Below are 127,057 nucleotides of genomic sequence, written 5' to 3'. Positions count from 1 at the left end.
ACACACTGTTCACTGAAATTACAACATAACACTACGTAACGGTACACTAAGTGGAGACTGGCTGAGGTAATGTTTGTTAATGTTACACTACATTTATTTTTCATTGTATTTCAGTATTAAAGGTGTCTCTCATTGTTCTGTGGCATAGGACGGTACGGTCCTTCAGCTTCGTGCAATCACACTGGATGGTACTCAGCCACCACGTGGTGCTTTTCTTTTATACACAGATCTTTCAGATTACTTACATAACAGCACTCTATCCCGGTACGTTTGTTTTGTTGTCATGTGGTGTTTGTTGTTTTGTCGTCAGATCAGCTGCCACTGACGAACCATGATTGTTACAGTTTATTTCAGTGCTGGACTTCAGCTTGCCAAAATAACTCCAACTCATCTGTGAGTCAGACCAGGTATAAAACATCTCCGTGGACATCATTACCTCAGTGCCCTCGGGCTGTATGGGTACGACTGCTGATCTGAGACCTCGGAATCCTGAATAATTAAACGAATTTTTAAACGGGCTGATCCCAGATCAGCGGTCTTACAGTGAGACGCTTGAGGTGTACGAGCCCTGATGTCTCATCCACTGCTTTAGTGAAGGATGCACAGGGTTGGAAGATTATTTAGCAACCAAATCACATCTGCAACATGCTGATATTCTTACAGTTATTCACATCGATAGCTGCGTTTGAGTCATTTCATTGGATCTTGTTTTGATAGGTTTGGGGGAAAAGACTGAAGACAAAATGAATTTCGTCATCAGCCTTGACCGGGAACTAAATATGTGTACGCATGTGAATTTCCATTGTGAAAACGATTTATTTTATACAGTGATATGATCGACTGCTGGTCAAGGTCAAAGCACACGTGAAAAGTGGTTTGGTTCAAAAATCCTAAAACTGTCTCTCGGGTCAGGAGACAGTCTCTTTCTTTCTCTCTCTCTCTCTCTCTCTCATTCTTTGACTATATCCAGTAGCTGCATTCGATTCATCTTGGCTATCTGTCTTTAAGACGTCCCCTCAGTCTATCATCTCTCTTCTCAGCGCGCGCGCGCACACACACCCCTGCACACTTTTTTTTTTTTTTTTTTAACTTTTGTTTGTTTCAAGAGTTCAGTCCAGATGAGGGAGAATGTTGTTCATTTACATGAGAATTAGTTTCTTGTTGAATATGATGATAAGGAAGACCGTGATAATTGATAGTAATAATTGTCTAAATAATAGTATTAATTTTATTTTTGTTTTAAAAATGCCTTTGTTGTATGTCGTTTACTCTGTATGCATAATATTGTTCTCCAGATTGGGTTTCGCGTTTTTTGTGGGGTTTTTTTTTTCCCTTTTTCTTGTATAGCTTGTGATCTCCCTCAGCCTGTCCCACACTAGTTTCTTCTTTGCTTTATTGCAGTTTCCTCATATTTCAAGAAAGCGTTTTGAAAAAAGACCAGGACAAATGGCACTTAACTTCCTGTGCCTTCTCGTGTCCTATTGTTATCATTCATTCTGTGCCAGTCATTAGCCCTCTCCATCATACTCCTTCACCCATAGAACCCACATCTCTCTTCATCAGATCCTTGTCTTTTTGTAATCACCACCTTGTTTTTTTTTTTTATATGTGTATTGCCCTTACACTGATTTTGTTCTCTTCCTCTTTCCTTGACTTTTGAACTTCTATTTGTGCCTTCTCTCTCTCTCTCTCTCTCTCTCTCTCTCTCTCTCTCTCTGTGCTGGGACCGTGTGTTGAGGTGGACTGTGTTGTCCACTCTGTGTAATTAGTTTCAGGTACTACATTGAATTGATTATTAATAATAATAATAATAATAATAATAATACATGACAATGGTGATATAAATATACTGAAACATGTTTTGGAGTCTTGTGTCTGTGTGTAACTGAAATGAAATTCATATGAAGAGGGTCTTGTGCAGCTTAAACGAGATTATTGATTTTGTAATGTCTCAAATCTGACTAGCTGTTAAAAGATATACCAATGGGATTTTACACTACCGTTCAAAAGTTTGGGGTCACTTTGAAATGTCCTTATTTTTGAAAGAAAAGCACTGTTCTTTTCAATGAAGATCACTTTAAACTAATCAGAAATCCACTCTATACATTGCTAATGTGGTAAATGACTATTCTAGCTGCAAATGTCTGGTTTTTGGTGCAATATCTCCATAGGTGTATAGAGGCCCATTTCCAGCAACTCTCACTCCAGTGTTCTAATGGTACAATGTGTTTGCTCATTGCCTCAGAAGGCTAATGGATGATTAGAAAACCCTTGTACAATCATGTTAGCACAGCTGAAAACAGTTGAGCTCTTTAGAGAAGCTATAAAACTGACCTTCCTTTGAGCAGATTGAGTTTCTGGAGCATCACATTTGTGGGGTCGATTAAATGCTCAAAACGGCCAGAAAAATGTCTTGACGATATTTTCGATTCATTTTACAACTTATGGTGGTAAATAAAAGTGTGACTTTTCATGGAAAACACAAAATTGTCTGGGTGACCCCAAACTTTTGAACGGTAGTGTATTTATTTTAACATAAAAAGCCATTAGGATATCGTAATCATTATTCGACAGGTTAGATATTCATTTACAAGGAGAATATTTGACGGCGTGTTGTTTCACGGTTGAATCGCAGGATGTCGCAGTCTTGTACTTGGCCCAACATTTGTAGCCTAAATAAGCTGAGTAAGATGGGCTGTTACTTTCCTTTCCATGTGTTAAAATGAAAGCCAAATCATTATCTTCTTTCTGATGTAGCTAAATGATTTTCTTCTAAGGTATCCAAGTCAATGGTTTTCAAAGCAGGAGGTGTGATTTTATTTTATTTTATTTAGTTACTTTCCTCCTTTTTATTTTTTAAATAAGAACACCCAAAAGTGCTTTATATTTATTTATTATTGAATTCATATAGTTCTTAGCTGATTTGACTGGTCCCTTGATTTGAATGGCTGGCTTTAATACAAACCGCAGTAGCTCAGAAACATATAAATATAAACTGATAATAAAGCTCCAAATAATGTCGACTTGGACTTAATGTTCTGTCACAGTTAAATAATGTGAATGAAATACGTCTCTACTGAGGGGGGCTGTGGAAATTATTTTACAATTAAACGGGTTACAAAATGTTTGAGAACGCCAGGTCTAACTGGTGTGACAAAATAGAATTTTGTGCATAGTGTCCAGTGAAAGCCCCCCCACACGTAATTGGAGAACCCACAGGTTTAGAGAAAACAAAGTTCGTCTTGGAAACCAGAACAACTGTTTCGTAATTACATAAGAAATGTCATCATTGGGGGCGGCACGGTGGTATAGTGGTTAGCGCTGTCGCCTCACAGCAAGAAGGTCCGGGTTCGAGCCCCGTGGCCGGCGAGGGCCTTTCTGTGCGGAGTTTGCATGTTCTCCCCGTGTCCGCGTGGGTTTCCTCCGGGTGCTCCGGTTTCCCCCACAGTCCAAAGACATGCAGGTTAGGTTAACTGGTGACTCTAAATTGAGCGTAGGTGTGAATGTGAGTGTGAATGGTTGTCTGTGTCTATGTGTCAGCCCTGTGATGACCTGGCGACTTGTCCAGGGTGTACTCCGCCTTTCGCCCGTAGTCAGCTGGGATAGGCTCCAGCTTGCCTGCGACCCTGTAGAACAGGATAAAGCGGCTAGAGATAATGAGATGTCATCGTTGGAGAGTTATGAATATAGTTGTAATACTCTGAACTATTGTAAAGACTCATAGAGCCTACAGTATCGTCTAAAACCATGTTTTCACTCCAGTTATAGATAAACTGTGGATGATTGAGCTTTGCACTGAAACAAAACAGCACAGCATTACTTTAGGTTAACATATAGAGCGTTCATGGGGGCTGTTTTTCATCCCAATCTCATTCGCTTCCAAATAAATTTTGACCAGTCCCACTTGGATGCGAGGTAAGTTTAACCAATCCCGATCATTAATAACCCATTCTTTGGACCCGCTCCAAAGACTATCTTAAAGACTAAAAACTGCAGCTTTATGCTGGTTTAAATGGTCTGCAACAAAAGGGACAATTTAAACCAAGTACAAATTCAGACAATTAAGAATTAAATCATCCTAGATGTTATCTGAAGTGTACGTTTTTCGACCTCGTCTTTAGGAGTTGAGAGACTGTTAGGACTGGAGAGAAAAGCTCATCTCACTTTTGTGAAGGCAGGACATGGGATGTGGCTGGGAGTGGAAAAGCTGAAATGGCTTGTGGGTATGTGGTTCTGAACCATGGTATGCATATAATGTGGCACAAAGCCCTTTGATGCCTGAAATTTAAGGACAATCATTTTGAATTTCATTTTTACGACAACATGAAGAAAGGGGAGTGGCATTAGTAAGGGCCAGAGCGTTAATATGATGCTCTTAAGTATGAACCTTATGCTTATGCTCGCATAAATATGAGCCAGAGCATTTTAAATGCTCTTGTAGAGGAAGTATAGCACATGAGGAGAGACCTGCAAGAAGAGAAATACAGTAAATAAATCTGGAAATGAGAGATTGCAGGAGACTTTGTCCTATTTATGTAATCAGGAAAGGTCGCACTGGGCTGATACTGTGAAAAAGAAATCTGTAGGTTCTGGTGGTTGCTGTAACCTCACAGCTGTAAGATTCTTAGCCATTCCTGTTGGATGGACTGTGAGGGTGTTGATTGTGTTTGAGAAGTCCAGCGTAAAAAGGTGTTTTTAGGTGGTAGGTAGAGATTTAATTTCAGATTATAGGCCTTCATCTAGGAAGAGATATTCTCATCTCATTATCTCTAGCCGCTTTATCCTGTTCTGCAGGGTCGCAGGCAAGCTGGAGCCTATCCCAGCTGACTACGGGCGAAAGGCGGGGTACACCCTGGACAAGTCGCCAGGTCATCACAGGGCTGACACACAGACAACCATTCACACTCACATTCACACCTACAGTCAATTTACAGTCACCAGTTAACCTAACCTGCATGCCTTTGGACTGTGGGGGAAACCGGAGCACCCGGAGGAAACCCACGTGGACACGGGGAGAACATGCAAACTCCGCACAGAAAGGCCCTCGCCGGCCACGGGGCTCAAACCCGGACCTTCTTGCTGTGAGACGACAGCGCTAACCACTACACCACCGTGCCGCCCAGGAAGAGATATTATTATTATTATTACAAAGCCTAGTGGTTTTAATGAGTGCATCAAACGATTCGAATGCTGTGAAAAAGTTGATTTTTTTTCATTATTTAATTCAAAAAGGTAAACTTTAATTCTCTATATTCATTACACATAAAGTGAAATATTTCAAGCTTTTTTTTATTTCAGTGAATATGGCATATAGCTCATGAAATTCAGAAATCCAGTATCTCAAGTTATTAGAATATTTCCTAAAATCAATCAAAAAAGGATTTTGCAATATAGAAATTGCAAATTTCTATAATTTTGAAAAGTATGTTCATTTAGCCACTCAGTATTTGGTTGGGGTTCCTTTACCATGAATTACTGCATCAATGTGGCGTGGCATGGAGGCTATCAGCCTGTGGCACTGCTGAGGCGTTATTGAAGCCCAGGTTGCTTTGATAGCGGCCTTCAGCTTGTCTGTATTTTTGGGTCGGGTGTTTCTCATCTTCCTCTTGACAATACCCCACAGATTCTCTATTGGGTTCAGGTCAGGTGAGTTGGCTGGCCAATCAAGCACAGTAATATCATGGTCAGCAAACCATTTGGTTGTAGTTTTAGCACTGTGGGCAGGTGCTAAGTCCTGCTGGAAAAGGAAATCAGCATCACCATAAAGCTTGTCGGCAATGGAAGCATGAAGTGCTCTGAAATCTCCTGGTAGATGGTTGTGTTGGCTTTGGACTTGATAAAACACAGTGGACCAACACCAGCAGATGACATGGCACCCCAAATCATCACAGAGTGCGGAAACTTCACACTGGACTTCAAACACCTTGGATTCTGTGCCTCTACACTCTTCCTCCAGACTCTAAGACCTTGATTTCTAAATGAAATGTTAAATTTACTTTAATGTGAAAAGAGGACTTTGGACTACTGAGCAACAGTCCAGTTCTTTCTCTCCTTAGCCCAGGTAAGACACTTGTAATGTTCTCTCTGTTTCAGGAGTGGCTTGATATTCAGAATGCCACTAGGGGGAAGCCATGGCCTAATGGTTAGAGAGACAGCTTTGGGACCAAAAGTTTGCTGGTTCAATTCCCTGAACCAGCAGGAATGGCTGAGTTGCCCTTAAGCAAGGCACCTAACCTCATGCTGTTCTGGATAAGAGCATCTACTAAATGTAATTAATGCAGTTGTAGCCCTTTCCTGAAGATGTCTGTGTGTGGTGGCTCTTGATGGACTGACACCAGCCTCAGTCGTTCCTTGTGAGGCTCTCAAGTTATTGAATTGACTTTTCTTGACAGTCCTCTCAAGGCCATGGTCATCCCTGTTGCTTGTGCACCTTTTCCAGCCAGCCTTTTTTAGCAATGACCTTCTGTGGCTTACCCTCTTTGTAGAGGGTGTTGATGATCGTCTTCTGGCCAACTATCAAGTCAGCAGTCTTCCACATGATTGTGGTTGTGTGTACTGAACTAGACCGAGAGATACACAGTATTTATACTGTTTTACTCAAACTCTAAATGAAATATTCTCAGGTTTTGAGATTTCTTTTTTATTTTTTGTACTGTAGGCCATCGTTATCAAAATTAAAATAGAAAAATGCTTGAAACATTTCAGTTTATGTGCAATCCATCTAGAATATATAAAATGTTCACTTTCTTAAATAACTGATGGAAAATATTGAACTTTTTCCCAATATTCTAATCGTTTGAGATGCACTAGTATAATGAAACCAAACGTGGGCTAATAACTGACACTTGGGGAGCTCCAGTGAAGCTTGGAGATAATGAAACTATACTAAATGCTTAACCCGCATCCGATGTGATTGGTGACGTGAACGAAATTCTTCCTCCAGTTCTCTTGATCCAACATTGCAGTCAATAACTCATCCCCTCTGAGACCAGTGTCTTCTTCCAGAACATTGATTAGAGTTGTTTTGGGTCTCCCAACATTTCTTTTTGCATCTGGAGTCCATAAAAGAACACGACCGGCAGCTTCTTCGTGTCTTGCCACATGACCAGCTAATGTTAGTCTGCGTTGTTGAATGATGGCAGAAAGGCGAGGATAGTTACCATATAGTGAGTTGTTGTTGGTATGCGATTGCCAAGAGATATTTTGGACCCATCTCAACATGCGAGTGTATGTTCCATCAAGCTTTCTCCTTAGAGACTTAGTTAATGTCCAGGATTCTGCACCATAAAGAAGAACTGACTCTACGGTGGCCGTGTAAATGCTATGTGATAGGATCCTGTTGCATGGAGTGAAAATTATAATCTGGTAGGTCAAGAAATATAGAGATTATAAAGATGACAACATGTATGGTTTACTTTATCCTTATTGACATGAATAGTCTTTAGATTAGGGGCGGCACGGTGGTGTAGTGGTTAGCGCTGTCGCCTCACAGCAAGAAGGTCCGGGTTTGAGCCCTGTGGCCGACGAGGGCCTTTCTGTGCAGAGTTTGCATGTTCTCCCCGTGTCCGCGTGGGTTTCCTCCGGGTGCTCCGGTTTCCCCGACAGTCCAAAGACATGCAGGTTAGGTTAACTGGTGGCTCTAAATTGACCGTAGGTGTGAATGTGAGTGTGAATGGTTGTGTGTCTATGTGTCAGCCCTGTGATGACCTGGTGACTTGTCCAGGGTGTACCCCGCCTCTCGCCCGTAGTCAGCTGGGATAGGCTCCAGCTTGCCTGCGACCCTGTAGAACAGGATAAAGCGGCTAGAGATAATGAGATGAGATGACGTATAAGACAGTAGTGAGACCAGCTGTGAGGTATGGATTGGAGACCGTACCCTTAACAAAGAGGCAGGAGGCAAAGTTGAGGATGTTAAGGTTTGCGATAGGAGGTTGGACAGGATAAGGAACGAGCACATCAGAGGGACAGCACGTGTGGAGAGCTTGGGAATGAAGCTAAGAGAGATGAGACCGAGATGCAGAGCATGTTGAGGATGGAGCTGCCAGGCTCCATCCTCAACAGGATGCCTTTCGGAGGAGAGGCGAAACGTTTTCAAGAATCGTCAAGCAAGTCCAGTTGCTCTCTTCAACCAACCACAGATTACTATGTACCTGGACGACTGAGTTTCTTCACAGATATGTTTCTACGCACTTTGGGATGAGATCCCTTCGACTGGTGCGGGAGTATGAGAGGACTTCCAGAAAACTGGCAGACATCTTAGCCAGAGTGGATCGTTCATTTTTGTCAACCTGGAACGACCATCATTGAACAGAGGTGGGTGTCTGTGACATCTTATCAGCCGCCCACAATGCAGCCATCAGCATTCTGATTCGGATTCTATGATGATCCATGAGAGAATAAATACTGGATACTCCCTAGTAGTCAGACAGAACTGAGGATGCCTTTCGGAGGAGAGGCGAAACGTTTTCAAGAATCGTCAAGCAAGTCCAGTTGCTCTCTTCAACCAACCACAGATTACTATGTACCTGGACGACTGAGTTTCTTCACAGATCTGCCAGGCAAACGAAAATGAGGAAGGCCAAAGAGGAGATACACGGATGTGGTGAGAGAGGACATCAAAGTAGCAGGTGTGGTGGAGAAAGATGTGGAAGACAGGAAGCGATGGAGACGAAAGATCCGCTGTGGCGACCCCTAATTGGGAGCAGCCAAAAGAAGAAGAAGAGTCTTTAGGTTTGCCTCTTCGGTCTTAGTAATAACACCTACAAACATCTCATCTCATTATCTCTAGCTGCTTTATCCTTCTACAGGGTCGCAGGCAAGCTGGAGCCTATCCCAGCTGACTACGGGCGAAAGGCGGGGTACACCCTGGACAAGTCGCCAGGTCATCACAGGGCTGACACATAGACACAGACAACCATTCACACCTACGGTCAATTTAGAGTCACCAGTTAACCTAACCTGCATGTCTTTGGACTGTGGGGGAAACCGGAGCACACCCAAGCGGACACGGGGAGAACATGCAAACTCCACACAGAAAGGCCCTCGCCAGCCCCGGGGCTCGAACCCTGGACCTTCTTGCTGTGAGGCGACAGCGCTAACCACTACACCACCGTGCCGCCCACCTACAAGCATGAGTTGTGTTGTTTTTTTTCATATTTCTGAGAATACGGTTTGAGGTCATATTATAAAACTGAATGGAAGTAAACAAGAATAAAACCTGCCAAGTAAACAAAGTGTGTTTAAAAGAAGAACATTGCAGAGATAAGGTCAGGAAGGCTCAGGTCCTACTGAAACATCTAATCAACATAACCAGGCCTGTCAGCGTTTTACTATAATGGAGGATTAAAGGGGACTTTACCAGTGTCATCAAAATATACATATTTTAAGATGAATCTTGCTTATGACAGAAATTTGCACAGTGGTTCAGATGTACCATGCAAATACGACTCGCGTGCACGAGCACGTCGTGCGTCATTGCGTCACTAATCCAGTTTCGACCAATCAAAAGAGGCTTGTTGAAAGCGGGTTGCCATTATGTTTAAGGCAAATCTTAAGACGTGGTACCGGCTTTTTTAACAAAATTAAGAAAGACTGTTTGACACTTTTCTCAAGAGTGCTCATGACATGTTTTCAGAATAAAGACAGAAGAAGATTCTGGGCCCTTGGAAAGGAAGCTATCGACGGCTGTAGGATATTTCTGACGCGTATTCCGAGATTTAGCTAGCTAGCTAGCGATCAAGGTTGCTAGCATACGCCAGAGAACACTGAGACGCGCCACAACGTTAGCTGACCGACCAGCCTAGTTAGCGGCTAGCGATGTCTTTCCGCCGCCAGAATGTGAGTATTTACAAATCCTTACCTGGTTTGTAACAACCTTTTATAGACACTAAATTTGGACAAAGGTCGATTCAATTTCATTGTGTCAGTTAGCAAACTAGCTAGGTTAGTTAAACGGCTAGCTAACGTCTTGTAACTAGTTTCCAGTCGCCGGTTAGCCAGCATGGACATCGCGAAAGCAAAATATCACGTGTAGACCATCAATGCAATTAAAATAATGTTTTTTCAGCAACAGTCTGGACCAAGTGGCCGCAAAACGTCTAATGGACCTTCTGGATCGGCCGGAATGTCACCGACAGTTCCTGGGAGCAACACTACCAGACCAACCCCTGGAAGGTAACCTGACTCCGGGTTTACGCTTCAGAGAAACGCCGAGGATTGGTATTTCATCATGAGGCCTACCGGTTAAAGGGGGCGTGTTCATTCTGACTACGGTTCAGAACAGACCAATTAGATAACACGTTATTAAATTAGCAGACCTGCAGGCCAATCACAGATAAAAAGGTCTGATTGACATTCAGTCTGACCAATAAGTTAACCCTGGTTCTGAAGCCTAAACGCCTGGCTTGTCAGCAGGTTCGAGCCAATAAAATGGTCGCGCTCATTGATTGACTCAAATACTGACCAATGAGTGTGTCCGGGGTTGGACTAAACAAGAGCTCGGCAGTGTTTTGTTGTTGTTTTTGTCATCCATATGACACAGAACGGTATTTCGCTTCTCTGTTCGAGCAATTCTTGACCGACCGACCGACCGACCGGAAACCTGGAATGCACGTGACAAAAACGTATTCATATGTGTATATAATATATTTTTTTTAAAAAATGATGTCATGCCTGTAATAGGTGTTGAAAATCTGACATTCTTAGGCTGCGTGTGATCGCTCTGGCTTTCTGTTGATTGTTTATTGTCACGCTGTTATTTGCGCATCCTGGCTGAAGCTCGCCTGTTAGCTGACGCATTGCTTTTTACTCGTGTTGCTCTGATCGATAGAACTCAACCAGGCGCTGGATCTAGTCATCGTTGTCGCTTCTTATTAAAAAAAAAAAAAAAAATGCCAGAATATAAGCCGATTTTAAAGCTTGGGTCTTAACTGTCGCTGATGGGTTGCTACCTTGACTTCTTATCATTACACAATGCCACTGTGGCCATGTTTAATAAGGACAGTACATGGTCTTCATATGGAGCAGAAGAACAACATGAAAACAAAGGTTCTAGGTGTATAATTGTAATCCTTAAAACGATGATACTCTCGTCAGCACCTTGGATCATTTCAGTTTGGTGATAAATGAGGGCCCTGTGGGGTGTTTTTCAGCTCCACTACATTGAAAATGCCTGGAATTTATCACCAGCATGTCAGACATTATTGCAGATTATCCAGGAAGCAGTTAGTATGCGATAACTGGGCCCAGTAAAATGAAATAGAAATTGAAAGTTTGACTCTTCTGCTGAGAGCGCCTTGTGTCTCAGCTGTACGGTTTAAAAAAATCTGTTACGCTTTTATCCTTGGATTAAATGCCGGTTAATTTGTACTTGCGCGCTTGTTCTGTTACACTGTTAATAACGTTAGATGCTTTATATTGATCCGGTATAGTATTTCTCTTTTCAGTCCGCGTATTAGATTTGGCGCGGTTTTACTCTTTACGCAACCCTCTTCAATTTATCCAGGCTTGTGCAGCCTAATGCCCCCTTTTCCCCCTTACACAAAGAAATTGCTTAATTCTGGACTAATTTCGTTTTTTGTTGTTGTTTTTTTTAAATATATGAAAGTATGTCCCTTTACACACTCATCCAGAAGGGTAATTTTGCACAAGGCTATCTGTCTACAGCAGAAAAAAATAAAAATAACAAAACACGTCTGGAAAAATCCCAAGGGAGTCTGGAGCCAGATTCGTGACGTTACCTGCGGAAGCGCCAGCAGGCTGCGCGAGCTTGCACAGTTTCAGTGCACAGCCTGTGTAGACCAAGCGCTCCCATTTCTCTCATATTGTCCGGTCTTTTGGGAAACGATGAGTACTAATCCCATCATGATTGGTGTTGCTACAGCCTCCGACGATACATCTGTTAACCATTTTAATAATTACGCGATAACGTTGAAGAAATTTGCAGAAAACCATCAGGTCGTTTTCTCATAAACAAACCAGCGCTGACGTAGGATTCAGAAGGAGGCGTCCCGCACGCGACGTCACGAAAATCAATGCTTGCCGGGAAATCCAAATGCCAAGTTTTTTCAGAGTCGGACCAATTCACCTCAAATGGCTTGATTTCAACTGAATTTTTCTGGTATTGCGCAAGTAAAAAAAAATTTGCACAAAATGCAAAATGTGACCGATATTTGACCAAAGTTTAATGTAAAATAGGAGAATTACGTTGATCTTGCTCCTGAATTTACCCGTGATATGCACTTTAAAGAATTGTGATGTGTCCATTGTGTAACTTTTACATACGCATAAACACATTTGTTCAAAATTGATACTTGTGTTTCACATTCTCTGTCCCGTTTCAGTACATTCAGTCCTGACCATCTGATTATTATTATTTTTTTTTTTCAGGAACAGAAACTCTGTGAAGCCTCCCTCACAGTCTCCTCCTGTATGTAACCTCAACTCAACTTTTGCTTGCCTTTACCGACACGGCCTCTTTCACACTCGAAACCTACAATATTATTTGCACACCTTTACAAGTAGTGTCCTGGCTTTGCATTATTTACATTTTCTAATGGCAGCATACCAGGGTGCATACGTTCACATCTTGGTTTTGTCTCACTCAGTTGCCTTTTTAATCTTGCACTGACCTGCTTCCTGTTTAATTGGCATCATGTTTGAGTTTAAAAATTGCATGTGTGAAAAAGGCATATCCCACTGTCGGTATTTCTTTGAATAAATGTGTCCATTTAAGGTCATCTTTATTGAGAAAACAAAGCATCATGCTGCTTTTTCTTTCACTTTTTAGGTGTTTGAGGGAGTCTACAATAACTCCCGGATGCTCCATTTCCTCACAGCTGTAGTGGTGAGTTTTTCCTTGTGTTTACGGGGCCCATGCAGTCATCAGATATCGCAGAACAAGTTTGATGAGTATCCTGGATTCATCTGAATGAATGAGAACAATTTGGTTGTTTTGTTATCTCACCTCTCAACATCTGCCTGTTAAAATGTCTCAGTTCAGGCTGTTTTTAAATATTAATTTATTCTCTTGTTATATTATTTGCATCTCATCCATGTTTGTCGCTTCCTTTTTCTTATTTTTGTTCTCGTATTCTTCTTTTCCTAGGGCTCTAGGTGTGACGTGCGGGTGAAGAATGGCAGTGTGTACGAGGGGATATTTAAGACACTAAGTTCGAGAGTAAGCAAGATGCTTCTGTGCATTAAACACGCCCACCAGTGGACATTTCATTTAACTTTGTAGTCATGTAATCGAATATTTAAAAAAAAAAATCTTACTGGTTATTACTCAGTATTATGGCTTGATGTGCATGGGGAAATAATTTTCTGTAATTCAGCAGTAAAATAAAATGAGAATCATTATTTAATTCATTATAAGCAGGGCTTTGAACCAGAATTTTTTTCCTATTGGTTCGTTCCGAACAGAAACGGAATTTTAACGTTTCCGGTTTTGGGTTCCACCATTAAATAGACGTTCCCGAACCGGTTAGAACAAAAAAACTTCGTTCCCGGAACGGTTAATTACGTTCCCTGTCAGCTGTTTAACAAATGGCTATAAAATTATGTCTCTGTCTCATCCAGCTTAAGCCAAATGTAGGCTAATTCTATTACAACCTTCATTAAATAAGACAAGAAATAATTCAAAACAATTATTATTTCAAATGTTGGCGATTTGGATTCTCAGTATGTCTTCCCATCTACACAAACAGAAAAAGTGCCAAAAATGAAAGATAATTCGTTTAGTGTGTTACCAAAGGCGAGTCAGGCCCTATAGAGGGCTACCGCATGACGTCACCGCGCCGCGAGATTTTGTTAGGCGCCATATTGGAAGACCAAGTACACGTCTATGCAAGTACATACATACATAAAACAAACTACACCTGAAATGTAGCCAGGGCCGGTTCTGCCCTAATCTGGACCCGGGTGCAACATCGCGCAACCCCCCCCCCAAAAAAACCACCAGTCTAAATCAGGACAACCATCACATAACTATAACTATAAACATTTTATATCAACTATTTTAACTAAATGGGCTATAATAAATAAGCCTGCAGGCAGCCACGGCGGGCTGCCTCAGAAAAGTAACCATTCAATGACACAACTGAAAGCCTGCAGCCACGGCGGGCTGCCTCAGAAAAGTAACCATTTGTCCTACCTTAAAACTCGTTTTGCATTTTCTGCCTCCTTTTTTGTATTTTCGACCCTCCGTTTATTTTCTTTCCTTTTCTGAAAACCCAATTTGTGTCCAGACATTTTGTTCTGCTACCAACGAACTAACTCGTCAGGTCTCGTCTCTCGAGCCCGCGATGATTCCCGTGGGAAGGGCAACAACTGATACATTTTTACAAACAGCCAATAGGGAGGTTGCAACGTTCAGGCTCTTCTTTGCTCAGACACTCAGTAATGCACTTACTCACTTATTATCACGTGGAGATGTGATAGTAGTCCACCTTCCCGCTCTCTCCATTCAGTCAGCGAACGTCACACAGGAAGTGAACCCCAGCGGGTCATAGAAACTTGCGCAGGAGGAGAATGGCTTTTTTATTTGTAGGCTACGGAAACTTTGAGGAACGAAATAAAAACCGGTATTAACCGCTTACCATTATTTTTAATAAGCGTTTCTGTTCCGGAACATAAAAAATAATAAAGTTTTTGGTTTCGTTTCTGTTCCATGTGAAACAGAAAAAGTTCCCGGTTTTCGTTCCTTGAACCGGTTCAAAGCCCTGATTGATTATAAGTGGAGTTTGGCATATCCAGGTCCACTGTCGTCTTCATATGATTTTCATACTCACTGCATTGTAGAATATAGTGAACTATATGCCCAGTAGAGCAACATTTGAGACTCGGTCACCAAAAAAAAAAAAAGGCTTAAATGCCTTTTGAAAATAGAGCTGGGCGATGTGGCAAAAAAATAAGATCACAAGATTTGTTTTTTTTCCAAGATTGCTCATTATGGAAATTTTTCGTGATCTCTTATTTGATGCTGCCGATTTGAAGTTTCCTGATAATGACTGAAGCCTGAAGAAACCAAAGGGTTCATTAGTTAAACATTAAAATATAGTTTAACAAAAATAGAATAACGTAATAAACATTTAACCGCGGACATGCTTTACACGCCTTAACAAAACAATACAAGTTCAGAATCAGAAATATTTTCATAATCCTGAGGGGGAAATTGAGTACATCTGCAGTTGCTCACACTCAGGAAGAGAAATTAGAAACTGAACAGACAGGTAAAATGTATGAAATATGTAAATGTATGAAAATAATATATGTAAACCGTATATTGCACAAAACTATCCGTGTGGAAAGAAAAAGAGCCATGCGAATGGAATAAAGTTGTTGCTACAATTATTGCACGTAAGTAGTAAATAACGCCTATGGTATTGCACACTGAGTGAAGTATTGAATAGGTATAATTATTGAACCTAGGTACAGTGTGGCTGGATGTCGTACGATGGAATTATTACACAGGTGCAGTATTGAATAGTTCATTGTCTATTGAATATCTGAGCCTCTGATGCCCCTTTTCCACCAAAGCAGTTCCAGGGCTGGTTCGGGGCCAGTGCTTAGTTTGGAACCGGGTTTTCTGTTTCCACTGACAAAGAACTGGCTCTGGGGCCAGAAAAACCGGTTCCAGGCTAGCACCAACTCTCTGCTGGGCCAGAGGAAAGAACCGCTTACGTCAGCGGGGGCGGAGTTGTTAAGAACAATAACAAGACTGCGAAAGATCACCATTTTTAAGCGACGAGAAGCAGCAGCTGTACAAACGCAAAGTCATTTATTATTGTTGTTGCTGCTGCTGCTTCTCCTTCCGCGTTGTTTTTGCTTCGATATTCGCGCCAAGGTTTATGCAAACGTAGCGACGTAACTGACGTATAGAGCGACATAATGACGTGGCTTCCCTTAGCACCGCGAGCTATGGAAAAGCAAACTGGTTCTCAGCTGGCTTGCGAGTTGAACGAGTTGTGAACCAGCAGCAGCACTGGCCCCGAACCAGCCCTGGAACTGATTTGGTGGAAAAGGGGTATGAGCGAGAGGTTGAAAAGTTTGATGGTCACAGGCAGGAATGACCTCCTGTGGTGCATTTTGGAAGAAGGAACCTTTTACCAGAAGGACTCCTTTAATCAGCCAGCACATTACGGAGTGGGTAGGAGACGTTGTCCAGGACGATACACAGTTTAGCCAGTTTATCCTCCCCTCAGATACTGTCTCCAGAGAGTCCAGCTCGACTCCCAAAGCATCACCGGCCTTGCGGATCGGTTCGAGTCTGTTGGCATCCACTGCCCTCAGTCTGCTCCCACAGCATACAGGAGAGCCCTGGCCACCACAGACTCCTAAATCCTTCTCAGCATAATTCTGTAGATGTTGAAGGATCTCGGCCTTCTCAGAAAGAAGAGGCGGTTTTGCTCCTCTTTGTATATGGCCTCAATTCTTAATCCAGTCTATTGTCTATGTACTCCCAGGTATTTGTAGTTCTCTGCAATGTCCACACTGACCCCATGGATGGAAACGGGTCACCGGTGCCTTGTTCCTTCTCATGCCCATGACCAGTTCTTTAGTCTTTGTTACATTGAGCTGCAGATGGTTCCGCTCACACCACGCGACTAAGTTTTCCATCACCGCCTTATACTCGGCCTCGTCATTCTTACTAATGCGTCCAATAACTGAAGAGTCATCAGAGTACTTCTGAATTACGACAGTGTTGTAAGCATACATACATACTATGGCCTCACGGTCAGGTAATTGACAATCCAGGACTCTGAGTCGGCTCTTTTAGGTGAAAAAGCAAACAGTGATCTGCGTCTCCCCACAACGGGATGAAGACAAGAACTACTTCTTTAGTCGAGTTATCACTGCGATTGGCTTGGGAATTGCTTGACTCCATCGTTTAAAGGCTGAGAAGTTTGACAAGGGAAAGCCCTTGAGAAGAAATGACCATTGAATTTGCTGCAAAGCGGTCTTGTCCGGATGATAAACGACCCGGATGAACACTACCGTGCACACATAATTCTTCCTACTTGCAATCGATTGGGTTTAGACGGTAAGCGGGAACAACTTGCGCCCAGAGCAAGATGTTCTGGAACAAGTTGCACCACCTCGTAAAGTGGACAGAGTTGCGGCCATCCGTGTCAGATTTTTCCGTAGCGGTTCGTGTTTAGACGGGCGGTTGCGTCGAGGTAACTTGTTCCGGCGCAAGTGGCCGTGTAAAAGCAGCTTCAGGCTCCTGTTAAAGATGTGATTCAGCACTCCATATAGCTGAGGGGGCTCAGGCTTTGAGCACTCTGGGGCTGACACCATTGGGGCCAGCAGCCTTTCTTGAGCAGAGATGCTTCAGCTGTTGTTTTCTTACCTGGTCAGCGGTGGAACTCCTCATGTACCCCTTTTCCACCAAATCAGTTCCAGGGCTGGTTCGGGGCCAGTGCTGGTGCTGGTTCGCAACTCGTTCAACTCGCGAGCCAGCTGAGAACCAGTTTGCTTTTCCATAGCTCGCAGTGCTAAGGGGAGTCACGTCATTACGTCGCTGTATACGTCATTACGTCGCTGTATACCTCAGTTAAGTCGCTACGTTTGTATAAACCTTGGCACGAATATCGAAGCAAAAACAATACGGAAGAAGCAGCAGCAGCAACAACAATAATAATAATGGATGACTTCGCGTTTGTACAGCTGCTGCTTCTCGGCGCTTAAAAATGGCGATCTTTCGCGGTCTTGTTATTGTTGTTGGTCTTAACAACTCTGGCCCCCCCCCCCCCCCGCTGACGTAAGCGGTTCTTTCCTCTGGCCCAGCAGAGAGTTGGTGCTAGCCTGGAACCGGTTTTTCTGGCCCCAGAGCCAGTTCTTTGTCAGTGGAAACAGAAAACCTGGTTCCAAACTAAGCACTGGCCCCGAACCAGCCCTGGAACTGCTTTGGTGGAAAGGGGCATTGGAGGCCTCAGGTGGGGGAGGAGTGATGGTGTCGGTTTGTACAGGACCGTCACTCCAGGAGACGGGGGATGATGCCATCACTTGACAGTGATAAGCCATTAGGAATTCGAGGGGGGGTGGAGGTGTTGATGGTGGACTTGATGGTCCTCCAGGGCAGACAACAGTTGGGTCAAAGGGGGATGGGCAGTGGACACCAAATCAGATCAATTAAAAAACAGATTTAATTCATTGGCCCTATCCACACCATCCTCTGCCACCTGTTGGTCTGAAGCCAGTTGATGGTCTTCATGCCACTCCATACCTCTCTGATGTTTTTCTGCTGGAGTTTCTGCTCAAGTTTCATTCTGTACTCCTCCTTAGCCTCCCTAGGTGGGGTTTGCATTAGACCGTATCAGCGGATCATCAGATTAACGTTTTTAAAACGATTCGCGTGCACACAGCAACGCCAATACACGATTCGCGTGCACACAGCAACGCCAATACACGGATACGCTCGGCTCCGCAGGCATCCTGCGCTCCAAATCACTCCGCCCTGAACAGCGAGTGCCCTCTGGAGGGTGCGCACTCCGGCCCTGCGCAGCTCACAGAGCGTGCGAGTGGAGCGCACGAGCAGTGATTTGGGACTGAGCCGCTGTGTGTGTGATCCCAGTGCATGTCGGGCATGCGCGTCACTTACCACTTGCAAGTGGAAGGATGGCAAGCCTAAAGACAATCATAACTACACGATGGGCAGTATTTGCATCAGTATTTGCAGTATTTTCATACTTTTATACTCTTTAATGAAAGAGTCGTTTTTCAGCAGTCGCGTCACATGACCAACGCCAGCGAATCAGGAAGGTGGATGTCACAGTGACGTTGTCCAATGACGACGCCAGCTAGAGCTCAGCACAGCGTATCTGCGTATTCTCAATGTTTACACAGCACCGGACCAGACACGATCTGGATTGAATACGTGGACCCTGGCGGATTCCTGTTTCCAGGCGTTTTAATATAAACGGACAGTGCATCCGCGAAGAAAACGAGACAGATACAGTCTAATGTAAACTTGGCCCTAATCTTTACTTTCAACTCTGCCTTGATAGTCCTCCTCTCCTCCCTATTGCCAGCTCTAAAAGCCCTTTTCTTGGCACTGAGAATGTCCTTTCTGTCTGTTGTTACCCATGGCTTCTTATTTGAATAACAAATGACAGTCCTTTTTGGGACTAGTGTAGTTCAAACAGAAGTTGATGTAATCTGTAATGCACTCAATGTCCTGTCTGTGTAGGTCACATATGGCCCTTTTCCACTACCCTTTTTCAGCTCACTTCAGCTCGCTTCAGCTCACTTCAGCCCGACATGGCTCGCGTTTCGACTACCAAAAACCAGCACGACTCAGCTCGTTTCAGCCCTGCTTAGCCCCTAAAACTCGCACGGTTTTGGAGTGGGGCTGAAGCGAGCCAAACCGTGCCGAGTGAGGCTGGGGGCGTGAGCAGACACTCCCCTGTGCACTGATTGGTGAGGAGGAGTGTCCTCACATGCCCACACACGCCCCGCGAGCGCGCTGGGATCTGTAAACACCGCAAACCCGGAAGAAGAATAATTACGAATTACGAGAATTTCTGAAGCCTTATGCGCCTCGCCTCATCTATACGCTCTTGCCAGTATCTGTCCGCGTTGTCGGTGACAACAAGCCACAGAACCAAGACCAGCAACACTAACGACTCCATGTCCTCCATGTTTATTGTTTACTATTCGGGTCGTGAGACTACCGCTGAAAAGCTCACTGAATCAGTGACATACAGAGCATCGTGGACGAGTTCGCGGAGCGCAAGGCTCGTCGTATGCCCTTCAAATAATGCGCGCAGTAGGCTATTGATGTTTTATTATGAGCCATGTACAGTATGTCGCCTAATGTTTTTTTGTTTCTGAGTTACATGTTCGTTTGAAGGACTTAATGTACAAAATAACATAGTTGCACCCCGTAGTGTTGAAACTGGTAAACACAGTGCATTCAGTGAGGTTTGCACCGCCCTCCTTTTATTTCTGACTCTTCCTGTCACCGTTGCAACCTCTGAGCGCTCATTCGTATGCCCTTCAAATAATGTGCGCAGTATAGGCTATTGATGTTTTATTATGAGCCATGTACAGTATCCTAATGTTTTTTGTTTCTGAGTTACATGTTCGTTTGAAGGACTTGATGTACTAAATAACATAGTTGCACCCGGTAGTGTTGAAATTGGTAAACACCGCAGTTGCGGACATTTTGTAGCCTAAAATGATATTATGATAAGCTTTAATAAAGGGCCCGGTCATTTGCCCCGCCCCCGGCCCGGCTCTGACTTGTTCCCCCACTGTCACTGATGTCACTGTTTGCGCTGCTTAACGACATCACATGACGTCCACCCACTTTCGCTAACTCCACCCAATGTGTCCACCCACTTCCAGCCAGCACGGTTCAGCGCGGTTGTAGTCGAAATGCAACTCCAACAGCCCCGCTCAGCTCGACTCAGCTCGACTCGGCACGGCACGGCTCAGCCGCGTTTGTAGTGGAAAAGCGGCAATAGTGCCTGCTAGTCTGTAGCCTCAAAACAACCCTCAAGTGTCTCATAGGCCTCCTGTGAACACCACCTCACTGTCCTTGGGGTCGCAGGCTGTCTTTCTACTAGGGGCCATGTAGTAGGGATTAAGGTGAATGAAATTATGGTCCAGACTACCCCAAGGGGGGAAGGGCTGTATGCATCCTTGATTGTTGGCATACAGCAAGTCCGAGGTCTTCTCCTCTCTGGTGGGACAGTTCACGTATTGGACAGTGGGTCGTTCCCCGCCCCATATTGACGTGGTTAAAGTGACCTGAATTTATACTGGGGGCATTCGGGTGCTTAGTTTGGAGTCCAGCTATGATGGTATGAATGATGTTGGGTTGGCCGAGGGTGAGTCAGACAGCCATGACGATAACATGAGACATTTCCCTAGGTAAATAATATGGACAGAACCCTACAGGTAACAGTTCAATATCCGGGCAACGAACTCGTTCCTTGGTTGTAATGTGACCAGGATTGCACTATCTGTTATTAACAAGAACAGCAAGCCGCCTCCTTTCCGTTTACCAGTCACGGTGCTGTCTCTGTCTGCCCGTACAGTCTGAAAGTCCTCAGTGGAAATGTTGTGGTTGGGGATATCCTGGTGTAACTATGACCAGGGCTGTGCGATATGGGGGGGGGAAATGAATATCCCGATACATTTTCTCCATTTCACGATATATGATATATATCTCGATATATTGAAATCTCCTCTAAAGGTCCCCATGAAATCTAACTTTTACTCTTTACTGTTTTCACTACAATCCCTGCAGATTAAATAACATTCTTGGTTAACTTTACAGGTGGTTTTCAACAACACGTTTTTTAAATTTTCATGTTGGTGATTTAATCACAAATGAATTGAAATAAGACTATTTTTATTCAACAAAGATGTGGCACAAACTGCAAAAACAATCTTGAAAATTGCAACAAAGGGGGAATACAATACAGAGCTGCTCAGAGCTCAAATCAGTAAAGTGCAAGCTCAACACAGAGAGAGACATTTAGCCTAAATTAAAAAAAAAAATGCTCTTTCATTAAATTATGTTAAAAAATAGAGGTAGATCTCCAAGGTATTAACCTGACTACTGAGAACCACTGGAACATTTACAATAGAGAGAGAGATTGAGAGAGAGATCTGCAAAACATCATTTTTCTCTTTGCACACTTTTGAACTGAATGTTTTCTGGCTCTGCCTCTCAGATGTGTATAATTCCGGTATTGCCTTCTCTGTAAAATGTCTGCGACCAGGCAACTTGTATTTGGGATCGAGTGTGGGGTTTTTTTTTTTTTTAGTAATTTTTGGAAGCCTGGTTTTTCCACTATACTAACTGGGATCATGTCTTCGGCAATGATGTTAGTGATTGCATCCGTTCTAGCTCTGTATTGGCCCTTTTCCACTACCCTTTTTCAGCTCACTTCAGCCCGACACGGCTCGCGTTTCGACTATCTAAGAACAGCACGACTCAGCTCGCTTCAGCCCTGCTCAGCCCCCAAAACTCGCACGGTTTTGGAGTGGGGCTGAAGCGAGCCAAACCGAGCTGAGTGAGGCTAGGGGCGTGAGGAGACACTCCCCTGTACACTGATTGGTGAGGAGTGTCCTCACATGCCCACACACGCCCCGCGAGCACGCTGGGATCTGTAAACACCGTAAACCCGGAAGAAGGAGAATTACAAGAATTATGAAGCCTTATGCGCCTCGCCTCATCTATACGCTCTTGCCAGTGTCTGTTGGCGTTGTTGGTGACAACAAGCCACAGCACCAAGACCAGCAACACTAACGACTCCATGTCCTCCATGTTTATTGTTTACTCTCTGGGTCGTGAGACTACCGCTTAAAAGATCACTGATGTCACTGTTTGCGCCGCCTAACGACATCACGTGACGTCCACCCACTTTCGCTAACTCCACCCAATGTGTCCACCCACTTCCAGCCAGCACGGTTCAGCGTGGTTGTAGTCGAAATGCAACTCCAACAGCCCCGCTCAGCTCGACTCGGCACGGCACGGCTCAGCCGCGTTTGTAGTGGAAAAGCGGCAATACTGTACCGGGTGAGTTTTCAGGTGATGGAACACATTTGTAGTGCTGCTGCCTTTCATGATAAGATTTTTTTTTTTTTTTTTGCACACTTTACAAATTGGCATCTGCTGTTCCACGTCCTCCTCGCGATATCCAGAAAAATGCCGGATGACTGACTCCTTACTAGTTCTTTTAGGAACCAATTTGTCCGCTTCCATTTTTAATTTGTCGCTGTAATTGACAGAGCTTACATGGTAGCCTATGCAACACCAGCGATTGCACGAACTGAGTCAGCGCTGTAAACCGAAACTAGAAAATCTTCCCGCAAGTTCCTTTCAGCACCTAGATGTCGCCCGGGATTGGTTGGCGAGTGTGTGACACTTTTTTTTTTTTACCCTTAGGCAGCCTCTCGCGTTACTGCCTGAGGGACAGGGAGAAAACCACTGGAAAAGGTTTTAAACAAACACAAAACAAACGCAAGTCGGCAGATGACCATAAAATACTCGATAGTTACGATATAGTAATTTTATGTATCTCGCACAGAATTTTCAGAGATATATCGAGTATATTCGATATATCGCACAGCCCTAACTATGACTCTGTGAAGCACATGGTGCTAGGTAGGCTTGTAACTTATTCAAGTAATGTAAATAGTACTAAAAGCTGTGACTACCATCACAAATCCCTTTGACAGGGAAGCAAACATCTCAAATGTTTGTGGTCCTACAACCAAGACAAAAAAAAAAAGTAAAGAAGTGGAGCACAAAGGCCTTGGCACTTTTGAGTTCAATTGTAAGAATAAAGTAAAGTTAAAAATATTTCTGTAACGGTTTGACATCTCAAAGATTTAGAGGTAAAAGTCTGAGTAAAAAGTGTAAAATGTAAACACTGTTCAATTTTAGAAGAACCATAATGTAAATATTAGGTTTATCTGCTTTTAAAAACAAAGACTAATAAAAGTTAGCCCTGCTAATGCTGCTAAAACTTGTAGACAGGCTAACATTGGCCTGCATTTTCATACTCGGTGTGGTCGCTGGGATGTGTTTTCAGGTAATGGAGATGATTTGTTGTGTTTCCCAGCTTGGTTGGCATCAGCCGACGGTATATTTTGCAGATAAGTCGTAATCTGTGCTTTTAAAATATATCCAAACCACTTCCATATAATTGAGGTTGTGTTAATTATCCCCTGCTGTCCGAAAGGCCCGGAGGGGGATTACGTCGTGGCGATGTCCGTCTGTCCCAGGAAGGGTACTCACCTTTTGAAATCATCTCCTCTTAGAATTTTTGGAGAAATTTTACAAAACTTGACAGGATTCTTTGTTGTATGTTGGTAATGCACATATTGCAATTTTGTTCAATTTGGTCGCATTTTACCAGAGTTATGGCACAGTTACCAGCAGGGGATATTGTGTATAGATGAAAGTCTTCCAGATTTACCCGGAAATCCGGATATTTGACACAACTCTTGAAAATCTCCGGTTTTCCGAATGGAGAAATTTTTTCGGATTTTTCGCGTTCCTAGACACGGCGTAATACTTCACATCGTCCTTGCATGGGCGCGGTCCTTAAATAGCCCAAACATAGTTCGTTGATTATAGACAGGTGTTCTTTGTTAACGGCGCGCATGCCCAAGGCGCGCCTTCAGGTGCACGAGCTAAGGCGCGCCAGACTGACACGGTTCTGCGCAAGCGCAACACAATCGCACTAGAAAGCATGTTCAAGCTGCCAGTGTAGCTGCATTCTTTTTAGTTGCGAATTACGAGTATTTCCTCTTGTGTTAATAATTCGCCATGTCAAAACAAGCAAAACTTTCCTCCTTCTTTCGACGTGAAGAGAGGTAAGCAATTTATTATATATATTTTTTTAGTGCTGTCAAAAGTGTCGCGTTATCGCGTTAACTTGACTCAATTTTAACGGCGATAATTTTTTTATCGCGAGATTAACGCTCTGTGACATGATGTAGGTTTTTCATAAGCTTTTGAAACTGCCAGGAACTTGGAACAGAGACTTTGCTTAGAAAAACGATAGCAGCTAGATTGTAATGCCACGCCCCGCACAGCCAGAGTCCTCTGCCCTCCCCCCAAAGAACCAGCGCAGGCAGGGTGCGCTAGCCCCGCGCCTCGGGACGAAGAGCCACGGTGCTCGGCTTAAAAAGGTTTCGTTTTCCCATCGGCGGTTCCAGTCCGACTTTGCAGTGGCTGTGACAAGACGTGTTATGCTCTGCAATAAAAAAAAAAAACATTGGTACAAAGCAAGCCCATTCACTTTTTTATGCTGATAAGAAAATTACAATGGTTTTTCATGTGACAAAAATGTGCGATTAAATTGCGATTAATCGCGAGTTAACTATGACAGTCGCGACATTAATCGCGATTAAATATTTTAATCGCTTGACAGCACTAATATTTTTCCATCAAAGTTGCATTTTGTGGCTTCGAACCATTTCTAGAACACAACATCAAGAAAACGTGGAAGAAACAGCAATAATGGAAGAGCCGGTTTCTAAGCTGCCTAAAACTAGCAATGGTAATTATTTTTTGTTACATAATGTACTCCGGCTGCCAGTCAGTGTGTGACACACACACACACACACACACACACACACACACACACACACACATCCTTAAAAATCCTAGCTACGCCCCTGATTTACATGAGAAATTTGGTATTCATTGGTGTGTTTAAATTTACAGACAATACGAACTAATGTAAACAATTGGCTTCAACTCGCATAAATATGAATTGGAAATGTTTTTAGTTCACTTTAGCTTCTGCAAACGCACAACTCTACTAAAAGATTGATAAACGAGGCTCAATGTCCCCAACACTGAAACCTGAAAGCTTTAGAAACCTTTACTTTTTAACAGGACTGTTTTGGGATTTTGCTGACTTTACCTTCAACTGTCTGATATTTTTTTCAAAGTAATGAACTGTGTAGGTAGGAAAATCACCACGTTTTTTTGTTTTTGTTTGTTTGTTTGTTTTTTAAGATATTTTTTGGGCTTTTTTCACCTTTATTGGATAGGACAGTGTAGAGACAGAAAATGAGCGGGAGAGAGAGATGGGGAGGGATCGGGAAATGACCTCGGGTCGGACTCGAACCCGGGTCCCCGGATTTATGGTATGGCGTCTTAGCCACCTGAGCCACGACGCCCCATCACCGCGTTTTCTAAATGCACTCCTGAAAATTGCTCATTAACTAGGGGAATTAAATTTGGTATTTTTGACATCTCATCTCATTATCTCTAGCCGCTTTATCCTTCTACAGGGTCGCAGGCAAGCTGGAGCCTATCCCAGCTGACTACGGGTGAAAGGCGGGGTACACCCTGGACAAGTCGCCAGGTCATCACAGGGCTGACACATAGACACAGACAACCATTCACACTCACATTCACACCTACGGTCAATTTAGAGTCACCAGTTAACCTAACCTGCATGTCTTTGGACTGTGGGGGAAACCGGAGCACCCGGAGGAAACCCACGCGGACACGGGGAGAACATGCAAACTCCGCACAGAAAGGCCCTCGCCGGCCCCGGGGCTCGAACCCAGGACCTTCTTGCTGTGAGGCGACAGCGCTAACCACTACACCACCGTACCGCCCCCTATTTTTGACATGTTAATCATTAATGTACATGAAAGAAAAAGGCTTAAAAGTTATAACTTGTTTTAGTGAAAATAAGTACAGTACTAAAATGCACTAGAATGCAGGGTTTTGCGTGTTATTAAAATTTTTTTGACTTTCAAAAGTTCAGGATTTTTTTTTTTCTTTGCTCCACTTTCATCTCTAATACCCTGTCCACACTAGGGATTTTGTACCGATACGAAACTACTTTCGTACCGCAACACCTGTCTGCACTAGCAACTATACCGGTACTGTAGCGGTATAACTGTATCGGTATGAAACCCACAAATGTATGGGTTTCGTACCGATACAGTATCGTTACTGTAGCGCTTCGCTGTAGTGTGGACGGATGAAGCGGCTCTGTATCGATACAAACATAATGCGCAAAGTCACACACCTCAATCGATGTTTTCGCTGAATAAAATAGTGAAGAACGGAGATTCGTTTGTTTCTTTCTCAACTGCCTCGCGCGTTTTATACGATTCGACTGAATAAATGATCACCAGAAATACAGACTGTACATTGACAACAAAAAGCCCACACACGTTGTTTCATCCTACGGAAGCCACGAGAGGCCCTTCATATAATCCTTTTTTTAATTCACCTTGTTATCCCGAGATAACGACATAATTAATTCAGGATCTCGAGAAAACAACACAACTAATTCAAGATCTCGAGAAAACAAAACCGTTATTTCGAGATCTTGAGAAAACAAAAGAATTGTTCCGTGATCTCGAGTAAATAAAACCGTTATTTCATGATCTCGAGTAAACAGCTGAGAAATGGTTCATTCAGGTGCGCCAAGAGACTTGTGATATGCTGACTTTGGGGCTATTTCTCATTCTGTATAGACGCAACTTTGGTCATTAGAATGTCTGGAATAATCGATCACCTAATAAGGCAATATTTTGATCAGGGGTTGACGCAGGGAGAGATTGCATTAAGTCTTTTAATAAGGGATAATTTCAAAATTAGTCCGCGGCACCTCCGCAGAAGACTGGCCCGGCTTCGTCTCTACCGACGGAGATACAGTGATCCAGCTGAGATCATGAAATAATTGTTTTGTTTTCTCGAGATCACGGAATAATTGTTTTGTTTTCTTGAGATCTCGAAATAACGGATGCCATATATTCTCGGAAGGAAGTTACTTGGTAACCACGGAAACATTTCGCGCACGCGCATTTCAACTACCGTGAAAGAAAACCGCAAACATTTCTCGCTAGTGTGGACAGATGCACTAAAGTGTACCGGTATACTTTATATCGATACAGTTATACCACTATCGTACCGGTATAAGTGTGAACACAGCATAATTGTGCCTTCAGAGCACTTACTTTTTTTTTTTTTTTAAATTAATCCCCTGCCATGAAGGTGCAGGGGGATATGGGAATGGAGTCTGTCCGTCCGTTTCAATCTGGACAAGTTTTCTCAGAAGCTACATCAATGAAACTTTGCGTGCTCATATTACTGAAAAAAGCTGGGTAGCATTTTATGAAGGTGTCCTAGCACTTGCGGCATCAAAAGTCAATATTAAAGCAATGGGCTTATAAGGGCGTAAGTGTTAAGAGGTCTTCGTAAAATGCTGGTGGCGGGCGATAGTGATGACCATGTCTTCGTGCGTTTTTTTTTTTTTTTTTTTTTAACAACAATTTCCTCCACATTGGAGCGTGATGCAAGTGCCCCCCCGGTTTCCAGAGCTTTCTTCACTGCCGGTAGCTCAAACAATGCTTTGCGATAGGAAATGTGTGTGTACTTTGACATGCAAGCCAAAAACTGCAAACTGACTGGCTGTTGTCGAATTTATTTCTGCTGTGTGATGCACTGTTTTGATTTATCCATATCGAATAAACGTGTCCAAAGCTTATCATTATCAACATACATTTTATCATGATCCCGTTTCATTTCAAGACCGTTTGATCACCCAGCCCTAATGGAAATGAACAGCTTATACGTTCTGTTACTTGTAGCGTGCACTTTTTTTTTTTTTTTATATATAAAGGGGTACCAAATATATACAGTTGCTGATGTGACAAAGTAACGTATTCTATCAAATTTATATACTAGAAAACAACGAAATATCTTGGTAATTGTAAATATAATAGTCGGTACGCTAAACGGCACAAGAGTCGCCATTTTTAAAAGACCGTGACGTCAGCCCTACCCACTGCACTAGGAGAGAAGCGTGTAATCATGGCGTCGGGCGCATCAAGTGAAAGCGACAGCTCTGTCGAATCATACGAAGAGATCCCGCAAGACACACTGCAAGCAGGCTATGGCTTAGAAGGGTACCAGTTTGAACCAGTTTGTGTAGCCTATCACTTACAATTCATCCTACTTTCCGATTCACACGTGCTAGTCCCAACCTCAATGAGCCAACACAACTGGGCACATACATATGTCATGAGTGTTACGCAGAGAAAATGAACGTGCATTCTGATTGGATAAAATTAATATCATGGCGGGCTGTTCAAACTGTGGAAATAGTTTGCTCGAGCTACTTTCAAAACACTATAACTTTCCAACCTTAGAACAAAAAACTTTTGTAAGTCTTGAATAAGGTTCGTTAATGTGTGTTTTATTGTTATATTTACTCTATATATTGCCCTCTGTTCCCCTTTAAATTAGAAAATTGATGTACAAGTGAAAATAAATGGTCATGAAGGAACATTTTTCATAATGTTCAGATCATGGGATTATAACTGTTTTTGATTATGTGCTTGCTTATTCAGGGCTTTGAACCGGTTCAAGAAACGAAAACCGGGAACTTTTTCTATTTCACATGGAACAGAAACGAAACCAGAAACTTTATTATTTTTTATGTTCCGGAACAGAAACGCTTATTAAAAATAATGGTAACCGGTTAATACCGGTTTTTATTTCGTTCCTCAAAGTTTCTGTAGCCTACAAATAGTCATTCTTCTCCTGCGCAAGTTTCTATGACCCGCTGGGGTTCACTTCCTGTGTGACGTTCACTGATTGAATGGAGAGAGCGGGAAGGTGGACTACTAGTGAGTAAGTGCATTACTGAATGTCTGAGCAAAGAAGAGCCTGAACGATGCAACCTCCCTATTGGCTGTTTGTAAAAATGTATCAGTTGTTGCCCTTCCCACGGGAATCATTGTGGGCTCGAGAGACGAGACCTGACGAGTTAGTTCGTTGGTAGCAGAACAAAGTGTCTGGACACAAATCGGGTTTTCAGAAAAGGAAAGAAAATAAACGGAGGGTCGAAAATACAAAAAAGGAGGCAGAAAATGCAAAACGAGTTTTAAGGTAGGACAAATGGTTACTTTTCTGAGGCAGCCCGCCGTGGCTGCAGGCTTTCAGTTGTCATTGAATGGTTACTTTTCTGAGGCAGCCCGCCGTGGCTGCCTGCAGGCTTATTTATTATAGCCCATTTAGTTAAAATAGTTGATATAAAATGTTTATAGTTATAGTTATGTGATGGTTGTCCTGATTTAGACTGTTTTTTTGGGGGGGGGTTGCGCGATGTTGCACCCGGGTCCAGATTAGGGCAGAACCGGCCCTGGCTACATTTCAGGTGTAGTTTGTTTTATGTATCTATGTACTTGCATAGATGTGTACTTGGTCTTCCAATATGGCGCCTAACAAAATCTCGCGGCGCGGTGATGTCATGCGGTAGCCCTCTATAGGGCCTGACTAGCCTGTGGTAACACACTAAACGAATTATCTTTCATTTTTGGCACTTTTTCTGTTTGTGTAGATGGGAAGACATACTGAGAATCCAAATCGCCAACATTTGAAATAATAATTGTTTTGAATTATTTCTTGTCTTATTTAATGAAGGTTGTAATAGAATTAGCCTACATTTGGCTTAAGCTGGATGAGACAGAGACATAATTTTATAGCCATTTGTTAAACCGCTGACAGGGAACGTAATTAACCGTTCCGGGAACGAAATTTTTTTGTTCTAACCGGTTCGGGAACGTCTATTTAATGGTGGAACCCAAAACCGGAAACGTTAAAATTCCGTTTCTGTTCGGAACGAACCAATAGGAAAAAAATTCCGGTTCAAAGCCCTGTGCTTATTTAAATACATTAATGTCGCAACAGTAAAATAAATCTGGCAAGCCTTAGTCAAGATGTTCTGATGGCAGCCTATATTTACTTTGAAGCTTTGTTTTGTAACCCTGTTTATTTAAACTTGATTTAAATTGATTTTCCGCAGTGCGAGCTGGCGGTGGACGCCGTGCACAAACTAAGGACTGAAGACGGGGATGGTTGTGGAGGCGGTACGTCCGCACACCCCAGGAGAGAGGAGATCACAGACACCATGATCTTTAGCCCCAGTGACTTGATCACCATGACCTGCAGAGACGTGGATCTCAACTATGCTACACGAGGTATGTATGCGTGCACTTTTAACCTCTGGAGTGTTGCAAGTAATGCCTCTTTTAATATTGATCTGATCTGATTACGTTTGTCTTTGTATGTTTGTAGACACCTTTACAGACTCGGCGATCAGCTCATCCAGAGTAAACGGTGATCACCGAGAGAAGGTGCTGCAGAGGTGGGATGGTGGAGACAGCAACGGAGAGAACTACGATCTAGATACAGATGCAGTGAGTTGAAGAATAACATGCACGCTGAAATATCACCCGCACTGTGAAAGGAAAGCATAGAGAGCTGTAGAACAACCTGAGTTATGCTCCTGTCAATGAAGGAACTTCTAGTACAGCTTATAGGCCCGTCTGGAGTGACGTCTCGGAGCAAGTGAAAGGAATTTCTGATTTTATGGCGTTTGGTAGATGGTTTGCATTCATTTCGTTTATACAGCTGATGCTGACCCTGAACTAGAGGATAATTGGGCAGATTTGGGGTCTGATTCACCCCTCCTGACAATCGTAGGGGCGTTCCTGTTTAGAGACCAGTCTGGACCGATTATCTGACCAAACGATCCTGTCATGTGAAGGGTTTACGGACATAATTTTAATGTTACCAACTGGATCAGAGTGTCCCTGATTTCAAATCAAACCAGATGTTGCATACTTGTGGATGAAATGTATAAAAATGACGACATTTCTAATGATCACAGGTATCACTTTTCCCTCCACTTGTCTCAGGGATGAGAATTATCCGCGGAATTCCGAGTTTTTCCCACTGAAAATGTCATTTTTGTGAAACATGTAACTCCGTTGAGAAAATTTCGGGGGGTCGGTGCGAGGCGAGGCCAGGGTTCCTGTGGGTCCTTAAAAAGTCTTAAATACAACTTTCGGTTTTCAAGGCCTAAAAACGTCTTAAATTGTTTGGAATGACTGGAATTTTCGAAAGGGAGGTATTAAATTTAATATTGGACCGAACGAGTGAAATGTCTCCATCCGGTTTGGGGTATTTTTTTTTTTAACTGTAATTTTAAAAGTGACCAGCGCACCTTTTGGGGGCAGCATTAGTTCTGTGCGTCTTCTATGCATTCTGTAGATCAAGAACTAACGTTAGGAGGTTGCTGGAGGCGGTGTGGTGCGGTGCGGTGGTTGTCAAGAGTGAGAGATGCGCGGGTAGCTTACGTGGGCGCTAGAAAGCGTTGATAATTATGGGAAGCTGTCTGTTTAACGACAAGTGGTTGGGGGATGACAAACACCCCCAAAATAAGGAGAAGAATCGTTTGCGATTAAAAAGCGCTGGATCGCACAAATGTGTTTAAAGACGGTACCGCAGCGCTGGGGACACGCCCACTGGGAAACTGTTTTTTCACGGACACGAGGCACGCGTGTTAGAGGTCAAGCACTCCGGAGTGAAACGCAGGGGGGTTCGCGCATGCGCACGAGTCAGGTGGAAAATGGGGCTTATAGGAAATAATAATAATGATGATTAGCATAATTTTTTTACATAATTAACGTTTGTTTATTGTACCAAGTTTAATATAAATATATAAACAACCTTTATTTCAAAACTCAATTAAAAAGAACTCCAGAAAATACAATAATTCTAAATATAGTACAATATAAATAATTTGTACAAAAGTTTTTTTAGTTTTATTACTTATCGTCTACAACAGTGCTTTTAATATAATAATAATAATAAGATTAATAACCACTAATAATAATTAGTAGTAATAGTAATTATTATTGATTATTAATCATTACTACTTATGAATTAGTGATTAATAAGTACTAGGGATTATTAAATGTTATAAAAGTAAGTTTATAAACGTTTTAAACCATCATTGAATTTAAAAACATTCATATATAATATGAATGTGGGAAAGTTGGCAGACATTTCAGAGGTTTTTTTTAAATGTCCCATTCTCATCCCTGTTGTCTATAAATAACAATGTGAGCTTGTACCAGTAGCTTCCATTAGCCCCATTTGAGACTAATGGGATAATTTGAGACAATAAAATCTTATTTCCAGCTTGTGCTGCAAAATATATTAGATCATCCTTATTCTGTCTTCTAAGCCATGAGTTCATCCACAGTCGCTGTCTCCCCCTCCCGGTATTTTGCACACACTCGTGCAACAAGCTGATGACAATGGTCCGTTCTACTCTGGAGTTATGTTTGATTTATGCAAGTTTAGTCCCTAGACTCGCCACTCTGAAATCGTTTAGTATCAGCGCCAAGCGTGTGGTCCTGCGTCTTGACTGAATCGTCTGGTGTGTGCATTCTTGCGATTAAAATTGGTTAAATCTCATCTCGCGGGTAAATTCAGGAGCAAGATCAGTGTAATTCTCCTATTTTATATCAAACTTTGATCAAATATCTGTCACATTCTGCATTCTCTGCAATTTTTTTACCTTGCGCAATACCAGAAAAATTCAGTCGAAATCAAGCCATTTGAGGCGAATTGGTCCGCCTCTGAAAAAACTTGGCATTTGGATTTCCCGGCAAACATTGATTTTCGTGACGTCGCGTGCGGGACGCCTCCTTCTGAATCCTACGTCAGCGCTGGTTTGTTTATGAGAAAACGACCTGGTGGTTTTCTGCAAATTTCTTCAACGTTATCGCGTAATTATTAAAATGGTTAACAGATGTATCGTAGGAGGGTGTAGCAACACCAATCATAATGGGATTAGTACTCATCGTTTTCCAAAAGACGGGACAATGAGAGAGAAATGGGAGCGCTTGGTGTACACAGGCTGTGCACTGAAACCGTGCAAAGCTCGCGCAGCCTGCTGGTGCTTCCGCAGGTAACGTCACGAATCTGGCTCCAGACTCCCTTGGGATTTTTCCAGACGTGTTTTATTTTATTTTTTTCTGCTGTAGACAGATGGCCTTGTGCAAAATTACCCTTCTGGATGAGTGTGTAAAGGGACATCTCATCTCGTTATCTCTAGCCGCTTTATCCTGTTCTACAGGGTTGCAGGCAAGCTGGAGCCTATCCCAGCTGACTACAGGCGAAAGGCGGGGTACACCCTGGACAAGTCGCCGGGTCATCACAGGGCTGACACATAGACACAGACAACCAGTCACACTCACATTCACACCTACGGTCAATTTAGAGTCAGCAGTTAACCTAACCTGCATGTCTTTGGACTGTGGGGGAAACCGGAGCACCCGGAGGAAACCCACGCGGACACGGGGAGAACATTCAAACTCCACACAGAAAGGCCCCGTCGGCCACTGGGCTCGAACCCAGGACCTTCTTGCTGTGAGGCGACAGCGCTAACCACTACACCACCGTGCCGCCCCTGGAAAGGGACATACTTTCATATTTAAAAAAAACGAAATTGGTCCAGAATATGCGCTTTAAGATTTGAGAATCCTCTGTTGTGCCCCAGGCCTGAGCAGATGATGGTTAAGGGCTTTGCTCAAGGTTCCAGCAGTGGCAGCTTGGCTGTGCTGGGATTTGAACTCATGACCTTCCGATCAGAAGATCAGTACCACTGAGCTACCACTCGCTAATGAGATGTACGTGTTGAATCTGTGAATGGGTTTAACGCTTTCCTTTTTTTGGCTTCTCTCTCTCTCTCTCTCTCTCTCTCTCTCTCTCTCTCTCTCTCTCTCTGATTAGTCTAATGGTTGGGATGCCAGTGAGATGTTCCGCTTCAATGAAGAAACCTATGGGGTGAAGTCCACCTACGACTCAAGCCTCTCAATGTACACGTGAGTTTGCTCTAACATGCAGAGCTGAAAGATGACATTTGTTCTTCTCTCTTATGGCCCTTTTCCACTACCCTTTTTTGGCTCACTTCAGCCCGACACGGCTCGCGTTTCGACTACCTCAGAGCAGCACGACTCAGCTCGCTTCAGCCCTGCTCAGCACCCAAAACTCGCACGGTTTTGGAGTGGGGCTGAAGCGAGCCGAGCCGAGCCGAGTGGGGCTAGGGGCGTGAGCAGACACTCCCCTGTGCACTGATTGGTGAGGAGGAGTGTCCTCACATGCCCACACACGCCCCGCGAGCACGCTGGGATCTGTAAACACCATAAACCCGGAAGAATAATAATTACGAATTACGAGAATTTCTGAAGCCTTATGCGCCTCGCCTCATCTATACGCTCTTGCCAGTATCTGTTGGCGTTGTCGGTAACAACAAGCCACAGCACCAAGACCAGCAACACTAACGACTCCATGTCCTCCATGTTTATTGTTTACTATCCGGGTCGTGAGACTACCACTTAAAAGGTCACTGATGTCACTGTTTGCGCTGCCTAACGACATCACGTGACGTCCACCCACTTTCGCTATCTCCACCTAATGTGTCCACCCACTTCCAGCCAGCACGGTTCAGCGCGGTTGTAGTCGAAATGCAACTCCAACAGCCCCGCTCAGCACGGCACGGCTCAGCCCGACTCAGCCGCGTTGGTAGTGGAAAAGCGGCATTAGTCTGAACTTGCGCAAACAGTTTAAACCTGATCCACAGAAGATGGTTTGGGTTGTTTTGAGATTCTGTATCTTGGTAGGATGGGTATATAGAAGAGGTGAACTGGCGGTATATTTTAAGCCAATGAGAATTAAAGCGCCAGATCGTGTCTTATGTCATGTTTACACAAACTTTGTACCTGGAATATTGATCACTGTTTGTTTTTCTCAATCTCCGTCTTTTAGCGTTCCCCTAGAGCGAGGTAGCTCTGAGGGTTTCCGACAGCGAGAGGCACGAGCTGCACGACTGGCCAGTGAGATTGAGGCCAGCGCACAGTACCGCCACAGAGTGGCGCTGGAGAACGATGAAGGGAGGAGCGAAGAGGACAAGTACAGCGCCGTAGTGCGGGATGGCGACAGAGAGAGGGGTAGAGACAGCCCCGGCTTCTCCAGCTCTGGAAGCCGGTCAGTATGGCATTTCATATCAGTGTTTGGTTCCTGATGGATGTGCTTTGTGTTCGTTTTTATATACGTTTTCTTCCTTCATTGTTGATCATGCTTAGGGAGGGCAAATACATTCCCTTACCACAAAGAGCGAGAGAGCGAGAAATTGGTGCATCCAGAGGTGACCGAGAAAGAGGCGGACCCTCCTCCGCACTTCCTAATCGAACAAACAGACCTGCCCCCTCAAGCTCGTCCCCCAGGCCGCCTCTCCCCTCTGGTAGTGGTCAGCCCACTCCACCTTCTGATAGGAACAGTCCGTTGTCAATCAGAGGTGGATATTCTCCCCACCAAGCACAGTGTAGCCCACCTGCTCAATCCCGGCCCTTAGAGGCGGGCCACGCCAGTCCTCCTGCCCCACACATGCTTCCCCATTCTCTTTCACACCCTCAGTCTCTCTCTGACTCTGCACGACCTGTTAATGGAGGTAAGGTGTCTGATTATTTCGTGACCGTTATAATGCCTGTGATGATTATTCTTAGAATATGGCGTTTTTGCATTTTATTTCTTTCTTTTTGTTTACTGTAATAGTGTCCTCGAGAACATCTCCCAAATCTCAAAGGCCTGCACAACCCAGAAGCTTGCGCACCTCCAACTCTCACTCTTCACCTACAGGTGAACCCACTGTTACACTTTAAATCTCCTAAATAATTTCTTTTACAGTACACGCACTAACAAATAATTGTCATTATGTACCTCTCCTTTCACTTTTTTCTTTTCAACACTCCAGTCTCGCATTCCCCCAAACCTGATGCACCCAACCAGGACTCCCCTCTGACTGCTCCTTCCTACCTGGACACCTCTTCAGTTACCATGGTGACCCCAAAGCCCTCCGGCCCCACCCCAACCTTCCCTGTAGATGGTGAGCAGCATTAATCCTCCACAGTCTTCGGTCATTAATATAATTCATAGCAAAAAGTAATTTTTCCTGATTGTATGTCAAGTTTTCTCTCCGTTTCTGTGTTCTGTTCATTTATTTTCATTTTTTCTTTTCGTTCAACTTTTTGTGTCAGTGAATGAGATCTTATCCAAGGAGAGGACAGAGAGCCCTGTCAGTCCTCAGGAAGGCAAGGGCAGTAAAGGTATTTTTTTAAAGTATTTATGTTGCAGCATGCTAGTTTTATTTTTGCCTAACTGAATACCATGTTTTGATTTCCAGCTGCTTCACTTCAGCAAAGGTCACAGATAGAGGAACTTCGCAAATTTGGGAAGGAGTTCAGAGTAAGTGTAATATGATCATTCCATTTACTTTATTTACCATTGCAGGGCTTGAGATTAACTTTTAAACCCGCTTACCCTAGAGGGTAAGTGGGGGTAAATTTCCACTAGCCCCCTATTTAGCAAATACAGCTTTTTTTTTTTTTTTTTTTTTTAGGAAAACCATAGAATAGTTGTGAATTGCAACATACAATGAAGATCACACATTGAGTTGAAGTTTGGTTATTGATTACTTTTTACTTGTAACGGGCAATAACACTTTTATCCAAAATAGTTTTTCCCGTCTTAGTCGATTTATTTCCATTTCACACGCTTGCGGCTGTTGTAAAGTTCAGTGCGTTTGTGTAGAACTCTCTCAGACTGTAGGTTCGTTACTCAATGTAGAAATCATAAAATAGAAATCTATAACACAGTTTGTATGAAGAAAACAATAGGGTGCCAAGACTTTTGAACAGTAGTGTTTGAGGAAATATAATATATAAAATTTATTTTGTGATATCCACCTCTAGGTTTAAAAAAAAAAAACGCACTGCGCATGACAGACAGGATAATGTTTGAGTTTAAAATTGTTTAGTGTGTAGGTTGTGGGTGTTTTTTTTATACAGACCTGGCAACCTGTAACTGAATCAGTACAGCCAGCCTATCAGGACACAGCGCGATTTTTTTTTTTTTTTTAAATAAACCTAGAGGGTGGCACGGTGGTGTAGTGGTTAGCGCTGTCGCCTCACAGCAAGAAGGTCCGGGTTCAAGCCCCGTGGCCGGCGAGGGCCTTTCTGTGTGGAGTTTGCACGTTCTCCCCGTGTCCGCGTGGGTTTCCTCCGGGTGCTCTGGTTTCCCCCACAGTCCAAAGACATGCAGGTTAGGTTAACTGGTGACTCTAAGGCCCTGTCCACACGGCAATGGATTCGGGTGAATCTGATAAAATTGTTTATCATTTCGGCCTGGCGTCCACACGGCACCAGCGTTTTGGGTGCCCCAAAACGAAATCTTTTGAGAGCGGGTTCCAGAGTGGAAAAATCTGGCAACGGCGCTGTTGCGAAGTCGTCTGGATGAGTAGAACGGATTTGTTTACGATGACGTCACAACCACATGACAATCCCGCCAGCAAAAATAGGGGAAAAAAGGAGCGATCTCACCTCTTCAGATGTTGGTTTAAGTCCAACAATACCATTCCTCAAAAAGGGTGTAGAAGAACAAAGTAATCCATCAACGTGTAGCATTCAATTTATTCCGGACCATTAAAGAATTCTGGAGGATCTCAGAATGTTGGCGTACCGGCTTCCATCTACCCCCATTCATTCCTCTTTCTCCATCTACCCCCATTCATTCCTCTTTCCGCGTCTCCATTCAGAAAACGAGCACGTGATTTAAAGGGACTAAAGCCATAGGACAGGGAGTGAGAAGGTGTGCGCGTGTGACAGTGACCGGGAAGAACCTAGGCTCATGCTCGCCCTGAATTTCTCTTAAAGTAAAGGCAGAAGAACGTTCAGCGCCTGGCCAGGCTTTCTATGTATTAATTTACATAGACGTTTTAATATGAAATATAAATGCGTCTTAGACGATAGATACTATTTTACGCTACTGATTAATAATCAAAACTTTGTGGCTAATGCTACAGAAGAAGGGGTTTATGCGCATGCGTCTACTTCTATTGTTCTGGTGTCTCCGATGGGACCGTCTTACGGCGCACGTAGAGGTGTGACATGTGTATTGCATCGTTTTCAGCAAGCGTTGCGTTGCCATATGAACCTGATGTTTTACTGATCCGTTGCCCATGTGGACGCAATATTTAAGAAAAAAAAATAAAAATCTTGTTGCCGTTGTCATGTGGATGTAGCCTAAATTGACCGTAGGTGTGAATGTGAGTGTGAATGGTTGTCTGTTACCCCTTTTCCACCAAATCAGTTCCAGGGCTGGTTCGGGGCCGGTGCTGGTTCACAACTCGTTCAACTTGCGAGCCAGCTGAGAACCAGTTTGCTTTTCCATTGCTCGCAGTGCTAAGCGGAGCCACGTCATTACGTCGCTGTATACGTCAGTTACGCCGCTGTATACGTCAGTTACGTCTCTACGTTTACATAAACCTTGGCGCGAATATCAAAGCAAAAACAACACGGAAGAAGCAGCAGCAACAACAACAATAATAATGGATGACTTCGCGTTTGTACAGCTGCTGCTTCTCGTCGCTTAAAAATGGCGATCTTTCGCGGTCTTATTGTTGTTGGTCTTAACAACTCCGCTCCCCCGCTGACGTAAGCGGTTCTTTCCTCTGGCCCAGCAGAGAGTTGGTGCTAGCCTGGAACCGGTTTTTCTGGCCCCAGAGCCAGTTCTTTGTCAGTGGAAACAGAAAACCTGGTTCCAAACTAAGCACTGGCCCCGAACCAGCCCTGGAACTGCTTTGGTGGAAAGGGGCATGTGTCTATTGGCCCTTTTCCACTACCCTTTTTCAGCTCACTTCAGCCCGACACGGCTCGCGTTTCGACTACCAAAAACCAGCACGACTCAGCTCGTTTCAGCCCTGCTTAGCCCCTAAAACTCGCACGGTTTTGGAGTGGGGCTGAAGCGAGCCAAGCCGTGCCGAGTGAGGCTGGGGGCGTGAGCAGACACTCCCCTGTGCACTGATTGGTGAGGAGGAGTGTCCTCACATGCCCACACACGCCCCGCGAGCGCGCTGGGATCTGTAAACACCGCAAACCCGGAAGAAGAATAATTACGAGAATTTCTGAAGCCTTATGCGCCTCGCCTCATCTATACGCTCTTGCCAGTATCTGTTGGCGTTGTCGGTGACAACAAGCCACAGCACCAAGACCAGCAACACTAACGACTCCATGTCCTCCATGTTTATTGTTTACTATTCGGGTCGTTAGACTACCGCTTAAAAGCTCACTGATGTCACTGTTTGTGCTGCTTAACAACACGTGACGTCCACCCACTTTCGCTAACTCCACCCAATGTGTCCAGCCACTTCCAGCCAGCACGGTTCAGCGCGGTTGTAGTCGAAATGCAACTCCAACAGCCCCGCTCAGCTCGACTCAGCACGGCTCAGCGCGGCACGGCTCAGCCCAACTCAGCCGCGTTTGTAGTGGAAAAGCGGCATATGTGTCAGCCCTGTGATGACCTGGCGACTTGTCCAGGGTGTACCCCGCCTTTCACCCGTAGTCAGCTGGGATAGGCTCCAGCTTGCCTGCGACCCTGTAGAACAGGATAAAGCGGCTAGAGATAATGAGATGAAATAAACCTAGAGGTGGATAATATAACAAAAAAAAAGATACATAAATATTTTGCACAGGATGGTGTTTCTCTGATAACAGAAACAAAGCTCCAGCTCTCTCTGTTCTGTTCTTTCAGGTTTTATTTAACATGTCACTCCTTGTTGTTTTTTTTTTTTTTTTTTTTTTTTAATGCTGGAGTTGTTTGAAACCAATCTGGGTTTTCTGTGTCGAATAAGGAAGTGGCGTCACCTTTAAGAAAATCTTTCATGAAGGAGCTAACTCGGAATGCAAGCGGAAAAAAAAAAAATAAAACGAGATTCTTAAGCAAACTTTTCCATCCTCACTTCTGACTTTGTTTTTATAAAATACATTTTAAATACAATTGTGAATTTCTCATCTCATTATTTCTAGCCGCTTTATCCTGTTCTCCAGGGTCGCAGGCAAGCTGGAGCCTATCCCAGCTGACTACGGGCGAAAGGCGGGGTACACCCTCTCTGGAGTTTTCAGGCTGAGCTCCTCTCCTTGTATTCTTTAACCACTCATTTCCTCGTTGTTCTTGAAGCATTTGCTTCAATTTGTTAACATTTTCCTTGATAGTGGCAAGACAGTAATGCCTTTTATCTGTTTCTCTGTTTGAATCAAGCAAAAACAGCGCAAAAATGAACCATATTGAAAACAGATTAAGCCTTGCTTGCATGAAAGACGGTGTCTGTCTGACCCCAGCTGTAATTATCCCGTGATGCGTGACGTCATGCACAAGGGGTCTATAAACAGTACACGTACCACACTACAACAGCGGGGGGTATATAAAATAACTTTCAAAGCAGTAAATGAAACCGAGACTAAGAAAACAGCCAAGATATAATGGCGGATACGTAGCGAGGGACGCTTTTAGGAACTGAAATAAGATCAAGAAGCCTAATTTTTGTGGTGCTAGTTTGTAATATATGCTCATTCCAACTTGCCCGGTCAGGCACGTCGGGGACACATCCCACTTGCCCAAAATGCACGTTTCACTTGTCCCAGGCAATCAGGCAGTCCTTAATGTCGAGCCCTGTCATTGCATGTTTTAGTTCTTGAGCATTTAAAGTTAGTTTGTTTTGTTTGTTTGTTTGTTTGTTTGTTTGTTTGTTTGAATTTTAACTAACACTTTCCTGGTCTTCCTGCCTCAGCTTCACTCTAGCTCCTCATCCTCCAGTCCCAATACTTCAGCTACACCCAGTGATCCTGCTCAGCCAAGCCCTACCCAAAGCACACAGACAGACTCCACCCCCTCCACAGAGCCCAACACGGTATCCCCTACAACTCCAACACAGGAACTTCCATCAGATGACGCGGGCAGAGAAACGAGTGCTGAGGGTCCAGCAGCAGCCACCCCACCATCTGTCACACCCACTGTCACACCTTCTGCCACACCTGGTGGTGTTTCCCAACCCTCTGGTCCAGATGGACAAACGGCAGTGCCGCCCCAGCCTGCAAGGACACCAGGCAGGGAGGACGGCAGACCTGAGGCTGCAGACAGAGCGGAGGGTGTAGCTGAGTGAGTACGGGGTGGAGAAGATGTAAAAGAACGTTTTATTTTTTTCGCGGTCCAAATCCTGCGCTCTGATTGGCTGGTGAGCAGGTCCGTATCCTACGGTACGGACCCTGGTTACGGACCTCTGGCGACTCGCTCATTCACAACAACAACAAACGTAGTAGCATTTTTTTTGTCAACATTTATCTTTTTTAATAAGATTTATTTATAAGATTATCAAAAATCTTATAAATTTTTGCCAGCATTTCTCAGGAGAATAGCATTAATTTTACAGCATGGAAGGTGATAACGACAGTGTTCACAGCGAAAGCGAGTTTTACTACCCTGAGGAAGAAGAAATAAAATATAACATTTCAGGAGAAAGCTAAAAACTGTAATTTGCCAACACCGAGCAAAAACATGGCTGAATCCTGAATGACTCCTATTTGTGTAAATCGGGGACTACATAGGCGGCAAAATGTAGTTTTTTTCCTGCCATGGAAGTGCACTTGTATACCGAGGAGGAAGCCATTTGCATTACAGCCGTGAATGAGGATTCAAAATAGCATTAATTTTACAGCATGGATAGCGATAATGACAGTGTTCACAGCGAAAGCGAGTTTTACTACCCTGAAGAAGACAAAATGAAGGAAAACATTTCAGGAGAAAGCTAAAAACCTCTAACTTGCTAACAGTTTGATCTCATTAGTTAATGAGACCCATTTTGGACCATGTTATCCTAATGCATAATATTACGTTAGGTAAAAACTTTAAACCAGTACAATGTCTTCTTCAAAGTTTCACCAAATGGCTTTATTTATGCAATATAAAGGTCATAATACTGTATAACGTTGGTCGAGCAAAAACACCGAGTTTTTTCCTGCCATGGAAGTGCACTTGTATAATAATAAAATAATAAGTTCAACTTGTATAGCGCCTTTCAAGAAACCCAAGGACGCTTTACAATTATAGACACAGAAAAAAATAACAATAAAAAATAATAAATAAATAAAAAGTCCACCAAGTAGGGGTCAGGATGTAATTCCAGTGGTGTAGCAGCCACAGTCCCACCAAAAGGCGCATGAAAACGAGTCCCACATCTCCAGCACAGCCGCCGTGACGCCGTTCGCCACATCGCTCAAACACCACGCCGTGGATCCACAAAGCGAGCAGAGAAGCTCCGCCACGCAGAGCGCTGGTGTGTCCCAAACCGCCTGCACAGCCGCCGCGACACCACCGAGCAACATCGCTCGGAACATCACGCCAAGCATTAAAGCGCAGAGCGCTGGACAACCACGAATGTTAAATGAGCAGCGAGCTCACTGCAGTCCACAGCTGGGAGCGCAGGCATCACCCACAGCGAACCAAGGCCTGGAGGGAACCAACGCCCAAAACTGGGTCCGGAGCTACACCACAACCGGCGGACAAAACACTCAAACATACATCAAACTACACAAACACAGAAAAAAAAATAAAATGAAAATTGAAAAAGAAAGAAAATAAAATTTAAAAAAAAGCTCTGGTGAGAAGTGGTAGCCAGAATGCGCACGACGTACTCTCAACCGGAAACCAAAAAAAAATTTCCGAGGAGGAAGCAATTTGCATTACAGCCGTGAATGAGGATTCAAAATGGCGGCTCGGCTCGGTTTTCCCTTTCGGGCGCTCTCGTTTTCTGTTAGAATTTGGTAAAGAAAAAAATAAATATATTATTTACCAGCTTAAGGTCGGTCCGTATGATGAAATACCGTGACCTCGGCCTTGAATACTGACCTCGACCCAGAGGGCCTCGCTCAGTACTTTCAAGACCTCGGTCACGGTATTTCACGATATGGACCTCCCAGCTGGTAAATAACACACATTTATGCTTCCGTTGGTGCTCATGTGTCTTGTCTGAAACGAACCCTGTTTTAAGAGTTTTGGTTACACTGAGCAGACGGGTGGATGAAGTTTGTCTAAGTTCGTCACGCTTCTTTAAAATAGTGAAAACAGGCTTCATTGTTACTGTATCAAAACGTTTTAATCCCAACAAATAAGTGTAACTACTGTCTCTTCTCTTTAGGCTTGTTTTCTGTTGTTCGTGTTTACAGATTACGTTTTACTTACGGCATCCTTTATTTTACCAGCATAGCCACCATTTATTTTTATTTTTTTAAAACACCATTTCCTCTTTTGTCCCATACAGTCAAGTGAAGAAGTCCACACTAAATCCCAATGCCAAAGAGTTCAATCCTGCCAAGGCCCCTCTCACTATGGTGAGTGCTCCGGCCTTCATGCTTTCTTATAGTGTGTCTCGCTCTCACAAACACGTGCATTCAGCAACTTTTCACTTTGTTGTACATACTATAGCGTACACGCATTGTGTTTGGTGTTCAGGTGAAGCCTTCTGCGACCCCCACGACTCCACGACCCACGCCTCCAAGTCCCTCAGTGGTGCTCCAGCCTCCTGCAGGACAAGGAGCCATCTACAGCCCTCCGTATCTGAGCTACGTCTCAACAATACCCTTACAGGGCCACTCTGTGCAGGTACACACACTGTTCTTTTCTGGGTTTTATCCCCCGCTGGCTGAAAGACCCAAAGGGGATTATGTTGTGGTGATTTCCGTCTGTCCGTCCGTCCAGCCCGGAAAGGGTGCTCAGCTTCTGAAATTAACTCCTCTCACAATTTTTGGAGGAATTTCACGAAACTTGGCAGGATTCTTTGTTATATGTTGGTAATATGCATATTGTAATTTTGTTAAATTTGGTCACATTTTATCAGAGTTACAGCCCTTGATTAACAAAATTTATACTTTGGCAGTTTCATGAGTGTGTTTCCTTCTGAAGTCAACTCCTCTCACAACTGTTGGAGGAATTTAATGAAACTTGACGAGGCATTATGTGTCAGTAGTATGCATATTGTTTTGTTCAATTCGGTCGCATTTTACCAGAGTTGTGGCTCTTGATTAACAACCTTGTACTTTGACAATTTCATGAAGGTGTGCTCGCCTTCTGACATCAACTCCTCTCACGATTTTTGGACGAATTTCTCGAAGGTCAGCAAAAGGCCTTGTTATATGACGGTAATACGCAGATTGCGATTTAATTTCGTTTGTGAAAATTTTACCAGAGTTTTGACCCTTGATTAAATAACTTTGACACTTTCATGAGGGTGTACGTTCTTCTGAAATCAACTCCTCTCACAATTTGTGGAGGAATTTCACCAAACTTGGCAGAAGGCTTTGTTATATGACCGTTATACGCATATTGAAATTTTGTTTAATTTGGGCAAATTTTACCAGAGTTAAGCCCTTGATTATTAACAAACTTGTACTTTGGCAGTTTCAACAAGGTGTGCTTGCTTTCTGAAATCAACTTCCCTCACGATTTTTATTATCCCCCGCTGGCTGAAAGGCCCCTATCTCGTGGTGATGTCCGTCCGTCCGTCCGTCCCGGGAAGGGTACTCACTTTCTGAAATCAACTCCTCTCACAAATTTTGGAGGAATTCCACGAAACTTGACAATTCTTTGTTCATGGATGTAAACGGCACGCCTTTTGGCGGATGCCGCCTTTTTCACGGCTGTCTGGGGGACTTGAGTGAATCGCGCAGATCCGAGGTTTTTTTTGGGGGGGGGGGGGCGTTGGAGTGTCTGATTATAATTTCATCAAAGTAAATTCTGTATTAAAATTACTAAATAAGCAAATGCCGTTACGGTCCATGAAACATAGGAAGTGTAAGTATGAGAAGCAAACAGTAAATCAGAAAGCTGCGCACGTAAAGCCAATTACGTAACTTGCGTTGGACTGATGGAAATCCTTGCGCGTGCAGTGAAGTGCAGCCAGCAGCAGATAATGGCGCGCAGCCAATTGGCTTTACGTGCGCAGCTTTCTGATTTACTGTTTGCTTCTCATACTTATACTTCCTATGTTTCATGGACTGTAACGGCATTTGCTTATTTAGTAATTTTAATACAGAATTTACTTTGGTGAAATTATAATCAGACACTCCAACGCCCCCCCCCCCCCCCCCCCCAAAAAAACCCTCATCAGATCTGCACGATTCACACAAGTCCCCCAGACAGCCGTGAAAAAGGCAGCATCCGCCAAAAGGCGCGCCGTTTGCATCCATGTTTGTTATATGTCAGTAATACACACATTGCAGTTTCGTTCAATTCAGTCACATTTTCCCAGAGTTATGGCACAGTTGCCAGCGGGGGCTATTGTGCTCTCTGAGCACTCTTGTCTGTACTTGCAGCTAATTTAAATCCATTTGTGTAACTTGTTCTTATCAGGCAGTAAGGGCTTTTGTGAAGAGGTTTTGATGTGTGAGTCACCGACTGAGAGATGTTTTGTTTTGATCTGTCTTTACCAGGCCCCTCAAATGTACCAGTATGCCGTGTCTACCGTGAGCCAGGGAAAGTACCCCAGAACTAAAGGTATTTTTGAGACGTATCAGTTTACCACCCAAAACTATGCCGATCTCTAAGGTCCCAGTAATTTAAACAGGTTTCTCTGTACAAAGTGTTGCACTATTTTCTTTTCCTTTATCCACCCTAGCAAATGCCTGCCTGCATAAAAATGCTACAGTAAACTTGTGTCCATTAATGACTATGTTTAGTTCTCTATATTAAGTCTGTTGTAGCTGCAGACTCAACTTTAAGTAGGTGGCATTTGGAAAAGAGTTGTAGGCAGACCCAAAGCCACTGTGATGTGAAAAAAGGTGGCGGGGGGGTCTGGGGGTCCTCCCCAGACAATTCTCAAAATAAAGATGTAAAATAGTGTGTTCTGAATGATCCAGAATTTACATTTTACATCTCGGAGAAAATAAAATAATGTTCTTGATCTCATGATTTAGGTGGGTAATATGTGAAAAATATAAAATGAATGAAAAGTAAAGCCTCTCTGATGATTTTCAGGCCAATTTGACCTATTTTCAAGTTTTATAGGTCAATCACGAGTCAGTTTGTAGTATATGTGGAATTGCTCGCTACCTGTATGATATCCTGTAGGGGAGAGCAGGGAGACTTGGGACAAGTTTTCAGCTTTTATAGATTGTGTAAAATTCTTTGCAGGTAACATCACGTTCATATTGCATTAGAGAGGATTTACTATACCTTCTTAGCACAACAGTAGTTTCTCAGCTTGTCACGTATACTGGCCTTCAGGTGTTGTTTTTTTGCAGGCTGACTTGTATGGAATCAATTTTGTGCCAAAATGTTCATACAATACTTTTGAAATATCAAACAAAAACGACAAATCAAAATACCAAAAAAAAAAAAGTCAATTTTTTTTTAGACTGGCAAACAAATTATTCGTGTAATCGTGCAAAATATCAGTCTATTACTCTTCAGAAACCTTTTATTTTTGTTCCGCGTCTTTCTCAGTTTTGTTTGACGTAATTTATTTTGGTTGCGATTCCAGCTTTCTCGTTTGCGCTCCCTGACTTTTTGCTTGCAGTTTTGACACAAACTTCACGTGTGGGTGGGCTGTCCAGGAATGCATTCCCATTGGCTAACTTGTGTTTGACTGACAGCTACGCTCAGTGATTCCCCCGGAGGCTGTTGCGGCCATTTCCGACTCGGATTTTGGCGGACTGTTTGACGAGTGACCGATCCATTGACGGTAAACAAGGATCGAGTGGACTTCAGTGGCGACTATGATATGATCCTTGTTTACCGTCAATGGATCGGTCTCTCGTCAAACAGTCCGCCAAAATCCGAGTAGGAAATGGCCGCAACAGCCTCCGGGGGAATGGCTGAGCATAGCTGTCAATCAAACACAAGTTAGCCAATGGGAATGCATTCCTGGACAGCCCACCCACACTTGAAGTTTGTGCCAAAACTGCAAGCAAAAAGTCAGGGAGCGCAAACGAGAAAGCTGGAATCGCAACCAAAATAAATTACGTCAAACAAAACTGAGAAAGACGCGGAACAAAAATAAAAGGTTTCTGAAGAGTAATAGACTGATATTTTGCACGATTACACGAATAATTTGTTTGCCAGTGTAAAAAAAAAATTGACTTTTTTTTTTGTATTTTGATTTGTCGTTTTTGTTTGATATTTCAAAAGTATTGTATGAACATTTTGGCACAAAATTGATTCCATAGACTTGGGACATAGTACAGAGATATGGAACAAAAATAAAATGCCTACGTGTAATGCTGACTGTGAGAGAGTTTTCTCTCAAGTCAGGAAGATACACACAGAGAGCAGAAAGAACCTGAATGCAGACACACTGACCTGGCCTACTGCAGTGTAAGATCAACACAGACACTTGCTGTGACATGCAGCCTAGTGAGGTATTGGTGCAGACTGCTAAAAAAGCTGTCATGGAGTACAATTCAGAACATTAGAGTGACACTTTGTGTTTTTGTCGAACATTGGAGCTTTGCATTCATTCTGAAGGTTTATTGTTATTAATATTGAATAAAAAGTAACTGGGATATATCATTGTTAATTATCATTCAAATTTTAGGTAAATTATTTTACTTTGCATCTTATAAGGATTTTATAAGGGAAATACGGATTTTGGAGGTTGGTTATACAGGTTTGGTTGACATGTATGTAGCTGTTCCTCCTTATCCCGTCTTCAACTAGTTCAGAATGCTGCAGCCCGCCTTCTAACCAGAACACGAAGCTGGGAGCATATTACACCTGTGCTTGTAGCCCTTCACTGGCTCCCTGTCCGTTATAGAATAAATTTCAAAATTCTTTTGTTTTCAAATCTTTACATGGTCTGGCTCCACTTTATATATCCAATCTTCTAAAGGTTCAGACAACATCTAGGGCATGTAGGTCAGCCGACCAACTCCGTCTTGTTATTCCTCGCTCTAGGCTAAAAAGCAGAGGTGACCGGGCCTTTGCAGTGAACGAGCTGCCACTGCACATACGCCTGGCTCCTTTCTTGGCTGTTTTTAAATCTCACCTAAAAACCCATTTTTATGCCCTGGCGTTCAATACAGCATGATTTGTGTATGTATGTGTATATTGTTACGCTCACTTTTTGTTGTCTTTTCTGTTGTCTATCAAGTCGTACTACCTTGCCTGTCCAGCACTTTGGTCTGCTGCTGTTGTTTTTAAAGTGCTTTATAAATAAATGTGACTTGACTTGACACAAAAAGCCCATGCCAATGAACGGCTCTTTCTCGATCAGGTTCCGTGGTCGCTCCTCGTCCAGACCACAACTCTTCGGCACCTCCTATGATCCAGGCAGCAGCGTCGGCAGCAGGTCCTCCGCTCGTGGCTTCTCCTTATCCTCAATCTTACCTGCAGTATAGCCAGGTCATCCCTGCCATGCCACACTATCCTGGACAGGTATACCAATTAATATTAATGTTCGTGCTCTGTTGATTTTACACAGAGCACTGTTGCATGAAATAAAATTTGTCCAAACCTGGTCATTTCTTGAAACGGATAAATCGTCTCCTCTCTTGTGTCTTTTGTTAGCCGGTGTATTCCATGCTGCAAGGTGGAGCGCGGATGCTGAGTTCAGGGGGACACCCTCAGACTCTTGGCCCTCCTGGTCCTCAATATCCTGGCCAAACTGAGGGACCCCCAGGAGCCCAGCAGGGCATGTATGGTACGTCCCACACAAATACCACACAGAGTGCACAGAGCACTTCCTAAATTTGCATGAAGTCTGTGTGTATGTACTGGAAAATTAGCGTTTATCAAATGCATGTATCCACAGCTGAAATCCCACACGTTTGGGCCTTGCTCTGTTTGTTTAAAGTCGAGCAAATTTACAAAATTAAACCCCTGTGGTAAATTGTGTGGTCTGATGAGCCATCTCGTAAAAACATCCCTGTACTTTTCCAGTAGGTCTGCTTTCCTTCCGCCATGGGTTTAGTGTGTTAAGATGCGTATGATGTGCTCGTTACTGATACAGCATATTGTTTCTGTACCCAGCAAAAGAGAAGAAGGAGAACACCTTTGTCACTGCACAAATGCATAACGAAATTTAGCTCATCATAGGAAAGCAAAGCCGCTGCGTACGTGAGCGGCGCCGCTCTTGAGCACTTCAGCCCAAGGCCGTCCCATATTACCCTTAACTGCATGTCTTTGGACTGCGGGGGAAGCCCATACAGACACGGGGAGAACATGCAAACTCCACACAGAAAGGCCCCCGTCAGCCTCTGGGCTCGAACCCAGGACCATCTTGCTGCGAGGCGACAGTGCTAACCACCAAATTTTTCTCGTTTCAGTCGGGCACCACCCAAACTGATCTCATCAGCTTTTCTTTGGCTAGTCAGACACAAGGTATGCCACCACTCTTGCTGGAGCAGTTGGGGGGTTAGGTGCCTTGCTCAAGGGTACTTCAGCCAGTCCTGCTGGTCCAGGGAATCAAACCAGTGACCTTTTGGTCCCAAAGCTGCTTCTCTAACCATTAGGCCAAGGCTTCCCCCAAAAGCTTTACGTTCTGTGGAATGATTGCTAAGATGTGCTATTTTGTACTGAATACATTGATTGATTTATTGATTTTATAGATTATCTCCAGTGTTTCCCCAAAGTTTACTGGTATGGGGCGGGGAAATGCTGGATGAGGATGGTCACCTGCAGGACCCCTCCCCGCAGCTCCTGTTACAGAGCATTTGGACCTGAACAAACCATTAAAGGAGTCATATTTAAGTCTTCACGGTTATTTTAGAACAAGAATTAAAGCAGTTTTTACAATACAACTGCGCACTCCGTTTTCGGACCTTAATACGTGTGTGTGTGGGGGGGGGAGTACCCCTCCCAATATAATGGTAGGGGAAATGTTGGTCTCTTAACTGGATGTGTAAATTGCTGACAAAATATCTTGCCATTTTGTTTCCAGCCCCCCAGTCATTCTCTCATCACTCAGGCTCCATGCATCCTCCGCAGCCGTCCACCACTCCTACTGGCAGCCAGCCGCCCCCTCAACACCCTGCCCCCAGCCCAGGACAGGTACTAACCCGCTACTAAACACACACCTTACAAAAATGGGGCCGTTTTAAGTAACCTAATTAAGTCTTACTTCATTTGGTCTGAATAATGAATACGATTGTTTGTTTTATCAAGATGTGTGTCTCTGTCTATCTCTTCTCAGTCTGGACAATCAGGTCCACAGCCACAGACCTTGTATCATTCAGCTCCTCTGTCAGCTCCCACTCCCCCTAATCTGCCCCCAGGCCACAGCTCTCCCCAGGCCTCATACCCTCTCCAGGGCTACAGCCTGCCAGGTCACCAGCCCCTACCCCACCCCTACTCATCCATTGGGCAGCTCACACAGGTATTGCATACACATGTGCACACAGCATGGAATCGGAATAGGGCGAACAGTACGCCCGAGTCATTTTGCATGACTTCACTGTAAAAGAGGAAGTTCACCGCCAGAAAAACAACAGTTTGGTTTGTTTCCAGCACCAAAGGGCTGTTTGGAACTGAGAATTGGTGACGTCACAGGCTTTGGGACAGCATCGCTGAAAGTGTTGAAATTGGGGAAATGAATATTGCATAGTTTAAGGCAGGAACATAAATTTTACAAGCAAAAAACCTAAATTTGAGCTCACTACTAATATTAAAACTAAAAGGATCTACACAGAGAGTCAAGATGGTTGAGTGCGAATGATTTAATGTATTTTTGAGATCATATGTTCATTTATTTATTTATTTATATACACATATATACACACACACACAATATGTAAATACAGTAGGCATCCTTCAGTCTTGAGAGACTATGGAGTTGCGCTCTGGGTGTTGATTCTGGTACAGCGCTGGGTGTGGCTGGGCAGGCTGATGCGGGAGTGACGTCTCTCCTGCACAGAGCACACATGAAGTCTGACGCTGATCTGTCAGACTGGGCTCTGGTTTTCCTTCTGTCTCTTTGTCTCTGATTCTTAGGCAAGCATCTTTTCAAATGTGGAGAGGCCTTTTTGGACAGTCTGTCTCCAGACTGATCGTTCTGAGGCTGCTGCTTCCCAGGTGTTTAGGTCGATGCCCAAGGCCTTGATGTCCCTCTTGTAGGTGTCCTTGTAACGCAGTTGTGGTCTGCTTATGGGGCATTTTTCCCTGCACTAACTCGCCATACAGGAGATCCTTGGGGATCCGACCATCGTCCATACGCACAACGTGGCCGAGCCAGCGCGTGCGTCTTTGCTTCAGCAGTGTGAACATGTTGGGGATTCTGGCTCTCTCTAGTACAGCACTGTTTGTGACTTTGTCCTGCCAGGTGATCTTCAAGATGTGTCCTAAACAGCGCATGTGGAAGGTGTTGAGTTTTCGCTCCTGCCATACATGCAGAGTCCAGGACTTGCTGCCATAAAGGAGGGTGCTCACAATGCGTGCACTGTAGATATGGATCTTGTTGTTCCATGCTCTCTTTGTCAGTCTGGACATGGTGGTAGCTGCCTTGCCAATCGGCTTGTTGAGCTCACTGTTAAGCGAGAGGGAGTCTGAGATCGTGGAGCCAAGGTAAGTAAAGTCATGGACAACTTCCAGTTCGTGATCAGAGATACTGATGGTGGGTGGCAGTTCAGCATCCTGAGCCACGACCTGAGTTTTCTTCAGTCTGATGGTGAGCCCGAAGTCTCGACAAACTTTGCTGTAGCGGTTCATAAGCTGCTGAAGTTCATCAGCTGAGTGGACAGTGACTGCTGCATCATCTACAAAGAGGAAGTCACGTAGGCATTTTAGCTGGACTTTGGTCAGTGCTCTTAGCCTGGACAGGTTGAAGAGCTTTCCATCTGATCTGGTCCGGAGGTAGCGGAACCAAAAGCATGCTTCAGCAGTACAGCGAAGAAGATCCCGAAAAGGGTGGGTGCACCCGCTGTTTCACGCCGCTCTGGATGTTAAAGGCATCTGAAGTTGAGCCGTCAAAGGCCACTGTACCCTTCATGTCTTCATGGAAAGACTTGATGATACTAAGCAGCCTGGGTGGACATCCAGTCTTGGGGAGGATCTTGACGAGGCCATCCCTGCTGACTAGGTCAAAAGCCTTCATGAGATCAATAACGGCTAGGAAGAGTGGCTGCCTTTGCTCTCTGTATTTCTCCTGCAACTTTCTGATGGAGATGATCATGTCAACGGTGGATCTGTTGGCTCGGAAACCACACTGATTCTGGGTGGGCTCTTTCTGCGAGGACTTGGAGCCTCTTCTGTACAACCCGAGCAAAGACCTTCCCGACGATGCTGAGAAGGGAGATACCGCGGTAGTTATTGCAGTCGTTCCTGTCACCTTTTGTTTTTGTACAGTGTGACAATGTTGGCATCCCTCATGTCTTGTGGAACAGCACCTTCTCTTCAACAAAGGCAGAGGATTTCACGCAGCTCACTAATGAGGGTTCCTTTGCAGCATTTCAAGATGTCAGCAGGTATTCCGTCATTCCCAGGAGCTTTGCGGTGGAGTCCAGGGTTTCTTTGAGTTCAAGAGTTGGTTCTCCGTCGAGCTCTTCCAACTCAGGCAGGCACTCGATGGCATTCCGGGCGCCTTCAGCAACTGTTTTCTCTGGTGTACAGCTCGGAGTAACACTCTACCCAGCGCTCCATCTGTTTTGCCCGGTTCTTGATTACGTCACCCGTTGCGGACTTGAGAGGTGCAGGTCCCAGTGCCTGTTTGATACTGTTGTACATTGCCTTGATGTTGCCAGAACTTTGAATCAGAATAGGGCTAACAGTACGCCCGAGTCATTTTGCATGACTTTACTGTAAAAGAGGAAGTTCACCGCCAGAAAAACAACAGTTTGGCTTGTTTCCAGCACCAAAGGACTGTTTGGAACTGAGAATTGGTGATGTCACGGGCTTTGGGACAGCATCGCTGAAAGAGATTGTTGAAATTGGGGAAATGAATATTGCATGGTTTAAGGCAGGAACATCAATTTTACAAGCAAAAAAACCTAAATTTGAGCTAGTCTCTCACACACTAATATTTAGTTGGACCACCTTTTGGTTTTGATTGTGGTGTGCATTTGACATGGAATCGATTCAAGAATCTTTTACAACGTCTATTTCCATTCAGAGTTGCATTAACATTTCACAGAGATCCCGAATTGATGGGACAGTCGAAACACTCGAGTCTTCTCCAGCACATCCCAAAGACTTTCAGTGGCTTTAAGGCCAGGACTGTGGTGGCCAGTTCATGTGTGAAAATGATTTCACGTTAAGGTTTCTAATGACTTTAAAAGAAAAAGTCAGTATATCTTCAGTTTAAGATATTAAAACCGGATCAGGGTGGAAACCGGAAAATGGTTATGACTAGATCTAAACCAGAAATTACTGACTCTTCAGAGATGGTGAAATAGATAAAATGGTATCAGACTGCGAAAGAACTTCAATAATAACCACCACCATTTAGAAATGGAAGAATCCAAAACACAGCAAGTTGGGAGGAGAAAAAAGGAAAGAGTTTTTGCTTTCAAACCGGTGGACTTGAGTCCAGTACAGTATGGGTAGAAGGGTCGCTGTAGCTTGTTGCACGTTTAGATGCTGTACATGTAGGTTCAACTGCTAGGAGAATGTGTGCAGTATGTAATGGATAAAACATGACCGGATTCCCATGCTGCACTTCCTTTAGGGTTTTCTTCCTTTTAGACCAACATTAGTTTGCCAAGAATAACAATTTATAAAGAATGACACTGTGTTTCTACTTGCATTTTATGCAAAATTTCTGTAAAACAAGTCAGTTCAGGCCGTAAGCATTCCCTTCTTGTTCCGTCCCCCAGCCCCCCCTTTGGTTCAGGTTAATAAGAGAAAAATGTAGCTTGGCACGTTCCAAAGTGAAAATCCCTCAATCTTCAAGACCACTATGCCAGAGAACTTCATAAAACCAATAGACTGTTGACACCAGAGGCTCCTTCCAGGTCTACTAAATAAACTTGACAATTATACGTTTAAAGGGGAACTGAAGTCATTTTTAAACTTGCTTTATTTCTTAATTAAAGTGTTATTCAATTACGTTTTCGGTTTTAGTAACCTTATATCGTGACTCGTATTGGCAACTAATTGCAATTAAATATTATACTTATCGGCCTATTCGGTTTTTAGCCATGTTGAATTTAGTTCGTTTGGTCCACGGCAGGCATCATTTATCCGCGGGATCTTCACGAGACTTTGAAACGTGAAGTGTCAGCCAGGTGTCGGTGCCGCCATTTTGAAAGCTGTTTTCCAAACGAAATATTGCACAAAAATTAGTTTAAATGACGATTACTGCCTACTTTTTTCAAACTTTCCTGATTGCTATCAAAACTTCCGGCTTGATTACGTCAGCATTCGAAAGAGGGCGCGCGCGTCTTTTGACAACGTTGGCAGATGTCGGTCACTTTGATTTCCGCTGTACATTTTACTTCCGTCCTACAATGTCTCGCACAGGTGTCAGCGAATCTCGTTTATGGCCGGTGCTTTGACATACGGACTGATATGTTACAGAGCATATTTCAAACACTCATAACTTGCTATAGCAGCAACAAAATAGCGATCAAAAATGCATTCGTATATTTAATAAAATGAAAAATAGAATGTTGATTAAAAAAATTTTTGCCTTCAGTTCTTTAAAAAAAGCATCTGCAATATACGTTCATGTGAATTAGCTGTCAGTATATAAACACAAAGTACTAATGGCAGTAGTAGAGGATTATGGGTAAAGCATGAATAGTAGCTGCGTGAAGCTGTTTTAGGTTCTCGAAGCTCTCTTTACACCAAGTCTGTGCATAGGACTTCACATAGCCTTTTGTTCTAGTGTACTCCCCTGGAGAGAGTCCGTCATTGTTGTGACCCAGTGAGTGATGTCGTCTGTGTTTTATTTCCTGCTTTCTCTCAGGCTCATGTCCCAGGAGCGCTGTCGGGTCCTCACCACTCTGGGGGTCATGGGCCTCCTCCGATGATGCTACTTCATGCTGCTCCTCCTCCCCCTCAGCAGGGTCCCGGTTCTGGTCCTGGCCCCCAGCACCCCACACATGCACCTCCACCACCCCAACAAGGAACTCACCAGCACTACACCTACATTGGGCACCCGTCAGGTGAGGCTTCAGTACCGGGGCAGAATCCACACACTCATTCGTCTGGTATCTTTTCGGTAGTTTATATGCGGAGAGATTTACACCATAGTAACCTGTGGGTGGTAAAAGAGAGCAACTGGACTTGCTTGAAGATTCCTGAAGACGTTTCACCTCTCATCCGAAAGGCTTCTTCAGTTCTGTCTACCAGTCAGACAGAACTGAAGAAGCCTTTCGGATGAGAGGTGAAACGTCTTCAGGAATCTTCAAGCAAGTCCAGTTGCTCTCTTTTACCACCCACAGGTTACTATGACCTGGATGACTGAGAATCTTCACAGACGCCATAGTAACGGAATAATACAGCATCATTTCACTTCTTTGCTGTAGTTTATAGGAAAAGGGGTTTAGCACACACGTACATAAACAACTGTAGGCTAAAAGATGGCATACTTTTTTTTTTAAATGGTTGTATTGCAGTAAGCGGTGTAATTAAATGAAGTATTGGTTCAGATGTTGGAGAGAGTTTATTTTGTTTATTTTCCAGCTGTGCAGGTGCAGCCCCACCCTTCCCAACAGCTGCCCTTCCACCCTCCTGGAAACTGAGTCAGAATTCAGGCTCCATCTGCCCCCTAATATTTGGTGTGAGAGTTCCTCTTGCTGATTCTGGACCAGACACATCTACATGCTAACACACACACACACACCACACACACACACCCCACACACACACACTTTGCTCCAGAAACAGACTTTTTTGTTGTTTTTATTCTTATCCATTGGAAGGACTTTCCCTTTTTTTTTTTTTTCTTTTTTTTTTTTGGTTCAAGTTGAAAGGATGGGCGCACAGTGTGTGTCTGAACAAGAGGGAATGAGTGAACGAGTGAGAGTGACCAAGTGAGCATGATGAAATGAAACAAGGGTGAAAGAGGTGTTTTATAAAAATAGCAAGATTTCTCCCTTCCTCCTCAACCCCTAATTAAATAAAAAATAAAATGGCTAAAAAAAGGAAAAAAAAAAGTAAAAATATACAAAAAATAAACAAAATTTCAAACTCTAAATAGTGGTGTTGTGTCATGTTTGACTTTTTGTTGACTGAAATAATTTTTAAAGCTAGACGGCCTTTCATTGTCACAATGACCAAATTTCAGAGGGAACTAAATTCCACCGATTTTATGAAATCGAAAGACCGTCTAGCTTTAAAAATGATGCATGTTTTATTTCTGTAATATCTGACAAAATATCAGGCCATTCTGTGGCTGGGAAGTTATTTAATTTGAGGGGATTCCCGAGCAAATAATGTGCATGAAATCATGCAGACGGAGGAAGTCCGCGTGCACATGCACAGGTTTGCTTTCTTCTTTTGGGTTTTATGGCATCCACAGTGTTGCATTACTGCCATCTACAGGTTTACCTTTGAATGTGTACTGATCTGACGGTTCCATCATTCTGTCGCTAAACGAACAGCTGATCACACCGAGGTGCTCGCTGACCGCCGATATTTATTAGTTTGGTCCTGCGTTTCCTTTCCTTCGCAACTTTTTTTTTTTCTCACTTCCCGTTACTGTAGTCGGTCTTTCATGTTTCATTCGCACACTCGCGTCCTCCATTTTTCTCTCCTGTTTCAAATTTGTATCCCACAATGCCTTGCGTGAGCGGGGAAAGCCCACCACGTGATGCATGATGTAGTATCTTGTATTGCATCATGGTGAAGCAGGAAAAAATGGCAGAGAATTTAGGGCCATAAAGTTCATTAGTTCTGTTTAAAAAAAAAAAAAAAAAACTAATAAAATTGGAAGTCTGTGATTTGAATTGAATAGGTTTTGGTTCACTAAACAAAAATAATTGTGTGTCAGGGAAAATTCTCTTTATGACCTACACTGGAAAAATCTGAAAGGCCGTCTACCTTTTAAGGGAAAAAACCCCCACCAAGTTAGCTGCAAATCAGTTATGGGCCTCTGTGAGTGAGCTGATGTGTATGAGAGGGCATTTGGTTGAGCTGTGGTGGGATCTGAACCGCAGGTTGAGAAACTGGTTGCACAGCTGCACATATGCTGTGTTAGCCCTGTGGTCGAAAATGGGAGGTCATGAATTTCTAATTCATGACTGTATTTATTCATTTTTGTTTACAAGTATATATTTGAACCCCGTGGCTGGCGAGGGCCTTTCTGTGCAGAGTTTGCATGTTCTCCCCGTGTCTGTGTGGGTTTCCTCCGGGTGCTCCGGTTTCCCCCACAGTCCAAAGACATGCAGGTTAGGTTAACTGGTGACTCTAAATTGACCGTAGGTGTGAATGGTTGTCTGTGTCTATGTGTCAGCCCTGTGATGACCTGGCGACTTGTCCAGGGTGTACCCCGCCTTTCGCCTGTAGTCAGCTGGGATAGGCTCCAGCTTGTCTGCAACCCTGTAGAACAGGATAAAGCGGCTACAGATAATGAGATGAAGTATATATTTTTGCATTTGTTTTCATTAAGGCATGTAAATAGTATTGTTTCCTAAAGGAAACATTAGTATTATTTAAAAAAAAAAATTTAGAGCGATGGACAAAAGTTAAAACTTTTTAAATAGTAATATGCATTGTTCGCTTGGAGTGCCAATAATTCTGTAGCTTTCTTTATATTAATTCAAATTCTAATGTAATCGATCTATCTGATATTTTTAAAAAAAAAATACAGAAATCATGACCAAATGTTTAAGATCATTACCAGTTTTGTGTCATCAGTGTGTGATGTTCTACTGTTGCTCTTCATCCTGCTGCTCTACTTCTAGCTGAGGTTCTCATCACGTCGCTCCTGTGGAGGACGGCCCCCATGTGGATAGTCGAAGATGGCTCTGGGCCCTTACAGTTTGGCTGTGATGGCTGAGGACTACACTTGCCATGATAACATTAGGACTGCGATTGTCATGAACACTTTTGCACTTGAGTCACCGTCAGTGACCAGTTTATAACTTCAGCAAAGTAGACTTCCTGTTAAAACTATAATGACTTTCCTGGTTACCCAATTGTACATTTTGACCATGAGGATGGGTTCCCTTTTGAGTGGTTCCTCCTGTCATTTCATGGAGTTGTTCCTCACCATCACTCATTCGGGATAAATTTATTAGTTCACGTGTTTAAAATCTTTATTTTTCTGTAAAGCTGCTTTGCGGCAATTTCTACTCTTAAAAGCGCTATACGCTTTCCGACCAAGGAGTGCAAGAGAGATAGACAGACAGACACAGCCTCGTTAAAGCTAGACAGCCTTCTGATTTCATAAAATCGGTGAAATTTAGATCTCTCTGAAATTTGGTCATTGCGATATATGTATATTTCTGTAATACCTGACAAAATATCAGGCCATTCTGTGGCTGGGAAGTTATTTAATTTGAGGGGATTCCTGAGCAAATAATGTGCATGAAATTGCTTGCGGCGGCACGGTGGTGTAGTGGTTAGCGCTGTCGCCTCACAGCAAGAAGGTCCGGGTTCGAGCCCTGTGGCCGGCGAGGGCCTTTCTGTGCGGAGTTTGCATGTTCTCCCCGTGTCCGCGTGGGTTTCCTCCGGGTGCTCCGGTTTCCCCCACAGTCCAAAGACATGCAGGTTAGGTTAACTGGTGACTCTAAATTGACCGTAGGTGTGAATGTGAGTGTGAATGGTTGTCTGTGTCAGCCCTGTGATGACCTGGCGACTTGTCCAGGGTGTACCCCGCCTTTCGCCCGTAGTCAGCTGAGATAGGCTCCAGCTTGCCTGTGACCCTGTAGAACAGGATAAAGAGGCTAGAGATTGCTGCACAAAGTGTTAAGACTTTATATGGGAGAGCTTTTTAAGATCCTTTATTATTTTGGACTATTGCATATACTATGGCAGTGATTTTAGATTTAATTGTTAGATCTAAGATGCATTCAATGATTTAAGTTAGTTTTATAGTTTAAGTTAGTTTTATAATTACAGAATATAATTTAGGATTAAGACTTTATGATTCTAATGTTAAAACTTTGAGTTTAGTCCTGAATCCTGTTTGACCTTCCTGATGTAGCACTTCTTTGTTTGTTTCGTATGACTGTCTTTGTTTAGGTTTGTTCTTATTTTTTGTTTACTTTCTTATAACATATCTTTGTTGAAAAATTCCATCACCATCTTAAGTACATATTGCCCTATGTTATATCTGACCTGAAGGGGTGTACTTAAGCAATGACCTTTAAAATCTGTCTGTACCTTGCTATCATGTCATATCAGAAATATGTCATTATGATTTAAACACACACACACGTACATCTGAACATTCCATCAGAACAGTGATGTAATTAAAATGTGACTTGCTCACACACACACAGACACACATATCAAAATGATGTCACTCACTCACACCCCCCCCATAGACACACACATTCATGCACACACACAGATATCAAACAGTGATGTCATTTACACACAGATAACACTCACATATAATAACCTTCTGTGTATAGGCACGGGACGGCGTTTTTATTTTGGTGAACCTCGTAGACTTTTGTTTACGGGATGTTTTTATTTTGGGGAGCCTCGTAACTGGTTTACGGGATGTTTTTTGGCGATCCTCGTGGAAGAGCCACGGGAAGATTGGTAAACCTCGTGTAAAAGCACGGGAAGGTGATCCTCGTGAAGTGAAGGAGCTGTCACGGGAAGAGCGCGCTTTTTATGTTAAACCCATAATCTCATCTCATCTCGGGACTGATTCCTTCGTGCGACCATGGGGGGAAAATTGTATTGTATTAAGGTACCCGGACCCTGAGAAAAAAAACCACGGGATTGGATGAATTGCTGTGGTTTAGCATTCTACACAAATTCTAGACAATTTGGCCGGCTCAGTTTTGATTTATCCTCGTTCAGGTATTTGCAATCTCTAGGAGCTGTGTAATGAATTTTTAATTGTTATAGCATTTGTATAAGGCATTACTGGATATGCACAAAATAATGAAACAACAAATCAGTACTCTGGACATGAACAGTCAGAACTGTGTTCCTGGTGTGCATAAATGTCAAACCTTTGGTCAATCAAACCTGTATAACCAACTTCCAAAATCCTTATTTCCCTTATAAAATCCTTATAAGATGCAAATTAAAATGATTTGCCTAAAATTTGAATGATAATTAACAATGATATATCCCAGTTACTTTTTATTCAATATTAATAACAATAAACTTTAAGAATGAATACAAAGCTTCAATGTTTGACAAAAAAAAAGTGTAAATGTTATGTGCTCTTTTATCATCGTGGGAATTGATTATAGCTCTAAATAAATATTGGTTTGTTTTTTGTTAAAAAGAATCCGTATAACTTTATTTGTACGCCCGTATACTATGTTTATTGAATCAAATCCGTATAAAATACGGACATTCTGTATATTCATTATGATCTCAACGAAAGCTTCACTGAATCGATTCTTTAGAACAAACTCGCATGCGTGTGAATCAATTTACTTGATTCTTGACTCAGAAACAACGGAAACCTTATTTGTATTCCTGCTTTCAAATTGTAAACAATAATCACACTTTCATGCTGCATGAAATTAAAGTATGAACTTTCCTCAAACCATTACGTGTGCATGAACTCAAACAAATGCAGTCCATGCGTCTGTATCGATTCGCTTGATCGAGTCATTTTTATGTTTCGTCCCGAAAAGATCCGAATCGTATGCGAATCTCATCACTGTTACGGGAGGAGAGAAGAGATCCTCTTCCCTCAACACAGAATGGTTGCTTCTTAATCAATTAGTTTCAGCGTTTGGTGAGTAGATCATCTGTATTTTATTTTATATTCATTGTGTGTCGATAGTCCGAAACTTGTAACCAGTAAAGTCACGAGTGATCTGCGAGGTGATCTCTGAACAGGTCCCTGAGCAGTCTACAAGACTATTAATGTGTTTTAATAATTAATAATGCAGCTATTAATGCAGTTTCATGTCTAGATCTTATAAATGATGAATACGAAGTAGTTAAAACTAAGACAGAAGTATGTGACGGCAAAATTGTGATGATTATGTATTAATAACATTAGAACTCCAGTTCCCATAATGCTTGTGAGCTAGGCATGCGCACTAGATGGGAGAGAACAGATATGGAAAAAGTGTAATAAAAGGCATCAAATATATTTACCCTACTTGTGAATGGAAATGCCGAAAAGTTTAATGTTTAACCTAATGTTTAATGTTGATCTAAAACATTTTAAAACTGATCGTGTAGTGGTATTTTTATTAATCATATGTAATTCTAGGGCGGCACGGTGGTGTAGTGGTTAGCGCTGTCGCCTCACAGCAAGAAGGTCCTGGGTTCAAGCCCCGGGGCCGGCGAGGGCCTTTCTGTATGGAGTTTGCATGTTCTGTCCGTGTGGGTTTCCTCCGGGTGCTCCGGTTTCCCCCACAGTCCAAAGACATGCAGGTTAGGTTAACTGGTGACTCTAAATTGACCGTAGGTGTGAATGGTTGTCTATGTATCAGCCCTGTGATGACCTGGCAACTTGTCCAGGGTGTACCCTGCCTTTTACCCATAGTCAGCTGGGATAGGCTCCAGCTTGCCTGCGACCCTGTAGAACAGGGGTCTTCAATCCTATCCACAAAGGGCCAGTGTGGCTGCAGGCTTTCATTCCAACCAAGCAGGAGCTACACCTGATTTCACTTGTTTAATCATTTCACCCTCGTCTCCAGTCAAAAATCAAGTGAGCCTCCAATTTGGCTGTAATGAAAGCCTGCAGCTACACCGGCCCTTTGCGGAAAGGATTGAAGACCCCTGCTGTAGAAGGATAAAGCGGCTAGAGATAATGAGATGAGATATGTAATTCTAACCTTTAAATATCCTATATACTCCTGTTTCTGACGCGTTTTAGTAAATGTGGACTTGTCTTGTCTGGGAAACATGAAATTCGATCAACAGCGAGCTAACCCGCTCTTTACTTCATTTTTGACATTTTTTGAATAATTGTCGTCCTATTATAAATATAACATTTTGAATAATTGTTCCGTCTCTATAGTCTCTCTGTCTCTTTTCTCAGTCAACATTGAGATAAGACTGTTACAGATAGCAATAATATAAACAAACAACCCATGCAAGAGCAGCAGACAAGGACACACAGAAATCTGCAATGGGCAGAGAAAATCATTATTTTTGGCACTTTCTCACACAATAATAAATTTAATAAGTAATCTCTTTATATTACTAGGTAAATTCCATATACATAAAGTCAAAATGTCCAAGATAACCAATTCTCATTCCCATTATTTTTAATTGAATTAAAAATGTATTTTGAGTCTCTGTCACATATCGAATCCAACAAAGAGTACTTATCAGCTATTCAAATTACATTCAGTGGAATTGTTTGTCATTTCAATTTGCCCTGTTTTATATCTCCTTTTCTTTCTTTAAACTTATTGCTCCTTATGAGGCTAAGCTTAAACATGTTCCTCCTAATTTCGAACTATTGATATGAAATGCTCTGATTAACTGTTGGCTGAGTTTTAAACCTCCATACTTTTGCCTTTAAAAACCACAGAGGATATGGAATGGATAGGCTTTTAATGTATTTAGTTAACCATAATTTTTTTTCAGCAAGAAACAGAGTTAACAAACGTTTACTTGAAGAATGTTGAGAAAAAAAAAGAAAAATTTTTTCTTTCCAGTGGTGTTTATAAATCGGAGACTTGGGTTTATCTTTATTTAAACATTAAGAAAAAAACGTCATAAATTATCATGATTATGATACATTGGCTTGTATAAGTATTCATTGTCCTTGAACCTTTCCGCATTTTGTTGCACTGCAACCTGGAACTTAAATGGAATTGACATGAAACTACACAAAATATGATTCAATATTCATGTGCATCCTGTTTATGTTAAGCAGTACCTCTCTCTCTGGATCGATGTCATCCTACAGTCTCTTCTCGAGCAAGGCGTGGTGAGATCGTGCACCAGCTCATACAATACACCTGTCAATCCAGTACCTAAACCTGATGGTACCTGGCGTTTTACGCAGGATTTACGTAAGATTAATGAATTGATTGTTTCTTCTGTAATGTCACAGGTTCCTGCTCATCATTGCTGTTTTTCCATTATTGATCTCTGTTCTGCCTTTTTTCACGCACATGAGGAGATAGCGTTTGGACTCAAGGTTTCATTGACTCTCCTGCTGTTTTTTCAGCTGTAATTCAAATTCATAACGCACTCTATGACCTCTCCCTCCCTCAGGACTCTGTGGTCTGTGTGTTCTGGTATCTGCTGAGTCACCAGAAATCTGCCAAGACACTGACACTTGCGCCTGCTCCAACATCTGGCGCACAAGGGCTTTAAGGTTTCCAGGACCAATGGACACTTAAGTATTTGAACTTTTGAAGTTTGAACTTTCTCAAGGCTGTCATTCTAGACACAAAACGCCCTGCAACTAAACATGCACTGATGTCTTTTCTGGGTCAGAAAATAGATCCCTGACTGCTCTTTATATGACAAGCTTCTCTGTTCTGCAATCTCTCATCACGATCCACTGCAACATCCTTTGACCTGGACTGACACTATGGTGGTTGCTTATCACTCCCTCAAAAGCACCCTTTGTTCTGCCCCTGGGGTTACCTGATCACTTCAAGCCCTTCCACCTCTATGCCTGTGAACAGCTGTTGGCCGGGAGCATGAGGGGGGGGAAATGCATCATTGTGCGTTTTTATCCAAAACATTAGACATTGTTGCTCAAGGCTTACCTGCGTGTCTGGGGGCTGTCTCTGCATGTGCTTTGATGGTTTTAGATGCGGAAAAATTGGTTTTGTCTCACCCACAGATCTTGCACTCGTCACATCAAGTTAAACAGGTGTTGCAAAATTTATAGACCCATTAAATTAATTTATCAGTAATTTAATTGATAATTAAATTAACATATGACTATTTATTCTCTGTTCTACTAACAATCTCGAAATTCATGTCACATCCTCTTTTGATAATGTAGGTCACGCTCTCGCACGCCTCCTTAATTCTCGGGATGACATTGATATTGCCTGTCCAAAAATCGTACATACTACTAGTATCAGGTCTGATCTCTCCTCCAGCCCTCTAGGGATGGGGGAAGTACTCTTTGTTGATGGTTCTTGTTCTAAATGGTTCTTGTTTTATAATTTATAATATTTATCATACCTCTGTGGTTACTCTGTGTGTTCACTGCCTGATATTGTGCATGAGGCATACGCTCTTCCTTTCTCATTTGATTTTTGTCATCTTGATTGTGGACAAATTCTCTAAATGGGTAGAAGTTTTTTTCCTGTTCTCGAGAGAACACGAAGGTAGTTACTCGTATTCTGGCAAAAGAAATAGTACCTAGTTATAATTATAATAATACATTTTATCTATAAGCGCCTTTCAAGGTACCCAAGGACACTGGACAGTAAAAAAAGAAAAACAAACAATAAAAGCAGAACAATAAAATAACAATAAAATAATCAGAAATCAATAATAATAATTGTTATAGTTATGGGGTTCCAGACGCCATAGACTCAGACAAAGGTACCCGTTTCACCTCAAAAGTCACACAAAACCTTTGTAAGTATCTCTAAACTAAACTGGTGTTTTCACATTCCTCAATCCTCTGGTATCGTAGAACGTACTAATCGAACATTGAAAGACAAATTAATTAAGGTCATGCAGGACACAGGTTTGGCTCTGTAATCCATAATTCATTCTGGCTGAAATTCGTGTGACACCAAGAAATTATTTTTGGAAGACCTTTCCCTCTCCCCTGGAAGAAGGGAACTCCGGCTCCGGGTACCTCTGATTTGAAAATGCATATGGATGAGTATTCTGCAGCCCTTATAGATAAGTTGCATAAAATTTGTACCAAGGTCAATAATACAATATTATCTCCACCACACACCCCTTTCACGTGGGAGACAAGTGCTGGTGTGACTTTTTAAAGTAACGATTTGGACAATTGGGAAAACCTAGATATAGTGGGCCTGCAGACATAGTCGCCATTACTTTTACTGCTGTTTTAACTGATCTTTTTCCACAGTGGATCCATGCCACGCGATTGAAGAAGGCTCCATAACAAAGTTGTGTTACAATGACAAGTTTGCTACTAACGTTTTCTCTGTGTCCCTTTCCAGTCTCTGTTCTCTCTTTCTGTCTCTCTATTTCTGAGCTCTACACAGATTCGACTGAGAATCCTCAAGACGTGAACAAAGAGGGGAAGAGATCGTGTGCCCCGTTTGGGACCAATCATCCTCACTACAATCATGACAGTCCTTGTCACGGGTTTCGTGACTTCATTGTTGCTCGGGGCAAGGCTACCCGCCCGAGCCTTCGTGACTGCTTCATCTTTGCTTGGGGCAGGGTTACCCGCCCGAGCCTTCTGGACCACTTCATTGCTCGGAGCAGGGTTACCCGCTCGAGCTGGACTTCGAGACAACATCTGGCAATTCACTAGCTGGACAAGTGCACACCACACGAATGTGTTATGTCTTTCATCTGATGCCGTTTTCTACTATTATTACACATCTCTATGCTCTGAAACTCTGTATTCTTACAGGACTCTGTTCTCACTATAGGTCGATATGCCTTCTAATTTCATTTTCCCTCACTGTTTTAGAACAAATTACTCTGAAGAAAGTAGCGTGTATTTGGGACAAATTAAGAGGTTTTGAGTTTCTCTAAGCTCCGGTGAGGTGGGACGAGGGCTGATCGGGCATGCCCGCCCTCTGAGCACCAATATATGTCAAGAAGGGCAAAGATTAACTCGATTAATTCTCGATGTAATCACATATATGATCATGAGGTGATAATGATCATATATGATCCTAGGATTTGATAATAGTGATACTATTATCAAAGGGGGGGATTGTTAGGTTTTATTATTATGTAGGTTTATAAATAATTGTAATTCTTGACCAAGAAGGCAGTAATTTATTTGTGACAAAATTAAGGATTAATTTCTGTTCAGTTAAAATGACCTTATGTCTCGGCTGGACATAGTTTGGGAACATTTTGCTTATTTTGATTTGATCAGAGATGTGTCTGAACGGCGCCAAGGTCTGCAATGATGCCACACACACCCACAGCTGCATATCCAACGTGTATTTGGGATTAAAGTTAAATTTAAAGCCATGATTCATGTTAGTTTTATAGTTTATAGTTTTGTATTAGCCTTATTGCTGCACAAAGTGTTAAGACTTTATATGGGAGAGCTTTTTAAGATCCTTTATTATTTTGGACTATTGCATATACTATGGCAGTGATTTAGATTTGTTAGATCTAAGATGCATTCAATGATTTAAGTTAGTTTTATAGTTTTAAGTTAGTTTTATAATTACAGAATATAATTTAGGATTGTTAAGACTTTATGATTCTAATGTTAAGACTTTGAGTTTAATCCTGAATCCTGTTTGACCTTCCTGATGTAGCACTTCTTTGTTTGTTTCGTATGACTGTCTTTGTTTAGGTTTGTTCTTATTTTTTGTTTACTTTCTTATAACATATCTTTGTTGAAAAATTCCATCACCATCTTAAGTACATATTGCCCTATGTTATATCTGACCTGAAGGGGTGTACGTAAGCAATGACCTTTAAAATCTGTCTGTACCTTGCTATCATGTCATATCATCAGAAATATGTCATTATGTTATGATTTAAACACACACATGCATCTGAACAGTGATGTAATTAAAATGTGACTTGCTCACACACAGACACAGATATCAAAATGATGTCACTCACTCACACCCCCCCATAGACACACACATACACACATTCATGCACACACACACACACACAGATATCAAACAGTGATGTCATTTACACACAGATAACACTCACATATAATAACCCTCTGTATTCTTGTCCAATTGGGGGAACTTGCGAATAAAGATGTGAACTACATGGGGTTCCTGTCTTTCTTGGTGACTAACCCCCCCAGACGTCTGGGTGGCACAAGGGCGGGGGTCCCGAGAAGTAAGTTGACCGTTTCCGACTGGGTGAACCCTAACACCTTCGCAACATATTTTTTTTCTCGCTTTCCGTTACTGTAGTCGGTCTTTCAGGTTTCATTCACATCCTCCGTTTTTCTCTCCTGTTTCAAATTTGTATCCTACAATGCTTTGCGTGAACGGGGAAAGCCCACCACATCATGCATGATGTAGTATCTTGAATTAGGTTATGGTGAAGCAGGAAAAAGTAGTGGAGAATTTTGGGCCACGTGGCCCTAAATTCATTAATTGTTCTATTTTTTAAAATTGGAAGTCTGTGATTCGAATTCAGTAGCTTTCGGTCCACTAAACAAAAAAAATTGGGTGTCAGGGAAAATTCTTTTTACAGGTATGACCTACACTTGAACAATCTGAAAGGCAGTCTAGCTTTAAGATATCATTCAGGCAGCATTAATGTGCCATAATAAAAATACTCCTTGTCTGGTTTTGTGAATGACAACCCAGCAGAAACCAACCAAGAAAATAATCCACTTGATAACAATAATCAAATGACCAGATAGGAAAATAATGCAGAGTTCATGCAACAAATAAATTATATAAGTAAATGAATTAATAAATGAATAAAGGTTTTGGCACACCTGGACCAGTTTCTCTGGATTTGACCATTTAGTGGTCAAAGGAAGTGCAGTGTTCTCCCTGATCCAAACACACCTGATCCCGGAGGAATCCCAAACCGGAGTTGGGAAACTGCACTTAAAAAATTTTTTTGCCTTTGTCTTGCCATAAGCATGTGACTTACTGTATATTAGACTGACAGTGATGGAGAAATGGGAGTGAAGTCATTTGGCGTGACAAAGTTGGACAGGATTAGAAATGAGTATATTAGAAGGACAGCACATGTAGGACAGCTTGGAGACAAGAGGTGAGATTGAGATGGTTTGGACACGTACGGAGGAGAGATCCAGGGTATAATGAGAAAAGAATGCTGGAGATGGAGTTGCCAGGTAGAAGGAAAAGAAGAGGAGCAAAGATGAGCTTTATGGCTGTGGTGAAGAAGGACATGAGGATGGTTGGCATACCTCTCAACCCTCCCGTTTTTCCCGGGAAATTCCTTATTTTGACTTATTTCCCGCTGTCTTCCCATTTTTTTATTTTCCCGAAAATATCCCGTATTTTCACATTATATAAAAGTCGGTAGGTCCAGAATTCATGACGCGCCTCTGACAGGAGTTTACAGCAGGAAGTCGGGCCATGAATTCACATCCCTGCCCTCTCCAGTACAGCAGGTGGCAGTCTAGTAATTACACGTTGATTTTAATTGCATGTCTGTGAAGAAGACTGTCAGAACCATAGCGCTAGTCTGACCCATAGATTTACATAGAAGACTAGATTCCGCACAGGGCGGCCATCTTACCACAGACAAGGGGTATGAACATAGACATTCTATGGGTATGAAGACTTACGCAAGCACAGCCCAGCACTCACATTATGATTTACAGGAAATCAAAGTACTGACTTTGATGACAAGATGATGTGTGTGTCTGTTTTAATTGTAGATGTTTATATCAGTATGTTTAGTTTTAACTGCACACTGGAGCCTAGTCAAATGAAATTTCAATCTTCTGTGCTAACATATATAGAGTGCTTCGAGGTCAGCGCGAACCCAGCGGCGGCCATATTGGAAGTCAAAGGTCGCCTGGGTCAGGCTGTGTCAGTGCATTGTTGTTGTTCAGCGAAGCAAAAAGGGGTGACAATGCCGAATACGTGTGTCATTGTTGGCTGTAGTAGCCGGGGGGAAAAGGGTGGCAAAAGCTTCCACAGACTCCCTAAAGTCGTGACTAACCAGGGAATTGCAGCACAGGAGAAAAGCGAGCGGAGGAGACGACAGTGGCTGGCTGCCATCAACCGATCAAATTTAGGACAACTTGACTGTATCCGGATTTGTTCTGATCACTTTGTGACAGGTAGGTTAAATTGTCTTGAATTTCATAGTTACTAAAATCTCATCTCATCTCATTATCTCTAGCCGCTTAATCCTTCTACAGGGTCGCAGGCAAGCTGGAGCCTATCCCAGCTGACTACGGGCGAAAGGCGGGGTACACCCTGGACAAGTCGCCAGGTCATCACAGGGCTGACACATAGACACAGACAACCATTCACACTCACATTCACACCTACGCTCAATTTAGAGTCACCAGTTAACCTAACCTGCATGTCTTTGGACTGTGGGGGAAACCGGAGCACCCGGAGGAAACCCACGCAGACAACATGCAAACTCCACACAGAAAGGCCCTCGCCGGCCCCGGGGCTCGAACCCAGGACCTTCTTGCTGTGAGGCGACAGCGCTAACCACTACACCACCGTGCCGCCAGTTACTAAAATAGTTATTTTAATTTCATAGTTACCGGTAGCATCCAGTATGCCGGCTGTTGTGTGACCGTCGTTCTTTCCCTCAGTCTCGTGGCCGCTTCAACATAAAACAACAGGGAAGCAACATGGGAGCAACATTCCCCAAGTCCAGCAATGCAGTTGCAATGTGCACACAAAATAGCATGTCTCTTGTCAAATATTATCCAGGGGTGTAGACTAGGCTGGGATAGACTCTGCGAGTGTAACACTTTCCCGCTGATCACTTTTGTCTCTCCGTCTTCAGCAGTCAACACCGACACATCGCGGACCCAACCGGACACAAATCTATCGTATGCTTCCATGCTCTTGTAGTTCTGGAAATCCTTTAGTTCACAAAATGGACTTGGGTGAAACACTAGATAGTTCACAAGATCGATGTATGTCACATGCGGCAACAAGCTGGGGTCAGCTTTCCATTCCTTCTCACTAACAGTGTATGGATCTACATTCCCAATGAAACGTACCTTCTCAGCATAACGCTCCCGTGCCTGCTTACCCAAACTTTCACAGTAGTGCTCCATCACTTCAGATGTCTAAATTCTTAAAAAATCCAAGCTTCTAAGCCCTCTAACGCGGAAACGAATCTGTGAATGTGTACTCTATGCGCGCTCTGGAGCGAGTGACTTCCAAGATGGCCGTGCGGACCGCAGTGTTACTATTTTTAGCATCATCTCGGAGCACTCTATTGACTTTGACATGATAATCAGCTTTGAATGTTCTTTTTGTAAATGTAAAGATATCTTTTTATCCTTGGAAGTATAACCACGTGATTAATTAAGTGCTTTTTTTTGTCACAAACTACCGTGAGTCGCTGTCACTGTTTTATACTATTACTTACTCGGGCAGTGCATTTGTTATTATGCTATGATGTGAGTGCATTAGGTTTTTGAGGTGGATGAAGTATTTCTGAAGGTTTTTTTAAAGCTATTTATTTAACTTTAGCTTCCCCTACGGCCCTATCACATGTAAAAATATTTTCACTAAAAATTGGAAATAAATTGTATGGTTATTTGTCCTAAGGCCGCAGTTATCCATAAGTATGCAGTGTTAGGCTTCTCACAGCATAGGAATTTCAGCATGCATCCTGTCTTACAGTCTGTAGTATACTGAAATATTTTCGCCAAGCTATGCGTATTTTTTTAAAACATTAAATGATTATTCATCATTATCATAAATACATACTTCCGTTTGTTTTTTTTATATAACAAACCAAACCGTTTGAATATCGACTAAAATTTGAGGAAGTTACGGTCATCTGAAAAGTACATATCGCTACCAACACAATGTAATGGGTAAGCCAGCTGTCTGAGGTAAGATGGCCACCATGTGCGGACGTTCGACTTCGTTGACGGGCAACGGGGACGAGGCATCTAGTCTTCTATGTATATCTATGGTCTGACCAAGGTCACTGCTCGGAACTTCTCACAAAACTAAAAGATGGTCGTAATTCTTTCCTCAGGGAGCGAGTTTCAGTAGACGGCGAGACTAGAGACATGAATAAAGAAAGGAGCGAGGCAAAACCAAAAAAGGTGTATTGCCGCTACTTGCCCAAATGGCAGGACGAATTTAATTTTGTGAAGAAAAGTCAGTTCGATTACCGACTTTCTGAAATTTTCGGAAAGGTCGACTTTCCGAAATTTTCCCTTATTTTGAGTTAAAATCTGGGAAATATCCCTTTTTTTCAAACCTCAAAGTTGACAGGTATGATGGTTGGTGCTACACAAAAAAGATACAGAGGACGAGAGGAGATGGAGGGACATTATCCGCTGTGGCGACTCCTAACAGGAACAGCCGAAAGAAGTAGTGTTGGAGAAATGTTTTTGGTGGTGCATAATTTATTTCAGTTATCAGACAACAATGTTACAGAGCATTACATTACTTTACATACAACAGCTAAAGAACAACTGGATTAATCGCAGTTATAATTAAAAAAAAAAGTAAAACAAACCTAAAAAAAGTAATGTTTTAAGTCAGAAAATATAAGTGAGTAAAAGTTAATATTCTCAGGAACTGTCAGCAAATCCTGTCAACAGGATTCAGGAAAAAAAAAATACGGTGAGATATAATTCAGCAGTTGTAATTTTCTTACAGAATTGATTTCTTAAGATCTTTTCGTCCATCCGTCTAACATTTTTGTCCACATGTGGTAGAGACAAAATGTTAAGCTCAAGTTTCCCATTCGATATGATTTTATGGTGTAAAAATCCTCCTGTATAATCTGATGGTGCTTCAAGTCTTGGTGTTTTTAATCAGCGCAGGTGGACTTACTTACTGGAGGAGGATCAGAAAGAAGAAAACATTTGTAAGTTCAGTATCTGTAATGAATGTGCATAGCAACGGGCTTACACTGAATGCACAAAGTGTCGTCATTACAACAAAGAATCTGAAGCTTACTGTAGGTTCGGCGCGTTTACGTATTCAGAGCTGCCATTGTCGTCACTGCTGAAGCCATCGAATGATCCAACTGGAAGGAATTACACATAAACTATAGTTTAATTTACGTGTTAATTTGTAGATTTTCCTTTTTTCTGCATCATAGGGCAGCATAACACACAGCCCATGCTAAAAAGTGCTATCTGCCCTCTTCCAAATACACAAGCTCACAGATGCCTGCAATCGGCTACCGTCACTGGTATTGTCAAGAGAGAAAGAGTATACCATCCATCCCACCCAGAGAGCAGGGCCAATTGTTTTCCCTTTACTCCCAGCCATGGATAGCTGTGGCATCTTTGAGATATGAACTCACAATCTCCTTCTCTTCCATTTGTGGAACGAACTTTATTGCACAAGTGATCTTTATCTGCAGAACCAGGATGCAAAATTTAAGTGTATCATTTGGTATCAGTTTTATCCAAGTCCTTCCCGCGCCATACAATCAGGCGCATTGGGCGGCGCCGATCTCTGTTAGCCCTCGGCCTCTCGCCTATAGGGTTACAGTGGGGGGCTAGTCCTCTGGTAACCGTGAGAGTTTGACTCCCCACTCGCATCTGTATTGCAGCATGCCATACCATTTTTATGATGGTTTTTGGTATGACCCAGCCGTGAGTAGAACTCGCAATCTCCCACTCGAGAGGCGGACACGCTAACCACTAGGCCAGCTCAAGGTAGCTTTATCCAAAGACACTTACAATTGGACTGGAATACAGATGAACCATTGGGGACGAACTTGTCTTGCTCATAGGCCCACAGTGACCCTGTCATTTGTGTGGATGTGAGCATGCAACCTTCCAGTTCTTACATTACATGAATGGTATTTAGCAGATGATCTTATCCAGAGTGACGTTAGGTGCCTTGCTCAAGAGCACTTCAGCCATTCCTGCTGGTCCAGGGACTCGAACTAGTGACCTTTTGGTCCCAAGCTGCTTCTCTAACCATTAGGCCATGACTTCCCCCAAGTTCTTAGTTTAAACCCTTAACCAATGAGCCACCACTACCACCAGTGAGGAGCTCATGGAGCTAAACATCTTAAAGGAACAGTCCACCATACTTCCATAATGAAATATGCTCTTATCTGAATTGAGACGAGCTGCTCCGTACCTCTCCAAGCTTTGCGCGACCTCCCAGTCAGTCAGACGCAGTCAGACGCGCTGTCACTCCTGTTAGCAATGTAGCTAGGCTCAGCATGGCCAATGGTATTTTTTGGGGCTGTAGTTAGATGCGACCAAACTCTTCCGGGTTTTTCCTGTTTACATAGGTTTATATGACCAGTGATATGAAACAAGTTCAGTTACACAAATTGAAACGTAGCGATTTTCTATGCTATGGAAAGTCCGCACTATAATGACAGGCGTACTAACACCTTCTGCGCGCTTCGGCAGTGCATTGATATGGAGCTCAGATATCAATGCGCTGCCGAAGCGCGCAGAAGGTGTTAGTACGCCTGTCATTATAGTGCGGACTTTCCATCTCATCTCATCTCATTATCTCTAGCCGCTTTATCCTTCTACAGGGTCGCAGGCAAGCTGGAGCCTATCCCAGCTGACTACGGGCGAAAGGCGGGGTACACCCTGGACAAGTCGCCGGGTCATCACAGGGCTGACACATAGACACAGACAACCATTCACACTCACATTCACACCTACGGTCAATTTAGAGTCACCAGTTAACCTAACCTGCATGTCTTTGGACTGTGGGGGAAACCGGAGCACCCGGAGGAAACCCACGCGGACACGGGGAGAACATGCAAACGCCGCACAGAAAGGCCCTCACCGGCCCCGGGGCTTGAACCCAGGACCTTCTTGCTGTGAGGCGACAGCGCTAACCACTACACCACCGTGCCGCCCCCGGACTTTCCATAACATAGAAAATCGCTACGTTTCAATTTGTGTAACTGAACTTGTTTCATATCACTGGTCATATAAACCTATGTAAACAGGAAAAACGCAGAACAGTTTGGTCGCATCTAACTACAGCCCCAAAAAATACCATTGGCCATACTGAGCCTAGCTACATTGCTAACAGGAGTGACAGCGCGTCTGACTGACTGGGAGGTCGCGCAAAGCTCGAAGAGGTACGGAGCAGCTCGTCTCAATTCAGATAAGAGCATATTTCATTATGGAAGTACGGTGGACTGTTCCTTTAAGTCTCTAGGTCCTATTCTAAACTCTTTAAAAGTCCTCCAAACCCAAACCCAGATCCAGGACCTCAAACTGAAGGTCACGTATAAAGAAAGACCGTGTGAAGTAGAAGTAAACATCCTCAAACTTACCAGGAGTTCCAAGTGAATGTTTTCCATCCTCGTTGACATTTATATAATGCTGACTGTCTGTGAGCAAACATTAGTACAGATTAGATTAAACCGGTGTTACACTGTGCAGAGTGCGATGAGTCACTGGGACAGGCCTATTTCAATTCCAGCCCATAGCCTACCTGAATCATCATCGTTGTCATCTTTTTCAATGTTCTGGTAACTCTGGCCTAGAAAACGAGCACAGAAACCACAAGGACCTTTTGAGTTCACCACAGTACAGAAAGCGGTGTTCATTTATTCTGAAAAGCTCATACATTATAAATATTCCCTTACATGATTGGAGCGTGACTTTGACATGTGGCTTTTAGATATCTCACATTGTTTCACACACACGTAAAGCATGTAGCTTTATTTTTCACATTTTCACATGCGCCTTCATGTGTTTTTCCATGTGATCAGAAACATGAATACAAGCGAAATATATCAGTGGCAGCTGGTAGTCTTTCAAACAGGGGAGGCTGGTCGGTTACGATATTTCCATATTTTAAAAGAAAAAACACATCAATTTTGCCCATCCTCTTGCCTCTGATCTGGCTGATTGTTGGCAGGGTCACAAACTGTGAAATAACAGGTTCTTTTGGCCCATTAGCCTACTGTCCAATATACATGATGGTGGTGTTGGGGGGGGGGGGGGGGGGGTATATTTTAACATTTTATATTTTAAAATTGTGGCATGTTGTTTAAAAATTGACCTCGGCTGTGTTTCTGTTTAAAAATGTTTTCCAAATTGTAGCAGTGTTTAATTCATATCCAGAAAAACATATATTCCAATATAATATACTCAGCATAAACATTTTAAATAGATTCTATATTTTTGGTCCATTCATGACATATTACTAAAGTAGCCTATTTACTGTTGTTGATGTGGGTCACTTGCTGTTAGCCAATTCACTTTCTCGTACCAGGAGAGCTGAAAGGAACGAGTATTATTCCCGACCTTTTTCACCAAGTCAATTTGAGGCGTTGGTCTACCCTGCTCTTTAATTTTAATTTTTTCCTCGAAAGGAAGACTGGCAAATGGCTTCGCCAAAATTAAATCAGCAATGCTTGGCATCCGTGCGCAGCTTTCTTGCTAGCTGACTAGCCCCCTCAAGTTCAAGTTCAGTCACTCAAATAAATGAAATTTCTGGAACTAAGATAGCAAACTTGACAACACTATATTTACACTTTATTTACAATGAATATATATACAAACTAAAAAAGCTGGTAGAAACCGTATGTAATGAATGAAATCGAAATGTAAGCTGATCTCTTACAATACACCACAGCACTTGCGAATCCGCATGGGACTGAACTGATGTTGCCAGATACTGCTGACGTTATCCAGCCCAAAATATGTTCAAAACCCGCCAAAATGCACTTAAAACTGCCCAATTGGGCGGGAAACCCCCAATCTGGCAACACTGTACCGCTGCCTGTCTATAGTTGAAACGAGCTGTCAATCAAAGAAAATATCCGGCTGCTTTCACCAATCACCAGTCTCCTCGTGGAAACTGCCATGTCCCTCCCATGTGAGGCTCGGAGTCCGTGGGCGGGCATTTTCGCAGTATTTGTCCAATAATCGTCTTGCATTTTGAGATTGACAAGCACATAGCTCCCATTCCACTGAGGCTGGGCTGCATCGCGCTGTCACGAGGGGGAAAAGCTCACGCACACATTAGGCGAACTGGGGAAAGTTATAACGGAATGATTTCGCACTGTAGTTGGGTTGAGCACATATATTTCTATGATTCTGGATCTGAAATAGCAATGTTATAAGGTCGGCTATAACATAAGCCTAGTGCAATTCATCCTACATGATGTTCGTCATTTTTAGAGGAGGCTGAGCCTCCCTCGTTGTCTTAGAGCAATCGCCCGTGATATATATATATATATATATATATATATATATATATATATATATATATATATATATATATATATATATTTCCATAAAGTTTATATTTAAAATGCGCAAACGTTTGCACTCCCCATGATTTCCTAATGGAAGTATTTATCGCCTTAAATTAAAATATGCAAACATGTAAATAATTAAATGCTGGTGCATCCTGGAGTGAGACAACAATTCAGAACGTACAAGAACAGAAAAAACATTTGAAAAGAACCAAAAGATTCTTGTTCTTGTCCAAGTTGTGTTGTGACCTTGAGTGAATTTAAAAAAAAAAAAAACACACACACATTCTCTCATCTCTCTAATCACACGTTCTCCAAAACAAACTAACTGAATCTTAAAGAAAAAATGAAAACAACAGGTAATGCTTTTACTCCTCACCATTTTCCCCCTTGATTTATTTAACCAGGAAATAGTGGAAAATTGCAATATTAGACATGATATATATTACAGTCTTAGGCGCGTGTAAAGAAATGCTGTAGACCAAAAATGGCTTAAAAAATAATATAAAATGTTTCAATATTTAAAAAAAAAATACACTACCGTTCAAAAGTTTGGGGTCACCCAGACAATTTTGTGTTTTCCATGAAAAGTCACACTTTTATTTACCACCATAAGTTGTAAAATGAATAGAAAATATAGTCAAGACATTTTTCTGGCCATTTTGAGCATTTAATCGACCCCACAAATGTGATGCTCCAGAAACTCAATCTGCTCAAAGGAAGGTCAGTTTTATAGCTTCTCTAAAGAGCTCAACTGTTTTCAGCTGTGCTAACATGATTGTACAAGGGTTTTCTAATCATCCATTAGCCTTCTGAGGCAATGAGCAAACACATTGTACCATTAGAACACTGGAGTGAGAGTTGCTGGAAATGGGCCTCTATTACCGCATTAGCAATGTATAGAGTGGATTTCTGATTAGTTTAAAGTGATCTTCATTGAAAAGAACAGTGCTTTTCTTTCAAAAATAAGGAAATTTCAAAGTGACCCCAAACTTTTGAACAGTAGTGTATGATAAACAGTAATCAGTAAGCCATAATAAATGAAACAAAGTCCGTATATGGTGTGAGACGACCCTTTGCTTAAAATAAAAAAAAAAAAAAATAGTAGTCTGAGGTACAGTGAATGCAGTTTGATAAGGAAATGAGCTGTAGGTTTTACTGAGTGTCTTACAGAACCAGCCCCAGTTCTTCTGGACACTTTGACTGTCACACTCGCTTCTTCATTTTGTACCAAAACCCAGCAGCCTTCATTATGTTTTCTTTTTTAACCTGAAAAGTGCTCTCTTATGTAATATGCTGCTCAGATCAGGGCTTTGAACCGGTTCAAGGAACAAAAACGAAAACCGGGAACTTTTTCTATTTCACATGGAACAGAAACGAAACCAGAAACTTTATTTTTTATGTTCCGGAACAGAAACGCTCATTAAAAATAATGGTAACCGGTTAATACCGGTTTTTATTTCGTTCCTCAAAGTTTCCGTAGCCTACAAATAAAAAAGTCATTCTTCTCCTGCGCAAGTTTCTATGACCCGCTGGGGTTCACTTCCTGTGTGACGTTCGCTGACTGAATGTAGGGAACGGGAGGGTAGACTACTATCACGTCTCCACATCTTAAATAAGAGGTAAATATTGCAGTCTATTGTTATTCAAAAACGTCAATTTCAAACACGATATCAATATATTTGTCCACGTTAATGAGAGGCTCGCGAACATTAAATGACGTTAACCTCTGTTAGCCTATCAATGCATAGGGCCTGACTAGCCTTTGGTAACACACTAAACGAATTATCTTTCATTTTTGGCACTTTTTCTGTTTGTGTAGATGGGAAGACATACTGAGAATCCAAATTGCCAACATTTGAAATAATAATTGTTTTGAATTATTTCTTGTCTTATTTAATGAAGGTTGTAATAGAATTAGCCTACATTTGGCTTAAGCTGGATGAGACAGAGACATAATTTTATAGCCATTTGTTAAACAGCTGACAGGGAACGTAATTAACCGTTCTGGGAACAAAATTTTTTTGTTCTAACCGGTTCGGGAACGTCTATTTAATGGTGGAACCCAAAACTGGAAACGTTAAAATTCCGTTTCTGTTTGGAACGAACCAATAGGAAAAAAATTCTGGTTCAAAGCCCTGGCTCAGATACAAACTTTTTTTTAAATTTTGTGCTGGAAAATGAAACGAATGTTTGGACTCTAAAATGTTTTTTTTTTTTTTTAAATTCTGACTCGATAATGTAGAAGTCATAAACTAGAAATCTATAAATAAATAAAAAAAATATATAGCGTGCCTAAGACTTTTGCACAGTACTGTATATTTAAGGAACTGTTGGTCGTCTCTGTACAGAAAATTCAACACATCAAGAATGATACGTTTTTCTTTGTTAAATAATAACACCAACAGCACCATGTCAAACGATTATTACTACAGAAACAATAACATATTCGAAAATGCATTAATATAAACCTTGTAGCCGGAACTGTTGTTAGAACAGCTGCTATAGAAAATCAATCAACGTCTTGTGACTGGATTTGAACTTTCACAACAGAGCTGTGGTATAAAAATGATTTACATCACGTTCAGAAAGAAAGAGGCAAACTTTTGACCTATAGACGATAGATTATTTGATCAATTTAGTGAAAATAAATGAATGTCTAGGAAACCCAAGATGCTGAACCTCTTCTTGTTAAATGATGTGGAAGAATGACTTGAACACAAAATGCAGAAAACGCATACACAGTAGAAACACAATACTGTATTTTTGTTTTCTGCATTTTGTCCTGGGGTGTGCAAACTTTTGCAGCTGTGTTCTGGTGTGAAATTTGAACTTTTTCCTCAACGTTCCTTGCAAAACGGTATGCGACTGAAGCTTTTGTTTTGAGCCTTAATAAAAAAAAAAAAAGGAAAGAAAAAAAGAAAGAAAATCCTCCTGATTTCTTGAACTCACCTGAATTCAACGAAGAGCCGAGTTTATGCTGGTCGTTCTGGTCGTTTTGGTCGTTTGGTAAAACGTCCCTAAGAAGAGCAATGTGGAAGAGTTTGGAACAAATCCAATCATATTTACATGAGTGTTGAAATAATTCTAATAAAATTAGACATTCATGTAGAAGATGTGTATATTTATTGATTTATTTATCCATTCAATCAGAATTTGATGTACAGGATGATTTTGCTCAGGAGAAGTTCCATGATTCTGATTTGGGTCTTGAACTGAAAATGTTTAAACCAGCTTTGGATTAAACTGCTCCATTAATCTACGGATGTAAGAAATAAACATGTTCTTACAGATAGTCCGGATAGTCCGGGGTCTTTTCAGGAGACTGCTCATAGCTTGCTGCATAATGTGTCTCTAGTGGACAAACACATAATCAGTCCATTCAACCCCAACACACCTTCTCTTGCTCAAACTTCATTCAACAACTAGACAAAAGCAATAAGTAATGACTTATTACTGTATTTTCTCCCCCTCACCATTTTGGTTGATGTAATCACTTTGACTTCCACCTGATCATTAAACAAACAGTTCAAACAGAAATAGTTGATTAAGGTCCAAACACTATCACTGATAACAGTTTAATTTGCTTTGCAGTCTAACGTTTAAAGCTAAAGATTGAATATCTCTTGGGTGCATGTTCAGGAAGCAAGAGTTCTCACCATCAGAGGAGGGACGATCTGAGATCCGTCTTGCATCAGGCATCGATGGAGAACTGATGAGCACAACAGAGCTGTGTCACAACGTGAGGCTTATGTGCAAAATGTACAAGTGTAAATGTGTGTTCATAGATGAGGATCAGACTCACGTGATAAGCTGGTGCTGAAGTGGCTGAACTGGTACGATAGCGAAAGAAGGAGGCTCTGCGTCTAAGAGATGAAATTAATCTCATAAATCATCCCAAACTTCTTATTAAAGCTAGACTGCCTTTCAGATTTTTCAAGTGTAGGTCATAAAAAGAATTTTCCCCGACACCCAATTATTTTTGTTTAGTGGACTGAAAGCTACCGAATTCAAATCACAGACTTCCAATTTTGTTAGGTTTTTTAAATAGAACAATTAATAAATTTAGGCCCCAAGTGGCCCAAAATTCTCCACTATTTTTTCCTGCTTCACCATGACCCAATTCAAGATACTGCGTCATGCATCACGTGGTGGGCTTTCCCCGCTCACGCAAGGCATTGTGGGATACAAATTTGAAACAGGACAGAAAAATGGAGGACACGAATGAAACATGAAAGACCCACTACAGTAATGGAAAGCGAGAAGAAAAGATGTTATGTTGCGAAGGAAAAGAAACGCCGGACCAAACTAATAAATATCGGCGGTCAGCGAGCACCTCGGTGTGATCAGCTGTTCGTTTAGCGACAGAATGATGGAACTGTCAAGTCAGTGCACGGTCAAAGGTAAACCTGTAGATGGCAGTAATGCAACACTGGATACCAGCTGCCGTAAAACCCAAAAGAAGAAGGAAAAGAAGAAAAAGAAGCAGGTAAACCTGTGCATGAGCACATGGACTTCCTCTGTGTGCTTGACTGTGCGAAGCGAGTGATTTCATGCACATTATTTGCGAGGGAATGCCCTCAAATTAAATAACTTCCCAGCCACAGAATGGCTTGATGTTTTTTTTTTTTTAAATATTACAGAAATAAACATCTCTCACAATGACCAAATTTCAGAAGGAACTAAATTTCCCCAATTTTATGAAATCGAAAGGCCGTCTAGCTTTAAAAGTCATTGTCTATGTACTGTTTGCTCTCAAAATAGCACTGGTCACAGAGTGTAGCTATGTACACCCCCAAAACACCAAGATAATAAAGATGGCTTATTTTTTAAAGCAGCATTAGCTAAGTTAGCCAGCTATGAACACAGCACTGTGCTAATGTTGCCAGTTATGTATTTAGCTTAGCTAATTTTATATCTCCAGTAGATGCTAGGCAACTTTAGTGTTTAGGGTCTGTTAGGCTAAACATTATATCATGCAACTAAATCTAAGCACTAACTGGCTAATGCTAATCTAATATATTGTATAAACCCATATCCAAGGTTGCTAGCAAGCTATGTAACAACGTAATTCATGCATTCATCATGAAATCCTGAAGTGAAGTTTATGGGAATTGGTGGTGTCTAAATTTGGTGCAAATACATTTCTGTTTGTAACTTCTGCCTAAATAAATCACATTAATTATGTATGGCACGGGCGCATCTGCACATATACTGTATATACTGATGGGAAAATTGTATTTGAAGATTTTTTTTGAATGGGAAAACTACTGACTGTGTAATTTTTTTTTTTTTTTGTGGTAAGTAAATAAATAAAAAGATCAAACTTGCTTTTTTGGCCAATAACCACCAATGAAGCATGTGCAGCAATTCATCCATCCAGCCATTATCCATAACTGCTTATCAAGTTTATTTCAAGTTTATTTTTATAGCACTTTTAACAATAGACATTGTCGCAAAGCAGTTTTACAGAATTTGAACGACTTAAATATGAGCTAATTTCATCCCTAATCTATCCCCGATGAGCAAGCCTGTGGCGACGGTGGCAAGGAAAAACTCCCTCAGACGACATGAGGAAGAAACCTCGAGAGGAACCAGACTCAAAAGGGAACCCATCCTCATTTGGGCAACAACAGACAACATGATTATAACATTTTTAAGAGTTTTAACATGAAGTCTGTTTTTTATAAAAAAATAATAGTAGTGACTCTTATCTGGGAAGGGGGGGGGGAAATGACCATTTATCAACCTCTCAAACTTATCCTGTGCAGGGTCGCAGACAAGCTGGAGCCTATCCCAGCTGACTACGGGCGAAAGGCGGGGTACACCCTGGACAAGTCGGCAGGTCATCGCAGGGCTGACACACAGAGACAAACAACCATTCAGACTCACATTCACACCTACGGTCAATTTAGAGTCACCAGTTAACCTAACCTGCATGTCTTTGGACTGTCGGGGAAACCGGAGCACCCGGAGGAAACCCACGCGGACACAGGGAGAACATGCAAACTCCACACAGAAAGCCCCTCGTTGGCTGCTGGGCTCGAACCCAGAACCTTCTTGCTGTGAGGCGACAGCGCTAACCACTACACCAATGTATAGTAATGCATACTATGTTATACTATGTACAAAAATGCAAACGCAATTATTTGCACTTTTACTACATTCAGTCTGGCTGGAAATAATACAGTTCACACCTAGAGGCAATTTATCTCAGCCAATCCACCTACTGGTATGTTTTTTGAGAGGTAAGAGGAAACTGGAGAACCCAGAGGAAACCCACACAAACATAGTGAGAACATGCAAAACTCCACACAGACAGTAACCAAGCTCAGAATCAAACTCGGGACCCCAGAGATGTGAGGCAGCAACTGTGCCAACGTCCCACACTGCGAAGTCTATAATTAATCAAATTGTGCATGAAATGATTGACAAGTTAACGTGCCACTGCTGCCAGTCACTGCACTGCAGATACCGTAGATTCAGCAGATTGGTGACTCCTGTGTGTATTTTTATTTTTTTACTGACCTCAATTTCATTCCAGTTGCAGTTGCTCACGATGAGATTCCTTCTACATCCTCCTGCTACTGCGGCACTAATGAGGTACGAATTTAATTCATCACAACTTAAGCTTAAAATCCATCTATCTGGGGTCCAGAGAAGGTTCCTCAGACGTTTTGTTTGAGTCTTGTTCCTCTGAAAGTTTCATACACCATTTCAGGAAGTTTTTCCTTGCCACAGTTATCTCTGCCTTGCTCATTAGGAATCTAGATCTAGACCTGGTCTGTTGTTAACAGTGTCACATTTCAGTTTCACATTAAGATGTGCCTTGTTTTGAGTGAATGCATTTTTTTTTTTTTTACTTACAGGAGCGCACAACTGTAAAGTTCCTGTCAGAAGGGAGAGAGCTGTGAGATGTAATACACACAAAGAGAAATGTATGCCATAAGCATCATCGAGACACGTACAGTGGAAGTCAGTAAAAAAAAAATCAATAATAAATTTACAAAAAATAAAATAAAATAAATCTGATCCCAGAAGCAGAATAAGGCTTGATGCTAAAATGGGGTCATTCATGGGGTCTTTACTACAAGGTTAGTCAAAATTATGTTCACACTAATGGATTATTTTTATTTTTATTATTCTTTAAATGGTTCTGTTGTGTGCTGGTTTTTGTGTTGAACACGATGGCGAACAGGTTGAGACCGTCCTGTAAATCATCTTGCACATATGATGTATGTTTTGTGAATAAATGGTTTCTACCATTTACACTACTGTTCAAAAGTTTGGGGTCACCCAGACAATTTTGTGTTTTCCATGAAAAGTCACACTTTTATTTACCACCATAAGTTGTAAAATGAATAGAAAATATAGTCAAGACATTTTTCTGGCCATTTTGAGCATTTAATCGACCCCACAAATGTGATGCTCCAGAAACTCAATCTGCTCAAAGGAAGGTCAGTTTTATAGCTTCTCTAAAGAGCTCAACTGTTTTCAGCTGTGCTAACATGATTGTACAAGGGTTTTCTAATCATCCATTAGCCTTCTGAGGCAATGAGCAAACACATTGTACCATTAGAACACTGGAGTGAGAGTTGCTGGAAATGGGCCTCTATACACCTATGGAGATATTGCACCAAAAACCAGACATTTGCAGCTAGAATAGTCATTTAGCACATTAGCAATGTATAGAGTGCATTTCGGATTAGTTTAAAGTGATCTTCATTGAAAAGAACAGTGCTTTTCTTTCAAAAAATAAGGACATTTCAAAGTGACCCCAAACTTTTGAACAGTAGTGTAAGTGTTAACATAATTTTGACTAACCCTGTGTGTGTGTGTAAAAAAATGGAATATGATCAAATCTCAGTAGAAATTCTTCGACTGAGATTCGATCATATTCCGTGCATGTATGTTTTTTTGGTTGGTTTAAAGGTTCTAACTGTCTTCTTTTACTTGGAACCCTTTCTGGAAAGGAAACCCTCTGTTTTCGGGTCTTACATAGAACTGTTCAAAGTTTCTTCAGACGAAAAACCTGAAGAACCCACAGACAAGTATAACCAAAGCAGAATAGGAAAAGGTGAAGCAGAACAAGCAGTGAATAGATCATCACTTACGGTGCGTAACTGTTGCGTGGATCATGTTGTTGTCTAATGTATGCTAAAAGAAAACAAAGGGAGAAAACGTATGATTTACACAATGCTTTAAAGGGAAAATGGAGTTCATATTTATAATATATTGCATTTGAAGTGATCTGGTTTGTGATTTCTTATCTTACTTGGTTGGTTGTTTCCGTTGCAGTTCAAGCAAAGACCAATCAGGAAGATGAAGAGCACAACAACTGCCACACATACCACAGTCAAAAGTGCAGTGGAATCCATACCTGAGAAATCAATCAGCATTTTAATTAGTTTATCATTAAAAAAATACTAATCTATCCTCAAAGCTGAGAAAGACACGAGACAAAACACTTTTACACTCATCCTCTGAGGTACATGATTATTCTCGACAGTGCACAAGTATTGTCTTAATTACAACCATATTTTATATTCATCTCGCTGTAAATCTGATCTCGTGTTAGTGTTTATAGAACTATTATTATTTAGGTTCACAGAGCATGCTTCTGGCTGTAAAAGGAGCACATCCGACCACTGGTGGCTTTTCTGTAGCTTCAAGTTGAGAGGTTTAGTTTGCAGCAAGGAACCACTTTTCTCAGAAACCATCTACTACATTAGTTTCACTGACGTGAATAAATGCTTGAGGATAAAGAACTGAATAATAAGCAAGGAGAAGGTTTAGAGGCTTAAAAAGAGTATTTAAACGATTCGGAGCATGTTTACTGCTTATATATGTGAGGGCTCGTTTTCACTCATGCAAAATTGATAAGAATCGGAAGAATTGTTCTGAGGACAGGTCTGTCTTGGAGGTCAGAGGAAAGTCACAAAGTTTTCTTTTTAAACGTCATGTTAAATGCGTATTCCACAGATAAAGTGCTGTTTGATAGCCGGGCTGCATGACAAACCTGTGCGTTCAAAAGTGCTTTCGATTATTATTAATTTTTGCTGTGCTGTAAAAATAGGCTGTCACTAATAATAATAATAATACATCCATTATCTCTAGCCGCTTTATCCTGTTCTACAGGGTCACAGGCGAGCTGGAGCCTATCCCAGCTGACTACGGGCGAAAGGCGGGGTACACCCTGGACAAGTCGCCAGGTCATCACAGGGCTGACACATAGACACAGACAACCATTCACACTCACATTCACACCTACGGTCAATTTAGAGTCACCAGTTAACCTAACCTGCATGTCTTTGGACTGTGGGGGAAACCGGAGCACCCGGAGGAAACCCAGGCGGACACGGGGAGAACATGCAAACTCCGCACAGAAAGGCCCCTGTTGGCCACTGGGCTCGAACCCAGAACCTTCTTGCTGTGAGGCGACAGCGCTAACCACTACACCACCGTGCCGCCTTATTATTATTATTATTATTATTAAGCAGCTAGATGGCTAGTTAGTGTTAAGTGCAACATTCTTGATCACTAGTATATTTGTTCATTTTTCAGTAGTGGTGCCAAACCCTTTAAATATCGTTCCTCCAGGAACAATGACATGATGAAAATAAAAATACCTTGAAAACAAACCAGAAAAAAAAAGGTCATACGACACTTATTTAAAATGGTATAGCATGACGGGTATCCTGAAGTTTAACCTCAAAATATTTTTGTGTGAATAGGTATCAGTGAAAATAGGGGAATTTTGGGCAGGCACCAAAGGGTTAAATGACAAAAATGGCCAGAAAATGACCAAACTTCATGATTATATAAACTATTAATTTTTTTTTAAATCATCAACATTAGTTTGTTAGCTAGCCAGCTAGTCAGTGCCAATTGCAAATGCTTTCGTTAACGAGCATGATTGCTAATTTTATCAAACTAAATGCTCAGAAAGCTACCTAGCACTGTACGTTGTACATAAACTATTTTATAGCTAATGTTAGCTTGTTAGGTAGCTAGTTGGTTATTAACGAAAGCTCACTTTTTGTATTTTCCATCCTGCTTTTTGGCAGTCAAACTATTTTGTAGGAGAAATGTAAAGCCGCCACTGAGACAGTTTTTATTTTGGTTGGGGTTTTTTCTTCTTCTTTAAGTTCTGCATGTTTGCTGCCAGTCGATTTTCTTGTCTCGGAGAGATAGCGCTCTCTTCAGAAATATATTAATTGGCAATTTTGCGTGATTTCTTTTTTTTAAAGTTGCTTTTTACTTACTTTCTCTTTTTTTAATTAGTACAAACATTTCTTTCTAATGGACGGTTTCCAAAGCTTTTTTTTTGGGGGGGGGGGGGTAATATACTTGTTCATGTAAACATTATTAATCAAATACATGTAATGATATAGCATCAGTATCTGAAGACAAAATGATTTCAGTCACACTTTAACAGTTTCATAATCTAATTAATCTGACGGCATCAGTTCCATCACAGTGCTGCGTATTCTCAGCCTCTGTTGCCGTGACTATATGTACGCATGTGAGTGCGTTCATTGCCAGGAAGCGGATTTCCTGTATTTTGCAGTTAGATGAGAAAAAGGAGAAAAAAAAAAGCACATCACAAGAAATTGACTTGGCCTAGGCATCTCTGTTACACCTACATCTGCAGGGCCTCTTTCACCTAAACCCCAGAAACCAGGGCCACAGCAGATCCACCTCCATTTTGTGTCACCCTGAGCATTTCTAAATGCCAAGGTGAATCTGAACCAACGCTTACCGTGTGCCCACGCTGTGGACATCTTTACAACATTAATGCAACGAAATAATGAAATAACTGTCATGAAATAAGAGAAAGTTAAAAAAAGAAAAGGAAATGCATCAATGCTTAAGAAATCACATGGACGCCGGCACTTTAATCCAACCGATCCTGTACAGTTCAGACTTAAGTACAGTATAAGAAATCTTTTATTTCAGTAGCAATAAAAAAGGAGAAGCAAGAAGTGTGTGAAAATGAGGTTTCCTTAACAGACCATGTTGTGGTGTACCATTGCTAGACCATTTGACCACCAAAGGACCTTTGGTCAATAAACTGGTGATATAAACCTGATCATGATAGTAAACGAAAGAACAGACAGTTTGATGGTGTTTTGAGGTTGAACACAGTGAGAAGCCACTGGAAGCAGTTACTTATTAAAATCATACTCAATATTGTTTTAAAATTGCTCTCTGACCCATGAAGCAAAATGTGCTCTTTAACAAGGATTACAATATGACCAAAAGTGAATGAGACTTACTGGCAGCGTCGCAGCAGGTGATGGGATCCGCCTGTCAGGGTGCTGAGCCGAACCAGAGGCCAGTCGTTACACGTCACACACCAGAGCAAATTCACCACCAGTTCACGCTCGGAGTTTCACCATCTTGGTTCTCCAACTTTTCATCTACGCTTAAGCCTCTTGCCACTTTTTCCCCCCCGATTCTGACTTAACAGTCTTTCATCAGTCCAGACAGTTCATATTCAACTGAAGCAAGCACATCAGTCACAGATCAGTGCTGTAGAAAAATAGGCCATCCCTAAACTTTTTTTTCTTTATCTTTCCTGTGCCCGCTCAGTTTCTTCCTCCTCATAGGCTCTTTCTGCATGTCGTCGTAGCCTCCACCTCCAGTTTCTTAGCTAATCTCTCCGAGTGGTTTCTTGCTCATTCGTCTGCCTGGCTTCAGCTCTGCCCTTGTATCTAAAGACTGTTCTTTTTTGTTTTCTTCTGCTTGGTGCCATTTTTTCCTCACACTTTCATGTCCTTCTTTTGGAGACACAAACCTCAGAGATATAATTTGTCATGTACTTTAAAAGAAACTGAATTTAATACCTTATCACTCAAGCACAAGGGAACACAACATTTCCTTTTATCACATATCCAACCACATCATATTACACAATCTTTGCTTAATAACGATCACGTGGATCATAATCTCCATGTAACCCGTTCACATTTCTGAAGTGAGCATTTATTCAAACTTGATTAGTTCAATGAAAGGGAATTATTTTTTTTTATTAAACAACGCATTAACAGCCACCCATCATAGGGTGGGTTGTTTGAAGAAGAGATTGTGCTTCGTTTCAGAGAGTTTCCCCTTTCTCTCAGCTGCCAACCCCATGACATTTAGCTTCCATGCACTCACTCATACCGTTGCATAAATCATCACGACAGTTCAGAGCAGTCGAGAACTGTTTTCATGTTGCATTTACTCGGCTATTTTGCAAATGTAGTGAGAAATTTAGTGAACCTGTCTCTCCCACCTACAAACAGGAAACCACAGCAACTGAACACAACATCATGCTCCCTCTGAGTGAGAGAGAGAGAGAGAGAGAGAGACACACAGAGAGAGAGAACACATTGGAAAGGTGATTGCAAAAGGACAGAGCAGAAAATAACTTAAGAGCCAAAGTTAAAGACGGAGTTAGTTGAGAGTTTTAATAGTACACGGCGTTCAGGTTACGTGACCAGAAAAGACCACAAACAAAACACACACGAGCTGAAGCTTAATTTAATGTTCAACAACAAAAAAGTCAAACTTTATTACTCCCAAATTACATCTTCAGAAGAGTTAAACCTTTCATATAAAAACACCATAGTCTTCTTAAAAAATATATATAAATTAAAAAAAAAAAAAAAAGTGGCACATCCTAAAGACCTGCTGTTTCCTCACTGACTGCATTTGATTCCAATGACAATCGGCAAACTTTTAATATTCAGAAATCATACAAATCAGAGACTTGGGTAGAAGCAGAGGGGTAGGCGCTCGATTTATATCCGAGTTTTAATCTTTAAAAAAAAAAAAATCAGCTAGATATGGATTAGTATGCGTGATGTGCTGAAATATTATAGTATGTATAAAGGTCATCCAGGTAACGCAACATTATACAATCACTGAACAGTCGTGTCATGATTATGTAGTGTAGTTACAGAAAGGACAGTAAAATGATATCTAAATCATGTACTTTAGTCCGTACATTAGTTAAATTAACTAACAACCTGAAGTAAATGTTGGTTATAAAACCCCAAAGGTTAAGATCGCTTCCTTTTGGCTTTAGGTTTCAAACACAGTTTGTCGCACAATTTAAATTCCTTCCCAGAAAGGAGATGTTCTTCCAGACCATTTCCCAGAATTCCACAGGCTTCAGCTTTCCTCAGTAAGACACATCTCTTCTCTGAATGCTGAACAGCACGCCTCTCCTCTCCTCCCCCCAGGAAATCAAGTCCTTCAGCAGTACCATGCCAGTCTTCCTGGTGGTTAGTCATGTTCCCAAAAGTGATAAAGATGTTAATAAACTAAACAAACAGATCATCATAAATTATCCTAAAATCCCTGATGGGGTAAAAGTCCAATCAATCAGTGACTCTTCATCCCATACCACACCATTCCATTCCAGCAGTCGTGTAAACTCAACATCCATCTACTTCCCCCAGTGAGGTAAGCGTTCTCTAGATTCTTCCATGTGCTCAAATTAAAACACTCGACACAGACACCTTAGTGGATCTTCCTCTTTTGGGGACAATAATCGGTGCATCGTCTAGAGAAAAAAAAAAAAGAGAGATACGACATTTCACACTTGAGCTGTAATACCATAGCACATTAAAATAATTATTTTTATCTACTACATTTGTGGTTGACAAGAATGAACAGAAAACCAGTTTACTTAAAAAAAAAAACCCTCAAGGGAACTTTTTGAACTGTCAATACACTTGCGTGAAACGTTTTTGTAGAACGCCTTCAGTTTTCAGTCAAATATATTTATAAAATCAGGCTACAAGTCTGTATAATTCTTCCTTTCAGAGATGAAACTACTTTTTAGAAGAAATTAGTGGTTACGTCACCAATTCAACCGATACACAATCCCCTTTTAAGTACTGCAATGGCGAGGCCGATCCTGTTTTTGCTTGACACCAAAGACATGTGGGTTTGAGATGATAGATGAGAATTTCAGCTTTCATTTCCTGATATTCACATTTAGATGTGATAAACAACTTGGTACACAGCACCTTTTTTTCACCCACCCATCATTCAAGTGATCAAAAAATATTGGAACACGTGACTGACAGGTGCTTCCTGTTAGGTAGATCCTTTAAACAATCCAACACTGAGGCCAAGTTTACATTAGACCGTATCTGTCTCGTTTTCTTCGCGGATGCACTGTCCGTTCACATTAAAACGCTGGGAAACGGGAATCCGCCAGGGCCCACGTATTCAACCCAGTTCATATCTGGTCCGGTGCTGTGTAAACATTGAGATACGAGGATACGCTGTGCTGAGCTCTAGCTGACGTCGTCATTGGACAACGTCACTGTGACATCCGCCTTCCTGATTCGCTGGCGTTGGTCATGTGACGCGACTGCTGAAAAACGGCGCGGACTTCCGCCTTGTATCACCTTTCATTAAAGAGTATAAAAGTATGAAAATACTGCAAATACTGATGCAAATACTGCCCATTGTGTAGTTATGATTGTCTTTAGGCTTGCCATCCTTCCACTTGCAAGTGGTAAGTGACGCGCATGCCCGATATGCACTGAGATCACACACACAGCGGCTCAGTCCCGAATCACTGCTCGTGCGCTTCACTCGCGCGCTCTGTGAGCTGCGCAGGGCCGGAGTGCGCACCCTCCAGAGGGCACTCGCTGTTCAGGGCGGAGTGATTTGGAGCGCAGGATGCCTGCGGAGCCGAGCCGCTGAGGAGAAATTTACACATTACATTTCAACTTGCGTGCCGTCTAATTAGTCATGTGATTAGCGTATCCGTGTATTGGCGTTGCTGTGTGCACGCGAATCGTTTTTAAAAACGTTAATCTGATGATCCACTGATACAGTCTAATGTAAACCCCACCTGAATATCTACTCTTGGTTCGAGCCCCTGGGTTCCCCCCCGTGAAGACGACATGTTATTAAAAAGGATAAACCAACATAAAGACCAGAGAGCTGTCTATGGGAGAAAAGCAAGCCATTCCGAAGCGGAGAAAAAGACTGAAGAAAAAAAAAAAAAAAAAAAAAAAAAGAGACATTGCACAAGTACAACAATTTGGAATTTCCTGAAAAATTGTATCAGTCACCAGACAGACCTCGAACAGTACAGGCCAATCAAATCAACAGCAGTTGATGACGAACATTGTGACAGCTGTGAAAGAAAACCCCAAAACTACAGCCAGTCAGTGACCTCACCGACAACATCCACAGGGCAGGTGTGAAAGTATGACGATCAACAGTTTGAAGACGACTTAAAGCAGAAACAGAGGTCGTACCACCAGACGCAAACCACAACAGCACTAAGAACTGGAAGGCCGTATTTTAATTCGCAAAGAAATACAGAGATGAACCACAAAATCTCTGGAACCAGGATTTAGTTAAGGCCGGGTTCTTGCCTGAACTGATAATCACATCATCAGATTTTCTCTGGCTAATCAGACACAAGGTACGCCACCACTCTTGCCAGAGCAGTTGGGGGTTAAGCACCTTGCTCAAGAGCACTTAAGCTAGACCTGCTGGTTCAAGGAATCAAACCAGCAATTTTTGGTCCCAAAGCTGTTTCTCTAACCATTTGGCCATGGCTTTCCCAAGCATGGACGCAAACGGCGCGCCTTTTGGCGGATGCCGCCTTTTTCACGGCTGTCTGGGGGACTTGTGTGAATCGTGTAGATCCGATGAGTTTTTTTTTTTTGGGGGGGGGGGGGGGGGGGGGGGGGGGGCCGCGTTGGACTGTCTGATTATAATTCCATCAAAGTAAATTCTGTATTAAAATTACTAAATAAGCAAATGCCGTTACAGTCCATGAAACATAGGAAGTATAAGTATGAGAAGAAAACAGTAAATCAGAAAGCTGCGCGCCATTATCTGCTGCTGGCTGCACTTCACTGCACGCGCAAGGATTTCCATCAGTCCAACGCAAGTTACGTAATTGGCTTTACGTGCGCAGCTTTCTGATTTACTGTTTGCTTCTCATACTTATACTTCCTATGTTTCATGGACTGTAACGGCATTTGCTTATTTAGTAATTTTAATACAGAATTTACTTTGATGAAATTATAATCAGACACTCCAACGCCCCGCCCAAAAAAAGCCACAACTCATCGGATCTGCACGATTCACACAAGTCCCCCAGACAGCCGTGAAAAAGGCGGCATCCGCCAAAAGGCGCGCCGTTTACATCCATGCCAAGAAAGTATGAAAAAAAAAAAAAAAAGATCTGCTCATGATCCAAAACACATGAGCTTACTGGTCAAACATGGTAGAGGCTTGAGTGTCAAGGCTCGAGCTTGTATGTGTGCTTCTGGAACAGGCTCATGAATCTTTATTGACGATGTAACTCCTGATGGTGTCAGCAGAATGAATTCAGATGTCTACAGAACCATTCTGTCTGCCGGTTTACAGAGAAATGCATCCAATCCACTGTCTCATTCAGCTTTTGATTTCAAAAACGTCTTTAGTGTATAACAAATTTGGACTTGCCATTCTAATACTTTCAGAGGGGACTGTACATGGGCAGCACAAAACATTTAGGAAGATGTAATTACTTCACTTTTGTTGTAATGATAGAAAAAACTAGCCTGGGCCCGCCCATCCCAAGTGTGACGCAACACGAGGGCCTGTTGCGAGCTTAGTCTGGCCAGGCAAGCTATCTCCAGCTCTTCCAAGCTCCCGAAAAATCGGGAGCCAATCAACTTTGAGCATCTCCAACGGCCCTGGGTAGAGGCGTGTTCAAGGCAGTGACGTAGTAGAACTGCGACCGGAAGCCATAGATTGTTTACAGAATCTATGCCGAAAGCGCTTCATTCACTAGAAACATTATGAACATGGAGCAGCGGCAAGCCTTTGACACAGCGGTAGATGCTGTATTGAAAGCATTCAACGGGAAGTTCTCATTGAAAACGGAGCAAAGAGCAGCCCTGGAGGTATTTATCTTCTTCCTGTTACTCAAGCAGTTTCCGTCGCATCACATACGTCAGAGGAAAGAGTGATGTGATTAGTTTAAGCTTCATCACAGCCTTTTCTGGCTTTGACCAGTAGCAAACTGAGGCATTTCAGGGAGGCGGGTCAACCATGCCTTTGGGAAACGGTTGGGCTTAATATCTTTGCCAGACCAAATGCTCGCAGAGCTTTGAAGTCGCGTTAGCCAGACTAAGAAAAAACACCTTTAGTAAGACTTTCATCTCCATTTCATCCTTAGATATTTAGAGTGTAAATGCTGTTTTGTTTATTTTATTGTTTTCTTTTCCCCCTGAATTTCCCCCCAGTTTATTCATGGCCAGTTCCAACCTACGACAACTACCAGCTGAGGAGAGAGAGAAGACTATTAAGTACTTGCTTCAAGACAAGTGAAGCCAGCCAAGCGCACACATCTTTTAAACGGCTACTCATGCTGCGTCACTGGTAAGCATAACACACTCTGAGGGAAAGCACTATTCGCCCTTTCTGCATGCACGAGCTCACAGACGCCGATGACTGGCTAGCATCACTATGACTGACAGATGAGAGAGAGAACACACTATCCCTCCCACCCAGAGAACACTGTCAGTTTTGCCCCCCATGCCATCATCGTTTGTATTTGATTAATGAGTGATGGCAGTTGAATAAATACCAAAAGAAGCACAATTTCATTTTAGTGTTCCTAGCAAGTAGTCCACTCACCTGAAGGAACGTAGTTCTCAGCATGATGTCGGTCTTTTTCAATAAATAGGGCTGTGGCCAGGAAGAAGGCTCCGCCAATCACAGCGACAAAAGCACAGAGCAGGAGAGAGATCTGCAAGGAGCGGAACTGCCACATGTAAGAATCCGCCTGCTTCAGTGAGTCTGACACCTAACACGGAAAGAAAACGAGTGAAGCATTAACAGAGTGAAACAACAGCATTTTTCATTGTGTGTGTGTCAGTCACAGTGACCCATACCTTTCCTATGAGGTAGGGACTCCCTGCATCTCCCAGCAGGTGAGAGAGAACGATCTGGAAAGCCTCTGCCGTGGACCGCCGTGTGGGGACAACAACATACTGAGAGACAGAGAGAGAGAGAAAAATGTGATATAAATTTATAATGGCAGGCCTAATCATCACAAATATAAGAAAGTAGAGGAGGAAGTTCACCAGCAGGATGTCAGCCACGATGGCCCAGTTCATCGAGAGGAACATCTCACCAAAAAAGATGAAGACCTGAGTCAAACAAGAAATATACACAAAGGTCATCGTAAGACATTGCCACATCTAAGGATGCAAAGTTGCACTGAATATTACTAGTCTATTGAAAATACGATTTAAATTTTTTTTAATTTGCATATTCAAAAAAAAAAAACCACCCACACTTATTTTGTTTTACTTAAGGTCTTCTGTTCTACTTTTCATCACCTCATCAAAAATTAGAAGGAAATACACTACCTAAACTTTTTAGCAAGATGACCAAAGGGATCTAAATACAACCCCGATTCCAAAAAAGTTGGGACAAAGTACAAATTGTAAATAAAAACGGAATGCAACGATGTGAAAGTTTCAAAATTCCATATTTTATTCAGAATAGAACATAGATGACATATCAAATGTTTAAACTGAGAAAATGTATCATTTAAAGAGAAAAATTAGGTGAGTTTAAATTTCATGACAACAACACATCTCAAAAAAGTTGGGACAAGGCCATGTTTACCACTGTGAGACATCCCCTTTTCTCTTTACAACAGTCTGTAAACGTCTGGGGACTGAGGAGACAAGTTGCTCAAGTTTAGGGATAGGAATGTTAACCCATTCTTGTCTAATGTAGGATTCTAGTTGCTCAACTGTCTTAGGTCTTTTTTGTCGTATCTTCCGTTTTATGATGCTCCAAATGTTTTCTATGGGTGAAAGATCTGGACTGCAGGCTGGCCAGTTCAGTACCCGGACCCTTCTTCTACGCAGCCATGATGCTGTAATTGATGCAGTATGTGGTTTGGCATTGTCATGTTGGAAAATGCAAGGTCTTCCCTGGAAGAGACGTCGTCTGGATGGGAGCATATGTTGCTCTAGAACCTGGATATACCTTTCAGCATTGATGGCGTCTTTCCAGATGTGTAAGCTGCCCATGCCACACGCACTAATGCAACCCCATACCATCAGAGATGCAGGCTTCTGAACTGAGCGCTGATAACAACTTGGGTGGTCCTTCTCCTCTTTAGTCCGAATGACACGGCGTCCCTGATTTCCATAAAGAACTTCAAATTTTGATTCGTCTGGCCACAGAACAGTTTTCCACTTTGCCACAGTCCATTTTAAATGAGCCTTGGCCCAGAGAAGACGTCTGCGCTTCTGGATCGTGTTTAGACACGGCTTCTTCTTTGAACTATAGAGTTTTAGCTGGCAACGGCGGATGGCGCGGTGAATTGTGTTCACAGATAATGTTCTCTGGAAATATTCCTGAACCCATTTTGTGATTTCCAATACAGAAGCATGCCTGTATGTGATGCAGTGCCGTCTAAGGGCCCGAAGATCACGGGCACCCAGTATGATTTTCCGGCCTTGACCCTTACGCACAGAGATTCTTCCAGATTCTCTGAATCTTTTGATGATATTATGCACTGTAGATGATGATATGTTCAAACTCTTTGCAATTTTACACTGTCGAACTCCTTTCTGATATTGCTCCACTATTTGTCGGCGCAGAATTAGGGGGATTGGTGATCCTCTTCCCAGCTTTACTTCTGGGAGCTGCTGCCACTAAGATGCTCTTTTTATACCCAGTCATGTTAATGACCTATTGCCAATTGACCTAATGAGTTGCAATTTGGTCCTCCAGCTGTTCCTTTTTTGTACCTTTAACTTTTCCAGCCTCTTATTGCCCCTGATTACTTAATCTCTTTACTTAAATATAAGGCACAGAGCCAGTGATAAAGTGCAGAAACAAATGGGGAAGGGAGTGAAAAAAAAAAAAGGAGATAAAAGAGGGTGTGTGTGCAATGTGTGAGTAACGAAACGTGAAAGAACAGTGAGAATGAGGAAGCAGGAGAAAGAAAAGAAAAAGATTGTGCATGTGATGGTAATGTGCAGCAGACTCACGTAAGTAGCTATGGTGCTTCCCTGGGCAAAGGTGATGGACAGATAGAGGAAGGGAGCAGCGAGGAGGAGGCCAGCAGCACATACGAGCGGATCAGCACGTGGAGTTCTCTTCCTCAGATGCTGACTGACTGCTCCACCCATTGCTACGCCCAACACTCCCGTCACACACGTGATGATGCCAAAATAGAGACTAGAGAGAAATGCAGGAAGGGTATTAGAATTAGACACCATGCTACAATCAAAAGGTCAATTTATATAGTGCCTTTCACAAAACCCAAGGTCGTGTTATGATTATATATTTAAAAAAAAAAAAAAAAAGTCCACCAAATAAAAGGTCAGGATGTCATTCCAATGGTGTAGCAGCTACAGTCCCACCAAAAGGCGCACGAAAACAAGTCCCACACTGCCAGCACAGCCACCGCCGGGCAACATCACTCGGAACATCACGCCATGGATCCACAAAGCGAGCATAGATGCACCGCCACGCAGAGCGCTGTTATGTCCCAAACCGTCTGCACAGCTGCCGCGACGCCACCGAGTAACATCGCTCAGAACATCACGCTAAGCACTGCTGCAGAGTGCTGAACAACCATGATGTGAAATTTCGTACTGATTATAAAATACTACTATTGACCTTTAAAGCACTGAATGGTCTCGCACCACAGTACCTGAGTGAACTTCTGGTCCTCTATGACCCGCCACGCCTACTTCGATCAAAAGGTGCAGGCTATCTGCTGGTACCTCGTATAGTGAAGGCTACATCAGGGGGCGGAGCCTTTTCTTACAAAGCCCCACAGTTATGGAACAGCCTTCCAAGTAGTGTTCGGGACTCAGACACAGTCTCAGCGTTTAAGTCTAGGCTGAACACATCTGTTTAGTCAAGCCTTTTGTTAATGGTGTTTATGAGGTACAGGTGTAGATCTGGAGGGTCCTCAGATGTAGAGTGTTTTGGTAAACTAGGATGTATGGGTGCTGTCAGTCCCCACTCGCTTGCTCCCTCGAGTTTGTTGACGGTGTAGTGGCTGCTGCTTTATGTCCCGGGGCTCCCTCATGCCTGTGTTACCTTCTGGCTCTCCCCTTTTAGTCATGCGGTCATACCGTAGCTAGTTTTACCAGAGTCCCTGCTTGCACTCAGTGCAAAATGTATACCTGTTTCTACTTATTCAGGTGACACTGGGCATACCCAACAACCTGTGTTCTCTCCCCCCCCGAGTTACATGTCAATCCTGAGATCAAAATGCTGACCTCTTTTGCTCCTTGGACCTGCCTGATCCATCCTGATGCCCTGCGTCTGGTCGGAGTCTCAGCACATCGCTTCTGTAGAGGACGGCCCCATATGGACGGTTGAAAGTCACACCCGGAGGACGCTCTGGACTCTTACAGTAATGCTTTTATGGCTGAGGACTACAGTTGCCTCGCTGACTTTAGGACTGCAGTTGTCATGAGCAGTTTTGCACTCAAGTTTCCATCAATGAAGAGTTATAACATCAACGAAACTGACTTCATGTTAGGACTGTTAATGTTATAGTCATGTTGTCTGTTGTTGCCCAAATGAGGATGGCTTCCCTTTTGAGTCTGGTTCCTCTCGAGGTTTCTTCCTCATGTCGTCTGAAGGAGTTTTTCCTTGCCACAGGCTTGCTCATTGGGGATAGATTAGGGATAAAATTAGCTCATGTTTTAAGTCGTTGAAATTCTATAAAGCTGCTTTGCGACAATGTTTATTGTTAAAGCACTATACAAATAAACTTGACTGACTTAAAATGAGCAACGAGCTCACTACAGTCCATAGTGAGGAGCACAGGCATCACCCACAGCGAACCAAGGCCTGGACGGAACCGACGCCCAAAACTGGGTCCGGAGCTACACCACAACCGGCGGACAAAACACTCAAAAATTAAACTACACAAAAAATAAAAAAAATAAATTAAATGCCCCAAGAGAAAATAAAATAAAACGCTCTGGTGAGAAGCAGCAGCCAGAATGCGTACAGCGTACTCTAACCAGAAACAACGCGTGAATGTAAAAGGAATTTGTGTCTCCGCACACTCAAAATATAAGAACTGGCCAAAACAGAAACCAAAAGAAAGAATAAGTCCGGTTTCACCAAACTGTAACTGTCACCAGGACGACAGTAAGAGCAGTGCGTCAGCATTATGGTGTAGAAGAGGAGGTTGAACTGAGGCTGTTAATCTTAAAATGACAATAGCAATGCACTTAAAAACATCTGCAGCCCATATGATTAGACATCTTACTGCTTGCTCCAGTTTTGTGCTGCTTGAAGTTCAGGAACTTTGTGCATCCTCTGCCAGAGATATCACTGAGCTTGAGGCATGCATTAATGTGACTGTTTTCCGTGTGTGTGTGTAACCTGTCAGAGGTGTCACACGGCTCCTGGATGCATGGCTGCTTCTCTCCAGTAAAGACTGCTGCTCTGAAGAGGAAGGCAGGAGCCCAAAGAGCAAGCGATCCCGTGACGAAGGCCACTGCCGTGAAACCAAACGTCGACAGAACAAAACTCTTACTGCAGAAGGAGATGAGGTACAGTTAAAAGGTGTGTGTATGTTATATAATATAATCACAGTGACAAAAAGCCACTTGTGGGCATCAATGAGCTCATGGATGTGGAAGTGGGTAGACAGTGTTTTCCTCAGACTGTTTTACTCTGCCCTGATGCAACATGAGCAGCAATTCAAAAAGCTGTGGTTTTTCACATGTCCCAGAGGAAGGACTTGTTTGCTCTGCCCTTCCCAGTTGGTAACGGTCATGGGATGGAGAGAGTTAGCTCGTGGGTGGAAATTTGTGAATGATCAAATTGGGGAGATGTGAAAAATATGTAGATACACACAGATCAGACATAAAAATAAAACCACTGACAGGTGAAGTGAATAACATTGATTATCTCATTACAATGACACCTGTCAAGTAGGGATGTTAACCGATGACCGTTTGACCGAATCAACGTCAACCGGTTAATTTTTTTTTGGTTGTCGGTTTAAAAAAAAAAAAAAAATTCAATCGTTTTGAAGCTGCCGATTTTGGAGCGGAGAACCTGGAATTCTGTGTTGTAAACGCTTGGGGCATGCCATGCGGTGTAAGGACGACAGCTGACAAATCAGAAACACCCATTCAGTCATGTCCCGCCCTCCCGCCCCAGTTAAAGACAGCTGCCACTCGGCGAAAGAAAAGTCTCAGTGTTGGATTACATTTTATGTTAACCAGGTACGTAACATCAAGGAAATTCTTGACTATCAAAGAAACAAGAACACGGCGCATGAATGAAGCCGATGGTTGATTAGTCTGGTGAATATTAATGTCAACGTAATAATAATACACAAGATCTGAACTAAAACCTGGTTACTCACTGATGTTACTTAGCATCAGACAGTTGCTATATTAGCTTAGCGGCTAATCAGCTCAGCTCCAGCTATCCCATTCCCAATGGCTGTGCACAATTAGCAGCCATGCAACCGTAATATCAGTAGCTGGAAAACAATTGCAGTATGAGGCCTTTGTGGCTCACTTCGAAGAAAAGTGCCTAGTCCGTAGCAGTATGCAATAACACACAGCCTACTGCAGTTAACTGTAAACGCCAGGGGCCGTATCGCTAAAACGTCCTAGCTTCAATGAAAAGTTAAGATGGGACAAGTGTATGATAGGATTGTTTTCAATAGGCTACTCAAAGCAAGCACCGGTAGTGACTGAGCTAAAGCTTGCCGCTTAGAAAATGATGGCAATTTATTGAGAACATGTTCACACTGATATTAATGCCAAGTTGCAACTTTACAAAAGTGCGTGCCCCTTGCTGACATGGCCGCAGACACAGACCCGGGTGGAGAAGGACAAGGAGGAGGGGTTGAGGGGGGATTTCACGCTTCTCACGATGTCTCTAAGCTGGAGCCATTTGTCCTCCGCTCCAACACAAACCCCTCGACATCAGTGCCGCGTTTGACTAAATGTTTCGCGCTGTAGAAAAGGTAATGTGAGTGGAGGGCAGCGACTGGGACTGAATGTGCGCATGCTCGCGGTTAGATTTAGAATAGATTCTAATAATTCCAATTCTAGAATTTTAAACTCATAGGTTAACCGACTTTAACCGGCTAATGAGGCTCGGTGGTCGGTCAAGATTTTTTTTAGTTTTCGCCATCCCTACTGTCAAGGAGTGGGATATATGAGGCAGCAAGAGAACAGTCAGTTCTTGAAGTCCATGTGTTGAAAGCAGGAAAAATGGGCAAGCGCAAGAATCTGACTGACTTTGACAAGGGCCAAACTGTGACTGGGTCTGAGCTTCTCCAAAACTGTAGGTCTTGTGGGGTGTTCCTGGTATGCAGTGGTTCATACCTTCCAAAAGTGGTCCAAGGAAGGACAGCGTGTGAACCGGCGACAGGGTCATGGGTGTCGAAGGCTTACTGATTTACATGGGGCACGAAGGCTAACCCATATGGTCCAATCCCATAGAAGAGCTACTGTAGCACAAACTGCTGAAAAAGTTAATGCTGGCACCTGGAGCAGCTCAGACCCAGTCATCTCGCCATCACAATTTGGCCCTTGTCAAAGTCACTGAGATCCTTACGCTTGCCCATTTTTCCTGCTTCCAACACATCAACTTCAAGAACTGACTGCTCTCTTGCTACCTAATAGATCCCACCCCTTGACAGGTGCCACTGTAATGAGATAATCAAATGTACTGGTCAGTGTTTTTAATTTTATGGCTGATCGGTGTATACAATTTTGCAGTTTTTCCACCAATTTTCATTTGTTACTGTTGAAGAACGACTCAAGAAGGATAAGAACATCCAGCAAAGACAGACAGCGGTGTCAAATATTAACTGCTCTTAGAATGGCAGCATTTCTTCATTTGACTGTCAATTTTCAAAGGTTCTCGATGCTAAAATGAGTTGACGACTGAAGATATCAGGATACTCTGTCAGTCAAGCAAAGTCGGAAAACTAAGCAGTGAACCCAAGATTACAGAATAGCAAGAAAAGGCGAGTGCATTTTATTAAAGAGTATGAAATGTGCAAAATCAGAACACTACTGACTTCCTGAAGAGAGCCTTCATGTCCGCGAGCCAGCTAGTCCTGTGCAGGGTGTGCTCGGGCCGAGACTCTATAGCACCACGCTTGGGCTCCTGCACCACAAACACCAACAAAAACACTGCTAAAAGACCCAAACCAGGTGTCACCTGACAGAGAAAGAGAGAGACAAAGGCACGGAGGTGTTATTGAACGTTATTACAAGTGTGAATGTCGCCTCAGAACGAAACTGCAAGTTTGCAGATGGAACATGATGTGCAAGTAGACCTACCCTCAAGGCCCAGTGCCAGTCTTTTGTACCGTTATCAACTGCTGATCCGACTATATAGCCCAGACCACTGGTGAGTAGAGGACAGAAAGACAGAGAGAATGAATAATTGAATGCCATCATCATATTGTACAGTCTGACAAGATCTATAAAAATGTAGTAAAACGTGTGAATGCCTGAATCCTTGGGCTCCAGAACCTGAACATTACCAATCAGTAAGATGCAGGCCAACCCCATAGAGGCCTTTTTTCAAAGCCTGCAAGGCATGTTTCTACCAAGATCTCTGCAAGGCATGTTTCAGCCAACCTTTTAAGGAACTGAACTGGATGAGATAGGGCTGTAACGATACACCCAACTCACGATTCGATTCGTATCGCGATTTTTGACCCACGATTCGATACGCCCACGATTTTTTTAAAAATGTTTTTTTAAAAGTAGTAAATTTGACTTAACATTTACTTACTTACATTAACTATTTAATAACAAATAATTCAGACCACTGCAGAGAATGAGTAATATGTATGCAAAAATGAACAAATGTATATCCAAAGATTGTTTTATTTCTCAAAATACTGTTGAGCCGGAAGCTGTGTTTTTTTCGGTTCTGAAAAAGTCATTTTTCCAAATCGTGTAAATCCGTTAAGATTTTTTTTTGGGGGGGGGGGCTCTCTCACTGTCTCACTCTCATAGGGCCAATGATTTTCTGTGATCGCGGAAAACAGATGGAAATTACGGAATTTTTATGGTGAAACATTGCTCGCGTGTCAAAATGTAACTGCCGCAGAAGGCTTCCGCCCAAGCAGACATGCCTTCAGTGTTGCCAGATATTGCTAATGTTTTCCACCCCAAAATATGTTCAAAACCAGCCAAAAAGCACCTAAACCTGCCCAATCTGGCAACACTGCATGCCTTTCCGGTCAAGTGATTGGCTTGTGGCACACCTAGCCAGCCAATGAGCTGCTTGTTTACAGATTCGCTCCCCGCGTCGCAACCAGAATGGCGACCACTTAAAAGAAATGAATGCTCTGCCAGTGGCGAGTGTGGACGTTGCGTGACTCGCAGAAGATTGTCACAGGTCGGTGAAAAAACGACTTACTAATAGATATAAAAAAATAAAATTTATTTAAATAAAAAGTAAAGTATTCATAAATTGAAGTTTGGAAGCGCCTCTGTTTTTGGGCTGAGGAGAAGTTTGAAAGGGTGTACCGCGATTCTGCCTTCTTGTATCGCGATACGGATCGTGGCTTTGCATATCGCGATTTCGATTTTGATACGCATATCGTTACAGCCCTAGGATGAGAACTATATGGTTTCTGTATGAGGTCCTTGTAACAGTCATTGAAAGTGAAAACATGAAATGAGGTTGCATAAGTGCATAAAGTAAGTGAATAAGGTTCTAAACCTGTTGCCAATGTCTTGAGAACGTGTTAATTTGACATCGCCTGTATCCTTTTTCAAAAACACGTTCAGAATTTCCTGACGTTCAAATGACAAACTTTGACTGACTTTCCAGATGTGCACAAAAACTCTGAATACAGAACAAATCCTAGATTTCTACCTTGTGTTGCTGTATGCTTGACATCATTTGAGCATGAGACAGTCGTGCTCTTTGCTTCACTTCTTTAAATTTTTACATAATAGTCACGGTCTCTGGTTTACAGAGGAAATGAACAGGAAGTCATCCAAGAACAGTGTACTTCTCATAATTGTGGAAACCTTTAATTCCTCAAAACATTTCTGGCAGCAGCACGTTTATGATTTTGTACGCTTTAATTATTTTTTTTCGAATGGGATGCTCCCATGGGTTCTAGAGGGAATAAGATGATCATTTTTTAAGATTCCGATTAATAAATGCTGTACTATACTCTAGTATACTGTCACTATACCCTGCAAAATTCATATACAAATAATCTCTGAATCAAAACCAAACATTCACAGAATTTCATTGCTTTTGGTCACAGCTAGCTGCAAGTTACCTGTTGCAGTACTTAAAAAAAAAAAAAATCTAATTTCGTGTTTGAAATCGTGCAGTTTTACAGTTCCAGATGGAAACACCTCGGTATTTCTCTCACCTGCCTACAGGGATGGCAAAGTAGAAGACAGAGAGCATGGCAGTTCTCTTCTCCTTGATGAAGAGGTCTGCGATGATGGTGGGAGCGATGGTGGAGTAACTGGCCTCACCGACGCCCACAAACCCCCGCGTCAGCAACAATGCCCAAAAATGCTGTTACACAAAGACAGACAGAAATCAATCACCAACAGTCACTTCATCATACTCAGACCTTGATGTTTAGCATGAAAACATATTTAAAACACACAGGTCATTATTTGGGAACAGGTTTAGTCATGCTACTAACATCTTTGTTGACGTAGGAGCTGGATAAGGTCACTAAAGACCAGAAGGTGATGCCCATGCACATGATCAACTTCCTGTTGTACCTGTCACCCAGATAACCAAAGACAGGAGCAAGAAACATGTAGCTGCAGATAAAGACTGAGAGAACAGGGATACAGTTAGTTTTAGTACTCATGGCCCATACTTTCACGACAACAATAATACTTAAAAAAATATATATATATATTATAATACCAGTCTGGAGCAGCCCAGAGTTGCCATCACCGATGGTGAAGAACTTCTCAATATCAGGAAGCACACCTTTAGGAAAGCATATCAAATTTACTGTAAATTATAAAGCATTTACAGCTTCCTTCATATTTGTACAAAAACACACATGCATTATATTATATATACACTTTTTTTAAATTGGTAAAATCTGAATTTGGAAAGAGCAGCACGGTGGTGTAGTGGTTAGCGCTGTCGCCTCACAGCAAGAAGGTCCGGGTTCGAGCCCCGTGGCCGGCGAGGGCCTTTCTGTGTGGAGTTTGCATGTTCTCCCCGTGTCCACGTGGGTTTCCTCCGGGTGCTCCGGTTTCCCCCACAGTCCAAAGGTTAGGTTAACTGGTGACTCTAAATTGACCGTAGGTGTGAATGTGAGTGTGAATGGTTGTCTGTGTCTATGTGTCAGCCCTGTGATGACCTGGCGACTTGTCCAGGGTGTACCCCGCCTTTCGCCCGTAGTCAGCTGGGATAGGCTCCAGCTTGCCTGCGGCCCTGTAGAACAGGATAAAGCGGCTAGAGATGATGAGATGAGCTTATAGTTTTAGCAATTTCTTGGCCAGAGCTCATTTATAAAATATAACTTATTTAAACGTGACTGCTTGGTTTAATAAAATATAAAAAGACGGAGTCCAAATGTTAGACATGACCCCAATACAGAGCGCCCTGTTCCAGATTACAGCTGCTCTAGTTGACTGGGATTCAGACATTTATAGGGTTCAGCGATCTTGACTGTCTTACAACACTTAAGAGTGAGATGACATGAGCCTCACATGTGATACATCAACTGTCTTGGGCAACTTATGGCAAATAATGCTGATCTAATTAAAAAAAAAAAGGGGGGGGGGGGAGGAGAGGCGCTCTCTGAAAATGAAAGACATGTGATTTCAGTTCTGCCAATTTCCAGCCCATTTATTTTCTCTTGATTTAGACAATTCTGCAGAATTCACAAGACCTGGCAATAAACTGACTTGGTACTTCAGAAAGGAGCATCAGTGCAGCCCGTTTGGAGAATGCCATCATCAATTTGTTTGAAGCCTTGCCTTTGTTTTGAATAAAATGAATAAACTCCATCTGAAAGTCAGTCAGTGTGCATGTACTGTAATATATACCTGCTACAGTGAACCGGTCCATATAGTTCAGCAGGTTGATGTAGCAGAGGACTGCCACGGTCATCAGCGCTCTCTTATTGGACACGCCACTCGTGCACTCTGCCTCTGGCTGATTTGACTGCCCTTCCCCCCTTGTATCCGTCCCTTCCCCCTCGTCATCGGAGACGAAGGGTGTGGTATCTGTGGTTGGATCGACTAATGGCATCGCTGCTGTACATCACGCACACAGAGCGCGCGAGATGGAAGGAGAAAAAGAAAGTATTAATGCAAGATATTTCTTTCAACACCAAAAAGCGACATCCAATTAAAGTTTAAAAATTAAACTTGTGTACTGATTCGTTTCAGAAAACTAGCCATAAAGCGGAAGTAAAGATGAGAGGTGGTCTGTGGCTTCACATGCTCAGACCAAGCATGTAAGAAACGTAATGCTTCACTGAAGCTGAACACATTCAAGAGAATGTTTACCAAGAACAGATCCGAATACAGCATAGAAAAGAAACCTGAGAAACTTTAGCTTGTGTATGTGAAGTTCAAAAGTTTCAAGAGATTTTGAAAGGACATTGTTTTAAAGAAACCGCACACCAAACACTGAACTTGGACCTACTCAAACTAGTTAATCTTGAAAAATCAGTTAAACCGTGTGCATGTGTGCACACACAGTCACCCAAATGTCAGCACAAATTTATTTATTTGAAATACCAAACTGAGGGTCTAATTACTGCCTCTCTATGCTTCTGTACTTTATCACTAAATCACTGACTGGCTCATCATTACATTAATGGCATTTAGCAAATGCTCTTATGCAGAGCGACGTACAACAGACTGGGGAGCAGTTGGGAGTTAGGCGTCTTACTCAAGGGTACTTCAGCCATTCCTGCTGGTCCAGGGAACCGAAACGGCAACCTTTTGGTCTCAAAGCTGCTTCTCTAAACTTTAGGCCATAACTTCCCCTAATCACTGTTCCAAGTCTGGCATGTTGTATTATTTTGTATTTGTTAAATAAATAAAATCTCAGAGTTCTTTAAGAATATAAGCTTAAGTGTGTAGCATCATGGGGCGGCACGGTGGTGTAGTGGTTAGCACTGTCACCTCACAGCAAGAAGGTCTGAGTTCGAGCCCCGTGGCCAACAAGGGCCTTTCTGTGCGGAGTTTGCATGTTCTCCCCGTGTCCGCGTGGGTTTCCTCCGGGTGCTCCGGTTTCCCCCAAAGTCCAAAGACATGCAGGTTAGGCTAATTGGTGGCTCTAAATTGACCGTAGGTGTGAATGCGAATGGTTGTTTGTCTCTGTGTCAGCCCTGCGATGACTTGGCGACTTGTCCAGGGTGTACCCCGCCTCTCGCCCATAGTCAGCTGGGATAGGATCCAGCTTGCCTGCGACCCTGTAGAACAGGATAAGCGGCTACAGATAATGGATGGATGGGTAGCATCACGGTGCAGTGGTCATCACGGTTGCCACACAGCAAGCAGGGTTCAAACCTGACAGTAGACCAGGCCTTTCTGTGTGGAGTTTACATGTTCTCCAAGTGCTCTGGTTTCTTCCCACAGTTCAAGACATGCAGATTCGGTCAGCTGGTTACTCTAAATTGCCCATAGGTATGAATGAGAGTGTGAATGGCTGCCTGTCTGTGTTCGCCCTGCGATAGACTGGCGACCTGTCCAGGGTGTACCTCTTCCCTCACCCAACGTCAAATGGGATTGGCTCCAGTTCATCAGCCACCCATAATGGATAAATGGCACAGAGAAGGAGTTTGAGTGTGAAAGAGCATAAACCGAAATATTTGAACAAAATGGTAGTGTGTTAGGTTTCACAAAGGGCAGCACGGTGGTGTAGTGGTTAGCGCTGTCGCCTCACAGCAAGGAGGTCCTGGGTTCGAGCCCCGTGGCCGGCGAGGGCCTTTCTGTGCGGAGTTTGCATGTTCTCCCCATGTCCGCGTGGGTTTCCTCCGGGTGCTCCGGTTTCCCCCACAGTCCAAAGACATGCAGGTTAGGTTAACTGGTGACTCTAAATTGACCGTAGGTGTGAATGTGAGTGTGAATGGTTGTCTGTGTCTATGTGTCAGCCCTGTGATGACCTGGCGACTTGTCCAGGGTGTACCCCGCCTTCCGCCCGTAGTCAGCTGGGATAGGCTCCAGCTTGCCTGCGACCCTGTAGAACAGGATAAAGCGGCTAGAGATAATGAGATGAGGTTTCACAAAGGTTTCCTTGTTTTTCAAGAAGTAAAAATGGCCATGTTAATGCAAATAAATAATTGAACAAATATGAATATACACATCATCCCACTCGCCCCTTCTTCAGACGGTCTTTTTTCCCCCCTCAAGCTCAGGTCTTCTACCAGAGGCCTGAGCATTTGAGAGTCCTGCGCATTATCTTAGCTGTTCCTAGGACTGCGCTTTTCTGGACAAAGTTCTTGGATGTTGTTCTGGGGATATGTTGGAGCCACTCTCCCAGTCTGGGGGTCACTGCACCAAGGGCCATCACCACCACAGGGACCACTGTTGTCTTCATATTCCACATCTTTTCTAGCTCTTCTTTCACCTTGATACTTCTCGAACTTAACCCTAGCTATGTAATAGGCGAGAGGCCGAGGGCTGCAGAAACGGAGATCGGCGCCGCCCGATGCACCATATGGCACGGGAAGGACTTTAGACTGTCACTTGGTATTGCCACATCTATTACCGCAGCTTTGTTCTCCCATTTGTCCACCACTATTATATCCGGTTGGTTAGCCATTACCAGTTTGTCCATCTGTATCTGGAAGTCCCACGGGATCTTAGCTTAGTCATTTTCTCCCAAAGTGTCCCACTCTGACCTTGGGACTTCCAGTCCATACTGAACACAGATGTTTCTGTACACTATGCCAGCCATTTGGTTACGCCTTAACCGTTAAAGCATTCCATGTACGCTCTTCCTGCTAGAATCTTACACCCCGTTATGTGCTGGACTGTCTTGGGGGCATCTTTGCACAGTTTACACCTGGGGTCCTGCATTGTGTGGTAGATCCCGGACTCCATCGATCTTGTGCAGCTGTGATTAGTGCCTCTGTGCCATCTTTCAGTTCAGCTTTGTGCAGCCACTTCTTCTATCTGCTGGTGGTAATGTTCCGTGCAGTGGTCCGTCTTTCCATGATGGTTGCTCTTGCACTTCCTTCTCAGGTTTCTACTGCCTGAGGTATCCATCTTCCTGATGTACTCATGGATCTTTGTTTCATCTTGGATAGTGGCTCTGGATGAAACAAAGATCCATGAGTACATCAGGAAGAGAGATTTTATATATATATATATATATATATATATATATATATATATATATATATATATATCACACACTTTTCATCTCCTATTCTGTATATGAAATAGTCTCGAATAAACTGTATGCCCATCCTTTATCTTTGGAACTGTAACAGTCATTTGCATATTCTGCAAACAGCTTGTGCTCTCAGCTGTAATGTCTGCACTTCTTTCTTCTTGCCATCTGCAATTCTGCCATGGCTTCATTTATATTAAAAAAAAAAAAAATCAGGTCAGAAGGAGACAGAAAGGGTTATGATATGATTATCCTCATGATTTTGCTTCATGTTTTGTACTGTTGTAGGACAAACACACACGTCTAAACTTAGTGGTGCTTGAAAGTTTGTGAACCCTTTAGAATTTTCTGTATTTCTGCATAAATATGACCTAAAACATCAGATTTTCACACAAGTCCTAAAAGTAGATAAAGAGAACCCAGTTAAACAAATGAGACAAAAATATTATACTTCGTCATTTATTTACTGAGGAAAATGATCCAATATTACATATCTGTGAGTGGCAAAAGTATGTGAACCTTTGCTTTCAGTATCTGGTGTGACCCCCTTGTGCAGCAATAACTGCAACTAAACGTTTCCGGTAACTGTTGATCAGTCCTGCACACCGGCTTGGAGGAATTTTAGCCCATTCCTCCGTACAGAACAGCTTCAACTCTGGGATGTTGGTGGGTTTCCTCACATGAACTGCTCGCTTCAGGTCCTTCCACGACATTTCAGTTGGATTAAGGTCAGGACTTTGACTTGGCCATTCCAAAACATTAACTTTATTCTTCTTTAACCATTCTTTGGTAGAGTGACTTCTGTGTTTAGGGTCATTGTCTTGCTCCATGACCCACCTTCTCTTGAGATTCAGTTCATGGACAGATGTCCTGACATTTTCCTTTAGAATTCACTGGTATAATTCAGAATTCATTGTTCCATCAATGATGGCAAACCATCTTGGCCCTGATGCAGCAAAACGGGTCCAAACCATGATACTACCACCACCGTGTTTCACAGATGAGATAAGGTTCTTATGCTGGAATGCAGTGTTTTCCTTTCTCCAAACATAACGCTTCTCGTTTAAACCAAAAAGCTCTATTTTGGTCTCATCTGTGCACAAAACATTTTTCCAATAGCCTTCTGGCTTGTCCACATAATCTTTAGCAAACTGCAGATGAGCATCAATGTTCTTTCTGGAGAGCAGTGGCTTTCTCCTTGCAACCCTGCCATGCACACCATTGTTGTTCAGTGTTCTCCTAATGGTAGACTCATTAACATTAGCCAATATGAGACAGGCCTTCAGTTGCTTAGAAGTTACCCTGGGGTCCTTTGTGACCTCGCCGACTGTTACACGCCTTGCTCTTGGAGTGATCTTTGTTGGTCGACCACTCCTGGGGAGGGTAACAATGGTCTTGAATTTCCTCCATTTGTACACAATCTGTCTGACTGTGGATTGGTGGAGTCCAAACTCTTTAGGAGACGGTTTTGTAACCTTTTCCATCCTGATGAGCATCAACAACGCTTTTTCTGAGGTCCTCAGAAATCTTGTTCCATAAACATGTGTTGTGAAGATCAGACTTTGATAGATCCCTGTTCTTCAAATAAAACAGGATGCCCAGTAACACCTGACCGTCATCCTGTTGATTGAAAACACCTGACTCTAATTTCACTGCTAATCCTAGAGGTTCACATACTTTTGCCACTCACAGATATGTAATAGTGGATCATTTTCCTCAATAAATAAATCTCATCATCTCTAGCCGCTTTATCCTTTTCTACAGGGTCGCAGGCAAGCTGGAGCCTATCCCAATTGACTATGGGTGAGAGGCGGGGTACACCCTGGACAAGTCGCCAGGTCATCACAGGGCTGACACATAGACAACCATTCACACTACGGTCAATTTAGAGTCACCAGTTAACCTAACCTGCATGTCTTTGGACTGTGGGGGAAACCGGAGCACCCGGAGGAAACCCACGCTGACACGGGGAGAACATGCAAACTCCGCACAGAAAGGCCCTCACCGGCCACGGGGCTCGAACCCGGACCTTCTTGCTGTGAGGCGACAGCGCTAACCACTACACCACCGTATCGCCCCTAATAAATAAATGACCAAGTGTAATATTTTTGTCTCATTTGTTTAACTGGGTTCTCTTTATCTACTTTTAGGCCTTTGTGTAAAATTCTCATGCTTTACACTGCAAAAAGTAAAATCTAACCAAGATTAAATATCTTAAATCAAGACAACATATGCTTGTTATTTGTCTGCCAAGATAATTCTCCTTTCCAGGCAGGTTTTGTGTAAGAGTATTTCACTTACTTTAAGCATTTTTTCCCTCAATTATCTTAATAAGGTATTATAACTTGTTATTGAGATTTTATTACTGGTTATGAGTAAGTTCTGTCTTAAAATGAGAATTACCATAATTTCATCGGTGTTATATTAACCATGACAAGTTTGTCAGTCAGAATTTCTTATTTCAAGCATCTTAGCCTTTATTTTAATCCCTTAACACAAAACAGATAACTAAATTAAATGAATTGTTGTATTGTCAATCTGGCAACAAAAATAGGCTACAAAATGGATTGGTTTGTTGTTTTGATTTTGATTTATTTGGCGGTCTCAGTTGGTATAAACACTTACTTAAACAGAGCACACCAATATGCCCAGATGAAATAGTCAAACTGTTGGTTGGGGGACAAAGTATCTAGCATGTTAAAGTGAGTAGTACAAATCTACTTGTTTACACTAGTTTTAAGACATCTGTGGGGTTTCTAAAGCTAGATATATTTACTTGTTTTTAAAAATCTTGCCAAGTCAAATTTTCTTGTTCTGTTGGCAGATAATTTTGCTTATTTTAAGTAAAACATTCCTCATTTTATTACTTTTTTTTCTTGTTTTTGTAAGCCGGGTTTTTGCAGTGTAGGTCATTTATGCAGAAATATAGAAAATTCTAAAGGGTTCACAAACTTTCAAGCACCACTGTACTGCATACCTGTCAACCCTCCCGTTTTCCCCGGGAAATCCCTTATTTTGACTTATTTCCCGCTGTCTTCCCGTTTTCTTATTTTCCCGAAAATATCCCGTATTTTCACATTATATAAAAGTCCCGTATTTTCACAATATAAAAAAGTCGGTAGGTCCAGAATTCATGACGCGCCTCTGACAGGAGTTTACAGCAGGAAGTCGGGCCATGAATTCACGTCCCCGCCCTCTCAGGCATCAGGAATTACATAACTACGTCCGGAGGCGAGGCTGAGCAAGTGATTAGGTCCAGTGTTGCCAGATTGGGAGGTTTCCTGCCCAAGTTGGGCGGTTTCAAGTGCATTTTGGAGGGTTTTGAACATAATTTGGGCTGGAAAACGTCAGCAGTATCTGGCAACACTGATTAGGTCTGAGGTGAAGATGGCGATGCTAATAGCTAAGAAAAACATTAGCCTCTCTTTCTTTGATGATTTCAACAAGTGCGTGGCTGGAATGTTCCCAGACTCTTCCATCGCAAAGAAATTTTCCATGGGGAAAACGAAAGCCTCCCAAATAATCAAAGGTAAGCTACACATGTTTACATTAAGTATGTCCTGGCTAAGACCTCATAAATAGCCTAGTGTAAACTAATTGGTGTATTAACTGTTTTATCCACTCATTGTCTATTTTATTTTCTATCTGAAACTTACCCATTTTAAATCACTCTTGGTTTAATATCTTATATTACTCTTTATTACTCTATCTATCTATCTAGTGTTCCGAGGCCATGACTATGGTAAAACCATAATAAATTGCAATGGAATTGAATTTATTGACTGGTTATATAATGACCTTTCTTATTTTAACATAAGATACGTATTTTAGCCCTTAATTTGGGAAATAACTGGTACCACTGAAAGCAAATAAAATAAAATGTATAGTTTATTCACAAATGCACTCTATAAACCATAAGCATATTGAGTTTGGGTCTTGGCTATCACCAACATGCACCAGAGTACAGGAAATCACAAATACTAGATAGAAAATTGCCCCCCATTCAACTACACACCCACTTTTGGTGAAGGGTATCTCATCTCATCTCATTATCTGTAGCCGCTTTATCCTGTTCTACAGGGTCGCAGGCAAGCTGGAGCCTATCCCAGCTGACTACGGGCGAAAGGCGGGGTACACCCTGGACAAGTGGCCAGGTCATCACAGGGCTGACACATAGACACAGACAACCATTCACACTCACATTCACACCTACGGTCAATTTAGAGTCACCAGTTAACCTAACCTGCATGTCTTTGGACTGTGGGGGAAACCGGAGCACCCGGAGGAAACCCATGCGGACACGGGGAGAACATGCAAACTCCGCACAGAAAGGCCCTCGCCGGCCACGGGGCTCGAACCCAGGACCTTCTTGCTGTGAGGCGACAGTGCTAACCACAACACCACCGTGCCGCCCGGTGAAGGGTATGACTTTCCGAAATTTTCCCTTATTTTGAGTTAAAAATCTGGGAAATATCCCTTTTTTTCAAACCTCAAAGTTGACAGGTATGCTGTACTGCATTTTTTTTTTTTTTTGGAATTCAGTTACCACTTATTCCTACACCACATGAAATACCAACTTGTGCATGTAATTCAGACAGCTGAAATCGCACAGAGCTGCATTTGTTTCTGCTGACTAAACTTCTCCAGATGCTGAATATTGACCAACAGCTGGAAAAAAAACAATACGTAGGTTACTCTAGCAGCGCGTGCACAGCAGCTGACTCCCTGAAGATAAAGTTGAAGCGGTAATATGAAGAAAATCATCTTAATAAGAGAATTTCTTAAAAAAAAAAAAAAAAAAGTGTACACAGCTTACCTGGCAGGGGGAAAATTACTATATTTCGGAGTCTATCTGTGACAAACCTTTAGACGCATTTCTCTCAGGTTATATGATGAGGCAATGTCACTGCCTTCACCGCAGAGAAACACTAAACAGAAACTGTGTCCAAGGCAGCCATGAGACATACTTTTTAATTATCCACAGATAAAAATGACATGAACACGAAATTAATAAAAACAAGCGTCAGTTATGACTGTAATGATTGTATATCTGCCTCAGAAGCGTCAGGACTCTGGCTGGTTGTTTGTTTACCTGCAGTTGAGGGATGAAGGAGTCAGTCCGACTACAACAACACTTCAGCACCGAGCTCTACTGCTTTAAACGTATTAAACGTTAGCTTAAATGACGCGCTAACATTTTTAACAAGAAGAAATCCGAAGTAACTCGAAAATATAACCGCGTTTTGCTTCTCAGTTGTTGCCCTGGAACCCGCACTACTGCGCCGCCATCTTGATTCAGCTCCAAGTTCTCGTGCCAGCCTTCTTTACGTCATTAACTACTGATTGGTCAGAGGGGAAGACATCTGTTTAAGCCCCGCCCCTCCATGCAACTTCCTCCTCCTCCTCCTCCTCCTTCTTCTTTAAAGCCGGTATCTCACTGGGCTGCGACAAATTGTGACCGTCATTCGCGAGAGAGTTTCAAAAGTGTCTTGAAACATTCGCGGGGCTTCTCAGTTTCCTCACATGAGTCGCAAAGTGTCTCTCCTTCATCACGGAAATTTTGAACATGTTAAAAAAATTCGTGCGACAAAATTTCTCTCAAAATAGCCGCAAATGCGTCGCTGGTGTGGTGTCGCAAAGCTGTCGCGAACCCTTCTCAAGTCAGTTTCCGTGAGGCTTCCTCTACTTCCCTGTCTGCTGAGGGAAAGCCGGGCTGCGACAGCCTGCGACTAGTTGGAGACACAACAATTGCGATAAAATATGCGAATTAGCGACAATTTTCACTTGGAATCACACTGAATTGATATTCGCATATTTTAAGGCAGTATCTCACTGGGCTGCGACTAGTTGGAGACACAACAATTGCGATAAAATATGCGAATTAGCGACAATTTTCACTTGGAATCACACTGAATTGATATTCGCATATTTTAAGGCAGTATCTCACTGGGCTGCGACAGCCTGCGACTAGTTGGAGACACAACAATTGCGATAAAATATGCGAATTAGCGACAATTTTCACTTGCAATCACACTGAATTGATATTCGCATATTTTAAGCCAGTATCTCACTGGGCTGCGACAGCCTGCGACTAGTTGGAGACACAACAATTAAGATAAAATATGCGAATTAGCGACAATTTTCACTTGGAATCACACTGAATTGATATTCGCATATTTTAAGCCAGTATCTCACTGGGCTGCGACAGCCTGCGACTAGTTGGAGACACAACAATTGTGATAAAATATGCGAATTAGTGACAATTTTCACTTGGAATCACACTGAATTGATATTCGCATATTTTAAGGCAGTATCTCACTGGGCTGCGACAGCCTGCGACTAGTTGGAGACACAACAATTGCGATAAAATATGCGAATTAGCGACAATTTTCACTTGCAATCACACTGAATTGATATTCGCATATTTTAAGCCAGTATCTCACTGGGCTGCGACAGCCCACGACTAGTTGGAGACACAACAATTGTGATAAAATATGCGAATTAGCGACAATTTTCACTTGGAATCACACTGAATTGATATTCGCATATTTTAAGGCAGTATCTCACTGGGCTGCGACAGCCTGCGACTAGTTGGAGACACAACAATTGCGATAAAATATGCAAATTAGCGACAATTTTCACTTGGAATCACACTGAATTGATATTCGCATATTTTAAGGCAGTATCTCACTGGGCTGCGACAGCCCACGACTAGTTGGAGACACAACAATTAAGATAAAATATGCGAATTAGCGACAATTTTCACTTGGAATCACACTGAATTGATATTCGCATATTTTAAGCCAGTATCTCACTGGGCTGCGACAGCCTGCGACTAGTTGGAGACACAACAATTGCGATAAAATATGCGAATTAGCGACAATTTTCACTTGCAATCACACTGAACTGATATTCGCATATTTTAAGCCAGTATCTCACTGGGCTGCGACAGCCCACGACTAGTTGGAGACACAACAATTAAGATAAAATATGCGAATTAGCGACAATTTTCACTTGGAATCACACTGAATTGATATTCGCATATTTTAAGCCAGTATCTCACTGGGCTGCGACAGCCTGCGACTAGTTGGAGACACAACAATTGCGATAAAATATGCAAATTAGCGACAATTTTCACTTGGAATCACACTGAATTGATATTCGCATATTTTAAGCCAGTATCTCACTGGGCTGCGACAGCCTGCGACTAGTTGGAGACACAACAATTGCGATAAAATATGCGAATTAGTGACAATTTTCACTTGGAATCACACTGAATTGATATTCGCATATTTTAAGGCAGTATCTCACTGGGCTGCGACAGCCTGCGACTAGTTGGAGACACAACAATTGCGATAAAATATGCGAATTAGCGACAATTTTCACTTGCAATCACACTGAATTGATATTCGCATATTTTAAGCCAGTATCTCACTGGGCTGCGACAGCCCACGACTAGTTGGAGACACAACAATTAAGATAAAATATGCGAATTAGCGACAATTTTCACTTGGAATCACACTGAATTGATATTCGCATATTTTAAGCCAGTATCTCACTGGGCTGCGACAGCCTGCGACTAGTTGGAGACACAACAATTGCGATCAAATATGCAAATTAGCGACAATTTTCACTTGGAATCACACTGAATTGATATTCGCATATTTTAAGGCAGTATCTCACTGGGCTGCAACAGCCCGCGACTAGTTGGAGACACAACAATTGCGATAAAATATGCAAATTAGCGACAATTTTCACTTGGAATCACACTGAATTGATATTCACATATTTTAAGCCAGTATCTCACTGGGCTGCGACAGCCTACGACTAGTTGGAGACACAACAATTGCAATAAAATATGCGAATTAGTGACAATTTTCACTTGGAATCACACTGAATTGATATTCGCATATTTTAAAGGAACAGTCCACCGTACTTCCATAATGAAATATGCTCTTATCTGAATTGAGACGAGCTGCTCCGTACCTCTCCGAGCTTTGCGTGACCTCCAAGTCAGTCAGACGCAGTCAGACGCGCTGTCACTCCTGTTAGCAATGTAGCTAGGCTCAGTATGGCCAATGGTATTTTTTGGGGCTGTAGTTAGATGCGACCAAACTCTTCCGCGTTTTTCCTGTTTACATAGGTTTATATGACCAGTGATATGAAACAAGTTCAGTTACACAAATTGAAACGTGGCGATTTTCTATGCTATGGAAAGTCCGCACTATAATGACAGGCGTACTAACACCTTCTGCGCACTTCGGCAGCGCATTGATATCTGAGCTCCGTATCAATGCGCTGCCGAAGTGCGCAGAAGGTGTTAGTACGCCTGTCATTATAGTGCGGACTTTCCATAGCATAGAAAATCGCTACGTTTCAATTTGTGTAACTGAACTTGTTTCATATCACTGGTCATATAAACCTATGTAAACAGGAAAAACGCGGAAGAGTTTGGTCGCATCTAACTACAGCCCCAAAAAATACCATTGGCCATACTGAGCCTAGCTACATTGCTAACAGGAGTGACAGCGCGTCTGACTGCGTCTGACTGACTTGGAGGTCACGCAAAGCTCGGAGAGGTACGGAGCAGCTCGTCTCAATTCAGATAAGAGCATATTTCCTTATGGAAGTACGGTGGACTGTTCCTTTAAGGCAGTATCTCACTGGGCTGCGACAGCCTGCGACTAGTTGGAGACACAACAATTGCGATAAAATATGCGAATTAGCGACAATTTTCACTTGGAATCACACTGAATTGATATTCGCATATTTTAAGGCAGTATCTCACTGGGCTGCGACAGCCTGCGACTAGTTGGAGACACAACAATTGCGATAAAATATGCGAATATCAATTCAGTGTGATTCCAAGTGAAAATTGTCGCTAATTCGCATATTTTATTGCAACTGTTGTGTCTCCAACTAGTCGTGGGCTGTCATAGCCCAGTGAGATACTGGCTTAAAATATGCGAATATTAATTTAGTGTGATTCCAAGTGAAAATTGTCACTAATTTGCATATTTTATTGCAATTGTTGTGTCTCCAACTAGTCATGGGCTGTCGCAGCCCAGTGAGATACTACCCTTAACTGCTCCTGATTAGGGGTTGCCACAGCTGATCTTTCGTCTCCATTGCTCCCTGTCTTCCGCATCCTTCTCTACCACTTTCATCTCCTCTTTGGCCTTCCTCGTTTTCGTGTGCCTGGTAGCTCCATCCTCAACATTCTCCTTCCAACATGCTCTGCATCTCTTCTCAGGATGTGCCCGTACCATCTCAGTCTCATCTCTCTTAGCTTCATTCCCAAGCTCTCCACATGTGCTGTCCCTCTGATGTGCTCATTCCTTATCCTGTTCAACCTCGGCACTCCCATCGCAAACCTTAACATCCTCAACTTTGCTTCCTGTCTCCAATCCATACATCACAGCTGGTCTCACAACTGTCTTATACATCTTACCTTTCACTTTTGCTGGGACTTTCCTATCACACATGACTCCCGAAATCCTTCTCCATCCAACTGCTCCACCCTGTCTGCACTCTCTTTCTCACCTCACTATCGCAGCCCCCATTTTCCTGCACAGTTAACCCTAGGCGCTTGAATTCACCTCCATGCAGCTTGCTAATATCTCATCTCATTATCTGTAGCCGCTTTATCCTTTTCTACAGGGTCGCAGGCAAGCTGGAGCCTATCCCGGCTGACTACGGGCGAAAGGCGGGGTACACCCTGGACAAGTCGCCAGGTCATCACAGGGCTGACACATAGACACAGACAACCATTCACACTCACATTCACACCTACGGTCAATTTAGAGTCACCAGTTAACCTAACCTGCATGTCTTTGGACTGTGGGGGAAACCGGAGCACCCGGAGGAAACCCACATGGACACGGGGAGAACATGCAAACTCCACACAGAAAGGCCCTCGCTGGCCATGGGGCTCAAACCCGGACCTTCTTACTGTGAGGCGACAGCACTAACCACTACACCACCGTGCCACCAACTTGCTAATATTTAAAATATATTGATACATATCTCATCTCATTATCTCTAGCCGCTTTATCCTGTTCTACAGGGTCGCAGGCAAGCTGGAGCCTATCCCAGCTGACTACGGGCGAAAGGCGGGGTACACCCTGGACAAGTGGCCAGGTCATCACAGGGCTGACACATAGACACAGACAACCATTCACACTCACATTCACACCTACGGTCAATTTAGAGTCACCAGTTAACCTAACCTGCATGTCTTTGGACTGTGGGGGAAACCGGAGCACCTGGAGGAAACCCACATGGACACGGGGAGAACATGCAAACTCCACACAGAAAGGCCCTCGCCGGCCACAGGGCTCGAACCCGGACCTTCTTGCTGTGAGGCGACAGCGCTAACCACTACACCACCGTGCTGCCAACTTGCTAATATTTAAAAAAAAAAAAAATATATATATATATATATATATATATCATCTCATCTCATTATCTTTAGCCGCTTTATCCTTCTACAGGGTCGCAGGCAAGCTGGAGCCTATCCCAGCTGACTACGGGCGAAAGGCGGGGTACACCCTGGACAAGTGGCCAGGTCATCACAGGGCTGACACATAGACACAGACAACCATTCACACTCACATTCACACCTACGGTCAATTTAGAGTCACCAGTTAACCTAACCTGCATGTCTTTGGACTGTGGGGGAAACCGGAGCACCTGGAGGAAACCCACATGGACACGGGGAGAACATGCAAACTCCACACAGAAAGGCCCTCGCCGGCCACAGGGCTCGAACCCGGACCTTCTTGCTGTGAGGCGACAGCGCTAACCACTACACCACCGTGCTGCCAACTTGCTAATATTTAAAAAAAAAAATATATATATATATATATATATATATATATATATATTTATTTATTTTACCACATACTGTAAAAATAGATGGATAAAGCCTCTGTGATGTCACTCATAGGATTTCTAAACAGCATGTTTGAAGCTCAAATAAGGAGCCTACGGGTGTCGCTATCTTGGCAGCGCTTGACTCCACCTAACACCTGGCTAGAGCAGGAGTTCTCAATCTTTTCTGACTCAATCTTTTCCACCTATTCATACTTGTAACGAGTCTGGGCCCATTAAAAAAGATCCCCAATTATTTTGCCTTATCTATCCATCCATCCATTATCTGTAGCCACTTACCCTGTTCTACAGGGTCACAGGCAAGCTGGAGCCTATCCCAGCTGACTATGGGCAAAAAGCAGGGTACACCCTGGACAAGTCGCCAGGTCATCACAGGGCTGACACATAAACAACCACTCGCACCTATGGTCAATTTAGAGCTACCAATTAGCCTAACCTGCATGCCTTTGGACTGTGGGGGAAACCGGAGCACCCCCATGCAGACATGGGGAGAACATGCAAACTCCACACAGAAAGGCCCTTGCCGGCCACTGGGCTCGAACCCAGGCCCTTCTTGCTGTGAGGCGACAGTGCTAACCACTACACCACCTTTCCACCCTTTTGCCTTATCTATTCTATTATGATCTAATAATCTACTGTAAAGTGTATTAATGGAACACATCATCACTCCCTGTTATAGATGGGAGCCCAGGAATTAAATAAATGCAATAAAAACAAACTGTTTTTAATTGTAGGTATTGTATTTAAAACTGTATGGATGTGCCAGAAGGCAACATAAAACCATGTATGCAGGGCATTCTCAGTCAAAAGGGATTAATGATCCAAAAGTGGAGTCTGGTCCATTAACACAAGAACTTATTCTTATACATGTTTGAGCAAACAAGCAAGTTATTAAAACCAAGAAGTACACTCAAAAGAAGTGGATATAGAAACCACTCAATGGGATTAGACCCTTACACGCTCACAAAGAAGGATTTTTTCCGATGAGTTGGAAAATCATCCATCTGTTGAGTTTCCCGACATATCAAACTACCTGGTGCTACAGATATCGTTCTACACGGACACACAGATGAAAACCTGGAAGAGCATGGAGGTGTACAACTTTTTATATGTGGCTGGATTAAAGATCTGGTGATCAGGACACTACAAGATACACAGCGGTAGACGGATCTAAGTGCAGGGAGAGTGTTTATTAGCAGGCATGATATTTACAAAAGCAAAACAGAAAGCAGAATATTTAAACAGTGTTATAAACATGGCTAGAAACAAACATGACAGTGATAATGCTTCGCAAAGCCTCTGCGAAAACAGCTTCCGTATCTTTGCGTGCTGACTGTGCTCAAATCAGTATCAGGTGTTTCCCATAACGACTGGGTCCAAACTAGCTCTGTAAGTGTGCGCGGCCACTCGAGCTGCGCCAGGCTCAAGCACGCAAAGGCATGATGGTCAAATGTTCACCTACTGTGTGACCACAACTTTTAGGTCACGTGTATATCGCCACCAAAATGCCTCATTTTCATTGATAACCCATCACAAAGCATCATGAGCTGTAGTGTGACCATAGCTTAATGAGGTGGATTTGATGTCAGATGCAACCCAGCAATTGTACCCTACTACGAGTAAAAAAAATTAACTTCAACTTGAAAAAAAAAAATTTGCGGCCCACCAGATGGCACTTCGTCACGGCCTAGTGATTGAGAAACACTGGGCTAGTCAATAATTGGAGAAAGAGGCGGGGATAGTGAAGCCTGGCCGCTGGAATTGCTGGGTTTCACATGACGTCACATCCGCCTCATTAGTTATTCAAAACTTTATCTGGTGGTCTACCAAAGCTCAGTTGACAAAGCGTTTGTACGGACAAGGTGCATTGCTTGCATGAAAAATGCCTTACGCTTGCGTTGTTTAAGGTTGTTCGACTCGATCAAACTGTGAAACTGATAAGTTTCTTCAGGGTTCCCCGTGAACTAATAAAAAAGGGTGAACAAACACAGCGTTTCACAAAAAGACGTCGAGAAAGGTGGCTTTTGAACCTCTCACTGAAATCGAAGGGAGCCGAGTCGAAGCATGCTCGAGTTTGCAGTGATCACTTGGTGAAAGGTTTGTAGATCCCTTTTGGCTATGGTCTTAGTGTTTTCCAAGTACTTTTCTTGCTATGTGTTGTTATTTTATGTTACTTTCTTTAGTCACAAAGCTCTAAAGTCCCCAGCTGTTTCTTTGTTTACTCTTCACAAAGTCCATATGCGTGAAGGTCGCTTCAAAATTCTTACCCAGCCATACAGTTACAATGCGCCGTGATTACTTCTCCGTCTTGTTTAACTAAGATCCAGGTCTTTAAAGGGGTTTCTGATGATCTTTGTGAATGATTTACCTGACAGATAAGAGCCAACACAAGTCAGAATCAAGCAAACTGTTGTTTGTTTACACTTCAACTTGCAGCGCTTCGTTGTAAAGACACGACCGAAAAGCTTAAAAAAACATACACAGGCAAAAACAAATTTATTCGGCAGCAACTTGATACAGAGGTCCTTTACCCAGCCACATATAAAAAAGTTGTAAGCCTCCATACTCTTCCACGCTTTCATCTGTTTTGCGGTGTAGAAGGACGTCTGCAACACCAGATAGTTCGAGATGTCGGGGAACTCGACTGAAGGGTAGTTTTCGAGATCGTATGACAAATCCTTCTTTCCCAGACTGTACGGGTTGATTCCATTGCACATAGCAATCTTCTGAATATATCTAAAGTGAGCAGTCGCTTCTAGATTACAAGCACTCTGATAAGTTATCCCTAGTTGTTTGCACTACGGCAGCCGTTTTGGTTTGCTGGACCACCAGCTGTTTTACCGGAAGTGAACTTGCTAAGAAAAGATTGTTGCTGACCCCTCTCACCCCGGACACAAACTTTTTGAATCACTCCTCTCTGGTAGGAGGCTGCAGTCCATTAGAACCAAAACCTCACGCCATAAGGCCAGCTTTTTCCCCACTGCAGCTGGCCTCATCAATAAGGTCAGAGACCCCGACTGACTCTAACCTCACACTTCCAATCTGTAACATTAATGCACTTTGTCTCTGAACTGCGATTTTTGCACTTTCCAAGCTCATGCCAGACGTCTTCATTCTGTGAACTTCTATTGCGCATTCCGGCTCATGCTGTACAGCTTGGACTTCAACAACTCATACACATACTCCTCAAATATGGCCACTTTTCAAATTTGTATATTTTAGATTCTTCCTATTTTTTATTCTATGTATATAGCTACTTTTGTCTTTGCTAAATGCTTCTAACTGTTCAAGCACCAAAGCAAATTCCTTGTATGTGAGAATGTACTTGGCAATAAACTTGCTTCTGATTCTGATTCTTCTGATTCAGATTGAAACAGAATGGGCCGCATCTATGACTGAATCATCTAGCCAGTCATTGTCAACTGTACCATCGATCCTTCCCTAACAGTCGTCCATGAGTTCTATTCCAATGGCATCAACTCACGAACGTTCACTTCATCCTCATTCTTTGTTCCCATTTCAACTTTTGTTGTTTAATATTCAAGGAGATCTAATTTAACCTTCTTAACCTCACTGTCTTCAGGATAGCCATACTCAATGTCACCTGGTCTTGGTTGTTTTCTTTGTGGCTTTTTCTTTCCTTGAGCATTTATCCATAATACAATAAGATTCACGGACTTTGCTGGCACGGACACTTGAATATCCATCCGTGAAGACATTTTCACAGACAAACTGTGACAACAGTCGTTTGGAATTAAACAGGAACATTTTTCTTTTGGAAATAATTGGACGGTGGATCCTAATATAATGAAACAACCCATTTTGGGGACAAAAATCCTAAAGTGATTTTTTTAGATTTTGCTGTTTTTGACAAATTTGAATATTCCGTAGATTCACAAACATCATCCGTGAAGCAAAAGTCAGATGATTTTATGGACTCGACAATTGACTGATAGGCTAACTCTTACCTGATAATGCTATCATCGGCAGATGATGTCACCATGGAGACAATCTTTGTGACGTACTTGTCATTGTTCCATAGACTTGTAGAAACGTACGTAAAATTAACCATCTGTGATACGCCATCCGTATGAAATCCGTAACCACTCCATATTTTGTATCCTTTTTTAAAATTATATTTCCATAATCCATGACCTATCCATATTTTGTCAACCACCGCTACTGTTAGATGGTCAGTCTATGATGGTCATGTAGCACCGTGTATTTGATATGAAACAATTGATCCAACCTGTGATTTAGTTCAGAGATGTGGCTCTTGGTCAACGATTGACTGTTGCTACGCGAATCTTCATGCTGAATGGATATTATTTCTATGTCAAACTCCAAAATGTAATTTTTTAGTCGCTCAAGATATCAAATTGTCAGTCTGAGGCTAATTTACTGAAAGGGAGATGACGATAACTTCATCAGCAGCACCTACATCAAAAATATTGAAAGGAAAGTACAATCTAATAAAGCAAATTAAAGTTTTTTTTTTAAACTGAAAACCATGAACATACAAACATGGCACTTATTTTACATAGAAGGCACAAATACAAAGGTTGACAGAGAGAGAGAGAGTGTGTAAAGAGAACAGGTGCTTAGCTCAAATTAAATTAAAAACAGATAATCAAGAGAATAAATGAAGGGCTCTCTTATCTTTTACATATTGTAGAGATTTGTACAAGATCTTAACATTCATTCAGTCAATGAACCATACAGGAGCAGTTTTAAAGTATCTACATTTGTGAATGATAAAGCAAGTTAAAGTAACTTACAGGTGAAGCTCGTGTGTTAAAGTTGTGTTTTCAGGGAAAAGCTTGTAGACGAAAATAGGCAAGGCTCCATAACAAATCCATCATCTGCAGTGAGTTTGGCTTGAATTCTGAAGTAATACCAGCTGACGGCTAATAAGATGACAAAAACCCAGCTGTCACTCAAATAGGCCCCGCCCCTAATAATGCATACATGTATGGCTCAATATAATTTCAACTGATGAATTATATAAAAATTCACCCCCGTACAGTTGTCATGAAGTGGGAAACTAGCTATAGAGACCAAAACGGGTTTTGTTTTGTTTTTTGTACCTGGTTGTAAACCTGTTTGTTTTCGCTGTAAATTTGAACATTTTAACATTTGGGTCCAAGGGAATTGACTTGCTTTTGGCTGCAGTTCCAATGCAGTTGCGCATTGGGTTCACTTTTCCAGACTGTAGGTGCCACTTGGACCTGGTGACTTGTCCAGGGTGTACCCCGCCTCTCGCCCATAGTTAGTTGGGATAGGCTCCAGCTTGCCTGCCACCCTGTAGGACAGGATAAGCGGCTACAGATAATGGATGGATGGAGGTGCCACTTGGTTATTATGTGATAATGATAAACAGGAGCATGACACATTTTGGAAAACAAAATGGTGTGACAATGAGGGCAGCACAGTGGTGTAGTGGTTATCACTGTCGCCTCACAGCAAGAAGGTTCTGGGTTCGAACCTCGTGGCCGACAGGGGCCTTTCTGTGTGGAGTTTGCATGTTCTCCCCATGTCTGCATGGGTTTCCTCCGGGTGCTCCAGTTTCCCCCAAAGACATGCAGATTCGGTACAATGGGGCCTCTGTAATTGGTGCAAGCTGTAGTGGTTTCCCAACTATAATGTATGTACGTATACACTATATTGCCAAAGGTATTTGCTCACCCATCCAAATTATTGGAATCAGGTGTTCCAATCACTTCCATGGCCACAGGTGTATAAAATCAAGCACTCAGGCATGCAGACTGTTTTTACAGTTTGGAGCTGGCCCCTTCCTCTTCCAACATGACTGCACCAGTGCACAAAGCAAGGTCCATAAAGACATGGATGACAGAGTCTGGTGTGGATGAATTTGACTGGCCTGCACAGAGTCCTGACCTCAACCCGATAGAACACCTTTGGGATGAATTAGAGCGGAGACTGAGAGCCAGGCCTTTCTCGTCCAACATCAGTGTGTGACCTCACAAATGCGCTTCTGGAAGAATGGTCAAAAATTCCCATAAACACACTCCTAAACCTTGTGGACAGCCTTCGCAGAAGAGTTGAAGCTGTTCTAGCTGCAAAGGGTGGACCGACGTCATATTGAACCCTATGGATTAGGAATGGGATGTCACTTAAGCTCATATGTGAGTCAAGGCAGGTGAGCAAATACTTTTGGCAATATAGTGTATATATATATATATATATATATATATATATATATATATATATATATATATATATATGGCAAAGCTAATAAATCTAAATCATGAGCTTTAATTATTGCTAAGCTGCAAGTTAACGCAGTGGAAATCACAATCTACCATCATAAAAATGCTATTATATTTTTTAAATATATGCTTATTATTGATGTACTATATTTATTTGCTAGTTTATCAATACTTTATTATAATTGATGTATTATATTTATTAGCAGTTTGACACAATAACTTGAGGCCTAATGTGTTCTGAAAATTCAGAAATAGAAAAGCTCTCGGTCTACAATAAATAATGAGTTTAATATTTAAATATTCAGATTAAAGGAGAACTGAAGTCATTTTTAAACTTGCTTTATTTCTTAATGAACGTATTATTCAATTACGTTTTCGATTTTAGTAACCTTATATCATGACTCGTATTGGCAACTAATTGCAATTAAATATTATACTTTTCGGCCTATTCGGTTTTTAGCCATGTTGAATTTAGTTCGTTTGGTCCACGGTAGGCATCGCTTATCCGCGCGATCTTCACGAGACTTGTGCGAGACTCTGAAACGTGAAGTGTCAGCCAGGCGTCAGTGAAAACTGTTTTCCAAATGAAATACTGCACAAAAACGAGTTTAAATGACGATTACTGCCTACGTTTTTCAAACTTTCCCGATTGCTATCAAAACAAACAAAACTTCTGGCTTGATTACATCAGCATTCAAAAGAGGGCGCGCACGTCTTTTGACAACATTGGCAGATGTTGGTCACTTTAATTTCCGCTGTACGTTTTACTTCCGTCCTAGGGTGTCTCGCACAGGTCTCAACGAATCTCATTTACGGCCATTGCTTTGACATATGGACTGATATATTACATAGTGTAGTAAAGTGTCAAGTAAAGAAAGCTTGCAGTGGACTGAATCTAACTCAGAGCATTTATTGCATGTAACATCTGTCATACGGTCACTCATCTCACTCCCAGCATCCTGTGCTCTCCAATATATATATATGTGACCCACAGGACCCCTTAGTGGCTCTAACTGCCTGAATGAAAACAACATTCATGTTACAACATTTCCTCCCCCCATAGTTCACAAGTCCCAAAGCCTTTTTTTATTTAAACAATGAACAAAGACTAAGACTACGAGGTAAGGGTAGACTGCCCTCCTCGAGGCACCCACGGGGATTATTTTGCCCCTGGAAGAACATACTCCTTGAGATATGTAGGTGCCTTCCTAACTCTAACTGGAAAACGTATTCCTTCATCAAGAGACAGTTCATGGGGGGCTTGCTCAACCGTCTCAGGTGTTGGATGCCCTGGCTCTGGATCTGCCAGTTCAGGGGTTGCCAGGTCCACTGGTAAACTCTCTGCTTGAAAGCT

The 127,057-nt window shown here is 42.5% G+C and overlaps 3 protein-coding genes and 1 long non-coding RNA gene across 13 annotated transcripts; 2 read left to right on the top strand and 2 right to left on the bottom strand.

The window, feature by feature from the left end:
* The first annotated feature begins 9,520 nt into the window (after positions 1-9,520).
* Positions 9,521-56,312, top strand: atxn2l (ataxin 2-like). Of its 5 annotated transcripts, none has more exons than XM_060901816.1 (24): positions 9,521-9,837; positions 10,073-10,173; positions 12,388-12,427; positions 12,788-12,844; positions 13,106-13,177; positions 30,312-30,486; positions 30,584-30,705; positions 34,094-34,185; positions 35,129-35,347; positions 35,446-35,810; positions 35,915-35,998; positions 36,114-36,245; positions 36,328-36,465; positions 36,543-36,604; positions 40,983-41,350; positions 43,509-43,578; positions 43,700-43,849; positions 45,676-45,739; positions 48,456-48,616; positions 48,749-48,881; positions 50,121-50,230; positions 50,373-50,555; positions 55,080-55,278; positions 55,799-56,312. In XM_060901816.1, exons 1-24 carry the CDS (start codon positions 9,817-9,819, stop codon positions 55,855-55,857), a joined length of 3,177 nt encoding a protein of 1,058 aa, XP_060757799.1. In that variant the 5' UTR covers positions 9,521-9,816; the 3' UTR covers positions 55,858-56,312. The 5 variants fall into 5 exon arrangements, with proteins under 5 accessions (XP_060757799.1, XP_060757800.1, XP_060757798.1 ...); XM_060901817.1 differs by having other exon boundaries at positions 10,067-10,173; positions 36,397-36,465; XM_060901815.1 differs by having other exon boundaries at positions 10,067-10,173.
* Positions 56,313-60,468: 4,156 nt separating this feature from the next.
* Positions 60,469-67,108, top strand: LOC132868712 (uncharacterized). Of its 2 annotated transcripts, XR_009650876.1 has the most exons (3): positions 60,617-60,995; positions 63,102-63,240; positions 63,446-67,108. It is a non-coding gene; the product is annotated as an uncharacterized LOC132868712 (long non-coding RNA). The 2 variants fall into 2 exon arrangements; XR_009650875.1 differs by having other exon boundaries at positions 60,469-60,995; positions 63,102-67,108.
* A 4,273-nt stretch (positions 67,109-71,381) lies between these two features.
* Positions 71,382-87,930, bottom strand: lat (linker for activation of T cells). 2 transcript variants are annotated; one of them, XM_060901812.1, is made up of 13 exons: positions 87,487-87,930; positions 84,483-84,587; positions 84,322-84,364; positions 83,075-83,115; positions 80,013-80,073; positions 79,867-79,919; positions 79,684-79,716; positions 79,498-79,561; positions 79,160-79,227; positions 74,434-74,481; positions 74,273-74,329; positions 71,959-72,028; positions 71,382-71,835 (listed from the first exon to the last, which is right to left on the bottom strand). In XM_060901812.1, exons 2-13 carry the CDS (start codon positions 84,583-84,585, stop codon positions 71,829-71,831), a joined length of 648 nt encoding a protein of 215 aa, XP_060757795.1. In that variant the 5' UTR covers positions 84,586-84,587; positions 87,487-87,930; the 3' UTR covers positions 71,382-71,828. The 2 variants fall into 2 exon arrangements, with proteins under 2 accessions (XP_060757795.1, XP_060757796.1); XM_060901813.1 differs by having other exon boundaries at positions 83,075-83,097; positions 87,487-87,929.
* Positions 87,931-88,717: 787 nt separating this feature from the next.
* On the bottom strand, positions 88,718-113,898 carry spns1 (SPNS lysolipid transporter 1, lysophospholipid). Of its 4 annotated transcripts, XM_060901811.1 has the most exons (14): positions 113,673-113,898; positions 113,444-113,519; positions 105,277-105,486; positions 104,138-104,203; positions 103,905-104,041; positions 103,620-103,771; positions 101,551-101,617; positions 101,286-101,428; positions 98,615-98,767; positions 96,247-96,436; positions 94,315-94,380; positions 94,123-94,221; positions 93,866-94,034; positions 88,718-89,762 (listed from the first exon to the last, which is right to left on the bottom strand). In XM_060901811.1, exons 3-14 carry the CDS (start codon positions 105,479-105,481, stop codon positions 89,692-89,694), a joined length of 1,518 nt encoding a protein of 505 aa, XP_060757794.1. In that variant the 5' UTR covers positions 105,482-105,486; positions 113,444-113,519; positions 113,673-113,898; the 3' UTR covers positions 88,718-89,691. The 4 variants fall into 4 exon arrangements, with proteins under 4 accessions (XP_060757794.1, XP_060757791.1, XP_060757792.1 ...); XM_060901808.1 differs by lacking the exon at positions 113,444-113,519; XM_060901809.1 differs by lacking the exon at positions 113,444-113,519 and having other exon boundaries at positions 105,277-105,483.
* Positions 113,899-127,057: the final 13,159 nt, after the last annotated feature.

This window comes from Neoarius graeffei, chromosome 20, assembly GCF_027579695.1.
Source record: "Neoarius graeffei isolate fNeoGra1 chromosome 20, fNeoGra1.pri, whole genome shotgun sequence".
In the NCBI taxonomy this organism is placed as follows: Eukaryota; Metazoa; Chordata; class Actinopteri; order Siluriformes; family Ariidae; genus Neoarius; species Neoarius graeffei.
The sequence above is the reverse complement of the archived record's forward strand: the minus strand, read 5'-3'. Positions and strand labels throughout refer to the sequence as shown.

Bases quoted from the DNA above. Each gene is read 5' to 3' on its own strand.
- spns1 (XM_060901811.1), bottom strand. From the start codon at position 105,481: ATGCCATTAGTCGATCCAACCACAGATACCACACCCTTCGTCTCCGAT. The intron at 101,429-101,550 runs GTAGGTCTACTT...TTTCTCTGTCAG, and splicing joins ACTGGCACTGGGCCTTGAGG to GTGACACCTGGTTTGGGTCT. The intron at 89,763-93,865 runs GTGAGTGGACTA...TTTTTTCTCTAG, and splicing joins TGAGAACTACGTTCCTTCAG to ACGATGCACCGATTATTGTC.
- lat (XM_060901812.1), bottom strand. From the start codon at position 84,585: ATGGATTCCACTGCACTTTTGACTGTGGTATGTGTGGCAGTTGTTGTG. The intron at 83,116-84,321 runs GTAAGTGATGAT...TACATCTCACAG, and splicing joins CCACGCAACAGTTACGCACC to CTCTCTCCCTTCTGACAGGA. The intron at 79,228-79,497 runs GTAAGAACATGT...TGCTCTTCTTAG, and splicing joins CCGGACTATCCGGACTATCT to GGACGTTTTACCAAACGACC.
- atxn2l (XM_060901815.1), top strand. From the start codon at position 9,817: ATGTCTTTCCGCCGCCAGAAT. The intron at 12,845-13,105 runs GTGAGTTTTTCC...TTCTTTTCCTAG, and splicing joins ATTTCCTCACAGCTGTAGTG to GGCTCTAGGTGTGACGTGCG. The intron at 13,178-30,311 runs GTAAGCAAGATG...GATTTTCCGCAG, and splicing joins TTAAGACACTAAGTTCGAGA to TGCGAGCTGGCGGTGGACGC.